Raw genomic sequence first — 144179 nt, 5'->3', positions numbered from 1 at the left:
AGGGTAGGGAGGACAGTCCCTCCGTGGAAGGGCCCGTACGCCGTGGTGTGCGGGTTCCTGAGAAGGGGGGGAACTCCTGGGGAGTGTTGGACAAATAAAAGACCGAGTCCCGGTTGGCGGTGCCGCTCCTGCGGGTGCCTCGGCGCTTAGTGGGGGCGGTACCGCTGATTAGAGGCAAAGGCATAATGACCGAGACCCGGTTCCCTGCTGAGGGGATGGGAGGTGGCGTAGCCATACCCCGTCTCCGAGGCGGGGGATTAGAGGCAGGCGAATAAAATAAAATTAAAGATCCGAGACCGGGGGAGCTAACCTGCCGTGCCGGGTGTACAACCGGTGGGCGGGGCGGGGGACACTCCCTTAGAATAAAAGGACACTCTCCCCGACTGAGTATACTTAAATGGATATCCGGTCGGGGAGAGTAGGGAAAAAGGAGGAAAAAAAAAAAAAAAAAAAAGGTTTGCAGACTCGGGAACACGCAACATACAGTTGCCCATGTGACGGAGTTGGAATTCCGGTCAGGCATGGCATTTTCATACGCTATAAATCATTCATATCATCATCTGAAGCAATGCATAACGGTGGTTTCGGAGGTTAGAAAAAACAAAAAAAAAAAACGAATACTTAGTTGGGTGGTTTCAGTGTTACTATTTGTGAATTTTGTTCTTTGCTTTTACATAGCAGAGAACCCTAAATGACCAAAAAGCTATTGTTTGATCATATATATGTAAAAAAATAACCTAACAAAGGATTTTTTGGTCATTATATAGGGATATTATTTTCTGTGTATTTGGTTATTTCGACTTTTTTTGTTTGCATAGTCTTAAGTCTATCTGGGCTATAAGAAAGTTGGGTGTTTTAATTTATTTACTGTAAGTCATCCTTCTTGGTGGCTTTTCTTTTTGTTTTGGTGTTTTTTTTTTGTTTTTTTTTAATAAAATACAGATGTTTTAGCTGTTAAATATAATTCAAAGAAATTTGTTACTTAATCAGTTGTGATTTTGTTTACATTGGCAACGGCCATACGGACTCTTTGTGATTGGTCGTTGTGTTTGACAGCGGCCATCTTGTATTGATCTGATTGGTTTTCCTTTGTTTACATTTCAATCTGATTTATTAGCCTCTTATTTATTAAAAAACTCTACAAATTAAAAACAGATAGATAGATTTTTAAAAATAGATGAAAACAATCTTTGATGCGGGTTATATATCGTGCTAAAATTTGAGCTCAATCGGTGCAGAAAATTTTGAGTTTTTGAAGCCTACACAAACGAACTTAACATTTATATATATATATATATATATATATATATAAGAATGAATGTTTGTTTGTCCCGTATGCATTCCTATACCATTCAACCGATTGCAATGAAACTTTGTTGAGTTGTGCACACGCCCACAAAGGTTTCTAGTTAGTTAGTTAGTTAGTTTCTAATTAGTTTAGATCCCCTAGGTGGCGCTGGGGTAGAGATATTTCGAAAAATTGTATTTATGATCGGATTTGGCTCATATTCAGAATAAATATTAGTTACGCAAAAGGGAAATTTTTGAAAAAAACCCGACCCGCCGGTGTCGAGATATTTACAAAACAAACAAATATGCAAACAGACTTTATTCTTTTATATATATATATATATATAAACGTCCACTATAGACTAAAAAACTACTGGACCGATTTACGCGCGGGTTTTTGCAAAATGGTCCGCGTTGTTCGGAGAAGGTTTAAAACTATTTAAATCCTCGATCTGACAATTAGAAAGAATGTTAGGGATATTTTGAAACCGTCTTTATGTTTAATGAGTAGTTTAAATTAAATCCGATAGGTAGTGCTGTTGTTTAGATAATTGGATTTATTTACATTCTAACTTTTTTATAAAGTGAAAGGTTAAAAGGTTATAGGTTAAAGGTTATGAAGTTCAGTATTGTATTCTACGTTTCTAATTGTTCAGTATTAATTGTGATGATTTTGCAGCCATGTCTCTTTTCGTTAAAAAGTTTTTTCCACTGACTAATGTGTTTAAAGTGGTTTAAATTAAATCCGATAGGTAGTGCTGTTGTTTTGCCAGTTGGATTTACCTACAATTTGACTGAAGTGAAAAATTAAATTTTGTGAAGTTCCGTAATGTTTAGTTTTTTAATGTTTTATCAAACTCTCGATTGTGTTCATTTAATCGATATATATATATATATATATATATATATATATATATATACTCAAATCTTGCAACAGCGAAACATTGCCAGGTTTGCTAGTATAAAATATATATTATGTTTAAAATTATTAATTCAAATATTTTTGTTTAAAATTTTGTTTTAAACAAAATTCATTGTTATGAAAAACAATTACACCCGCAGAAGTCGGGCGTGTGGTGCGCGGAAGAAAGTAATCGGTCTTATTTTTTTCAAGTACACCATTAATGCAGAAGATATCAGGATATTTTATTTAGGTTTATCGCACTCTTGGAAGAAGAAGACAGACACTGACGGCTACAAAATGACGGTGCGACATCGCACTACGCAGGTTCAACTTCTGATTTCGTCGAGGAATTCTTTGGTAATCGTGTTATCGGTCGAGGCTTGTGGCCACCAAAATCTCCAGATTTGACTGCGGCGGATTTTTTTCTACGGGGTTACCTCAAAGAAAAAGCCTACAGCGACAAACCACGAACGATTGAAAGTCAATATTAAACAAGCTGTATTAAATATCCAACCACAAACTTTGAAAAAAGTTGCAAGAAACGCTGTAAAAAGAATTGAAGCTTGTAATCAAGAAGATGGCGGCCACTTCCAACATTTAGAGTAAATGTTGGAAGTAATTAAATGGTAATAATAAAAACTACATTTACATTTACACATGCCTTTTTATTATTTCAATACCTACCAATATAAGGTTGGGTTGAGTTTTATGTGGGTCACTCTGTATATATTCTGAATATCATTCAAATCGGTCCATAATAAAAATTTTTCTAAATATCTCAACTTCAGTTCCACCTAGCGATACTATTTTTCGCAAAAATATCCTTTTTTCACATAACTAATACGTTTTCTGAATATGAGCCAAATCGGACCATAAATACAATTTTCTGAAATATCTCGACTCCAACACCACCTAGCTGGTTCAAACTAACTCAAAAACCTTCCCTGATATGCGTCCAACCATTTCCCAAAATTTCATCGCTAACGGATGAACGGTTTAGGAAGGCATAAGAGACATACAGACAAACATTCATATTTATATGTATAGATTTCAATTTTGTTGAATATAATGCACAGAACCGGGAAAATTTTACAATCCAACCGATTTTTAAAGGGCAGCTATATTTAATAGTATTTTAAATGTTAAATATAATGAATATAAAATACAATTAATTGGATTTTAAATTTTAAAATACGAAGATGGAATTCTGATTTAAATGTCCATTTATAATAAATGATTATTTTATTTTTTAATAAATATATTTAAATATTAAAATAAATAAATAGATATATTTATTCACAGAAAAGAAATTATCTGTAACATCACATCATAAATTACTTTTGTGTTTTTTTACAACATTTCTTAACTTTACTTAAGAAAACAAAATTATTAAATACATAATAAAATGTTTACTTACATTTAATAGTCCGTATAATTTAAATAATACATAAATAAGATATAAAAAATAAAAACAGTTTATAATATAATACATTCGCACTGATAAACTTATACGCACTGACAAACAGGTTCTCCTTTGCGTTAACACAATAGATGCGATACTAGACTGGGTTATAGGAAGACAGTCTATGTAGTGTAACGTATGCGCACAGACGATGCGTGTTACGTCATACTGCTGTTTATACTATACGTCGACTTCTTATCAACAGTAGCATGTTTTGAATGCAAGTAAACTTAGTATACATATTTTAAAGACGTCATCATATCAAAAATTGTTATTTTTTTGAGGCGCAGTCATCTTCAATTATTTATAATTTAATTAATAAATAAATAAATAAATATTTCAGTTACTTTATCAATTGAAATAAATAATTACCTAACTTTTATTTTCATTTAAAGTATAATTTTTATAACTATTAACTGATTTATAATAATATATATAATAAGAATTTTATAGTAATAAGAAACGGAGTCCGACAAGGATGTTCCCTATCTCCGTTACTTTTTAATCTTTACATGGAACTAGCAGTTAATGATGTTAAAGAACAATTTAGATTCGGAGTAACAGTACAAGGTGAAAAGATAAAGATGCTACGATTTGCTGATGATATAGTAATTCTAGCCGAGAGTAAAAATGATTTAGAAGAAATAATGAACGGCATAGATGAAGTCCTACGCAAGAACTACCGTATGAAAATAAACAAGAACAAAACAAAAGTAATGAAATGTAGTAGAAATAACAAAGATGGACCGCTGAATGTGAAAATAGGAGGAGAAAAGATTATGGAGGTAGAAGAATTTTGTTATTTGGGAAGTAGAATTACTAAAGATGGACGAAACAGGAGCGATATAAAATGCCGAATAGCACAAGCTAAACGAGCCTTCAATAAGAAATATAATTTGTTTACATCAATTAATTTAAACGTCAGGAAAAGATTTTTGAAAGTGTATCTTTGGATTGTCGCTTTATATGGAAGTGAAACTTGGACGATCGGAGTATCTGAGAAGAAAAGATTAGAAGCTTTTGAAATGCGATACTGCTATAGGAGAATGTTAAAATTCAGATGGGTGGATAAAGTGACAAATGAAGAGGTATTGCGGCAAATAGATGAAGAAAGAAGCATTTGGAAAAATATAGTTAAAAGAAGAGACAGACTTATAGGCCACATACTAAGGCATCCTGGAATAGTAGCTTTAATATTGGAAGGACAAGTAGAAGGGAAAAATTGTGTAGGCAGACCACGTTTGGAATATGTAAAACAAATTGTTAGGGATATAGGATGTAGAGGGTATACTGAAATGAAACGAATAGTACTAGATAGGGAATCTTGGAGAGCTGCATCAAACTAGTCAAATGACTGAAGACAAAAAAAAAACTGTTTTATTAACAATTATTAACCTCGAAGTATAAAAAAAAAATATTTAAATAAATAATAATTCAATAATAAAAAATACGTGAAAAAAAAATTAAAAAATATGTTATAAAAAACATATTTAATATAATAGACGTACAAGGAAGTCATGTGGTGTCCACATCAGATTTTTTTTTTGTTGACAGTCATCGTGTTGTAAAAATATTAGGGGAATAAAACCCGCACTTATTTTACCTAAACTGGACTTCGGTTAACTAACATAATTTTGTATTATTATATGTTATAGAAATTTTAAAACGACTGTTGGTTTGAATTAAACAGATTAATTCTATTATTTGGTAAGCAAGAAAGTTTAAATAGTATGCGCGCGTATCTTTTTTTACACAATGTAATTTATCATAGCGTCATATTCTGACTAAGCTGACAAAACCATGTTCTGTAAGAAATACTCTATTGTTTTCCTAAATGATATTAAAAAAAAAAAATTGTTTTTTTTTGTATTTAATTTATCAAAATTTTATTAAACCGAAATAATACCGATTTTTTATTTTATAATTCATAAATTCCCAAACAGACAAATAATAAATCGTTCTGTATGAGTGTAAATGTATACATTATTATTATTTCTGATTATTCCCCCTTTAGGAGAGAGCGTAAACTTTAGCCAACCATGGCTTTACTTCCTTCTTTTTTCTTTTCATCCCAAAACCTATTCATTCGTTCACTATGTTTCTTCTTCCTCTCCTTTGTCCATCTTCTTCCTACGTATCTGCTCTTGTTAAATTTTCTTATTTCTAATTTCATCCTAAAATTTCCTTCTGTTGTTGATTTCTTTTTCCGAGATGTTCAGTCATTCCAGGTCGTCTTGTGTTTCTTTCATTTAAATGGACTTTAATTTACTTGTCTTGAACGATGTTGAAAATTTTCTTAGCGAGTCTATCTTCACCCATCCTCTACAAGTTCCCGTCGAATTCTAGAGGTCTTTTCCTAAACTTGTCTTTGATGAAGTAGGGATTTTCATATAACTTTTTGGTGGGTCGTATAATCCAGGATCCGTCTCTGAGGATCGCACCATGGATTTTCCTGAGGATTTTCCGTTTTTGCTTCTCGATTTCATGAATTTTAGTAATTCTCCTGATTACTTTGGTTTCTGCTGCATACAAATATATACACACACACACACACACACACACACACACACACACACACACACACACACACACATACACAATGTTTATAAAATTCCTTTCAAGAATTCAAGGGCGTATGTCCGAAAACACTTTTAGTTTTCCAGCTATAAGTCATTTTATATTTTTAAGATAAAAATTTATTTCTCAGGAATGATCTGTTGATTTCGTCTCAAGTTTTTTAATATTATTCAGAAAGAAATGAAAAACTGATTTTCAATATCTAGTGTTTTACTTTATTTATATTACCATTTTACTTAAAATCAAATCTGGACAAGTTTTTTTTAAAAATCTTTTGTTGTTTATAACTTATTTAAAAAAGTTATATTGTGCCAAACATAAAATAGTGTATTTTTCGATTCAAAAATATTATTTATTATCCCAAATTTCTAAAAAAAAAAAAAACTATTAAAACTACAGTTCTGGAAGGAATATATTTTTTTATTTTTTCAGCCCAGTTTTCATATAAAAAAAAAACTAAATTTTTGTCCTAAGAATTACAGTCTTTCTTTTTCCTGTTTAGCCTCTTGGTAACTATCGTTTAGATAATTCTTCAGAGGATGAATGAAGATGATATGTATGAATGTAAATGAAGTGTAGTCTTGTACATTCTCAGTTCGAACATTTCTGAGATGTGTGGTTGTTAATTGAAAACCCAACCACCAAAGAACACCGGTATCCACGATCTAGTATTCAAATCCGTGTAAAAATAACTGGCTTTACTAGGACTTGAACGCTGGAACTCTCGACTTCCAAATCAGCTGATTTTGGAAGACGCGTTAACCACTAGACCAACCCGGTGGGTAAGAATTACAGTCTGCCTTAATTTTACTGAAGAGTCAAAAATCAGGGCAAAATATTTAACTAGTAAGCGTTTCGAATCTATTTTTACATGAACTTTCTTCTTCATTTTCACTAATAGAACGTGTCCTGAAAATTTGTTATATTCTTTCTAAATAAATCTATATATTTTAATATTTAAACAATTAAAATTCAAACAATTAAAATTCAGAGTAATTCAAAAAAGACTTCACAAATTTAAAATCATATAAAGATTTATTTAGGTAACCTACCGGGTAGGTCTAGTGGTGAACACTTCTTCCCAAATCAGCTGATTTCGAAGTCGAGAGTTCCAGCGTTCAAGTCCTAGTAAAGCCAGTTATTTTTACACGGATTTGAATACTAGATCGTGGATACCGGTGTTCTTTGGTGGTTGGGTTTCAATTAACCACACATCTCAGGAACGGTCGACCAGAGACTGTACAAGACTACGCTTCATTTACACTCACACATATCATCCTCTGAATTAATACCTGAACAGTAATTCCTGGAGGCTAAACAGGAAAAAGAAATTAAAAAAAGATAAATTATAAATTCGGATGAGGTCTCATTTCATAGAAAAACATATCAAGTTTTTGAAAAAAAGAAAAAAGTATCACAAAATAAAAAAAACCAGGTAAAAATTTTGATGAGTTTACTTTTTATGCAATAATTTTACTATAGGTAATTTTAAAAAAAAAAACCCGTAAATTTATATATATATATATATATACACACCGGGTGATCATTTTAAAAGTTATCACATTTATTATTCAACAGCTTTCAGTTCCATCGTATTTCTGTTTGCAGACATGTATCCCATTCTCGGAGAGGGGGGGGGGATCTTTTTAAAATTATTTTCAAAGGGGTGAACCCACCCTCACCACTAATTTTTTTTTTTTTTTTGTTTAACCTCCGGGTCCGCAGTCAAGCAATTCTTTTCGCAGACGATGAGATGAGTGTTTTGTAGCGTGTGTAAAAAAATGCCATGCCTGACCGGGATTCGAACCCTTGATCTCCGGGTGAAAGGCCGATACGCTACCACTCGCGCCACGGTGCCCGGGCTCTCCGCGCTACACCTACCCCAACTCAAACATCTTAAATGGCAATGATAACATTCAATTAATTGACAACTCGAAAAAAATAAAGAATTTTAGTTAAAAGAAAATTAAAATACGTCCACCCTTTCGTTCGTTAGGTGCGAAAAACTATTTTGAGTAGCACTTTTTTTTCAATTTCAGTCCAACAAAAATAAAATTACGTGATATTACATTTTAAAACGTTTGAAATAATCATAATCTGTAGATTAAAACTGTGAAAATCATTTTTTAAATTGCAAATACAAAATGTTGCCCTTAAATGTTTTCTTAATTTTTAAGAGTTGAAAACTTTTTTTTTTAAAATGAGACGATGTAACTTGTGACACCTCATTAGAAGGCCCTTTGAATGACAACTAATTTGGTACAAATAAAATAAAAATTGGTTCACGGGTATTGAAATTATGATAAAAAATGTGTTTTTTTTTTTTTTTTTAGGTTATGTTGGGATACAGTGATACAAACCCAAAACCTTAGGGCTGAAATCGTCATTTCTTGTTAAAAATATGAGTTTTAGGTTTCTCCAGCATTGAAAAAACGTACCAGTCAATACAGAATTATTAACATCATTTAAACATACGAAAAACAAATAATAAGGTATCTATTTCTTTGCTGGTAATATGTTGAAAAATTTATTACCAGATAAACTTAATAATTAGATAATTAATAAAAACTAATTCATCAAAAAATAAAGTTTAAATTATTCATTAGTTAATTTTGCTATAAAGGTTTTTAACAATAAGGGTCCTTAAGAAATAATAAATGAAACAAATTATTTTTACCTCAATAAAATAAAAGAAACAATTTTTAATTATTTGTTCAAAATTATCCCCATTTTCCTACAAATTCATATCTTACTTTTATTAAAGTTTCTTTAGTTACATCCCTACATGCTCTTACAATTTTATTTTTTAACTCTTGTATATCAGCACGAATTTCTATATAAATGATTGATTTTAAATGACCCCCACAAAAAAAATTTCCAGTGGTGTAAGGTCAGACCCACCGGTTTGGTCTAGTGGTGAACGCGTCTTCCCAAATCAGCTGATTTGGAAGCCGAGAGTTCCAGCGTTCAAGTCCTAGTAAAGTCAGTTATTTTTACACGGATTTGAATACTAGATCATGGATACCGGTGTTCTTTGGTGGTTGGGTTTCAATTAACCACACATCTCAGGAATAAGTCGACCTGAGACTGTACAAGACTACACTTCATTTACACTCATACATATCATCCTCTGAAGTATTATCTAAACGGTAGTTACCGGAGGCTAAACAGGAAAGAGAGAGAGAGAGAGAGAGAGAGAGTGGTGTAACGTCAGCAGATCTTATCGGCCACAACTGTTCCTCTTCTATCTATCCAATGCTTGGGAAACAACATAAAATTTAACTGACCGACATCGATTGGGGGTAAAACTTTATTATTGCGGCTGCAACTCAAATAAAATTTAATAAATTTTATTGCAAAAAAAAGAATCTGTACTACATCATATCACCTGAAAAAGCATTATTTAGAAATTTATATTATTTACAGGAAGAAGAATATCTTAATAAAAAAAGGTTACTTCCATATAAAAATTATTTCTCCTACAATAGTTGATGCTTGTTATTCTTTAAAATGGCTCTGTTAACCAGTTTTTCATATCACAATCAATAATCATTCCGGTTATTGCATTATTAACATAAATATTAATTATGGGGGATTAAGAAACCTGGTTTTCAATGCTTGCAACCAGTTCTTCTTTTTTTTTGTTTAGCCTCTATAACCACGGTAAGGTATTACTTCAGAGGATGACATGTATGAATATAAAGAATATGTGCATTCTTGTACAGTCTCAGTTCGACCATTTCTGAGGTGTATGGTTAATTGAAACCTAGCCGCTAAAGAAAACCGGTATTCACGATCTAATATTCAAATCCATATAAAAGTAACTACCTTTACTAGAATTTCAACCTTAGAACTTTCGACTTTGAAATCAAATGATTTGTAATGACGAGTTTAACTAATAACCCGGGGTTTTAATGCTTGCAACTAATAAACAGCTTACATGTAAGTTTTTATTTACACTGTATTAATATGAAACAAGTAACTACACAAAAAATAACTACAGGCAATATCTTTATTTCAGTACAAGTTGAAAATATTTCTGTAGAAAATAAAAAGAAAAAAAATTAAAGTACCTTAGTATTACAAAATAACTTTTATAGTCAGGAATTTCTTCATTATAAAACGGAGATGAAATTTATTTTTATCTTCACAACTATTTTATTAATTAAAGAAAGCTATTAATTAAAAAAAATTATATAAATAAATAACGTTTCACATTTTTTAAATCGGTAAAAATATCAAAAAATTCACACGAACTCCATTTTATATCAACGAACAGTAATGTAGGGTTCTATAAAATTTAGTTTTGATAATATCATAATTTTGATTATTTAAACAATAAATTCATTACTGTTCATATAAATATTCATATAGAAAAAATGTTATAAAGTCAATAAATTATGAACTTTAGTTACAAAAATTTATTGAATTATAATTTTTAAGGTTAGGTAAGTTAAAGAAAATTTTAAAAAAATGGATTAACCTAATTATTTTTTTCAATAATATTTCTTACACTAAACAAAGAAACGTAATATAGATATAAGGTACTTAAATATCTTCCCAATTTCAAACCAGATTTTAATTTTAAAAAAGTACAAAATAAATTTCAGGAGGTCCCGGGTTTGAATCCCGGTCAGGTATGGTATTTTTCATACGCTAAAAATTTCCATTAGGGCTAAATGGCAATAGTAGTTGATGCCCGTAATCTCACAAAAAAAAATCATAGGTTAAATTGTTATATATATGAATATATCATTAAATAGAAACTTTATAACTTTTTTCAGATAACTTCTAAATATGGAGAAATGAAAAAATCTGTGAGGAAGATATTTTTTTACTTGACTGTTTGATAATAAAAGCAGAACAAAGTATTTATAAATCGATTTGTAATGTTAATCGTTACACAGTATAAAGATATAAAAATTAATCAGTATAAACACCTCGTTTAAGTTAAACGTTTACCTTCAAAATATTTTTTTACTAATACTGCTTTGGATAGTAACCAGTATTACTTTTCATTTTATTTATTTTCTGATAAATCTACAAAAAGCTTTTTAGAAATTAAAATTAAGAAGAGAAAACTTTGGAAAATTATTAAGGAGAAGTAGGAAAAAGAAATTAAAATCCTACTGAAAGAAGATTTGTTTGTTTTAACATGAAAGTTATTACTTTCGTAAAATTAAGAATTGGTAGATCACTTATTTTCTATCAAAGGATGACTAATTCTGATTACCGTGTTACACCGAATAAAATTGAAATCAAATTATGTATTAACAACAGCCGATCCAAACGATAAATTAATGTAATATGAATCAAATAAATTTAACGATTTGAATCAATTCTACAAACAAATATTAAAATTAAAACCAATAAAACCATTAAATTTATTCAAGAAAATAAAATTATAAATATCTATCGAAATGAATATAATAAACCTTCCGCTATAGTAGATTAATAATTCATATTTTAAAACTAATGGCTACTGTATAAATTCTCCCGTCCAATATTCCGGTTTTGGGTTTTAATAAATAATATATTCTTGTTGTATAATAAGTTACAAGTATCCAAACTATATCAAATAAGGGACGCAGTTGATAATGGCGGTCGAATGAAGTATAATAAGCAACCAAAAATTTCCAGGAAATAGTAAGAATCAATTAATTAATACATATATTTATGTAATAAATATTTACTAAATAAATCAAATCAAAATATATCGTTTATTGTACTTACTTATATTTTTAAAATCGTATTTTGCCTGATATCCATTCAAAAAAATTTAGTTGTTACTTATTAAAACATCTTCACGTTAGTTTCACTGAAATGTATCACATTAATGATGGACGTACACGTAAAAAAAAAAACTATACAAACTAAAAGATAAACATAATTCAGATTCTTTTATTACTTTATTTTAAATATATAAACTTTGATTTAATCAATTAAATGTTTTTTTCAAACCAAAACAAAACAAGTATTAATTTTAAAATAAATGATTTATCTTTAACGGCTGTTAACAACTATATACTAAATTAATTCTAGTTTTAACTTTACTCTCTAGAGAGCATTATTGGTTTATGAAATAAAGAAGACACACACACGATGACTAATTTTTTACATCCCTCACCCCCTTGTCGACTGAACATTGGTCACGTACAAGGCTTTTTGTTATATAGTTGTCTTATACAATATCACTTGTCCTTGAAGTCTACATATAATAGCGGGTTTTTTTTTTTTTTGTTTTAACTACTGTCATCTTTAATATAAGTTTTTTTTTTTTTTAGCATAAGCAGCTGTGGAATTTTAAAAAGAGTTTTAGACTATATATCTTTTATACACACACACACACACATATATAGTTCACACACACATATATAATTCTTGTACGAACAAATATAACAAAAAAATATCTCTGTAACAAAAATAACTTTTTTCAGGCTTACTACGTAATAAAGAATGATAAATGAAATGATTTCCTGTCTTGACAAAAGACGAATATGTATTTTATATATTGATTTACCGATTCAAAATGTTTATTATATTCGCTAAATGGTTTGTCTAATTAATAAACATTATTCATAAGTTTCATAGAAAATATTACTCTTAATTAATAATATTAGTACAGAAGATATTTTACATACTTCATAGTCATTAGAACAAATAGAAATGATATGTAAAACAATAAATTAATATACGTACGAGTTTTACGCAAAATTCTTTAAATAAAAGAATGACATTAGAATATGAATCATCACACTATAATAATCGAGCGATAATGATAATTACATTCTAATCGTTTATTTAGACTAAATAATTTTCCGTTCATATAAGTTATAAAAAAAAATTTCTCAGAATTACCAGAGGAATTCCTATACGAAATACAAAAAATTATATCATTCAATTTAATAAAGAATAAACCTTCAACATCTATCATTTTTACTTTTCCGAGGAACCGGTCAAATTTGACCTCCTTCATCAAATTATGAGTTTAATTTAAAATGTATACAGTATTAAAAGCATTAATGTGAAAAAAAATTCTTTTCAGCAAGCTGAAAGGCGGAGGGAGATTTCACCGGTGCTAAAAAAGATTTCCATTTTAAAGTTACGAAAAACTACAACCTTAGTCAATACAACAATAATTGCATGTGAAAAAAGTTTCACATGAAACCATGTGAGAGTATCATTATTTTTTTTTCCTATTAAAAAATTATTAATTTAAAATAAAGTAAAAAAATCTCCAACCGTTCATCAAAAATAATTTTTTTTTTGTCCAGTCATTTGACTGGTTTGATGCACCTCTCCAAAATCCCCTATCAAGTACCAGTCATTTCATTTCGGTATACCCCCTTTCATAACAATTTCTTTTACATATTACAAACGTTGCCTGCCTACACAATATTTCCTTCTACCTGTCCCTCCAATATTTAAGCGACTATTCCAGGATGCCTTAATATGTGGCCTATAAGTCTGACTCTTCTATTAACTATATTTTTCCAAATGCTTCTTTCTTCATCTATTTGCCGCAACGCCTCTTCATTTGTCACTTTATCCACCCATCTGATTTTTAACATTCTTCTATAGTACCGCATTTCAAAAGCTTCTAATCTTTTCTTCTCAGGTACTCCGATCGTCTAAGTTTCACATCCATATAAAGCGACGCTCCAAACATATAGTTTCAAAAATATTTTCCTGACGTTTAAATTAATTTTTGACGTGAACAAATTATATTTCTGACTGAAGGCTCGTTTCGCCTATGCTACTTGTCATTTTATATCGCTCCTGCTTCGTCCATCTTTAATAATTCTACTTCCCAAATAACAAAATTCTTCTACCTCCATAATCTTTTCTCTTCCTATTTTCACATTCATTGGTCCAATTTTGTTATTTCTACTACTACATTTCATTACTTTCGTTTTGTTCTTGTTTATTTTCATACGGTAGTTCTTGCGTAGGACTTCATCCATGCCATTCATTGTTTCTTCTAAATCCTTTTTACTCTCGGCTGGAATTACTATATCATCAGCAAATCGTAGAATCTTTAACTTTTCATCTTGTACTGTTACTCCTAATCTAAATTGTTCTTTTACATCATTAACTGCTAGTTCCATTTAAAGATTAAAAAGTAACGGAGATAGGGAACATCCTTGTCGGACTCCCTTTCTTATTACGGCTTCTTTCTTATGTTCTTCAATTATTACTGTTGCTGTTTGGTTCCTATAAATGTTAGCAATTATTCTTCTATCTCTGTATTTGAACCCTAATTTTTTCAGAATGCTGAACATTTTGTTCCAGTCTACGTTATCGAATGCATTTTCTAGGTCTATAAATGCCAAGTATGTTGGTTTGTTTTTCTTTAATATTCCTTCTACTATTAATCCTTTAACTATTTTGTACTTTTTCTTTAAAAAAATACAAAATGGGGGACAGACAGAAAAATATACGTTTTTGGATTTATGTTCACTGGATATTTTTTCTTCAGTATGTTATGTAGAATCACTTCCTCGAATTTGACCTTCTGTATGTTTAAATCAATTTAAGAAATTTGAAAACAAAATTATACTGTATACAAAATTCACCCGTACGTTTTTTTATTAACCTATATTAAACAACAATGTTTATCAGCAATGTTTTTTTTTATATCGCGTTTTTTTTTTTAATTTTTAAATCTACCTCTTGTTATTTAATTTCTTAATTATTTTTAAAAAATTTCTTAAGAAAGGAAATTTTTTATTTTCTCTTTAATTTCATCTGCGCGTTCTAACCCCAGTTTCCTTTTCTTCCGACATTATCTGTAGTATTTTCAGGCGTGCACTCGTATATTTTCCAGTACGAAAATGTTAAATTTTGTATTATAGCGGACCGCAAAAACCAACAACCATAAACGGTTGGATATATGACAATGTCATGAAAAATGCACATTCATGTCAATATTTACATTTATAAGAAACAAAACATATTTTTTCATGTTAAATGTTTTCAATTTTTTTCGATTTTTACCGATTTATTTTGTCACTTTTTTATTTTCTTTTTTTTGTCTGTTTAACGTCCGAAACCACCGTAAACTATTGAAATGTAGTCTTGTATAGTCTCAGGTCGACCATTCCTGAGGTGTGTGGTTAATTGAAACCCAACCACCAAATAACACCAGAATCCACGATCTAGTATTCTCATATCAGAGTAAAAGTAACTGCCTTTACTAGGATTTGAACCTTATAATTCTCGACTTCGAAATCAGCTGATTTGCGATTGTTACTCTTTACCTACGAATATCTAAAAGCAGGGACAATTTTTGTGTAGTTTGAATTTTATTTGAGTTATATTTTTTATCGGTTTTTAATTTGTTAATATTATATCAATAAAAATAACAGAATAGTGAGGATTAGGAATCAAACTATATTCTTATATCCACAGGTAACACAGTTTTACAAAATTTTTAAAAATTCATGATTATTCAGATTTATTTATTACTAGCTTCTCTCGATGTGCCTATGACACGCCCTCCGCCATTCCGGTGCCTGCTATTTAAAGGAGACTGGCGCGCGCACACACATACACACACACACACACCCACACACACACACACACCACAGAGAGAGAGAGAGAGAGATCGAGGGAGAGACACGCACACAAATGACCTTTAGTAGAATTATTTTTTTTTTTTTTATAAAAAGAGGAAATTTATTATTTCTTTTACTGCATGGTTATTCTTTCTTAAGAATTAAAAAAATTACGTTTAGCTTTTGTCATTCCTAAAATTATTATTTTTATTGGTGTATAAAAGATATGAAATATAACGCATAATTCTAATGAAAAAAATGAGTGTTTAAGAAAATGATAAATTCGTATTTGTCTCAGAATATAAAAGACAATTGAGTTTTCATGAGTATTTAAATATTAAAGAGGCTATCGTTGTACAGTTCTTAACATACTCATAAATACACTCTCTCTCACTCGCTCTCTCTCTCTGTCTCTCTCTCTCTCTCTCATTGTTCCTCTACGTATTTATTATTTCTCTCTTTAAGTTGGTATGTCTTTGTATTTTTTATGATCATATGTATATGAAGAATTTTATTTGTTCTATATTAAATTCTTTTATGAGATATTTTGTTAAATATTTTATTAGAATTGTATTAATAAAGATATTTTTATATACGACTAAGATATTTAAACGAATATCAAAAGAAATTTTGCTTCGTTGATGATTAATATGATAAATAAAAGGTCAAAAACGCATGTTTTTGACTGTCGAATCATTTCGGTTGTTTTATATATAGAAAAAAAAAATTTACATTAAATAACGACATTTTTATTACATTTTTGAGATCAATATATCTTAATAAGTTTGAAAAAGAATATCAATAAGATGCTGTTCTTCTTTTCGGACGTAAATTCGTAGCCTCTCCTCAAAGCACTGCACGGCTTACTCCAACAATTCATTTGACACAGCTTTAATTTCTTGGGGAATTGAAATTATCCGGTCTTTGATTGTGTGTGGCTTGTTCACGTACACTTTTATGCGTTGAAATCCGTTTACGAATTTCAACGCATTATCGCAGTTTTGTAGAGGAGGATTTTAGCTCATGTTCTGCCACGCCCAATTCGATAATAACTTTTGTCTCCATGTAGCACGCTAGTGTGTAAAATTTATCAACCTAACGTCATATTTTAGCATTTGTAGAATGCTATCAAAGTATGATTCAAGGCCATGATTGATGATATATGATCATTTAACAGCTCCAAACTGGAATTTTGATGCAATACAAGTATCAGCAATAATTTGTAATACAACATAATTAATAATAATAATTTTGTACAACACTGAGAACCCATACAATCTCCACCATATAAACATCATCTTTATAACAACAAGAAGTAATTATCTTGTTATTTTGGGTAAATGAAGTCAAGGATTCACTAATGAAATACTATTTCTCTGAGTGGAAGATCCAGTTATAGAATATCACAACCACCGTTCTCACAACTGCTGATCAAACTCTTAGTTTGCTGACTTGAAGTACCAATGGAAGATGAAAAGGTTTTCAGTGAAGACTAAGAATTCCTCATCTTAATTATTTCATTATGAGCTTTCCTTTATTGTACGAAGTAACTGCCTTTCGACCTATATTGCCCATTCCAAAATGTTTTTTACACATCACAAAAAGCAAGATAAAACATCTCTACCTCTTCTCAACCAATTCAATCCTGTGTGTGAGTTTATATCTTTCTTTTTTCTGTTTAGCCGCCGGTAATTACCAGGCAGATAATACTTCAGAGGATGAATGAGGATATGTATGAGTGTAAATGAAGTATAGTTTTGTACAGTTTCAGTTAGACCATTCCTGAGATGTATGGTTAATTGAAACCCAACCATCCCAAAGAACACCGGTATCCATGATCTAGTACTTAAATCTGCGTAAAAATAACTGACTTTACTTGGTGTGAGTTTATATCTAACCATTGGTAATTAAACAGTCTTTTTAGGTAACATTTAAAAGCAATTATTTACCTAAAATACCAAAAAAAATCATTGTATTTGAGAAAAATTCTAAGAAAACTATCTTTAAATTTTTCAATAGTAGCTTTTGGTTAAAATTTCACGGTGAAAAAATTAAGCTCAACTTGAAATATTCATCCTTTAATATAAAGGAATAATTGAGGAATGTAAGTAAGAAAAAGAAAAGTTAATGGCTGCTTAAAGCATGTAGATGCAGGATGTTGGGGGAGCTACTTCCCTATGCCGGAAAAGTATATCAAATATATTTTGATTTTTTTTTGTCTTCAGTCATTTGACTGGTTTGATGCAGCTCTCCAAGATTCCCTATCTAGTGCTAGTCGTTTCATTTCGGTATATCCCCTACATCCTACCTCCGTAACAGTTTGTTATACATACGCATTCCAAACGTGGCCTGCCTACACAATTTTTTCCTTCTACCTGTCCTTCCAATACTAAAGCGACTATTCCAGGATGCCTTAATATATGGCCTATAACTCTGTCCCTTCTTTTAGCTATATTTTTCCAAATGCTCCTTCCTTCATCTATTTGTCGCAACACCTCTTCATTTGTCACTTTATCCACCCATCTGATTTTTAACATTCTCCTATAGCACCGCATTTCAAAAGCTTCTAATCTTTTCTTCTCAGGAACTCCGATCTTCCAAGTTTCACTTCCATATAAAGCAACACTCCAAATATATACTTTCAACAATCTTTTCCTAACATTTAAGTTAATTTTTGATGTAAACAAATTATATTTCTGACTGAAGGCTTGTTTCGCCTGTGCTATTCAGCATTTTATATTGCTCCTGCTTCATCTACCTTTAGTACTTCCCAAATAACAAAATTCTTCTACCTCCATAATCTTTTCTCCTCCTATTTTCACATTCAGCGGTCCATCTTTGTTATTTCTACTACATTTCATTACTTTTGTTTTGTTCTTGTTTATTTTCATGCGATAGTTCTTGCGTAGGACTTCATCTATGCCGTTCATTGTTTCTTCTAAACCCCTTTTACTCTCGGCTAGAATTACTATATCATCAGCAAATCGTAGCATCTTTATCTTTTCACCTTGTTCTGTTACTCCGAATCTAAATTGTTTTTTAACATCATTAACTGCTAGATCCATGTAAAGATTAAAAAGTAACGGACATAGGGAACATCCTTGTCGGACTCCCTTTCTTATTACGGCTTCTTTCTTATGTTCTTCAATTATTACTGTCACTGTTTGGTTCCTGTAAATGCTAGTAATTGTTCTTATATCTCTGCATTTAAACCTTACTTTTTTTTAAAATGCTGAACATTTTATTCCAGTCTACATTATCGAATGCCTTTTCTAGGTCTATGAATGCCAAGTATGTTGGTTTGTTTTCCTTTAATCTTCCTTCTACTATTAATCTGAGCTCTAAAATTTCTTCCCTTGTCCCTATACTTTTCCTGAAACCAAATTGGTCTTCTCCTAACACTTCTTCCACTCTCCTTTCAATTCTTCTGTAGAGAATTCTAGTTGAGATCTTTTATGCATGATTAGTTTGAAATTTCAAACTAATTGTAGATATTACTTAAAAAACACTTTATTTACAACTAATGTAACATAATTTCTGTAATAAAAATTCAATTCTGTGACATTTTTTGCAATTTCCCCTGATTTTTAAAAAAAATTCTTGACTAAATCTATATTTCCTGCCTGTGGGAATTATTTAATATACATATATATATATTACATGATGCCTGTATATATATATATATATATATATATATATATATATAAATTATTTAAATACAATTTTTATTCAGTATAAAGTACATTAGCATATAATTACCATGATAAGAACTGTCAATAATATTACCTCACACAATATTATTAACACAAGAACGAATTACTCAGATGTACTTTGGTGTTATAGGGTTATGTTCATGGTAGTGGAAATTACATCAGCTAAATATAGCCACAAAAGTTAGAATGCATACTTCATTTAACAATTTCAATCAATCAATCAATTTCTCTATATATTTCATAAGAAAAGTTCTAATACCTCTTGATGAATACATTTTCATTATTCTGTTAATATATAAACAAATTATGTTTTTTATATACAATATTTTAAAAGAAATAGTAATAATTATTAATAATCACTTACCATTATAGCATTTCTACTATATTCCTGTATCATCAGTTACTAAAATTTTTATGCAAAAACAATCAGACAAGAATCAAGGAAAAAAATAATTTCTTTTAATCAAATCGTTCAATGAACAACCAAAGATTGACAAAACAAATATTTAATTTCTACATAAACAAAGCCACAGAGAACCAACCGGTTTAACAAATACAAACAGATCTAAAAACATTGAACATTTTTAAGGATCTATGTAAAAAGAGAGATAAATTTAGAAAAGCGATTCAATTATTTAAGTTTCCAGAAAGAAAAAGAATGATATAAACCTCAACAGATGGGCAGAAGAAAGACGACAATAACAAAACAAAAGAATGAAAACCTTTTGGGAAAAGAGAAAAAATTACAACCATACAAACGTGATCCATATTGGACACGTCCATGGACACATTCTTTCAATTTTGAAACACTCTTTATTAAGATTCTGTATGTGGTCCTTCCTAATCTTAACTAATTATTATTCAGCTGTCACATCTCTTGAGCTTGCAATCTGTTGAACTCGATGTTACTTTAGAAAAACACCATTGAAATAGATGTTGCTCTCAAATTAATTGATTTTTCTTTCAACTTTGAATTCTCTTATTCAGAAAACTTGTTTCATTATAACTTGATTCTGACATTATTCTTTTATTTATTTCTCTTTTCATTCTGTCTAATATCAGCACCGATTAGATCTGTTCCATTCTATATATCTTAGGTTCTACTGAAACAAGGATAACGTTTTTTATTTAGGTTTATTTTCACCTTTATTTTTGCAGGTAAGGTTAAATTTCATATTTTTGACAAGTAGGCTAGCTTCGAGTTCTTTTATTTATCTCTCTTTCCATTCCATCTAATATATCAGTTCTATTTACATCTATTACATCTTAAATGCCTTAGGTTTAATGGAAGCAAGGATATAGTTTTTTATTTAGGTTTATCTTCACCTTATTTTTACCATAAGATTATAGTTCAGATTTTTTACAAGTATGTTCTCTTTGAGATTTGTAAACTATACTTTCCACCGTAAATTAATTTTTTCAATACAATTTTATCACACTGTCTATAAAACTTATTAAAAGATATAAGAATTATGTAGAGCAACATTTTTTCACTAAATAACCTATTTGAAATTACTCAGAGATTACATTATAAATTCTGAAATAGTTTCTACAAAAAAAAACTTCATTAAAGAGTTAAAGTTTTTAGACAAACTACTAATAACTGTAAATATAGAGGAAATTAATGATGGTTTTGCAAATTAAATCTTCATCCCTTCTTTCACTGACATTGGCATTAAGAGAATAATTGTCTTCATCATCCTTCCTGGATGCGCCATTACCTTTTATCAGCCGATCAAATCTCCATTTCTTTATTCAAGTTATAGCTGTTGTAATATACAAGTATGTAATTTCTCCCTCTCCATATTTAATCTGGACTCAGGTATATTTCTTAGTAAATGTTACCTTTGTCTGTTTGTCTGGTTAATCAATATTTCTACTTATTCAATGCACAATAAATTACTAATATTATAATCGCTACAATTCATGTTTTTAATGTTCAATGGACTCTTACAGCATTATTCTACATTCAATTGTGTTAGTTTTTTTTTTTTTTATTAATTTTATCAACTGTGTGGCAGATAAGGTGAAATTTAAGTGTAAGAACATCATTGCTGACCTCTTATTAAAAATTAATCTGTATTAACTGATAGAAAATAAGGCTGATAAAATCTTGCCAATATGATAATATCTTGCCAAATCTTGCATTGGCAAGACCGAAATTCATATTTCACAGCAAATGGAAACCAATGAATCTCGAGTGTGCATGCAAAAAAGTGTAATCAAAAGAGAATCCCAATATTATTGTTCATTGTGTCCTTCACAATCAATTTATCTTCTTTTTTTGAAATCTACCATAAGTACATTGAGGCTAGTTTACATTTAGTTTTAATTTTTTATTATATTTATTACTGTTTATGTTATTTCTTTGAACTGATTTTTCAGTACTGTAATGTATTACGATTGTATTTGATAAAACATTAACATTTTGTTTGATTATTACAATAAAATTAATAATTATAAATTCTGATATTTGTATTTTTATTTTACATCTTGCCCAGTATAACAATTTACTTTGTTTTGTCTTCAAAGTTTATAATATAACGTATCTATTACTGTAGATCGTACAGTATGATAAAATTAATGAAAATATAACATAATAATTATTTTATTGTTTATTGTTATTGTTTCATATTTTACGAAATAACCCGCACAACATGAAAATTTATATTTAAATATAAACAAGCCAATATTTTGATAAAGAATATAAATTATTTTGATGCCATAAATATTTCATTATTTTCAAATAACAGCAGACTGTATAGTGGAAGAACGGATGATATTTAGTTAGATGATGTATTAGATCTGTATTATGTAGCAGGTGATGTCAATATGGCATCTGAAATATTTTGTATTTATTTTTGAAATCAAAATTTAACCTATGTTAAATTTTACCATAGAAAACCTATAACATCGACCACCTTCAGAAATTACTTCAATAACTACACAATCAGAAGAAGAAAGCCTATAACAATTAAACAAATAACCACACACATTCACCCTTCAGTATCAGAGAATAGACATAACATGGCCGCTCTCAAAGATTACTTCCATAACTACTGAATGAGAAGAACTCCGATATTATTAATTAATACAAAACAAAACACATTCACCATTCAGTATCAGACACATTGACCCATCATTATAACATTATACACATAACATTGATCACTATCAAAGAATATTTCAATAACTGCTAAATTAGAAGAGGAACATTGACCACTAATAAACCAATAACAACACATATCCATCTTCAGTATCAAAGAATACACTTAACATTCGACACCCCTCAAAGAGTACTGCAATACCTACACAAGCAGAAGAGGAAAGCCTGTAACAATTAAATAACAGACAAGTTCACCCTTCATAATCACAGAATAGACATAAAATTTAATCCCCCAAAGATTACTTCAATAACTACATAATCAGGAGAGGAACGCCTAAACATATAGAACAATAACAACACTCGTTCACACGTCATTATCAAAGAATGCACTTTACACTGATCGCCCTCAAAAATACTGAAGGGTGAGTGTGGATTGTTATTGGAGTAATCGTTGACGGCACATCTGGCTTTTATTCCCGGACAATCTCGAAGATGTAAATGACGAACATGGTGAACGTTTCCATCAAGACATTTCGGTGATGGAAAGCCGCTATAAAGGGAAATGGAATAATAACATGCTAGCTGATTACTGTTGGACATAATTCAGGATGTGCCTGAGGCTAGAGGCTATTTATAAAAGAATTGCATCAACGAAATCATTCTAACAATGTATGGCCATACAAAATTATAAATTTTACAGATTTTAACTATATTTTCTGTAATGTACATAAAAAAAATATTCAAGCAATGGTATACTTAAAGAAACAATAAAAATTTTTTTTGTAACTAAACATTTTTAAAAACCCTTAACTTTTTGCAACTCATTCAAGTACGTAAAATATTAGCACAAATAATTTTCATTACTGTCTATTGAATTATTTTTTATAATTATGTATTTAATTTACCTTAAATACATAAATAAATAACATAAATATTTTTATTTTTTGGACTGATGGGTTAATTCACCATAAAAATTGTGCACCTGAAAATATGCAAATTTTTAGAGTATGATAAAGACCATACTTAACCAGAATTTTAACCTGAGACCTACAGATGAAAGGCCAAGTTGCTACCATCCACCACGAAGATCAGTAAATCTTAATCAAAGTTATTTTTTTATAATTAGTTACATAATTTATGATGCTGCACTGATCAAAATTTTACCATAAATTCCCTTGATTTAAACAGTAAAATACTGGGGAGGAATAATTCCTTTTTCTAATCATGAACTAACAAACATACCTAATGATCAAATAATGATCTGAGTGTATAGTCTAATTGAAATTGGATATAGTAAGAGTTTTTGTGTGAAACCTTCGATGTTAGAGGAAGACATGGGGCATCGTGCTTCTATGAATCGGTTAATTTGATAGTTGAGGGTTGTAACTTATGGTAAATAGTCATAGTTGGAAGAGGCCAACGATGGAAAACGATAGTAGGTTATGTAAATACACTGACGGAAATGTCTTCCGAGGCATTTGAATCAGTGGCATCCTGACATCGGTCAAACTGATGACTGTGTCGTGTTATCAAATTTAGAGGATATAAAAGATGACCTATAGTACAGTCCATCAGGACTACGAATGGAGGGGGTGGTGTGATGAACAGGATCATCACCAGGTGGGTGGTCTGGTTTATCTGGAAAAAAATAATAAATATTTATACTAATTTTATAAAAGACTTATGATAAAATATAATAAATCTGAAAGTTAAATAAAAAATTTAATTGTATAATTAAAAAAATGTGGGAAAGGATTTTTTATAAAGTACAGATGAATAGGAAAAAGAAATAAAATACACTAAAATAACAACAATAATAATAAATTTATGCATAAAACAAATTATGAATAAACTGACATATTTTTTAATTAAATATATTATTATAAACCACACTCTAACTAGTTTTATAAAACTTTGTGGAATTTAAATGACAACACTTTATGGTTTGTAAAACTGTCCTTGAGTTAAAATTTACTGACAAACAAATTATATAAAATATAATTTAGTTTGCATATGACAGCTGTGTCCTATAATGTAAACGAGCTACATGAGATTTTGTTTAATATTGTAATATTTCCTTTTAATTTAAATGATAAATTTGATTTCTCCCCGTCATTCATTTCTTCTCCTTTTTCTAAAATATTATTATTCCGAAAAGTTTTATTTTATGTAAATTATAAATAATTTATTCCGAAGTTAAAAATATATTAATAAAAAACTAATAGTCTTTTAAATAAATTTAAACCTAAATATTTAAAATTTTAAACCTAAATTTTTTTTTAATCTTTTTAAACCTTTCTATTTGGTTATATTTATCAAACTGTAAAAATAAAAAAAATTTTTTATTTAAAAAAAATAAATTAAAATTTTATTGTTAAAAATAGTGTAAAAAAGCTGGTATAACTTTCCCAGCTCAAATAAAAAAATAATTCTCCTCTAAGAGTAAATTTTGAGATACAAAATATAGAGATCACATGGGTTCAGAAATTATCGAACAAACTTTCATAATAATCAGTAAATCCAATCTGAAGGTATAAAACTAAACTATAACTGAAGATAAAAGTAAACATAATTAACACCTGGCAACTGAGGGCTTCACCTTCGATAGACTACTATACAGGAGAAAAATGAAGTGGAATATTAAAGTGTATAAGTAAAGAATTATGTAAAAGAAGTAAACTATTGTACGTTTTGAGTAAAATTTTGAGATCTGAAACCCATAATCATCAAATTTCTCCATCTTATTGTAATTGAAACTAACGGCACTAAAGACCTATTACTCAGAAGTCATCCTACAAAATTTCATGAAAAAACAGTTTATCGAACTGAAGTTAATGCGTGATCTGAAAATATCAAGCAAAACAATAACTGACGAAAAAACAAACAAAAATTTAGCTTTTAATTCATTATCGCTGAATGAAATTGTCTGTTTACATAACTCAAGTAACATATGAGGTCTGTTCAGTAAACAACGAACTTTATTTTTTTTAACCTTTATTATTAAAATTACAGTTTATTGGTCCTTGTCCCATTCCCTACTCATATACTTTTTCCCAGTGGTGTTTCCACTACACAAAGCAGTCCTGGGTAGCTTCATTTAAAATTGTCTTTAAGGTCTGTTACGAATTTGCTTTAATGTCATCAATAGTCTGAAAACAGCATCCTTTCATCACAGAAACAAGAAAAAATTGCTAGGAGTATGGAGGCTGAAGGAGGCCAGTCATTTGATTTTTGGCATAAAACTGACAAAGCTGAATGAGCAGGCACTATCGTGGTAAAGGAACCATGAGTTGTCTCGCCACAACTCTGATTTCTTTTATCGGATTTTTTCATGTAATCATTGTAAACGCTTTCATAGTACACACTGTTCACAGTTTCACCTTGAGACAAAAATTCAAAATGCACAAGTCCATTAATATCAAAAGAAATAGAGAGCATCACTTTGACATTAGATCGAGACTAATGTGCTTTCTTGGGGCATGGAGATCTGTTGTGATGATTGAACTTTTGTCTCAATGTCATAACCATAAATCCAGCTTTCATCTCCCGTTACGATTCTTTGCATGAATGTTTCATCATCACTGGCTTGTTTAAGAACTTGTCGATAAACATCCACCCGATGTTCTTTTGGCTGTTCAGTCATCAAACGATGAACAAAGTTTGTTGCAACTCAATCCATGTTCAATTTTTCCCCAAAATGATCCATTTGAGATGCTAACCTCTTCTGCAAGTTCTCTGACAGTCAATCGGTGATTTGCACACACCAGATCGTTGATTTTCTGAACATGGGTATCATCAGTGAAGTCGAAAGCCTTCCTGGTTGAGAGTCATCTTTCAATTGACTGATGACCACTTTTAAATCGTGAAAACCATTCATAACATTCTATATGACCCAAAGCATAATCTCGTAAGCTTGTTTCAAAAGTTGAAATGTTTCTGTAAAAGTTTTCCCCAATTTCATGCAAAATTTTACATTGTAATGTTGCTCCCAAATATTGCAAGTTACAAAAATCCCTATTAATACTTATTGCACTCAAATAACAATAACAGGGAAACTAAATGAGATATCAACATCCAAAAATACATGTTTACAGAGGAGGATATGTGGAACACAATGCTGGCAATCACACATCACTAAATATCTCTGTTTGTGCGTAGTTGTTTTTATTGTTATGTTCTGAATAGACCTCGTAAATGAAAATTGCATCATCTAATTACTACAAAAATTAAGTCTATAAATTACAAAAAAAAAGATAAAAGGTTTTTTCCCACCAACTCTTTATAAGGCTTTGAGTTAAACCAAACACCATCAGAAAATATCTTGGTTACCTAACAAGATTAACTAATTTGAAACTTACACTTACATTTTCAGTAAAATTTTGAGATGTGGAACTCATGAGGTTCTATCTCCTCCGTATTGTTAACTGATTGTGATCAGAATTAAATGAATACTGCATATACAGAGAATTTCATGCCAAATTTCATTCAAATTGGTTCATCCAGACTGAAGATATCAAGTGAAATATACATCAATCTGTTAAATAATAGGTAAAAATAAGTTAATGCCAAATGTAGACTGAATAGTGGATGTTCTAATACCCTCCATTAAACCAATTTATTAACAATTCTATCATGTTTTAAATAATATGAGGATATGTGCTATTGCGAATCAGAGCCTAGTCATAAGCAAACCAAATTTATAATCCTGTATAACAAAGCATTTTTAAAAGTTTTTTAGTATAGAGTGATGATACCCACAGGGTCAGTATAGTGGTGAACTAATCATTGCAAATCAGCTGATTTCAAAGTCAAAAGTTCTAACATTCAAATCCTAATAAAGACAGTTACTTTTATACAGATTTGAATACTAGAACGCAGATACAGGTGTTCTTCAGTGGTTGGGTTTCAATTAACCACACATCTCAGGAATGGTCATACATACATATCATCCTCTGAAATAATACCTTATGGTAGTTCTGGAGGCTAAACAGAAAAAAGGGAAGTAGTGATATCCAGTATAAAAGTTGATAATCCCACTTATAAATACAATACTGTAGTGGTACTTTTTATTTAACACACTGAAATACTCATTTCAACTCAAGATGACAATGAACGTAGTAACTCCATCTTCCTTCAACTTAAGAAGTCTTTTAGTTCTCAACTGTACTAAGGACTGAAAAAAATTTGGTACACCAATACCGTAATCTATAACTAAAAGAAAAAAACTGTTAACGTTTTTGAATTAAAATTTAATTAATTTATATACAACTATATAAAATAAATTACATGAATAATAAATACATTGCAATAAATTAATATTAGATCTCCAAAATACGTAAAACAAACAATACTTTCATATCACATGTACAATCAATTTGTATTACATATATAATATATGTACATAAATATATAACACATAAATAGGTTAAGATACGAAATGAATAAATTTAACATTTTTTTAAATCTATTATCACAGATGTATTTAATTTTATTTATTTTGAATATATATGTCTAATATATAAAATTTATTATTTACAAAACCAATTATTAAATCTAAATAAATATTTTTAAATATACTAGTAGAGAGAAAAACATATATATATATTATTTACATATATAAAAGAAAAAAAATGTCTCTAATCCAATAATTTGTATTAATTATAACCTAAAATGAGTGTTAACATACATATTAGATATTTTAACAAAAAAAAGATAATACATTATAAAATAATGAAGTGAAAAAAATCCTAGAATCTTTCTTGATAATCGAACCTGAGATCAGGTGACATTAGATTTCTTAATATTAACATCAAATATAGCAGTTATGAATTATTTTTTTAATTTTGTTCGTAGAACACCCTTGCAAAAAATGTTCATTAACCTTGCCATGTAATTAGTAAAATTTTTTGAAAAACTTTACTAATATTATTAATTAATTATAATTGAAGATATAAGAGTCGGTTATGAAATTTAAAAAAAAAAAACACAAGTATATGTATTCAACTGTACTTAACCAACACAGAATTCTTTAAAATATTACGATCGCTTCTAATAGATAAATACCAGTATATAGTAGTATTAGGCTCCGAAAAAACCTGGCAAAAGACTTTTGGGGAAATGAATGTTGCTTTTGTTAAGAATGCATAATTAAAAACCAATTAACAATAAATATTAAAAAGACAATCTTCATAGCATACTAAAACTATTCTACTACAAATTACACAAAATTTTCTGTAAAAATTCAAGATTGTGAGATAAAAAGGGTTCAATATACCAAATATCTCAGAATAATTATAGATTCGCATTTAAGATGAAATGAAAATGAAATACTTACTGTTCGTTTTTGTGAAACTTTTGAGGTTTTCGAACTCAACCTTCCTAATACTACAAACTATTTAATAGTACAGTAGTAAGCTGTTGTATAATAGTTTGGAGATTAGCGTATGATGATGTATTAAACTCACTATTATTAAAACTTTAAAACAAGAATTTGGAAAAAATAACAAATGGAAGAAATACTATTAAGAAAAAAAACCTTGTCAATAAAACAAACATATATTATATCTAAGTTAAGCTTTCACTGTGAAAAACTAAAAACAAATTTCTGACATCAAAATGCACTTTTTTTTGTCCTCAGTCATCTGACTGGTTTGATGCAGCTCTCCAAGATTCCCTATCTAGTGCCAGTCGTTTCATTTTGGTATATATCCTACACCCCTAACAATTTGTTTTACATACTCCAAACATTGCCTACCTGCACAATTTTTCCCTTCTACCTGTCCTTCCAATATTACAGCAACTATTCCAGGATGCCTTAATATGTACCCTATAAAGTCTGTCTCTTCTTTTAACTATATTTTTCCAAATTCTTCTTTCTTCATCAATTTGCCGCAACACCTCTTCATTTGTCACTTTAACCACCCATCTGATTTTTAACGTCCTTATATAGAATTGCATTTCAAAAGCTTCTAATCTTTTCTTCTCAGGTACTTCGATTATCCAAAGTTTCGCTTCCCTAAAAAGGTACACTCCAAACATATACTTTCAGAAATGTTTTCCTGATGTTTAATTCATTTTTTATGTTAGCCAATTTAAATTTCCGAATGAAATCTCATTTCGCCTGTGCTGTTCGGCATTTTATATCACTTCTTTAGTAATTATACTTCCCAAATAATAAAATTCTTCTACCTCCATAATCTTTTCTCTTCCTATTTTTATACTCAGTGGTCCAACTACATTATTTTTACTACATTAGAGATTTTCCTGGCTACACCTGTCAAAAAGTAGAATTGTAAAATATTCTACAATTTGGTAAAAAAAATTTAAAATAAAAAAAGTAAAACAAACTTATAAAAATTTATACTACCTTAAAATGTCATTATATGTTCTTGTAAAAATTTTCTGTAGATATTAAAATGAGTTAATAACACTAATATTCACCAAAATTAGTTTTATAAACATTTGAGAATGAAAAACTAAAAAAAAAAACTTTTTCTAAATTTTTTTAAATTGGTGAGCCCAAGTACCAAAGAGGGTTTTTTATTAACCCTTTCGGCCTCAACCCTATTTTGTAAATACTAGTTAAAAGCCTCAAGCACGTTTTTCAGAAAAAGTAAATGTTTGGTAGAAATGCCACAGAAATAACAATATACACGATAAAATTATGAAAAAAATTGTAATTACTCAGTAAACTATGTAGTTTGTGGTGCTGCAATCCAAAATGGTGTTACACCCTTGATTAATTATTTAAAAAATAAAATTCAACTGTTTTCATTTAAAAAAAAAAAAAATACTGAAATTGTGCTTTATTTGAAAAAAATCCTTGCTATTCATATCTAATCTATCACTGTTTCTAAAAACTAAACTTATTTCTGAACAAAATAAAAAAAATTTCACTTAAAAATTCATATTATTTACAGAGTTATTGAAATTTTTGTTACCATTTTTTTAGTATCATTTATGCTTTGAAATTTCAAAATAATTCTAAAATGGTGCGCTGAAAACATTTTACCAAACCAAGGGGTTGCCTGTGATTATACTGTACTCCATTAACTTTTAAGAGCAGGTTTTCTAATTATCCCCATATTCAGTATGCAAGCTATAAAACCTTTCATTTCAGAAATGGTATTTTTCCATTTTCGGTATGGTTCAGACAGGCTATTTCCATTTGCATTTAAATATTGATTGGCTGATCTATTGGTTTCTTTCACCATCAGTTCAAATAAATTAAGTGTAAATAATAAATAAAAATAAATTATAGGTGTGGAACCTGGATTAGGCATATGTTTTGGGCCGGGGAGTTCCAAAAATTGATCTGGAAGAGAGACATTATCTTCCGGTTCAATGAAGTTTCTGTATGCCTCATCTTCTTCTGAATCCCCATCACTATCGCTTGTGATTAATTCATCATCTTCTTCAGCCCCACTGTCACTAGATAATTTGAAATCGCTATCAGTATCAACAAAAAAGTTATTAATTTCTGCATCGTTAAGACGTCTACAACGCCCGGACATTGTAGAAAAAAAAACACCAAACTAACGAATAAATCTGAATATTTTACGGATCACGGTAACTAAAACTACAATTGAAACTCTAATTTCATAAAATAATATTATAATACCTATAAAACATCCCATACAAACGCACAAATTAACCAAAACATAACCATGAATGCACGGAACAAACTTCTGTTTACATCTTGAGATTATCGGAATTTTGAAATCGATTATTCTCTAAAATACGTATCATAAAATGAAAACAACCTACACTATCTACGAATTTAAGAAAAGATACTATATGAGCGATCTAGCAATAACGTAAAGAAATATATGAACATAAAAACTACATACCGATATATCGTACGGGTGAGACTTTTAGCACAAGCACTCATGTACGATATATTGTTAACTTGAGGCTCTAAGGGTTAATTACAATAATTACCAAAATAAGATTTTTCAAAAACCTTTCTACATTTTAGGTAAGAGATTTAAATGTTTTTAAATTGCACACATTTCTTGATAAGTCTATAGAGGAAGTGTAAACTTAAAAAAAAAAAACTTGAAAAATATTTAAACTGAAAGCATAAAAGAACAAAAAAACCTTTTATCCGGTGATCCTGGGTTTGAAATTCGATCCGGCATGGCATTTTTCAAACGCTATAAATTTCCATTCTTATAGGGCAAAATGACCAAAGCGGTCGATGCCAATCATCTCAAAAAAATTGGGTACATTTTTTGAAAAAATTTCTATTCCGATTATTTATATAATAAATTTACTTTAATAAAGATTTCTCTAAAATGCTTCTTAAGGAAATCAAAATTGATTTTTTCACTTAATGAATTTCGAAAAGAAATAATATTAATATTATCAATACCTTACACGTAAAAATAATTGAGCCAAATTTACCAAAAGTAGTGCAACACACATATGCATATACATAGGCATGTATGTTTTTGGTTTAGTTGAACTAATTGGACTCTAAAACGTAAACAATTGCAAATAATAAAAATCCGATACCCCATTTATAACTTACTTCCTTTTATACTTTCCTTTTTAATTCTGGCTACATTTGCCAAGAAAGTATTATATATTATCAATATGTTAATCTCAAGCAGTCGATCTCAAGTTCAAATCTCAAAAGAATCTAGTATATTTATATCTCAATTATTACATTCACTTTAGATTCATTGTGAAATTACAAATCCAATTAATAAAATAAAAATACTGTTGAAAATGTTTTTAAAAAAATAACCATAAATAATATATCCATACAAGATCAGGACTATTTTATATTAGTAAAGAATTAAAAAAAATAAGTAATGAAGAGGAATTATTTAAATGGAAGCATAAGTAAGGTAATATGATAAATTACAAACAATCATGGAAGAAATTAAATTTTTTAGCAAACGATTATAAAAATCTATAAAAGATAATTCTAAACCAGTTAACAAGAAGTAAATACATAAAATTAACATAATTATAATCATAAAACACTAGCCTTAACTTAAATTATAAATTAATTAAATACAAAATAATTACACAATACATTAATAAATAATAAAAATACCATAAATATATGAGGTTTGATCTAACAGTTTTACAATTTTTTTTTTAATTTCTCACACTAAAATGAACAGATTAAAATTATTTTTTTTTGAGTGATCCCTTTATATCTGCCTATTTATGCAAACAAATCAAATTAGTAAAATTTATAATGTAATATCAATGGGTATATTTTTATTGATGTAAAAAATATTATTTACACATTGAATATGGTACCAGTTACATATGACTTATATGGGAAATTACGACGAGACATCCTATTCTCCTTCGATTACCTTTTTTTACATCAAGCGTACTTTTTCATCCAACTTCCTCATTTATTTGTTTATATTATACTAATTAATTCTAAAGATTAAATTCCGATGTTTGGATTTAATTTATACCAGAACTGGGGGACTAGTACGACACCATTTGAATTTACAATACATAAATAATTCTATAATAGGAAAACAGATGGTATTAGAAAATACAAAAATTTACATATGTCTAGCAACGGACCACTGGAAATGCAAATACTGAACAATGTTAATTTGCATCACATGAAATAAAAAAAAAATACCGCAACCAATATACTAAACACATAATGAAAATTAATTTCTCAAACTAGTCTATTCCTAGTTTACGAATTGAAAAGTTGTATAAAAGAATTAACATAACACCTGCATATACTATAAATAACAAATTAATCAAATATATTAACGTACAATATTAATTATAATCAGATATCATATAATAACGATGCTAATCTTGATAAACAAGTGTATATAGTTTTGGTTGTGAAGACTGTATCATGATACAAGGTGCTACCCAAAAGTTCGGGGAATTTTACCATAAAAATAAAATAGCTTACCATAACTTATAATTTCAACTGTTCTACTTCAAAGTAATCCGCTTGGGCATTGATACAGTGATCCCAGCATTTTTCCAATAATTCCATGCATCCCTGTAAGTCTGCAGGTGTAAGTGTTTGAAGCATGTTCTGCGTTTTTTCCTGAATCTCCACAATTGTGTTAAAACGATGGCCTTTCGATTGAAATTTTATTTTTGGAAAGAGAAAAAAGTCGCACGTGGCAAGGTCAAGCGAATAGGGTGGGTGACTAACGTCTTTTTGGAAGCCAAGAAATTTCGAATGGCTAGCGTTGTGTGTGCAGTTGCGTTGTCATGGTGCAGAACCCAGCTTATGTTATCTCACAGATCTGAACGTTTGCGCCTAATGCTTTCACGTAACCACTTCAAAACTTCACAATAGAACATCCCATTGACAGTTTGACCAACAGGAACAAATTCCTTATAGATAATGCCTTTGATGTCGAAAAAAACAATTATCATGGACTTCATGTTGCTGCGAACTTGGCGTGTTTTTTTTGACCGCCGTGAAGTTGGCGACTTCCCTGCGACGACTGCTGCTTAGTTTCAGGTTCATACACGTACACCCATGTCTCATCATCAGTTATGATGTTAGAGATGAAGTTAGGGTCATCTCTTGCTGAATTTTTCAATTCACTACAGACAGCTACGCGATTTTGTTTCTGGTCGCTGTTCGACAGTCTCGGTACGAATTCTGCAGCAATGCGTCTCATGTTCAAATTGTCCGACAAGATGCATTGCCCATATGACATTTGTACGATTGCACAAACATCATGGATTGTTTGTCTACGATCTGCAACAATAGCCTCTCGCACTTTCGCGATGTTTTCCGGTGTTGCATTTGTTGATGGTCTTCCTGAACGCTCATCGTCATCAACTGTCATTCGTCCATCTTTGAATCGTTTGTACCACAAAAAAGTTTAACTTTTAGTCATAGCATTGTCACCAAATGCTTTCACAAGCATGCGATGGGTTTCTGCACCACTTTTTTTAAGCATGAAGCAAAATTTGATGCGGGTTCTTTGCTCTTTAAAATCTCCCATTTAGAACTTCACCGAAGCAGTAAAACACAACGTTACACAGCCGCACGAAAGTCAACAACACAGCCTCTCACCGTCACAATTGTTGGAACACTGATTCAGAAAGAGAACTGTTAGCCACATCTAGCAGCAGCTGATGGTACCAGCAATGGTTCGCGCTCGAAATTCAAATTCCCCGAACTTTTGGGTAGCACCTCGTATATATTGTTATGACCAATCATAAATTCTCTACACGATTAAAAGAACTCATGGATATATAAAAAGTAATAAATCAGAAAATTCTAACTTTGCTAAACATATATTAGAATTATTATAATACATCTAATTTAGAAAAATATCATATTTAAAGTAAACATAAGAATCTAATTAATGAGCAAAATTTTTTTAAAGATGATAAATTGTTTAAACACACCCTAAATATAGATATAAAGAGATAATAATTCAAATAAAATATCAGCCGGCCTCCGTGGCATGAGAGGTAGCATCTCAGCCTTTTACCCAGAGGTCCCAGGTTCAAATCCCGGTCATGGCATTTTCACACGCTACAAAAATTGTCATTCATCTCATCCTCTGAAGCAATCGATGCTTAACGGTGATCCCAGAGGTTAAAAAAAATCATTTCTACAACATGGTTCCTGTTGATATTATTTTAATCCACCAGATTACACTGTGGATTTAAACCAGTATACTAATAACTAGGAATCAGTCACAACTGCTTAATATTTTAATTCTTTAACTTTATTTTATAATATTTTAATCTCCTGATGATGGTCTAAGGACTGAAATGGCTCAAGAGCATCTTGCAAAGCACATTTTCCCTTCCCCTTTTTTGCCAAAGACAGACAGAGACTCCAGAAAATCTAAAGAAGAATTAGAAGAACCTACATCAGTGGACAGTGGTGGATTGTCCTGAGAAAGAGTTAGAACCAATCACTGATACCATACAAAAGAGGAGACTAGGATTCCTTGGACATATCATGAAGATGCAAGATTCAAGACTTCTAAAACAAATAGTACAGTATAATCTCGACTCGAAAAACACCAACACAAGTTGCATATGGATCAAAGAAGATAGGATCTTAAGGTATTTGGTTTACACCAGAAGACACCAGAGATAAAATAAAATTAAACAAGAAAATCAAGAACAAAAACACTCACAAGTACATTTTCAACAATAGAAAGGGTACAATGATTGGAACGTATGAAAAAGTACTAGGAGGTCCACGAGACCCAAATAGTCCCATTGAAGAGACTTGGATAATGGACTGACTAAAGTGATCCTATGCGGTCATAAAAGATTATAATAATAATGCTGCAGTGTTCATTAAACTGCTAACTGATAAAAATTAACAACTAATGGACAAAAATTACTGGAATAATTTACTTAGTAATAGCCAAAAAAGCATGATTTAATGTTCCTTTTGTAAGGTTATTTTTGAAGTCAAATTTTATATTAGACTGTTCTTTCTATCCATAATACTAGTATTGAAAGTAATGTTGAAGTAGTGTCGGCATTCAAAGATATAAAAATGAAAATTTACTGAAATCATTTAACCAACTATGTTTAATGGTCAATATAAAAAGTACTGAATAAAAAATACATTAAAAAAATATTTTAAAAACCACTCTTAAATTAAACACACCAAAAGGTAAAAAATAATTTTAGGATGATATCTCAGAATGGATTCTCAGGAAGTGGCAAGAGAGATTGGATGAAAAAGTTACTAGTTGTTGGACACATAATGATTCCCAATCTAGAGAAATGGATGAACAGGGGGTATGGAGAGTTGAGGTATTACCTGACGTAAGCATGGATGAGGCATGGAAGCTTTTTGATGTATCTTCACCAATTTTGATAATTAGATGAGGCACGTTCTGGATTGTGAGGCAGAAGAAGAAGATTGAGAACATGTGATATTCTACTGTAAAAGATGAATTATTAAGGAGAGGGAAGTTCGGGGAACCCAACTGGGGTCGCCAGTCTCACCAGACAACCAAATACATCTTATGGTCGCAGAAGAGGAAAAGTGGTAGGCTATTGAGAGATTCACTCAGAAGATGGGGAAGAGGAAGGAAGAACAGTCGACGGGGCCGACCTCTACTGGTTGCTAAATTATACTGCAAGGTGATCTCATTGCAAGTTGTCATGAGTTGGAGGAGGAGATTTTGGTGGAGATGGGAAAACTATCATTAAGTTTCGCATAACCCAGGAGATAAGGAATCTTACCCTGGTGTATCTATAAAAGGTTTTCTCTTCAATAAGAAAAAAAAATTATTGCTTTGGGAGCAAAAAGACTGTTGAAAGAAGGCTTTAGAGGGTATGGTAGCCCTGATGATGATACTGCTTCGAAAATGAGGCCAAGCAATTGGCCAAAGCTAAGACAAAGAAGGAACTCCAGATAAAAGACATGTTGATGACAACCAGTGGAAGGAAGTCATCAACAAAAGGAGGCAGGAGCTAACAAACCGGAAGAAACTGAACGGCGGGAAAAAAGACTATGGCAATAAAGCTTCAGTTTCCCTGACACCAAAGAAAAGCAAGGGCAAAAAAATAGAAAGAAATAAGGGAAAAGAGATATAAAGGGAAGGAATGAAGCTACCCTAATAAAATCAGCAGTGGGAAAATACTATCTGAGATGCTGGGAGCATTCTGAAACACTGTAAACTTTAAGGACTGTGAGACAGAAGTCGTGCAAATTTACAGCACCATAGCATTAAGTATCCCAGTAGAACTATCTAGGAGCAGTAAGGACAAACAGAAGCTGACACAAGCAATTACTCTGGTTATCGAGGCAGCTGAATGAGTGGAATCAAGGAAACCCAGAATGACTCTGGAAACCCGTGACCTAAAAGCCATAACCAAATAAGACGAAGTCAAAGCAGCTATTTAAGATGCCACTGAAGATACAGAACGACTCGGTGAACTCGAGGTGACCATGCTCTCACCAAATCAATGGCAAGAGAGAATGGCACTAGTTGAAATGGACAAGAATGGGGCTATCTCGCTCTTTAAGAAAAGGCTGAATTAATGTAGGCAGGATAAGGTGTCAACTTAAGCGTAGGATTACAGTGCAAAGATGCTTTAGATGCCTGTGCTACAGACATATGAGACACAATTTTAAAGGACTGGATTGAACAAAACTTTGCTGGAAATTTGACAAAAATGAGCACAGGGCTAAGGACTGCAAGGAGAACCCAAGATGTGTGCTGTACAGTGATCTCCAGCTTGAATACGAGGGCACTAAACACGTCCTGGGATCTGGAGGGTGCAATACACCCTCCAGACATAAGAAATAAAAAAATATGATAAGAGTATATACACTGTTCTTTCAATGAAGGAGGGAAGGATGCTTGAAAGACTGATGGGAGCAAGCCCAATTCCAAAAGACACAATTAAAGAGAGGCATTTTTTTATTCCCCATAAGACATATGACATAGGAAGACAGGATGAAGAAGACAGATAGAAGGAGACCGGCATCAGGGGCCAAGTCTCAGCAGACCTGGTGTTGAGGGTATTCCCAATTAGTTAGGTTGTGAGGGAAGTGATTGATGTGTGAAGAGACTAGTCACCAGCCGACCGACACAGTCCGCTATGAGTTAAGAGAGAAAAAACGCCTTTCTACTGCCTATGTTACTACCAGTGTATTAGATTAGCTCAATTTTCTGTAATTTAAAGTTCAATAGTATGTTGTGTGTGTTATTATTACATAGTTTACAGTTCAAAATTGAGGTTTTTATTTTGCAACGTGAGCCGAAACAGAATGTAATAAAAATAATACTAACATCCTTTAAACAAAGATTTATGAAACATTATAATGCCTATAAAAACAAGAAAAGAGATATATCTAACATAGCTGACAATCTGCTGACCCAAAAAGAAGGACAAGACTGCTGCCTAGTGTCCAAAACTGGGTGGATAGAGGGTTGGGGGTGTTGGACTTCTCAGGTGTTTTAACTCCTATCTGTTTGAGAGGGGGAGGAGAGACACCCATAAGTGCGTGTATTGCAGGGCAGCAGTCGATGCTGCCGAGCACACATTTTTTGCGTGCCCTAGATGGGAGCTTCTGAGAATGCAGGTAGTCCAAGAAATGGGTCCCATCTCCCCGGGCAGTATCGGAGAGATAATGTTAAGAAGCGAGACGTCCTGGGCTGTCGTGGATACATTTATCAGGGCAGTAGTGAAAAAGAAAACCGAGGAGGAGGCAAGGTTTTATTCATAATTACCAATAAGGTCGACGGTAATAGAAATATGTTGGGTCGCAGACTGCTATTGAAGTCACGATAAATCTACGTATTCGTAAGGGGACCTACACATCTCGAAGTAATGCCTCGGGGTGATTCCGGGATGCTTAGGATTACTAAAAAGGGGGTGGTTTTAGTCGGTAGTCTGTTGATGGCGGTTGGATTAGACCACCAGCAGGAATCCGACACTTCGTGCGTAAATGTATTTCCACCTCCGTCCCAAAAAAAAAAAAAAAGGCAACTGAAATCTATCCCAAGATCTTCAATTGGCAGATCCATATTTCTTTAAACTGGCAAGTATAGATATTTTATTGGGAACCAAAATATATCTTAGCATTTTAAGAAGCAATAAAATTAGTAGACCTGGAAATCATCCTGTGCTTTTTGAAACCGACTTAGGCTGGATCTAGTCTGGAAAGATTCCATCAACTGAAGAATTATGAATCCTATAGAAATATATTTTACTTGAACCGAAGATGATCTTTGGCAAAGATTAACAAAATTCTACGAGCTAGAAGAAATTACTACGGTTCAGACGACAAAGGAAGAAGATGACTGCAAGAAATATTTCTTGAAAACAATAGTGAGAGATGACAGTGGTCACTTTGTTGTTAGCCTTCCTTTCAAATCGCAACATCTACAATTAGGAGACTAATTTCATCAGGCTATAACAAAATTTAGACTAAAGAAAAGATTTCAAAGAAATCCTAATTATCATCAACAGGATTGTAAATTGATTGATGAGTACAAGTCACTTGGTCACATGAAGCCCGTAGACTTAAACACCAATGATGAACTTCAGTACTTTCTTCCACACTATACTGTAATGAAGGAAAGCACTAGCACGAACAAATTTAGAATTGTTTTTGACAGATCGTTTAAACAACTTCTGGAAGATCACTGAATGACATGTTAATCGTTAGAGCTACAGTTCAACAAGATTTATATTCCATAATACTTAGATTTAGAACACATCGAATTGTTTTTACTGCCGACATAGCTAAGATGTACCGTCAAGTTTGGATCCATCCAGACGATTGCAAATATAAACAAATTTTGAGAAAGAAACCTACAAACTTGATTCAGAGCTACGAGCTTACTACTGCAACTTATGGCCCTCCGCTTCTTTCTTAGCTACAAGATGTTTGAAGAAATTAGCTGATGATGAACGTTCAAAATATCCTTTAACAGCAGAAGTTCTAAATTGTGATTTTTATGTTGATGACTTAGTATCAGGAGCAAGTGATGTTGACACAGCATTAAATATCCAAGCTGACTTAATATCAATACTCATCTCTGCTGAGTTTGAACTGCATAAGTGGTCGTCTAATTGCCCACAAATTCTTGAATCGTTAACACCTGACCGTGTAGAACACAATTCACCTCTACAATTGTTTGGTCACCCACTTTAAACACATTTAAAATTGGACATAATGAAGTCAACCCTTCAAAATCAGTTACAAAAAGGGAAGTAGCATCAATTTTTGATCCATTAGGACTCATTACTCCTATTATTATTTCTTATAAAATATTTTTGCAATTATGGCTTTTAATTTGTGCAACTCTAGAGTTGCACAAATTAAAACAGTGAGTTAACCCAGACTTGAGTTATGTGGAATGCTATTACTTGCAAAATTATTAGAAAAGACTGTTCAAATTCTTCGCATCAAGCTTGACGAAATTTTATTATGGACTGATTTCACAATTTGCCTAGCATGGATATCGTCTCCTGCTACAAGATGGAAGACATTTGTTGCTAACTGAGTAGCTGAAATACAGGAAATAACAAAAAAATGTAAGATGTCACATTCCAACCAAAGACAATCCTGCAGATTTTATATCTCGTGGAATGCCAGTCAACAATCTTATTCAAAGCATGTGGTGCATGGACCTGATTGGCTGATGAAGGATTCAGTTTCATGACTTCATAACCAAGAGTTTGAATTGAAAAATATACCAAAAAAGCGTCCTGTTACCAGTTTAGTTAATATGACAAACTAGTACTGAAGAAATTTTTACTAAATTTTCAACCTTGTTGAAATTATTAAGAGTTTTTGCATACTTCAAGAGAGTTATTTACAATAGTAAACATGCTGATAAACAAAACGGAGTCCTAAGAGCTACAGAAATTGATGGAGCCCTCAGTTCTTGTATTTTTATGGTAAAAAGAGACAACACGCTTTTCTACGGCCTCTGTTACTACCAGTGTATTAGATTAGCTCAATTTTCTGTAATTTAAAGTTCAATAGTATGTTGTTTGTGTTATTAATACATAGTTTACAGTTCAAAATTAAGGTTTTTATTTTGCAACGTGAGCCGAAACAGAATGTAATAAAAATAATACTAACATCCTTTAAACAAAGATTTATGAAACATTATAATGCCTATAAAAACAAGAAAAGAGATATATCTAACATAGCTGACAATCTGCTGACCCAAAAAGAAGGACAAGACTGCTGCCTAGTGTCCAAAACTGGGTGGATAGAGGGTTGGGGGTGTTGGACTTCTCAGGTGTTTTAACTCCTATCTGTTTGAGAGGGGGAGGAGAGACACCCATAAGTGCGTGTATTGCAGGGCAGCAGTCGATGCTGCCGAGCACACATTTTTTGCGTGCCCTAGATGGGAGCTTCTGAGAATGCAGGTAGTCCAAGAAATGGGTCCCATCTCCCCGGACAGTATCGGAGAGATTTATGAAACATTATAATGCCTATAAAAACAAGAAAAGAGATATATCTAACATAGCTGACAATCTGCTGCAATATAATATAGGAGAAATTTTAAGTGGCAAATACAAAAAATTAAATGTAATGAATGTAATAAAATCTATATTGGTAAAACTAACAGATCCTTTAAAAAAAGTTCACGGAACATTGTAACGTCTACAAAAACAAGAAAAGTTACATCTAACATGGCTGACCATCTGCTACAATATATATATATATATATATATATATATATATATATATATATATATATATATAGTATCACTAATTATAAAAATAATTTAGAAATTTGCACAATAAAAAAAAAAATGGAATATATATGGAAAAATATTACATTTATAAATTTAATTAAAAACATAAAAAATGAAAAATGACACAGCAAGTTGTAGCAATTGGCAACAATATTTACGAACATAATTGCATAACAGTTTTAAATGATTCCAGCTGATTTATACATTTTCATTTAAATTCTTTATTTTTTCTTATAATTATATAACTGTTTAATTATTTGTAAAAAAATACCTTAAAATCAATACACAGTATTTATATATTTAGATAACCTAACAAATGATAAAGGTTACATAACACAGCAATATTAGTATTTGTGTAATGATATGAAAATTACAAAGGAAGATATGCATGAATATGTTGTTTTGTTGAGATTATGTAAACTCTGATGATATAATAATGCTTGTAATGGATGGATATATTTCAGAAAATTTTTAATGGGAAAATATTTTGGTATAAGTAAATTTTATCAGACAGATATTAAAATAAAATTAATATTATAAACATAGCTGAATAAAGGTGTATTTTTTAAATAAATAAAAGAAAATCGTACAAATATTTTGATCAAACCTCATAAATAATAAATATATTACACCAAAGAATATTTTTAATAATATTACAAAAAAGAATTACATATAATACAGAACAGTCCAACCAAATTACACTTAAACAAAAAAAACAAACTGTTACATGAACTTTTTTAAGTGGAAATGGTAAAGGGGCTTATAATAAATGAAAAAAAATAATAATAATAAATGCGTAAATGGTGATAGTGGAGGGGTGTTTTGGGTGGTTGAAAAAAAAATGTTCCAATACAAAAGTTTTAGATCATTCAAAAATCTACAACTTTTGCAGAGATAACTTTTTAACATAACCTCAAAATTTCAGAGAAAAATGCGAAAAATCTTCTTTATTTTTTATTTTTCATTTCTGCAAAAAATAATTTGATTTCGATTAAACTTTATGAAAGTATACCTTTCTGTGTCTTAAATAACCAAAATTTTTTTTACTTCGACTGGAAAATACCATTTTTCACTCTTTTTCAATCCCCCAAATCAACCGTCCACCACCCGCCGCTCATACTTTTATTATTTTTTTTATGTTTATTAAAAGCCCCTTAATCATTTCCACTTATAAAGTCCAGGTAACGATTGTTTCCCCTTTAAATGAGTTATTTCGATTGGTCTAAAAAAAAAAAAAAAAAAAATATATATATTTATATATATATATAAGTATTCTATTTAAATTCCAATAAACAGTCACGTATTAACATCACAATCCTAATTCCGAATTGTTACAAATTCATAATTAAATAATTTATGGACAAACCAGATCTTAATGAATGAGAAATCACAATTATACTAAAAATTAAATAATGATTTATGAATTAATAAATAAAATTTATATACATGCAATATTAAAAAAAAAAAAAATAATATTTATCTGATGGTAGTATTATTACAGTCATATAACAACATCTTTGCTAATGAATTTAAAGTATATTAATTAATATGCTTTTAGTACAAATAGTAGTATCTGTTTTAAAATGGGCATAATTGCACTTTTTCTATATGATCGCTAATTTTTGCTTTAATGCCTACAGAATATCATCAAAAATGATTATTGTGTTATGCGCCAGCTGAAAAGGTGTGCTTTAATTTTTTATTAAACAAAATGAAAAAAAAAAAGCAAAAATATCAATTTTTCTCCTATTTCCCTAGATAACTGTTGATTTTAGAGAAAAGATCGAAAGAAAAAAAGGTTTTGTTATTAAATTTTACACACAATATTATCAGTTGCAAATTGAATAAGACTTTATTATGCAAAAGTAGCACCACTAAATATAAAAAAAAAGCAAGATTTTTTTGGGAATTTTTTTTAAGTACTTATATTACACGTAGAACCTTCATATTTTGCCTCAAAGTACTTTTCGATATGATAAAGCAACAAGCCAAATTTCAAAAAAATTGATCAGACAGTTTTTTTCACAATAATTTTACAATCCAGATATAAAAAAAAAATATTTTTCCAAATTGTGTACAGCCTGAAAGAAAGTCTCTAGAGACTTGAAAATTTAATCGCATATAAAAGAGCACTCAAACTTTCAAATAAATTTTGAAAAATTTAAATCGGTTAATTAGGAGAACCTAGGGAATCTTTCAAACATACAGGAGAGGAGAAAATTACTCTTTCCTGACTAATTTTCAACCTATTTTCACTATATGAACAACATGAAAAAAAATTATTCAAGTACGGTGTACGGTACATTACTTTTTTATGAACAGATATTACATTTTAGGAATTGTTATTTTAAAAATGAATAACGTTTGCTGTTTTTGTAAGTTGATGTAAATATAATGAAAAACAACCGGTACCAGATTACAAAGAAATAGATATTTATGAATGACAACATGATTAAAAAAATATTATACCGATAAAATATAAGAATAAGTAGTAACTCTTCACAAGAAAAAATTATTTGCCAATTCCTCATCTTATAAGCAAAAACAGTCTACAACATGAACAACAAAATATGTTATTACTTGATCATTAATGATATATATTCCTTTCCACAGGATTTTTTGTAGCAGTTAAAAAAATGTTTTTTTCTTTCTTCCAATTCAATAGAAATTATTTTAAATTACTAAACACATCTTCTTACTAATTTATTACAACAAATAATTTTTTTTTTGAATTTTAAAAATTATTCCTGACAAGACTTAGCTCTTATCTGAATAAAATTATTTCCTGGTAAAAACTGCCAAACTGGGTGAAGTTAATGAAAAAATGTTAATTATTAACCAGTTACAACATATTTTACGTGCTTTGAAATGTTTTATCAATGAACTTATCCATCATATTATGCGCTATGAAGGAATCCTAAAAATTATAATAGATGGTTACATTGAGGAGAAGTGACCAAAAGGAATACCAAGATTCCAGTTTGAGTGGAGTCTTGTATACCAACACTCTCCAGAGAGTGTCGGTATTCTTTAACTACCAGGACATACTTTGGAGGGCTCCTGAGAGAGTGTCAAAAAAGTGGTATACAGTTAGTGTAGTGGTTTAAATACATGAGAAAGTGCTAGAGCTAAGTTTTCAAAGTGAAACGAGACGTAAAACATTAAAATCGGTTGAGAACTCTTAAAGTTAATAATGTTTAAAGATTTCAGTATAAGAACACGTGGTGTTTATAAGCAAGATAACTTTTGATATCTTATATTAAATTAAATAGGTCATATAAAATAGTCTGTTAATTTAAAAACAATAATGTCAAAGGTGTAGATTAAGTTTATAATATTAGTATAGACTTTTACTTTAGTTTAAGTAGTTTAATTATCTTAAATAAGTGTTAGGTTGACATAACCTAAAAACGTCCACCAACTCTAGGCTACGGACACAGCTAGTCTTCAACATCTAGTGTTGAAATTAAATTGGCAATAGATTTTGTTGAACTAAATTCCAACCTCACTGGACTCTAGCGTGACTTTTGAACAACAGAAAAAAAGGGTTTTTTTTTTCGGGGAGGCAAAAATCGCATGAAACCAGAAAAGACAAATAAAATGATTAAGAACTGTAAAACCTCGTCGGGTGACTCGGATGTGGAACTAAAAAATCTGAGTTCCAGACTATCCACGAAAAGACCGACAAAGGGTAAAAAGAAAACAGAAGCAAACAACACTGAATTAAGGAAAAACTCAGGGAAGGTGACACGCAGAGAAGAGAAATACACGGTGTCTCAAGCATCATCGTCAGAGGAGGATCAACTCGATGTGCCGGACAGATGGGACGTTGACATGGAGTGTACGGCAACTAGCTCCAAAACAAACCTGAAGAGACAGAAGAAATCATCGTCGCCGACAGTACTGTCCCCTGCTGTAAAACGGATACACATCTCTGAACAGACACAGGGAGACAAAACAGGTAAAGAGTGTGAAGAGAAAACTGAAAACAGACAGGAACTGACAACAGATGTCTTTATGAAGATGCTAAGGGAGCTCTGTACAGAGGTTGAAAACCTTGACTCCCTTCTACAACCTCATAAAATCATTAATGAGGGTGTAAGGCAGGCATCTGCGGCCTTACTGACTACAGCCCACTGAGTGAAAGACATTATATCGACAGGGAGAGTCGATCAAATCATATTGAAGATGAGAAGGGAGAATAATAAGGACATGACAACGCAGGCATCAGGCAAAGATAATGACAGCTACAGTGACATAATGCAAAGATCTCTTAATGAGGAAGAGTTACTCGAGGCCATTAGCTCACATTGGTCAAATCATGTTATGGCATAGATTGAGCGAGTCAGCGACAGGGAGTGTAGACATATGCCGCTTTGTTGACATGTCTAAGAAGAGGACACAAGGGGATAAGCACAACACATACCCGGAGGTTACTGCAGGTGACGTAGTGGAGTGCAGCGCCAAATTACTCGGGAAATCAAACTGCCCGACGAGCAATAGGAAACTCTTCATATACTACGATACTACACAAGGTGAAATGGAAACCTTGCATATGATGCTGGCAGTGTTAATGAAGATTAAGGGAGAATCAATGCACCCAGTATTCATATTACCAGGTGAAAGGCTAGGACAGTGTGTGGAGAGGATGACACTGTATGTCTTTGGAAGACAAGGAAAACGTGTCAAATCGGCAAGGCTGATGACTGACAAGTTACGAGGGAGGAACCCATCGAACACAGACCACTCCACTCCTACAGTAGTGGGAAGTGGAAGGTAGTAGTCAAAGCTACAGGGAAGTGGTATGCTGCTGACCTACTAAGGGCAGTTAAACAATCCGTAAACAAAGAGGAAGTCGGAGAAGTTCTCTCCCTTCGCAAAGGGGCAGGAGAAGAATTACAAATACGGGTGCCAGGCAACGACAAAGCAGCCACACTTCGAACAGTTCTGAAGGAAAAGATATCAGAGGCTCAATTGGATGTCCGGACGGGAGGAAGACAAACTATCACACACCTGCAGGATATCGAAGCCAACGCTGAAATGGTGGACATAGAAACAGCAGTACGAGGAGTATTAGGGGAAACGGCAAGCTTTCAAGTGTCCTCCCTACGACCAGTGACACAGAACGCAACCATGGTGACAAACTATGGGGCTGCCAAAAAACTAGTGGCAACTAGAATCAAGATAGGCTGGGTACATTGCCGCGCTAGGATGCGAGTGCCGGAAAAATGGTGTTTACCGCTGCTGGGGGCATGGAAACACTTCCTCAACTTGCAACGGGACAGACAGGACGGCTTTGTGCTTTAACTGTGGGAAAACAGGACACAAGAAAGCACAGTGCGTGAATCAACAGCATTGCTCAATACGTGGCAAGGAGGACCACAAGACCAGAGAATGCTTTATCCGGAAATGAAATTTTTACAAATTAACACGGGCAGGAGCAGAAGAACTCTGGACAGCTGTTGGGAGGTAGCGCTCAATAGGCACTCGGACGTGATTATCATGTCAGAACCGCCTGCAGCGATCTTGTCCAGCACTACATGGCATGCAGATGACAACAGAGATGTGGCGATAGGCTTCCCCAGGGCAGGAATCCCACTTGTTGCAAGTGGTTCGGGAAACGGATTTGTGTGGGTGAATACTGGAATAGTGAAAGTATTCTCCTGTTACTGTTCCCTGAACTCTGGAATGGAGGTATATGAAAACTTCCTGGATGGACTCCTTCTTGAACTGGCCAGGCACCGAGGCAGTAACCTAATAGTCGTCGGGAATTTTAATGCGAATTCGCAGAGCACGTCATGTTCGAATGTAGGCACTGAGAAGGTGAACGGCACAGATGCGTCAACGTCACCGGACCTATAACAACTGACACAATAATACAGGTGATGTTAAGCAGCAGAGATAAATTTAACACTGTGGTGAGATACGCAACACATGTATTCACAATCAAAAGCAGACAGGACAGAATGACAAGAGATGAGGGATAACCTCCACAAAACAGCGTCAATGTGTAACATACACTACTGGTGGTTAGGAAGACCACAAGATGTAAATTAAGAGCAAAAAGATGTAAATTAAGGGGTGAAGGACAGCCCTCTGCAGAGCTATCACTCGTCTGTACCTGAGCGGATGGGTGCTGGTGATGAGGCACCCATCTCTTGACCCCCCTGAGCTCATAAGACACCCCCGAGGTTGTGCTATGCTTGACTGCTGATCCGGCCTCGGGTGAGGAGATACGGTGAAATAGGAGTTTTAGTCGGTAGGGTACGGGCACACATAGGTTCTGATAACATCTAGCCGAACCTGTACGAGTCCGACACTCTCCCACAAAGTGGAATGTCAGGGGAGTGTAAATGGTATTTCTCCGCAACACTGTAAAGGAAAAAAAAAAAAGGACTTCAGTTTACACAGAACTGTTACAAAACAATTTGACAGTTTGATTCAGTCCAAACTGTCTTGTTTGGACTGATAATCAAAGAAGAAATTTTAAGTGTAAATTTATTATATTAATTAATAAAGGGTATTTATCTTTAGTTTTTTTTTCAAATCTTTAAAGATAAATTACAACAATAAAATGATATCTGTTTAGAAATTACATAAGATCCTTCCTCAGATTTTATTACTGTTATGAAGCAAGAAATTATGATACAAACTCATTGGCAAAGATAAAATACAACTAATACAAGAAACAATAACTTATGTAATAATATAGTAAAAACAAACCTTCATGCAGATAAAACATATATAAAATATACAATTGATTACAAATCGTTAGTAAAAATATATTATACAACGTAAGGTTTAAAATATATTTCAAGTTAAAAATTGTTTAAAATAAAAACTGACAATATTATACGTAAAAAATATGAAAACCTTATAAAAACACGGAAGATGAGTAAAAAAAAATTAAAAAAATTCTAACTGCTATTAATTTTCTAAAGATATATATAAAATTTTTACACTATTATACATTTAAGTAATATAATTTATTACAATTTATAATTTACAAAATATATATAAGAAGAATCATCAAGAAAATCACATATATTTTTAAGTGTTTGTTATACTTAAAATTATTCTCATAATTCTTGTACACAGAATTAAAATTATATTGGATTAATATGGATCGAAAAGAATCATCAGACTTGAAAAACCACACAGCTGTGCTACCATGCGTGGTCAGTGAATGAAATTTGCACCATTTGAAAGTGTGCATTCTAAATGTTCATATACCAGCCACAAGATTATAATACTAGTGCCCAAACATACATTTATCCTGGTTATAAAATACAAGGCATCTGTACAGCAGAAGGCATTTTATGTTGTAATGATTATTGACAGAAACATGATTGTGAACATTTAGTTTTGTTTTAAATTATGTAATGTAAATTTATCATTTCGATTAATATATATTCAGGCCTATGCACAGGAAAATATAAGGATGAATCAAATATAAACGGTAATTTTTTTTAATAAATTTATTCATTAATAATATACTAAATTCATACCTTCATCATTTCTCTATATAGTCTCTTGCACGTCTACACACTTTTGCTAATGATTTGGGATCTTGGATATTCCTTGTTCATAACACATTTGAGGATGAGTCGTCAGCGAATTTCACTGGCGCTCCTCGATGTCCTCATCATTTTCTAATCATTCCCCTCCAAGCAATTCTTTCCAGGGTGCAAACAAAAAAAAAAGTCACAGGGTGACAAATCTGGATTGTAGGGAGACTATGGTTTCAGAGTACGATTTTTTCTAATTTATCTCATGTCAAAATTGCGATGTGCAGCCTGGTGTTGTCATAGAAAACTGAAGAACTTTTTTTTTTACTGTAGCATCTGGCAATAGTAAGCTACAATCACCATTACCTTGTTAATTTGAAAACACTGCTCATTGGTAGAGAAAATCAATGAGTAAAACTTCCCTTTTTCTGACCAATGAGTCAAAAAAAGTAATTGCAAGAACTTTTCCAGCTGACAGACAGGTTTTGATCTTCACTGGGCAGCCCTCATTTTTCCTTCGCCACTCCTTACTCACCATTTCTGACTCTGAAGTGTAATGATGGACCCTTGTCTCATCACATGCGATGATGCGCCTCAAAAAATTGTCTCCTTGCCGAAATCGATTTACAAGTCTCTCATACCTGACCTGCTTTGGATTTTTGATCAACAACCTCGGAACCAATAGAGCAATAATTTTTCTAAAGTGAAGACAATTGGTGATAATGGAGTGAGCACTCCCATAACTGATAACCACTTCTGACGAGATTTCTTTAACAGTGAACTGGCGATCATCTTCAATAAGCTCTCAAACAACACAGATGTAGTCAGCTGTGAGACTTGCTCTTGGGTGCAGATCATGACTTTTGTTTTCTACACTTTCTCGGTTCTTGGACAGTGTAGCAGCCCTCAAACTGTATATTTAAACAAGTTAAAATTTCCGCAGATTTAACACCTTCATTAATTAAAAACGTTGTGCTACTGACGATGGAACCTCTTGCTCACTCATGGCTGTACTGATGATAGAAGAGAGCGGGGGGGGGCTAACCAAGCTGTCTCCCCCTCTCTAACACATCGAACATTAACCCCGTCCACTTTGTCATCCAGCTTGAAACTGCTTGCTGCAAAGAATAGCAAAATTACCGTTTAAATTTTATTCACCCTCACAATACTTTTGAGACTGTACAAGACTACACTTCATTTGCACTGATATATGTCATCCTCCGAAGTATTATCTGAACGGTAATTACCGAAGGCTAAACATGAAAAGAAAGAATTAAATGAGATAGATTCCTTTTTTCAACCAGATGGGGCCAAATATCACACGGCAAGAACAACAGTGGACCTTTTGAGAAATTTCTTTGGTGAAAGAGCAGTATCGACTGGTTTATAGCTAGCTTTTTCTTTCTTTTTCCTGTTTAGCCTCCGGTAACTACCGTTTAGATAATTCTTCAGAGGATGAATGAGGATATGTATGAGTGTAAATGAAGTGTAGTCTTGTACATTCTCAGTTCCACCATTACTGAGATGTGTGGTTAATCGAAACCCAACCACCAAAGAACACCGGTATCCACGATCTAGTATTCAAATCCGTGTAAAAATAACTGGCTTTACTAGGACTTGAACGCTGTAACTTTCGACTTCCATTCAGCTGATTTGGGAAGACGCGTTAACCACTAGACCAACTCGGTGGGTTCACAATACTTCCTGCAGAGTCTTAATATAATAAGAATAGCTAGTTACGTTTTTGAATGTACCTGATGAAATAAAAAAAAAAAAAAATTAGCACGGCAGAATCCATAAGAATGGATCAGCATGCATTTTGGACGATGATTTATGACTGTTCCACAGTTGGCTAAGAACATGCATCTCATTGGTATAAACAATTTGAAGAATCGAGGTGTTTACGTAATGTGGAAGAATCCAAGGCATGATTTATAGAGGAAAATGTACCACGAATTTAAAAGGCTTTTTAGCAAAACCCTAAAAAATCCATTCATCAAGCTAGCTCAGAACTTACAATTCCTCATTTGATTATTTGGTATGAGTTAAAGACAATGCTTGCATTTCAGATGATACCGATTACAACTAGTACATCGCTCTTTATGCGAGTGATAAAAGAAAATATAAAGACTTTTGTGATATATTCTTAGTCGATAGGTTCTTACCGTGGTTAATTTTTAGTGATAAAGTAACATTTAAAACAGTGCATCTTGTAGTCAATTCTCTACATTAGGTTTCCTTGATATAAAATAAATATCATGTAACATATCGGGTACATTATGCATTCTCTACTACAGTATGGTGTTTATCAAAGGGAATATGTATTTTATTATGTTGGCAGTCTTTATTTTCATCTAAATTCGACTGATATATACAATCGAGTCAGAATAACATCGAAGTCAAAAACTAGGTCGTGTTTTTTAATTTTTTATTGCGCGTTTAGTTTCGTCACAGTGAAATAAAAAATTATATTTTATTTTACAGTAGATTTATAAATATTAGGGTATTTTTTCCTGCTGAATACATTTTATAATTTATTTTTAAACTTAATTTTAATTTGTGTTCCAAATCGGCTACACTGTGTACTGAGTTAGAAAACATAACGTATCTTTCAATGTTTGTATTTTGCTTCAAGATTTTCTCTACGATTATTGTACATTCTGTTTAATTTTTGCATGAAAACTGTTTAAATAATTTTAAATATTTTAAGTTTACCCACCGGTTTGGTCTAGTGGTGAACGCGTCTTCGCAAATCAGCTGATTCTGAAGTCGAGAGTACCAACACTCAAATTCTAGTAAAGGAAGTTAATTTTATACGGATTTGAATACTAGATCATGGATAACGAACTACACTTCATTTATACTCATACATTATATCCTTATTCATCATCTGAAGTAATACCTAATGGTGATTCCTGGAGGCTAAACAGGAAATAAAAAAAAAGTATTTTAACTTTAAATAATTTTTAAAACTTAATCCATTCAATACAGAAACAGTATTTATTTAGTGTGTTGACAATATACTCTGATAAAATGAGTGAACCAAATAAGAAAGGTTAAAGTCCTCATTTACTTACTGATTCTGGAAAAACTGTAGTATTAACCAAGGATATGATTTTTAATTTTGATGTAAAAGGGATAAATATGAAACTGGTAATATTGATGAATTGTATAATTCTGATGATGAGGGAGCTTTTCATGTTTTCAATTGTTTATTGTCACATTCCAAAGATTCACTTTCTGTTTCTGATTATGAAGACGTTATTGAAATTGAAAGACCTGAAAATAACATTTCTGAACAGGCATGTAGTACATCCTCAAAAAATTGTAATATTGCTACTCCTTTCTTAGCTCCAAAAACAATACCAAAATAGACAAAAAAATACTTCTCTAAATGAAACATATCCCTTTCAACACTGTCCAGCACGTTTGTGTGGATTAGTAAAAATATTTACTCAAACACTTATTTTTCAATGGTCACTGTTCTGAATGCCTCAATGATCATGTGGGTTGTTCTTTCTATAACCAATGTGTCAATAGTTTAACTGCTTGTCACTAGAGTACAACATCTTAATCTGTTGTCAACTTAGAAGATGCCTTGTTAACAGTCCAAAACAATTTATACAATTTAAAAATATTTAATGTTTCAAATGTTTATAATAATATTTTTAGCTTAAAAACAACCTTACTTAAACTATCTATAGAAAACTAAATTGATTTCTTGCATTTGAATAAAATTATTTTGCTTGAAATTATGACCAGCATTTTCATGCTGGTTAGAGCTGCAGATTATGCTTGTAAAGTATTAATTTATAAATACATACACTTAATAATGAAAAAAATTCATAATTTAATTGACAATATTTTATAAATCACTAAATACATGTAATTATCTATTAATCTGAAAGGACGTTAGTTTAGCCTATTCGTCAAAGATACTAATCTAACCGAATTTCAGTAATAGCTAATAATTATGTCTTATTTTTTCAATAGCTAGCAGTGTATTTTACTGAAACATTGAAATACTTATTCTCAACATATTTTGAAAAATACATATGCAGTAATTTGGTAAATCTGATACCTAACTTCAGAGTTAGGTAAATATTTTATCAGTGACGTCCTCTACTCTGAAATATTTTATTATTATACCTAATTATATTCAGTACTCATTAATTTATATTATTGTAATATTTTTTTATTATACTATTACCAAAAGATAGTAAACAAACTAATATTATATATCAGTCACATAAAAAAATAGCCTTTCAATAGAATAATACTGTGCTATGCTAAGAAAAATAAAAGAAACTATTTCTTTTTAACCCTATTTCAGCAAGCAACAGAGTATGCTCTACTTGATATCACAATACCAAGTGATATTCAATACTATAAATGAAATGCCACAATTCAATTCATCACATGAAGTAATGCCACATAATACACATCATTACTCTTAAAGAAGGCTACCATGACTAGATTACACTCCTTACAAGTTGTTACAAACATATGAAAAGGCTGAAAAGAAGTAATTAGTTTAATACTTTGACAAATGTGCCCACTTTACAATTTCTAAGAATCTCACTCGACATTTCAAAGCTAATAAATAATCGACTAATTGATCTCATAATACCTTCTGAATGGATTAGACTTGGTGTCATGATATGAAAAGTGTTTGAAATTGGGCGGCAACTACATCAAAAAGTATGGATGTAAATTTTATATATAGTCAATTTTGTTTTACTTTTATTTTTTTTGGCATGATGATATCCCATACAAGCTTGAAGCTTCTGCGTGGGATAAAGAAATGACATTTTGTAGCGTATGAAAAATACCATGCCTGACTGGGATGATTCTGACCTCCGGATGAAAGGCTGAGACGCTACCACTCCACCATAGTACTTAACTGGAGGTTAATTTGTAAACATCAGTTACACAGAGTGATTCATGAAATATATAACAAGCTTTCAGGACATGGTCTACTGATAAAGATAAACAAAAAAGTTCATATAGACGTGGGTTTAGAAATTCTTTGTTAATGAGCATTGACCGGTGTAATATTTAACCTGATTTCTGCACCTTTAGTAAAATTACGCTAGAGTGTAATTTCTGGCAACCAAATTAAGGAATAAATTTTGCAGTTTTAAATAAAATGTAACCTGAAAAAAAAAAATAGGTCCCAGAACTATATTTTTAGTATTTTTTGATAAATCTGTGGCCAAAGACAAAAGATGGGGGATGAAAAACACACTATTTTTTTTGGTGTAAAATAACTTTATGAAATAAACACATTAAAAAATTAAACGAAACGTGTATAGAATTTGATTTTGACTAAAATAGTTCAAACAAAGGCCATAGAAACTAATATTCAAACATAAGAATTTTTGAAGTTTAGTAAAAACAAAGTGTATCAATATAAGCAGCATATCTTTACGATGTATTATAGAAAACAAAATTTTCATCATTACAAAACAAAAGAATTAAATATTTTAAGAAAATAATTAACACAGACAATAAAATAAACATAGAAATAATAAAACCACTAAATTTACCCTATAATTTGGGTCTTAGAACTAAGAATTATAATCTGGCTTAATTTTACCAAAGATGAACAAATCAGGGTGAAATATTTGCCAACCAAAACTCACTAATGAAGCATTTCTGAACCTATGTTACCTTTCTTCTTTATTTTCACTATTATTACATATCCTGAACATTCTTTGTGAATCAGCTAGTACAAAAACATTATTAAATATATGAGGAATTATCATGATAAAATGAACTTTGATTAACATAAAAAAAATATTATTAATTTAGGAACTCAAAATATTCAACTAATAAGAATCACCATGTATAGAATGCACCATGGTGCATGTATAGAGCCTTCTTGTCAAATCAGAAAAATTCTAGGACATAGATAACTGTATAGGTCCTTTCCCACGTAATTGGTATAGGATAACACAAATGGAACGGCATGACCATCCAAAGAAGTTACTCAAGTAGTTATCTTCCACTCTACATTTACATTCAATTAAGAAACAGACATTATTACCTGTAATAAAAGCAACAGAACGATAACTTTTTCTGCGTTTAACATCTTAATTATACACCTGAACAATTACTTTTCCTCCATTTAGTGACGAGGTACAAAACAGTACGCTACAACTTCCTAGATTAACACCTTTGCCTATCTCCACAACTGTAAATGTACATGAAATTATCCATAAAAACGATAAATATTTAAGACATACACTAGTACGTTAAAGCATATCACACAAATGATTTGTTTCTGGTACAATAGCCCATAAGATACTAGTATAAAGATTATATATACATGCTTTTTAAACAGCAGTTCAGACTAATGTCTACGATGACTTCTGTATGGCATTATATTTGTCATTGTCGACGCAGGTTGACGTCATGGTTCTTGTTGACCTGGTGTAAATGTTGCTGATGAAATAAAACTGTCTGATGTAAAATGTGGTGGCGGTAATGGTGGATTTACAGGAGCACCAATCTGTAATCAAAATGATTGTCATTAAAATCTTCTTTTTTTTACAGGAGATTAACACAATTTGATAAACGGATTTTAAATATTCATCAAAATGCAATACACAACCTAAATAAATTTCTGTAGCATGGGCCAATAGATGTTATTACATTGCATGAGGGGAAGCCTAACCTCTAAACTTTATAATGCAGAGTTCCAAGTGACATTACTCTGGTTTACATCAGAGATTGTTAAATTAGTGTTTTTGTGATTGTGCATGTGATAGTCTACGATTACATCATGGATAAGAATTTGGAATAAAGTGGCAATGTGAAATTTTGATTTAAGCTCGAAAAATGGGGGTATAAATATTCAATTTGCTCTATAATAATTAACTATCCGACCAGTCTAACAAGAACCTAGACTCTCAGGGCTAAGGTCGATCCAGGCGAATCCCAGAGCCAACTGAGGGGCTCCTAAGGACCTACCCCAATGGCCGCAGAGCTTGTTTTGCTTACCATTCCCAATTTACCAGGGGGACTGGCACCCTGGACACCCACAGAACTTACTTTGGTCACCATTCCCATCTACCCAGACGGCTCCACCACCCTGAACCACTCCACTGTATATTATCTTCATGGTTGTGAGAATAATACTGCAAAGCATAGTATTTATAATGACAATTATTAATTATAATATTCAAACTTTATAGAAACCTGAAAAAGAACCTAAATTACAAAAGAAAGAATAATAGTAACTTTGACAACAAAATTTCATAACTAACTTCTTTGCCATTATAGCATTAATAAGACAATGAAGTAAAATCTATTTTTTCCTTAATATCTTTAATTCACAACTTTACCGTCCTTGGGTCCTTGAGGGTGAAGAAATAATGACTATTTTTAATATCTTAACCTTCAAGAAAGCTAGGACCTCGATCGATGGCTTAAAACCTTCCCTGGGAGAACACAGATGTATCCTGCATATTAAAGTAATCGGTTGGTTTGTTCTCGTATGATAAAATAACAAACAAACAGAAAAACTTTTATATATATACATTTACGAATAATCGTTATCTGTTAGATCGAGAGTGTACCTGACACATGCAAAAGTTAGCCTTCAACCTACTAACAAATATCCCGTTTGAATTTTGAAAATCACGCGATTGTTTACAAGAGCACACTCTATTGAATCTCTCAAAACAGCACATCAGGGACACCCCATTTGGTACCAGCTGATGATGATGATCGGTCTAGCCTCCCACGACATGCTCACATACCACACCACTTTAGCCTCACACGCAGTTCCACAAGAAATCCATTATTGTTAAAGTAGAAATTTTTTTAATTTATTTAATGTAAATTTAATTCTATTATTTTTCTAATATTATTTAATCGATTGATTCGAATCATTCAGTTCAAACCCAGCTCACACAGAGATAGAAAATCACAGTTCACAATTTATTAATTCAATTCATTAAAGTTTGTCCTTCAACTGGCAAATCTCCACTACTATATATATATATATATATATATATATATATATTATATATATTTGCCAGTTGAAGGTCTTTGACATATATAGATGCCAAAGACAAAAATTTTAAAACAGTTTACCACCAAGAGTACAGAATTCAATAATGCTTCTTACCTTATGCTTATTTTTTTTTTCGTAATAACGCTTTCGAAGGTTTTCCTCATCATTACTTAAAACTTTTCTTTTATAAAATCACACATTAAATTTAAAACATTAAAATTATAAACATATAAAAATATATACTCATAAATATTAATTAATTATAAAATTTAAAAAAAATTATGTGGCTAGCCAGACATATAGTACTGTAGTAAATGAGTACAGTATTCAAGGGGGATTAATAAGAGCAAGGAACATGTATTTACATTGGGTGGTTAATTGTTACCGCTCTAAAAGCTCGCCATTATTGGTGGGGACTATAATTAGTACAAAATATAACTTTTCTACTGAAACAATGTTTTTTTTTTGTATCGAGTCCAAAAATAATGAAAAACAAAAAGGATTTTCTGGCCATATCCTTTTATGAAAGTTTTATCGAGTAAGATTGAACACCATCAGAAAGTAACTTAGCTACCTAAGGCCCATCTAATTATGTGAAAAACATTTTCTTATCATTCCGGTAAAACATTGTAATATGGGACTGCTAATGTTGGTATCTCCCTACTCCTCTGACAGACTGTGATGAAAATTAAATGACATCAATGTCCTCTGTTTAAAGAAACCATTGTGCTAAGTTTCATACAAACTGGTTCATCCAGTATACAGATGTAAGCAAAAAATAGACCAACATACATACATCCTTCTGGAATTTTTTTACGCTTAAAATGTGTTTACTTGTTAGAAGGGGTAAAGAAGTGTCAAGATATGTAAAAGTCTTTAGAGGCAAAATTTGAACTGATATATACATATTATATAGTATATTGTTTCCCTTATACAGGGTTATCATAAAAGAATGCAGTTTTGAACATGGTTTAAATTAAAATAGAATTACTTAGTTTAAATTTTTTATTTTTCAAATGTCTCGTCTCAAACATTCTTTTACATAATTAATAAATTTCAATATGTGCGCCCTTAGTCACTCGACAAATGTCCAAACAATATTCAACTTCTCTCCAAACATTAGTTAACATTTCTTCGTTAATGGTTGTCATTGCTTCATTTATGCTATTTTTTAAGCGGTTTAGGTCGCAAATTTTTTGCGTATAAACAACGCTTTTGATGTACCCCCACAAGAAAAAATCGCAAGGTGTCAGGTCTGGACTCCTTGGAGGCCAAAGTATAGGTCCTTGCCGGCCTATCCATCGATCTCCAAAGTTTTTGTTCAAAGCATCCGTGACCAATGCATTGAAGTGCGGGGGAGCACCATCTCGTTGGAAATGAAGTCTATGAATGTTTTCCGAGTTCATCCGGCTGAGGAAAGCAATAATCGGTTAACACGTCAAGATACGCAACTCCATTAATTGTTTTTTCAGCAAAGAAGAAAGGCCCTATTACACGATTTTTCATCATACCACACAAAACATTAACTTTAGGCGAATCGTGTTGTTTCTCAATAATTGTGTGTGAGTTTTCAGAGCCCTGTATTCGTAAATTGTGTCTGTTAACGCATCCATTCACATGGAATGTAGCTTCGTCTGTAAAAATTATATCGTCTAAGTACGATTCGTTTTCACTTATTCTATTCAACATTACAATAGCGAAATTGTAACGTTTTATACTTCATCATCGAGTTTCAATTCCTGCAGTATCTGGATTTTATAAGAGTGTAATTTCAGTTTTTTACGTAAAACTTTGTGAACTGTTGATTTTGGAATATCTAATTCGACGCTTCGATGAGGGATGGACTTCCCAGGACTTCGAATTGCCGATCGTCTAATTAGTTCAACCATTTCATCTGGTACACTTGGTCTGCCGGTTGATTTCTGTTTCGTAACCGATCCGGTTTCTTCGAATCGTTTGAACAGACGTGTTATGTTATTTTTGTGTGGCGGATCTCTTCCGAATTCACGTCGAACTAAAATTAATTTAATTTTAATTAAATAATCAATAAATAATGGATTTTAATTCAGCCATCAATAAAACACACTTTGCTTTGTCTTTATCCAAGAACATAGTAACTCGCTAAACTCACCGCAACAACAATACAAGAACTGATGTTGTGGTTACAACTGCTGATGAACAAACTTTTGGGTTGGAGGCTTTCAGGGATACCAATATAACATCTAGAAATTTCCCTACAATCTTCCTATGAATTACTGAAACCGCACCATTCTTTTATGATAACCCTATATAGTATAATGAATAGCTGTATAAATAATCTGCATATTTCAGATGCAATTAATAATGTAACGAATTAATATATTCTAATAAGAGAGATAATAATAGAAAAAAAATACAAACCTGCGGCGGGATAACATTATTGAATTCCGAACGAAGAGATTGAAGGTAATCCGAATGGTTACGTACAGAATTATTTCCAGTAATTATATCACTATGTTTACCGATATCACGTCCCAAAAAATTTGACGTATGACCTCCTCTTTGCTTTGAAAAAAATCACCATAACAAATTAAAAGATGATATTTCTTTAACTAACAAAATAGTAATTGCCTATTATTTATCTTTTTTAACTTAATATATTAAAATATCACAATAAATTAATAGAGTTAAATTTTTATACATGCAATGCAATAATATGCTATTAAAATTACAATGAACATAATTGTATCAAATAGGATAAATCTCTGAATTGAATGATTTTAAAAACAAAATGAATTATAAATCCTTTCATTTAATTTTTACATATATATTAAAACCTCTGTTAAAGAAAGGCAGTTTTGGCAAATCAAAATTTTGGATAAAAACTAAGATTTCATTTTTTAAAGTTTGACGTAAAATTAGGCAATGCATAATATTATGTAAATATTTTAATAAATCAAATTTTGTTAAATCAAATATATATAAATCATTTTTTATTATTTATCATTATTATTTTTTCTTTTTTTAAATTAGTTTTATGATTTTTCTTGAAAAAAATCATATATTTTTTGTTTTTTCTTATCATATTATTTCTTTCTTATCACTTCATTAGGAGAAAGTCAAAGGTTTTGATTCTTCAGATCATTTGATAAAACACACCTGATAAAATGAATAAAATAATGTATGATCAACACATATTTCACAGCCGTATTTAATATTTTACTCTACATAAAAACTCTTACATCTAAGGCAATAAAAATCTCATCAGCGACGTCATGGTTGTTGGTCTGCTACATCATTCTGTGGCATGTTGCTGTCTTTTGGTTGGGGCAGTACCATATAAACAAAATTTCTTGATCGTTAAAAATTAATTCAGATTCATACTTGTTGAGTGATTCATTTACTTCAGCTTAGTTGACTTCTTCACATCCTGGTATTTTTTTCAATTAATTCCTGAAGATTTTTATAATTTTTAAACTCATCTTCAATTAATATTTCATCAAAACGTTTGTTCCAACAGTTTTGTAAAGTGAATCATGTTATTTTTCCACAGACATTTGTCTTTTGCAATAGAGATTTCAGAAAAAATATCCAATAATGCCTTTCAAATCCCTCTATCACCTCTTACTCTAAAGGCTAGATCAAACTTGATGCATCTGATGGTAAAAACTTGACAATTATGTCTCCGTTGCACAAATTCTCAGGATACATTGGTGCCATAATCAATAAGTAAAACAGACTTTCTAGAAAGGGTTTCCAACTTTAAAACACTCAACTCTGGGACATTCATTGTTCAACCACTTGGTGAAAAAGCTAATGGACATCGAAGAAATATTTTGATTTTGGTAGTAGATGGGAAGAACATTTTCTGCAATATCTTTCAAAGCACTGGTTTTTTAGATTTGCCTATGCATATAGGCTGCAGTTAATGAGTTCTCACAGCATTATTACAAAACAAAACAAAACTGTCACTCTTTTTTTGTTCATCTTGTGTCCAGGAGCAACCTTTTCATTTCTTAAAACAAATGACTTTTTAGGTACAATTTAAAAATTTAACCCAGTTTCATGTGCATTATAGATCTGATCTTTTGTTTATCCTTGAAAAAAAATGGGCCATTCTGCTTCAATATTGCCCATAGCATCGACATGGGTAGATAAACTTTCCTCACAGACATTCACTTGATATATTCCATACCTGTTTTTCCATTTTTCAAGACATCCAGCAGTGGCTTTATACCTGCCTTATCTACCTATCATTTTGAATAAAATGTTGGCCTTTTCCTGAAAAATTAGTCCCGTTAATGGCATTCCCTTTTCCGTTTGTTGCATGAAATTTAGAAACACAACCTCATTCACTTTCTCATTTTGGAATGTCTTCATTGTTCTCTTGTTTAGCATCGTACAAGAACATTCAAACTTATTTTTCATCTTGATCCAATCAGCAACAGTAGAAATACCAACACCAAACTCAACTGTCACAGTTTGCAAAATCTCACAATTTTTAATTCTTCTAACCGCCTCCAATTTTTCTTAAAATGTTATCACAACCCATTTGTTGACATGATAGACAAATTATTAAACTTAGCTCACATAAGGTATTACAAAAGCCATCTAGCACGGATGTTACTGAGCAGATAATATAACTACCAAAAGTGCCAAAACAATCTGACAGGCAGCAAGTACATTATGCTCCCCTTCGTCTAAAACGAGTTTAAGAGGTACTTGACTTAACGGGTGACCATTTATGCTTGTTTTCTACTTCAAACTAAGGAATCTTGTTGGTATTAAATAGCGCTATTATGACAAATCATATTTTATAAACAATATTTATTACATTAATATTTGTTGTTCATCCAAAAAACAAATATTACTTGTCAAAATTAAGAATATATCATTTTTTGTCAGCCATTTCAATTAAAAGTATTTTACTTAACAGAGGTTCTACTATATAAACAAATTTTATACCTTTTATTAGTGCTGCACTAGCTCACTGCCCATTGTATTAATGTTGGGAACAAAATATTCCATTATAAATCAGTGGTGGGTTGATACATTGAACAAAACAATGCCATTACAATAAATTTTATGATTATTAAATCATGCATAGTTTACATGAATGAAGTGTGGAACAGTGAGTGAATACATTGAGATATTTGACATTTTAAACTCTTTTAAGACTAAGCACATGCACCTATTTCAATCCCCCAGACTGATGTTTTTCACTTTTTTTTTTTAAATCATACCAAATTTGGTTTTTACCAAATTTTTACATGTAATGTTGTTTTCATATTAAATTAAAGCTCAAACTTTGACGTTTCTACTAAAATAATATTTAAAGCACTTTAGGTTTTATGTTTTTAAAAAATTTGTTTATTGAATAATGGATATTTCCCCTATTTTGAAAATTTTTTTTCATTAACTAGCAAGGAAAATATTATATCATAAAACTTATAATTAAACCTAGCATTACATATATGATATAATAAAAATAAAATTCATAAATACAAAAAAGGGTTTTATAGTGCTAGTATATGCAACAAAATGAAATAATTTGTCTTAAAAACTAGTGTTTAATCACAGAGATTGACGGCTTCCCACATAGAGAACCGTTCAATACATTGATTATAGAAAATAAAAAAATTAAAATCGTTAGAATTAAACAGAACTAGCAACTTGTGACACCAATGGAAAGAAAATGAACAGTACTGGTTGAAACTGAAGTTGGCAAATGAGTAGAATATATGGTAGTAACATATGGGAGAATATATTTAGAACAATGGATTCCCAGCACCATATCTCATCTGACTGCTAACTTGACAGAAGAAATAATTACACCATAACACGTAAAGATATCGACTGCAAGGTTTTAACTTATTTTATGTTAAGGTCCCTTAACCCATACACATGTGATGTGTTAATTCATACAAATTTTAGTTTCTGATATTAAACACCATGTAAAAGTGAAGGGTCTTCAATTTCCACAACTAAAGTGATGTAATTGTTATATAAGAAGAAATGATATAATTGAGGTTGGGTGTACATTTAAATCCAGTTTTAAGAATTATTCGCCTAGATTGAATTTTTTTCATCTTTATTTCTCGGTAAGAATATTTAAAAGATTTTGATAATTTTATGGTAGCTGAACAAAATGCTAAAACATTTCTACCGTTTAAGAATGGCAGTTTGCAGAGAAAGTTTAGTGGCAAATATTAATGCCATATTTTTTTTAAGAGGTTACAACGATCTTACAAATTATAATAAGGTAATTTTGAACAATTACTTAACAACTTCAATCTTTAACATACTCTAATATACAGTAGTATTAGATATTAGGATAAGGAAAACACAAGATCTAAATGTCCGAAAGCATTTTTGGACAGCAAGTGACGTGCAAAAGATCTAAGTCTGTGCTGCGTTAGCAGTATTCTAGTCAATTAGCAATCAATTTTCTGAGTTATGGCAACCTGTTCAGATGCTAATATGAGGAGAGAGCTTAGGGTTAGGGTTAGAGTTAAAATTAGTGTTAGAGTTAAGGTTAGAATTTTGTGGAGAGAGGAATAAACCAATCATAAACTGATCTTAACAGTCATCATAGTCGGACTCTGAGTCAGTCATTGACTGACAGTGTTCTTCATAAGGTGATTATCCACAGTACACATGACTAATAGCATGGAACGTATGGTGTAATCTTTCTCTATAGCTCACTATATTTCTGTTTAAACATACATTTGACCATGTGTCCTATGATATAGTGATACTTATAGGTAAAGTCATACCTTAGTAGTTTATTCCTAACTTCTCTCCACAAAAATCTAATCTTATCCTTAACACTAGCTTCTCTTAGTAGAATAACAGCATGGCATCTGAACAAGTTACAATAACTCACCAAATTGATAGCTAATTGACTAGAGTATTGATACAGTGGTGTGGACTTTGACCTAGCACAGGTCATCTGTAATTCAAACTTACTTCTGATATTTAAATCTTATATTTCCCTAGTCCTAAGCATATCTATTATTAAAATATAATTCTTAGAATGATAAGAGTTAGCTTTATCTTGTAAATTTCTATCTAGTACAGTAACAGAATGTGACTTGTACTTTTTTTATAACATTAAATTTTAAAATAAATACGATTCTAAATAACTTTAAGAAATCTGTAAATATATATAAAACATATAACATTGTAAAATAATCTTAAATAAATAAAAATCAAGCAAATTGTTTTATACGTGAAACAAAATAAATATGAATTAAAAAATATATTCAACATACCTTATCGTTAATCTCCGGAAATATCGTACTCAAATTAAAATTTGTTAACGTTGTTGTACTTGGATGATTAGCAACAACACTCTGATTTAATGAAGAACACGATGGAGAAATAGTCGTAATTAACGCTGATGAAATTGATGGTTGATAATTATTAATCGCTCTAGGTGTTGGCGGTAATGTATTACCATTAATCGGATTACCATAATTAACCGAATGAGCCGAATGTAAATAACTTGATGTATAAATCGAAGAAGATGATGATGAAGTTAAAGATGATGGTAAAGATGTCTGCACAGAAGGTAACAATGAAAAATTATTATTTGAATTATTACTTTCATCTTTCCTTTTACGGCTCGTTTTATTATTTACATTAGTAATAGATGCCGATGATGTATTTGTTAACTTATTCATTCCTGATGTCGGATGATTTTGTGTCGTTTGACAATTCCTGTTTGTTGTGGAATTAATTGTACTTGTTGATATAATCGGTGCTGATAACGATACATTTGTTGTACCGGAAGACGAATGAGACGATGTTAATGTTGAAACTGAAGGAACACTCGATGTAACATTTATTGTCGATGTATGATGCGTAAACGATGTAGACGATGGCGGACATTGTGTTGTTGGATGAGTAAATAAATATGAAGTATCTAAACAACTGAACTGATAATCATTATCTGTAAGAAATGGAACACCAACACTGTGACTGGATCCAGGAAATCCCGCTGTTGTTGTATTTTGTGTCGATGATGGTGTAAAATTAAAACAATTTTGATACGACGGTGTTTGCTGTTGAGATGAACCACTGTTTTGTAACGATGTAAATTCAACGCCATGGTGGTGATGATGATGATGATGATGAGAATGATTTTGTACCATATTATTCGATAACGTGTGGAATTCTGGATTAATTAAACTGGTCGTAGTCGGTGGACATGTAGATGAAGAACTAATCGAAGTCGAAACAATTGAAGCGGTTGAAGAAACTGGTAGCAATGATGTTGTATCGACTGAAACGTACGGCTTTTGAATCTGATGATTATTATAACCATGGTGATGTGTATGATGATTTCCATGGTGATGTGGTGGCGGTGGTGGAGGTGGAGGGGGGTGATGATGAACATGGTTATGATGACCAAATTGATTTGTTGATGTCGAATTCGAAGAAAATGTTGGAATAGCGTCATGATGGTCATGATTCATTCCGATTAAAGATTCAGCACTGTAATTACCACCTTTATAAGCTGATGATAAACTTAAACTTTGCTTATTATTTGTATTATTATTTGAATTGTGATGCCATTGTGTTGTCATCATATCTCCGATACTACTCTGATTAACAGGAGCTGGAAAATTAGATGACATATAATCATGTCGATGTTCAGTATTATCCATATATAATTTTCTATTACTTATTAAACTAGTATTACTATTGTTATTATTAACATAATTATTATGATTATTAAGGTTTGTTGATAATTTAGTAATATGGCTTTGTTGCGACTGTATTTTGTTCTCGTTTTGTTGCTGATTAATTGTAGAATTACGCTTAGGTAAACTATTATTATTTTGTTTATTATTATTTGACTGTTGTGATTTATTAGTTTTTCTTGTAGAAGATGTAGATGATGACACATTGCGACCTTCTGTTTTAGCTTGATCGACCAGTTGACTTACGGATAAGAAACTTCCACTCGTATTTGTACTCTGATGTGTCTGATTCGGAATTTTATTATTAGTATTATTATTATTATCGTTGCAATAATCATTCGAATTATTTGTATTACGCGTCAAAGTATTTCTTACATTTGAATTATTAACACAATCTTTATTATTAGTAGTATCTTTTATATTATGATTCGTATTATCTTTATTTTTTTGTGACGATTGAATATGATGATGTTGTGAAGTATTACTATCATGACGAGATGACTTGTTTTGATTAAAACGGTTCGATTTAATATTATCATCTACCGAATGTAATGATATAGCAGGAGGTGGTATATTGAAAGATCGTATATTAGGATCGGTTGCTGGTGTCGATGGTCCTGTATTAGTACCCAATGCTAAATCACCAACCAATGTCGGTAATGTCGATGGAATCATTAACGAATGGGTATCTAAATGCGATAATAATGGTATTGTAGATTTACTCGGCGACCAAGAATAATGATGAGATGTAGTTTGTTGATTCGATGACATCGGCATTGACGTCGATGATGTAGGTAAACGATGTGTTGATTTATTCATCGTATTAGTAATTTCTGTAAATTGATTCGGTAAATCTAATGGTATATCTAAACCGTAAAATGGCTGAGTATTATTTGATGTTACACCGAACGATGGCGGTAAATTATTACAATTATTTATATTTGGTGTTGTAAAATCAACATCTTTTTGTGATGTTAAAAACATCATTTCAGGTACTAATGTTGAAGGTGTAACATCATGTAATGATGGACGTAAATCTGGTGTTGTCATCCAGTTTACTGGAGGACGAGGTTGTACTGATGTAATTTTTGACGACAATGTTGATTTTTTTGTCGGTTTTTCAGTTTTGTAAATTTCATTTGGACAATTAAATACATCTTGATGTGTTGTAAATGTGTTTACATTAGTAAAGTTATTATTATTGTTATTAGTGTGCCCATTATTAAAATTAAAATTAGATGAAAATTTTGGTAGCGGATTTAATGAACCTTTTTCAATTTTTCCAATATTATTTTCTATTGTAATATTATTATTATTATTATTATTAGAATTTAAATGATGAGAAATACCTTTAGATACGGTTTGTGTTGAACAACTTTTTTGCATCGTCGACATAGACGGATAAGTTGATGAAAAGGTAGTAGACGTACAATTAAAATTTGAAGTAGTATAATTTATATTTGATGATGGTGCCCAACCGGGAAAGATGTTTAAATTACTCGATGTTACTTTTACATCAATATCTAAAGGCTGTTGTCGTGAACTATTAACTGAATTACACGATAAATGTGAATTGGTTACCGCAGTATTTAATGGAAAGTCATTACAATTTGGGAATAGATTATATGAATACGAATGAGATGATAATGAAACTGACGAAGAAGCGGATGATACTGCTTGTGTATATGTACAAGACGATACAATATCAGAATGTACTGAAGCGGTGGTATTATTTTTACGATTCAAGCTGGTCGTACAATTTGTTAAAGAATTAGTCGTTGTCGTAACTGAACCAGTAATAGATAACGGTAAATTATTTGAAGACGTATGTTTATGTTGATTTTGTAAACAGACTGTTGAATTTATTGTCGTATTACACGATGTTGATGATGGATAATGTATATTGCGATGATCAAACATTTTACTATGGTGATAAATATTATCAGAATTTGATGTAACGACGTGCGATGATGGTATCATAAATGCGTCATACGTATTACCGAGTTGATTTATAGAATTATTACCAGTCGTATTATTCTTTTTCTTATCATTACATGATGACACATATATACTGTCGTGTTGATTAATATTTACAGGCATTGCTGATGGTAACAAACTTGTATTATTTTGCTGAGTTTGTTTATCACGATGTTGTAATTGTTTATTTATATGTCTCGTGTTCATAAAATTTGTACTATTTCCTTTATTATTAGTATTATTATTGTTACTATTACTACATGAAGTATTATTAACTATAGGGATATTAGAATTTGAATTATAATTACCATTATTATTATAACAAATATTTGAAGCAGATACATAATTAGCTGTATTATCAATGGTATACCGATTATCTGAACTGAACTGTGATGACATAGATGCAGGAAGATAATTATTTTGCTTGTTATTGTTACTATTATTATTTTGAATACTTTTATTTTTATTAATTTCATTTCCTTTTACATTACTTTGATTATCATGATTATTATTAGTATTATTATTGTCTAATATCATTGTATTATTTGATGAATTAGTCACTGACGTAGTTGTAGTAGTAGTTGTTGAACCGTGATGATATAAATCATTTCCGGGTGGATCAATGTTACCAATTTGTAAAATTGTAGTTGGTGTCGGATGCTGACTATTACTATTATCGTTATCGACTAACATTTCTGATGTTTTTGAGGTAGATACTAATGGGAACGCTAATAAAAATGCTGCAGTTGGCGATAATGATTCTGGATGTTGCGAACCGGATGGTACTTGTAATGATGTGAATAAATCATTTGAAAATTCTGAATTCGGTATTGATAGCCTTACATCATCAATACAAGATGTATTATTATTATTATTTATTGGTAAAAACACATTTTTATCTCTATTATTCTGATTAAATTGTTGTAAACTCATTTGTGACTGAACAGTTGTTTTAACTGATAGCTGTTGTGAAGAAAAATTATTATTTACGGATGCCATAATTTCTTGTTGACGATTATCTAAATAATTTGGTGTACATAATGCAGTTGGACTGTTTGTAAAATCGACATCATTAGTATTTTTATTATTATTATTAACTAACTCAGATAACTGTCTACCATTATCATTATTTGTACTTTCATTAACCGCTGTACTTTTATCATTATCAGTTTTTAAACTAGCAATGTTATTGTTGTTATGTATTTTACTAATATTTTCATCATTATTAATTTTATTTTTATTTACAATTATTCCATCATTCACTTTTAATTTACTTTGTTTATAATTACTGTTCATAACGTTAGTTTTATTATTTATTTCATCCACAACCGAATTTACAACAGCAGTAGTCGTAACTGATGGACTCGTAACAGTTGTATTCTTACAACTGCTAATTAACGTTGTGATGGTTGAAACCGGTTTTAATATACTTCCATCCGATTGTGAATGCGTTAAAATATTATCGTTATTTAAAATTTCATTATGACATATTTCTTTTTGTTTATTTTCATTGTTAACTTGTCCGTTATTCATAATTAATGTAGTAGATTCTTTACAATTACTTATAAATTCGTTATTTTTATTATTATCATCATCTTTATCATTTACTTTATTATCGCTACTTGGTTTACAATCTGATTTATCATCATCATTAACTTCCATAAAAATTTCATTACTATCATTCTTTAAAGTTATTTTATTATTATAATTTATAATACTACTATTTTGATCTGTTGCATTACTATCGCAATGAATAAAATCATTTTTAATCACATCACAATTATCAACATCGGTATTCATTAATTCATTATTACATTCATTTTTTTCATTACTACATTCGTTAGTATTTACGCCAACATTTTCATGATTTATATTATTATTAGAATTATTAATATTTTTACAACATAACGCATCAATTGAATACTTTTTACAATTGTTCTGAACTTTTGTAACCGTTTGATTTGAACCGTTACTAATCACATTTGCGTTAATTTTTTTATTATCATTTATAATATCTTTGTTAATGTTGTTGCACAAATTATTATTATCTGATAATAATGTATTATTTTCTTGTACAGATGAAGACAATGAAGAAGTAGAAGTAACTGTAGTATTAGTAGTAAGTGAAACAGAATTTGTAGTTGAAGAAGAAGAGATTTTACATTTTTTCTTAACTTGAGATGATAATTTATCATTATCATCTGTGATCGTCGATTCAAAACGTCGTTTATTATTTGCATTTATCATTGAATTACTTTGAACTTTTGTATTATTTCCAGAAACATTCTCACTGTCATTTTTGTTGATTTTTGTTGAACTGATTGTTGATTTTTTTGTTATATCTTTTTGAATATCACATGGTATTGTTGTTGTTGTTACAGTAGTTAAAGTAGAAGAAACATTAGTGATTTTACTATTTACGGACAATACTGCTGTGGAGTTGCCACTCGTACTGATAACATTAGAATTATTTTTATTATGACATTCTTTATTGCTTTTATTATTAGTCGATTTTGAATTTTGATTCGATTTACTTTTATCAACATTAACTTTTTTTGATGTTGATTCTTTACTAGTCGAATTATTAGATAGTTTAACATTACTACTATTATTTTTATTACCTTTACCATTATTATTATTACTCTTATTATTAGAAGAAAATGTTGGACTACAATTAGAAATTGGTTTTAATTTATAATTCATAATAATATCATGTTGATGTGAACTTAACGCCGAAATAGGTACTTTATTAGTATATGTTGTTTCTGTAGCATCTTTTTTATTGCACGGTTTAGGCATAATTATTTTTGTAGTCGTTGTACCGATCCTTTGTTGTAATTTAATACTACTTAATGTCGATGTAATAGTTTTACTTTTAACTATCGATGTCGTTGTAACGTTAGAATTTGGTATTACAATAACAGCTGGAGGCGGTGCTGGTGCAGAAGGATTAACCGGGCGGTTCACAATAAATTGTGTTGTAGCCGCCGCAATAACAGTAGGAGTACTAGGTGGTGGAACATTAACGATTCTACCATCAGATAATATTAATGTACCCGGTCCAAGATTTTGTAAAGTAGGATTACGATTTATAACGGCTGGTAATGTTTGTATACCGGTCGCCATAATCGGTGTTGTTAATAAATTTGATTTTGTTACAGCAGTAACCAATTTTGCTTTTGATATTTGATCTGATAATACCAATGATATCGATGATGTAGACGGTACTGTTGTTATATTTTTTGTTGTTGTTGGTAATTTAACGTTTTTAGTTTTATTTAAAACAGTACTATTTAACTCTCTTAAAGGCATTGTTACAGAATTATCTACGTTGCTACAACATGATACATTAGTACTAGTTACTAACGGTACATCATTATTATTATTATTAGAATTTGTCATACACGATGAATCTATACCAGTTGTAGGGATGTTAATTTTAACCAATTTTGGTGTTACTTCTAAACCTTTTGCTTTCTTATTATTATCATTGCTAGTAGTATTTGAATCTTTCTTTTCTTTTGCTTTCGGAACATTTTTTGTATTTTCTTTATCTGAAAAAAAAAACAAACAATATCAAATTCATAATTACAATAAAAATAGTCTATATACTTTTATAAAAAAAAATAAGTTTTTAGTAAACTTTAGAGATTGTCAGCTCTTTAAGCAGCAATCTTCGTATTAATAAGGTGATTATACTTTCTTATTTACTGGCTGTTGTTCAACAAACAATAAAAATCCATGCACCATCTTTCCACTATAAAAGTTTGATAACAGTTTACGCCAAGAATTTTAAAACGTTAAATTATTTTCCCACTTAAAACCGTTTTTTTGTTCTTTGAAACTACCCAAGTACATGTAATGTAATCACTGAAGTGCACATTAACAGTATGTATGCTATAAATATAAAAAATATCACAGCTTTAAAATTAAAAAAGAAATAGTGTATATTACAAGCTGAATTAATACATTATTATTATATTAACATTAATGTTCTGAAATGGGAAAATTTTCCATGCCAAATAGTATATGCAATATACAGAAAACTGTACCATCGTACAATCGACTACCAATGTAAGAATTATTCAATTATTTTTTTAATTTATAAAAACATATACCCACTTTTATTATAATGCACAATTGCTTCTTTTTTTTTTTTAATTAACTTAAATTTATATTAAATTCATAAAAACTTAAAAATGGCTTCATTTATTCTGATAAAATAACTTTTAAGTAGTATTATCGAAAAATATTTTGGTATAAAAGGAATCATTACGTCAGATTTAAAACAGTAACAAACATTCATGTTACATGTTGAAAACTTTATATTTTTCAAAATAATATAAAAGAACTCTACTACAGTTGATTTTAAAATAAAACAATTACGTTATATTAAGTATAACTGTTGACTGTTGAACCATTTTACAGGATCTTCATAAAAGAATGGTGGTGTTTTTCTAATTCATATCAAGGCAGTAGGGAAATTTTGAGAAGTTATGTTGGTAACCCTGATAGCCTTCAATCAAAAGGTTTATGTAACAGCACTTTAAACCACCACATCAGTTTTTGTACTGTAGCTGTGATATTTGGTTTGTTATAATTTTCACTGTTCAAGAAGCAAAATGTATTTTGTGGCAGACTGAATTACAGTCCGCAACTTCAGTTAAACGTGCATTTTGACATGAATGTGAAAAACAGACACCCCAAGAAAATAATATATGATGTCAGTCCAAAGAAACTGGATTGTTCTCAATGAAAAATCAATCGGCAGACCATGAGTATTAGGTGAAACTTTAAATGAATTAGACAATCTGCAATCAGAAGTCCTAACAAATCCATCTCTCATCAAAGTCTTGAGTTAGATATTCCAAAACAACAACTAACTCTAAAGGTTTTACACAATTGAAATTACACGCATATAGAATCCCGCTACTACTCCAGGAACTTAAACATGATGATGGAGAAAAACAATTAATTAAATTTTGCTTTTGAAATTTTCTACAAAATTAATGAAAACAAATAATTTTTAAACGATATAATTTTTAAGGATGAAGCTACATTCCACATTAATGAGTGTGTAAACAGACACAATTTACGAATATCAGGATCTGAAAACCCACATGTAATTTTTAACAAACGACGTGTGACACTCCTAAATGTAATGTTTGGTGTGGTATAGTGAAAAATATGTAATTGGGCCGTTTTTTTTTTTGCTGAAAAGACTATTAATGGAAATATTCACCTCGATATGTTAAACAATTACTGCTTTTCTCAAGCAGATGAACTCGAATACGCAACGAATTAATTTCCAACAAGATAGCATATCCCCGTACTTAAATTCACTCGTCAGCCAGGCTTTGAAAAGAAAATTTGGACATCGATGGATAGGTTGACAAGGACCTACACCCTGGTCTTCAAGGAGTCCAGGACCTGATTCCATGCGATTTTTTCTTGTGGGGGACATTGTTTATTTGAAAAAAATACAGGACCTATGTAACTTAAAAGAAAGGCTTAATTAAGCAATTGTAACCATATCAGAAGATATTAATTCAGGTATGGGCAGAAACTGAGTATTGTTTGGACATTTGCCAGGCGATTAATGGTGCACATATTGAAATTTATTAGTTATGTAAAAAAATTGTTTGAGATGACAAATTCAATAAATATATAACACCAACTGTATTTTTGCTTTCATTTAATACATGTTCAAAACCCCACCATTATTTCATCCAGAGGTCCTGGATTTGAATCCCAGTCAAACATGGACTTTTTCATTCACAAGAAAATTCCATTTCCATATCGCAAGCACAAGCTTCAAGCTTATGTGGTAATATCAAGCTAAAAAAAAAGACCCTGTGTAATGGTGAGGACTACTAGAGACAAACGTAATTCTATCACACCAAGGATTCTTAAGCTTTTGAGTTTTTCTTATTTTTTTACGATTAATTCACCATATAAACTTGGCTGAGTATAAGAATATAGAATGGATTTTTGTAATTATGTCTAAATTAACCCTTAACTGGCATGGTGGGTGGGGTCTTTTTTGACCCCAAACAAATATTTTTCATATTTTGTTTTTTTAGGTTAGTAAGCCAGGAAGAAACTGATTCTCCAGGTATACTTCTAGTTTGGTAGTCTGTATCAGATGGTAGCCAAATCAGGTATTCGCTGCGTCCTGCTACCGAATTAGAGACCTCTGGGGGTCGTTTTAGACTCCACCATGCTAATTATGTTACCTTTTTGCTGAAGTTACTATTATTGCTTCAAGTGTTACTTCTTGCTCATTTGTGAATTAATTGTCAAGTGAATATGGATACAGACAATTTAAGAAGTGAATTAAGTGAAATTGACAGACTGTTAGATGAAAGTTTATCCGATATTGGTTTTACATCTGATTTCACTAATTCACTGAAAAATAAGGGTTTGACTTATGTTGGCACAAAAAAAACAAACTAGAAATTCCTTGCCGTTTCTTGCCGGATAAAAAAAGAAAACTATACACCAGTGAGTTTTCTTTCACAGCGGATAAAACTCTTGTATCCTACATGCCAAAAAAATTGCGCTGTAATATTGATTTTTTTCAATGCACCACGATAAATCCATTCTCCAGAATCAAGAAAATAAAAAAACCAGAAATAATAGATTTTACAATATTACCAAAGTTGGAGTAGATAGTCTAGATCAAAAATCTGCCATATATTCGGCAGGTCATCGCACTAGAAGTGGCTGATGGCTGTTGGGTATGCAATAATGAATACTGCGGGAGTCAATTCCAGGATTGTATTTCACACGCTGCCAATCCAACTGGTTGTATGGAAAAGCGAGAATTTCTCTTATCACGTGGAAGACAACTCATAAACAGCCATTTGATACTACGATCTCAAAAACAGAACCTACACCGAGAACGTCGATCTGTAACATTAAAGAGTCTAGGAAAAGGTGAAGAATAACAGAAACTTACAGGTCTGAACAGGATTCAGGCTCTTCAAAAAGGCGAAGGTGTCATCTGTGTCCAAGAAGTAAGGACAAGAAATACACAAAAGGTGTTCTAAATGTTCAGGAGATATTTGCAAGGAGCACAGCTCCTTGCAAATATCTAACTAACTAACGAAATAGTCTGTATAAACTGTAAAACCTGATGAGAAAAGATAATGAAAAAAAATGTTTCTACTATCTACCAAAGTTTGCAAAGATTTCAGCCTATTAATCTATATTTTGTTTATTTTCATTAATACCAGTGAAAGAATATGTTTAATATAAAAGTTTGTTTATTAATAATTTTAATTTTTTAAGAAAAAGTGTTTTACTTAGGGTCTACAAAAAAAACTTTTAGTTTTAATTTGTTCTAAAAAAAATGTCTTGTAAGATTTTACAATAACATGTAAACAATGTATAAACAAATAAATTAAAAAAAAAAAAATATATTAGTAAACTACTTTTTCAGAGGGGAGGAAAAGCTTGGGGTCAAAAAAAATGTTCAAAAGATCACACATCTGGTACTACCGTACCAGATGTGTGATCTTTTTTCACTACAAGTTAAACAAGTTAAGTAAATTTTTTTCCCAGTACCTTCCAAATGAAAATATGAAATACCACCAAAAAAAAGTTTTAAATAATTATACATAACTGTAAATGATACAAAATATTGTTTTTCATAAAGTTACATTTGAACAACTCAAAATAAACAAAAACATTAAAAAAAAAAACCATTCTAAATAAAAAACACAGCCATATATATATGAACTCTTGAAAATTTAATAACACAGAAAAACGTTTTTTGAAATCTAATTCAAACACAAATATCAAAACCAAGAGCACCAAAATCTTCAAGGCACTCAGCAGAAATCTTAATTTAGATGAAAAGTTAGTATAGATATAAATTTTTTTTTTTTTTTTAAATCTTCACCTTAAATAAAGCACACACTATTCGATTACTAAAAATGAGTGAAATTTAAAAAAAATAGCATATCACAGACATGAAAACTCAAGACTTTTAAATGTTTCATAAATACTGTACAATGAAACCTTAATTAATGGAGAACTACCATCTACCGACAACTCAAAGCAAAAAAACAGTTTACAAACCTTAGTTATTTGTAAATCTTTCTCCTGCAACAATAACTAACTCTGTGGTGAACTTATTCATCAAGCCAAAAAAATATTTATAATAATTAATTATATACTGATCAAAATGTAATTTTTTTTATTAATCATATTAATTTACAAAATGAATAAGATGATAATGTGAAATGAATTTTGCCATTAACAAAAATTGCAAAAAAAATGTTTTTTTTTATACATTTTTTTACATCTGCGAACAGTGAACATGTTTTCTGGGCCCAATATTGTACATTATTTAGAAAAATTCCTATACAGAGAAATAAAGGTAATAAACCTACATATACTAAAATCAAAGTGGTTTATGAATGGGAAAAACTGAGTTACCTAATTCAATAGATTAAAAAAATATACAAAAGACTCATCAAGAACCTTCTGACAACTAACACTGTTGGTCTCAAATCAAAATCTACAGCAGGAAATTCTAAAACAAATAAACCTGTAACTGAGCAGTGAGGAGGTAAGCAAATAGAATGATTCATTAGGGATATGTATCACACAGCAGAAGTAAAAATTGGACGTTTTAAACTTACACCATTCCAGGTTAGCAGTGAAGTTGTGTTGTTACAAATTTTATGGTCGTTAGCGTTTATGTTTCCTAAATTTTCATTTCTTTTTTGTTTTTGTTATTTGATGTAACTGTAGAATTACGTACCAACTGATGATGTGGGATTCTGTGAAAGTCAACTATTGTATTAGATTTTTATGCTTTTTTTTTTCTTTTACTGTATCTGTTGGTTAAGGGGCAGTTTTTTTTAAATTAATTGGCACAGTGGTAAGTATATTGATGAATTATTTGAATTTTCAGAAAGTTACACACACACACACAGAGAGAAAGAGAGAGAGAGTGTGTAGCATTGTATGCTGCTGAAATGAGGCACCAACGAAAAAGGATGAAAGAAGATTAGCACAGAAGATGTAAGATTGGAAAATTAATAAAGAAATTCTGCCAAAGATTGGAAGGAAGGAAGACAATTTCTAATAAAAGATGTAAGATTTATTGGCTAGAAGACTGGGTGGAAAGATCATGTCGGCTGCAGACAGTAATTGTGGGAGTGTTGGATGGAGAGAAGAAATGAGGAAAATATAATAACACTGTGAAACTAGCATAGAGTTCATGAAGCATAGAAGCTCTACCAGAAGCCAGAACACATTCGATTGATTGTTTAATAGTACATGAAATATAACTGCATTTTTTAATTAAAAATAATAACTAAAGAAAAAAATTAGACAGGAGCCAAATTCAACATATGTAATATAAAAAATAGTTTTATATCATTTAATGTTTGCATCCATCAACTACAAACTCCTTTTGTTGACCACATGGAATATTTAATGAACTTGTAATTTGTATAAACAAACTGGTGTGCTATACTTTAAGTGTTTTTCCACCAATACAAAAAAAAAAATACATTTGTTTTATGAAATATATAATATCGGTACTTTAAAAAAAAAAGAAAACTGTAATAATAATTTAAACATAAAAAAATTTACTAAACTATAAAATATAACAATAAAATGTAAAAATCAAGGAATTTAAACTACACAAATTACAAAGTACAGTGTAATAACAAGATTACAACAAAAATAAAGATCACAACAAAAGTTGTAGATCATGCAAAAATCTACAACTTTTATAGAGATCACTTTTTAACATAACCTCAAAATTTCTGAGAAAAATGTGAAAAATCTTCTTTTTTTTATTTTCCACTTCTACAAAAATAATTTAATTTTGATGAAACTTGGTGAAAGTACACCAGTACATCTTTCTGTGTCTTAACCACAAATTTTTTAGACGTCAACTTTCACCGGAAATCGCAATATTTTTATTACATTTTATTATTTTTTATTATAAGCCCCTTTACCATTTTCACTTACAAAAGTCCATGAAACAACTTTTTCACCTCTAAAGGTGAAAAAGAAAGGTGAAAAAGGTGAAGGCGAAAGAGTTATTTCGATCAATCTGTTATGATAAATGTAGTTGTGAGTCGCTCTATTATTTATTGAAAAACAAATAAATTTACAAACGAAAAACAAAAAATAAATCAGCAAAAATATAGCTTCTACTATAGTTATTCATAATATTAAAATAGTAATTTGGATATACTCTGCAAATCATGATACAAAACAAAGTCTTAATAGACAGTCAAAGATAGAAACAAAAAGTAAAAAAGATAAGTAAACAATGACAAGAAAATAAGAAATATTTTGAAATTATTTACATGTAAACAGCACAACAAATGTGTTTCGCACGAAATAAGTATACCATTTGTTGCCTTGAAAATAGTGGTTACCATACAATTAGAATGTTTAATTTGTATGTCGATTAACAAATACTATATATGGATTAGGTTAAGAAAATAAACAGTATTAAAGAATATACATAAAGTATGTTAATTAAGTTCTTTGATTAATAAAACTATTGTTTTAGTAAAGGTACTTAAAATATGGCAGTAAGTTGCAGGTAGTTTCAGTTTAGGTGCTCTACCGCTGACGGCGAAGGAGGAATGGGGCAACAAGTAATGAGGGGTCATGGGAATGCGTGGGGGATCGAGGACAGGTATAAGTCTATGTTGATGCGTGTAGGGGCCAGGGAGGCAGCCTCTATGCCTAGGGTGTTCGGGCCTATTCACGCGCAAGAGTGGGTGGGTCGGAGCTCCCCGATGATGGCGTGGGGGACCCTCGAGGTGTGTATGGGGGGGACACGTAACTGTGAAGGGCAAACGAAATGTGTGTCTTGATCAGGTACAATAGGGACTGGAAGGGTGTTCTCCTGCGGAGAAAAATTCTGATCACTGGAAGAGGTGATTAGTATGTTTTCGAGGAGGCACGAGAAACCCCGATGGGATGTCCGATTTCGGACGAGCTAGGGAGGGCAGACTGCGCTGCTATGAAACCCTGAGGTGACTGTGTTAAGCTTTTTAGTGTGGGCTGGTCGTCTTGGGGGAGTTGAAAATCAGTATTTAAGCATAAAATTGAATACAAAATAATTTCATGTAATTCATCCAAGGTATAATTGTATATTTTGTAATTTTCACAGAATTTAAATATTTGAAAATTTTCATCCTGTGGGTTGAAGTTTGCGAGGAAAAAATATTGAATTTTTACTCCGTATTTAAGTTTTTCAATGTTTATGTAGAATAAGTTTTTATTATTGTCAACATCCTCCCTCTATGAATCATGAGACCTTGCCGTTGGTGAGGGGGCTTAAGTGCTCAGTGATGCAGAGTAGCTGGACTGAAGGTGCAACCATATCGGAGAGGTGTCTGTTGAAAGCCAGACTAAGGAATGATTCCTGAAAGAGGGCAGCAGCTCTTTCAGTAGTTGTTAAGGTCGTATGTCAGGACGACTTAAATGGCCATATCAACATCACTCAGTCCTCTGAGTACTGCGCAGCTGAAAGCAATGGAGAAAACTACAGCTCCTTTTTTTTCCAAGAAAATGTAGCTCTCTGCATTTTCATATAGCAATGACGGAGGTGCCTTCCTTAGTAAAATATTCTGGAGGTAAACAAATTCCCCGTTCGGATCTCCAGGTGGGGACTACTAAGGTACTATAGATAACTGACATTTTCTGTAAAATTATAAGCATTTTATATATATATATATATATATATATATATACACTTGTTAAACACTGCTCCAGCTCTTGTTTTTGATTAAATTAAATTGGTTAATATACAGTATTATTGACGGCAGCTTAGTTTTTTGTTACTATGAAGTTTATGTAGAAAGTCATACCTATGCTGATGAACTTGATGAAGTTTAATTTCATTACAATTACTGTACTATGTATAATGCTAGTAATATTAATATTAAGAAATGTTGTACTTTCATTATAGCATAATTAAAAAGTACTTTTAAAAATTGAAATCTCTTGTAAAAAATAATTAAGTTCCATTTCTAATCATAGCTCATAACCTAATAAATTATGATTGATGTAAAAGTCTCCTCTTGTAAGATTTTAGTTTAATTTTTATGTATAATTTCATTCATTTCTTCATTACAGTGTGACAGTGCTTTCAAAGTTGTCCTAAAAATGATATACATACATTATAATTCATTATGAAATTGGGATTACACATTTAGTTTGATAGATTTATCAATCTTCTCTTTCCCTTAATCCCTGATAAATTACAAACTCCTTTTAGATTGACCTGCCTAACAAGTGAATAGAATGCATATTCTTATCTTCATAGCCTTCTAACCCTTCCTGTTTCCTTTGTTTCTTATTAATTAATTCAGAAATTGAGGAAATCTTTAAACAACTTGTAGAAAAATATTTTACCAATTTAATAAGAAGACAAAGCCTTTTCTGATAATCTTTGCTGTGAAAAGAAAAATGGAATTATAACTTTTGCCAGTTTATAAGTTAAATATGTATATTTTCGATGAAATTAATTCCACGTAGAAAAAAAGAAAGGCTGAATATAAGTAAATTTCTTAAAATTTTCTCAGAATAGTGCAAATAATTTTATATATGAAAATAAATGTTTGAAAACTAATAATAATGATTTTCCTGGGGCATTTTTAAGCCAGTATTCAATAAGCCATTAACTGAATCCACAATATCTATATGTTCTTAACACAAAGCAGAGATAAAGAAGAAAGATTATAAAAAAATAACACTGATAAACTTACTTTTTTTAATAATTTTTAAAAAATCTTTAACCATTTCTGGTTTAATACGATCAGTCCATTTATGTTGTTGTTGTTTAAGAGTTGTAACAAAACATTCTGGAGGTAAACCAGCTGGTACTGATATATTCGATTTCTTTAATAAATCAACTAATTGTCTACAACGATGAGTAAGATCTGTAACTCTTTTTTTTAGTTGCGTTATTTCATCAACTGTAAAAAAAAAATACATATCAATTTATCAAGTGTTAAATAGAAAATATTATTTAAGTACATAAAATCAGAACCAATAGAAGAAGATATATTAACTGTTACTAAAAAGTAACTCTTTCAACAATTTTTCATATCATCAGCATAAAATCAGTAAAAAACACAAAAAAATAAAGAAAAAGTTAAACACCAGATATTAAACAGTTATAACTGTAGTAGAATACAAATAATAATAATAATAATACAGAAACAATGATCTGAAAACTGGTTTAAAAAAATGAACAGCATTATTGGATAGCAGTAAGAAAAAATTACAAACTAAATGTATACATATTTCATTCCTATATATTTGTATTCAAATTAAAGTTTTGCAAATGGCAAAAATATTGAAAAAAAATAATAATTAGTTACCCCGTTACCAGTTTTTGATGAGATAATTCGTCATTAACTACCTTGACAAAATAAGCTCGTCATCCACTTTTTTGCTGAAAGGTGTCTCTGATAAAATAATTTGTCATTATGAATTGACCTGTTTCATTCTGTTTTTTGATTAGTTACTGTAATGTGTGTGTGTATGTGAGTCGAGTTCCATTTTTACTCTAATTTAATGGTGAAGCGCTACTAGCATATTGGTTCTCTATTCTATATGTCTTGATTTGTATCTTCTGAACAGTTGTTACCTTGCATTTTTTTTCATTGTTTTGATCGTTCCTTATGTTATATATGTGTTGGTTTTATTATTTCTTTGCGTTATTTATTGTTTTCTTTTATAGTTTTCATAATTTTACAATTATTTTTGTGTAATTTTCAGTCATATTTTTATTTTCAATTGTTTGTCTGTCAATGTGACCATTTGTAAATTAGAAACAACAGAGATGTATACTATAATTTAACTTTACTAATTTTTTATGCGAGTAAACTATCTTTTGTCAGAAGATAAAATGTATGTGCGAATGCATGATTGAGTAAACATCTTTAGATACAGTTTGGAGCTGTTTCAACATAACAGAGGAATTTTTCCACTGTTTGTTATGAAACAGTTATTGAAACTTTTCATAACCGTTGATCATTCCCCATCTGAAACTGAGGAACAATCAAAAGAGTGAGCTGCAGTTGGGAAGTAGTTCTAAAGAGGAAAAAACTACTCCCATCAGCAAAAAAAGTAATATTCATTATCTTTTGTAGGCTTGTGACATAATCTTCTTTGACTTTCTGGAAAAGATAAAACAATAACTAAGCAATATTATATATCTTTCCTGGATCATCTAAACGCAGAAATCAAGAAAAAACAGCTATATTTAACTGTTTCAAAACTTAGCTCATGCCCTGTTTTAACCCCCAGACCGATGTTTTTCACCTTTTTTCAAAATAAAATATCAAATTTACATTTTTTTTTAACCTTTATGTAATGTTAGTATATTAAATTAAAGCCCAGAACTTGTTTCTTCTAAAAAAAAAATTTTTAAAGCACCATAGATTTTATGCTTTTCAAGATTATTTACTGAATAACAACGCTATGTTTTCTCTATTTTGAAACTTTACATAAAAATATTTAAGGAAAAATTATATCGTAAAATTTATTGAATAAATTTTGAATAGCAAATATACAATAAAAACAAAATTATAAAACCAAAATTCATATATAAAAAAAAGGGTTTTATAGTGCTAGTATATGATACAAACTGAAATACATTGTCTTAAAAACTACTGTTTAGCTGTAGAGATCGATGGCATACCACACAGAGAATTGCTCAACACACTGATTTTTTTTTTTTTTCTTCAGTCATTTGACTGGTTTGATGCAGCTCTCCAAGATTCCCTATCTAGTGCTAGTCGTTTCATTTCAGTATACCCTCTACATCCTACATCCCTAACAATTTGTTTTACATATTCCAAACGTGGCCTGCCTACACAATTTTTCCCTTCTACCTGTCCTTCCAATATTAACTAGGCGACTATTCCAGGATGCCTTAGTATGTGGCCTACAAGTCTGTCTTTTCTTTTAACTATATTTTTCCAAATGCTTCTTTCTTCATCTATTTGCCGCAATACCTCTTCATTTGTCACTTTATCCACCCATCTGATTTTTAACATTCTCCTATAGCACCGCATTTCAAAAGCTTCTAATCTTTTCTTCTCAGATACTCCGATCGTCCAAGTTTCACTTCCATATAAAGCGACACTCCAAACATACACTTTCAAAAATCTTTTCCTGCCATTTAAATTAATTTTTGATGTAAACAAATTATATTTCTTACTGAAGGCTCGTTTAGCTTGTGCTATTCGGCATTTTATATCGCTCCTGCTTCGTCCGTCTTTAGTAATTCTACTTCCCAAATAACAAAATTCTTCTACCTCCATAATCTTTTCTCCTCCTATTTTCACATTCAGTGGTCCATCTTTGTTATTTCTACTACATTTCATTACTTTTGTTTTGTTCTTTTTTATTTTCATGCGATAGTTCTTGCGTAGGACTTCATCTATGCCGTTCATAGTTTCTTCTAAATCCTTTTTACTCTCGGCTAGAATTACTATATCATCAGCAAATCGTAGCATCTTTATCTTTTTACCTTGTACTGTTACTCCGAATCTAAATTGTTCTTTAACATTATTAACTGCTAGTTCCATGTAAAGATTAAAAAGTAACGGAGATAGGGAACATCCTTGTCGCACTCCCTTTCTTATTACGGCTTCTTTCTTATGTTCTTCAATTATTACTTTTGCTGTTTGGTTCCTGTAAATGTTAGCAATTTTTCTTCTATGTCTGTATTTGAACCCTAATTTTTTTTAAATGCTGATCATTTTATTCCACTCTACGTTATCGAATGCCTTTTCTAGATCTATATACGCCAAGTATGTCGGTTTGTTTTTCTTTAATCTTCCTTCTACTATTAATCTGAGGCCTAAAATTGCTTCCCTTGTCCCTATACTTTTCCTGAAACCAAAGTGGTCTTCTCCTAACACTTCTTCCACTCTCCTCTCAATTCTTCTGTATAGAATTCTAGTTAAGATTTTTGATGCATGACTAGTTAAACTAATTGTTCTGTATTCTTCACATTTATCTGCCCCTGCTTTCTTTGGTATCATTACTATAACACTTTTTTTGAAGTCTGACGTAAATTCCCCTTTTTCATAAATATTACACACCAGTTTGTATAATCTATCAATCGCTTCCTCACCTGCACTGCGCAGTAATTCTACAGGTATTCCGTCTATTCCAGGAGGCTTTCTGCCATTTAAATCTTTTAATGATTATAGAAAAAAAAAAAAATCATTAGAATTAAATAGAACTAGCAACACCAATGGAAAGAAAATGAACTCAATTGGTTGATACTAAAGTTGGAAAATACGAAGGTTATGGGAAAACGTATTTAGAACAATGAAATCCCAGCAAGATATCTTATTTGGTTGCCAACTGACGGACTAACAAATCATGCCATACAATGTAAGACTGTCAACTGGAAAGTGTTAACAAAATAAGAAGTGTTTTTATCATCAAAAAACTTTTTGTAATGACTTTTGTAATGAACTCAATTGGTTGATACTAAAGTTGGAAAATACGAAGGTTATGGGAAAACGTATTTAGAACAATGAAATCCCAGCAAGATATCTTATTTGGTTGCCAACTGACGGACTAACAAATCATGCCATACAATGTAAGACTGTCAACTGGAAAGTGTTAACAAAATAAGAAGTGTTTTTATCATCAAAAAACCTTTTGTAATGACAGCAAAATTGTTTGAATTATGCTACAAAATTATTTCAATCAATATCCTCACCCAGACTTGGCACTTTCAGACTATTACACATGGTGTACAAAAAAGAATATTGAAGTTTTTAAAGCTATTAATATCCCTTAATTTACAGTAATGAATTACAAATAAAATAAAATTGTAATTTTATTGTAAAATAAATTTGTAATCAGATTTTCTTAACACGTTTTCAATGTAAGCACCTTTCATCACAGCACACATCAAACTGATACGACAGTTTGTCCCATATTTTAACCAGCATGTATGTCAATGGAAGCGACAGCCATTTCAAGTCTGAACCTCAATCACATGACATCAGATCAGGTGACTTTGGAGGTTACCAAAAACAAGCTCTATCACTGGCTCCCAGCAGACCGATCCTGTGGTCATAATAAACATATTTCAACCGATCCTGTACAAAGTTAAGCAAATGAGGAGGTGCACAGTTCTACTGCCAAATAAAATTCTTAACCATGTATGCAGTGCAGCATATCCAAATAAGCAACTCCTGTTAAGCTATCTTTAGGATAAAAATCAGTCCATAAATTTGCCATCGGGATACCTTGTAAGTCATAAGTTAAAACTAAATTTGATTTTCTAAATGATATTTTCATATTTATCATGACATCCAGCTAAAATCAATACCAATAAGAATTGCCTCAATTGTTTTACTTTTAAACACGTTCTGGGTCTACTTTTTACTTAAAAATCATAATTTGTATGCAAGGATTTACGACTGCACATCATATTGTTACAATAATAATTTAGAAAACTAATAAATATTTAATATTTTGTGTTTTCTTTGTAAATTTTGTATTATTACTTTCAATGGTAATAATATGGATAGAAAGAAGAACCTAACCAACCCAAAAATTATATAAAATCTAACTTCAAAAATAACCTAAAAGAAAATTAGCATTAATTATAAAATTATTAAGAAATAGGCTATTTACCATATATATTATTGCAATCATTCTTCTCCATTAACTGTTGATTTTTATCAATAAGCTGTTTAATATACACAGCAGCATTATTAATAATATCGACTTTAGTACGTGTTATGGCTGGATCGTAGTCTGGTAAAACTGTATTTAATTCGTAAAAACTAACATTTAAACGATTACGTCGTTTTCTTTCCCATTCTCTATATTTCCTTTAAAACAAAATTACGAAAAACAAATAAGTAATAATTTACATATAGGTATAACTTTAAATACAGATAAAAAAAAATAATAAAAAATTATTCAGATATCAATGTTTTGATAAAATTGTAAATATTTTGTTAGCAGATCAAAATGAAAACATATCCAAATGTTTCATTTACGAATCAAAAAGATGTTTAAACAACTTATTATTAATTCTACATCAGTAGATTTGACATTTTTTTTTAGGACTCCATCTGCCAATTAACACATAATCCAACTGTTAACTACTTCCATTTTTCAAACAATTACAATATTATTCTTATCTCGGGAGATAAGAGTTCAACGCTTTGCTTACATCATATCCTACATGAAAACTATAACAGTGGTTGCTTTTATTCAATACACTATCACTTTGTGTTGTGGTAATAATAACAATAAAATGAATGAAAATACAAAAGATTGCTTTTTCCACATTGCTTTTTGGAAGTTATTTGAACATTATAAACATAGGTACTTGTTATATTAATAATAATAGAGGAGAAAGTGTTATTTGCTGTCTTATTCACTGTATCCTTAACCACATTATACCAACAGCAACATCGGTTTAATTATTTCTTTTAAATTAAAATTCACTAATCTTTATTTTATAATATTAGACTACTGTAAATTAAAACAGCTATCGGGCTGGTACAATAAAATGGTATTTTATCGGTAAAAAGATTATGTATTAAGGACCACAACATGAAATTATAATATGGTGACTGCATACAGTCATGCTAAATTTATGTGAGGACCAAGCAAAAATTAACATGCCTATCATTAACTGGTTTCAAAATTCACAAACTCAATTTCTTATCCTGTAAAATCTATAAGTGTCAAATGTATGAGGTGTAAAGGAAATGAGTAAAGTCAACGTAATAAACTAGAATAAACATACATAAAAAAGTATGCATGGACACATTAACAAGATGGCCAGTTCTCAAAATAAGGAGTGAAATTACTATCAGCAAAATATACTCACAAACAGAAAAAATACTTATGTATTAACCGCAGCTATAGCTTTATTTAAAAACAAAGTAGTCAATCAGATTTCGGTGGAAAATGAACAGTCTCTTTATTAATTTTAATAACTGGTTATTTATATTTATTTATTTTATAAATATAATTTAACCAAGCTTAACCTACGCTCACTAACCTTGACTAATTAACACCGTAATTTTTTGAGTATTTATTTAATAAATTTAGTAATTATTGCAATTATTTATTATTTAAATAATCAAAACACTCCTGTTAATTAGTCAAGGTTAGCGAGTGTAGGTTAACTTTGGTTAAATTATATTTGTAAAATAAATAAATTACCATTTATTAAAATTAATAAAGAGACTGTTTTGAATCTTATGTTAAACTCTATATCGGCCCATTTTCCAGCGAAATCCGATTGACTACTTTGTTTTTAAATAAAGCTGTAGCTAAGGTGGCGTTAATACGTAAGTACCAAAATAACTTAACCGATGATAGGTCAGGGGTATCTGCAAGCAAATAAATCAATTTTTCTTTTTCAGCTAATATTACTGAAGAAACAATTATATTTTTTGATTCCTGTAAAACTTACTGTACAACAATATTAGAGGAAGTGGGATACATAAGTTTTTAAGTAAACCATAAATACCATTTTGTGGACCTAAATCCATAGCAAACACCCAAACAGTTGAAAATTTATGGCGTAGTGCAAAACGAAGAAATAAAAATCATGAAAGAGCCATGATATGATATATTTGGCTGAATTCTTATGGTAGCAACAGTTACCTGACATGTTCAGTCATGAAAGACATGTTCAGTCTCATTCAAAGACAATTGCAGACTTCAGGCCTCTAGTAATACCTCTCCAGTGATTACTAAATGACATAATAAGTACATCATATTAAACTACTACAATATTACTGACTAATATGTAAACAGAAAAACAGATCCCTGTGACAGTCAAGTACTTTATACATATCACAAAATTTCAAGACTTTTCAACATAAATAATCTTTTAATTTATCTTTGAAAAATGTTAAATCACACTGATTTAAAAACCTATTTGAAGTGTTAGATTTATCAAAGACAAACATTTTCTTTATTTAAAAAAAAAATCAAAGAATAACAGCATTATGCATACAAAAATCTTTTTACAACAAAAATTAAATATAAAAATACTGATTACTATATATATATATTTATGTACTTATCAAGATATAACCAGATATTTAATTGATAAAGATGTACAAAAATGTCTTAGATATGGAAGCTACTAGTAGAAATTATTAACTCCAGAAAAAAACAAAGTATTTATAGTTACACGCAAATTTTCTATCTTCATCAAATAATAATATAATTCAAGCACTACTACTAATTGTAAAACACTACTACTAGAAGAATATTATTAATTGGTGGAATATGCTGGAATACTCTTACATGTAAATAGATTCAATTTTAATATCAACAAGTAACTGAGATAAATTATTATATATTAAGAAACTGACATCTACATAATTAAGTAAATAACAAATTTTTAACTTTAATTTATTTAAAAAAACAGTAAACAATTCGATTTACTCGTTGTAAAACGAATTTGAAACACCATATCATTAGAACCAATATTTCGTTTGGGACCAAACTTGTAACATAGCTGATATTTAACAGTATTAAAAAGACAAAATTATTAATTAGTCAATTAGCTCTAAATATGCATAGATTTGATTATGTTTTAAAAACTTTCCAGAAAACTCTTTACATCAAAAAAATAATATTTTAACATCTCTTACCGGATCTCTCCTTTTTTCTTTATTTTAGCTTTTTTGGCTTTCATGTTTTATAATAAAAAAATAACTACAAAATTAATAATACTAATAATAATAGGTTATGTTGATAATTTTATTCAATAACTAACAATACTAGCGCAATCTACTTCATTTTATCTGGAATTAAGGTCGCATTTAAAAAAAACAAATAATCGAAGTTCAATATGTTCGATATTTTGGAGATAAATTAACGTTTAGTTAATTTATGCGTCTATTTCTTTTAAACAATTAAGGAAAGCTTAAAAAAGCAATAAAAAGATTAATGTATGATGTTTTGATATTTAAGAAGCATAATTAAAGGTTACCATCAAAGCAAAAGTTTATACGATTGCAGCGCTACCTATGTAAGGTAATTTTACAAGGAATTTTGTTACTAATTTTTTTAAAGTTATTTAAAAGAAATAATAACGGAGATTTAAATGGATCTAAATTCAATATAAAAGTTTGTAACATAAAAGAAACTTTAAAATCGTTAATAGTAATTTTTTCTTATAATTTGTTTAAATATTAACAACAGATGTCGCTCATAATATCACTGTTAAAATTTAGTTTTTCGATATTGTATTAATCGACAGTTGTATTCTTTCCAAAGTTCTTCATGAAATCGATTAGTTGGAACCGCGTTAGGTTGTAGTGAACGACCGGCGGCGTCAGGTAGCCTTAGTTCTCGTGCTTGTAACCTTAAAAATTGTATCTTTTTTATATTTTATTTGTAAGTATATTACTTTTTCCTTATTTTATAGATATTGAGAACAATATAGTTTTGTATAGACTGTTTATTATCTGTTATGTAATATGTTTGTTAAACGTTAGTTATTGTATTCTAAGAAGAAATAAACTAACAATGCTGTTTGATTACAATTCTACAGTTTTATTAAGATTTAATGTTTGTTAAGTTATTTCTTAAACTATTTATTTTTTCCTAATTCAAGGATTGCTTATTTTCTATTATTTATGAGGTATATTTGAAGGAAAGTTTTTTTTTATATAAACAAATATAGTTGTATTTAGGAACTAATCATTTGTTTACAATTTTGTTAATCATGATGTATTTTTTTTTATTTTCTTCATAAAGACTATAGTAAAATATTAGTATTAAATAGTAAAGTATAAATATTAAATGTAATAATTTTTGATTAAAAGTTATTAATATTTTACAATTTTTATAATGTAATATCAGTAAATAGGTTTTAACAATTTTCATTATTTAGTATTATCTGCCAAAGAAAGGATCTTTTCAATAACCAAAAGTAATTTATTCAAATCTTTAAGTATCTATTTTCAAGTATTTATTTATTCATCTATGTATACCTTTTTTTTATCTGTGACAAGCTTATATATAATTTATTTTTGTCTATATGGAACATTTTGCATTCTTTTATACGTGCTGGATTATTAAAAAGTATTTCTTTTACAAGAATATTGTTATATTAATAGATAATATCATTGCATGTATACATTAACATAAGTTTTTCAATTATTTTAGTATCCTAATCATGGTAATTTGTGTATTGTAACTAAGATTAAAAATTGTAGATTGCCTGTACATTTTGTATTAAAAACATTTTTTGGGGGAAAAATTTTAAAAATGTCTAAATTTAAATTATTAAAAAAGTGGGTACAAAAAAGTAATTTATTTACATTAACATGTGTTTTCTTGCACCATTGTAATCTTGTTAAACATAATTATTAAGAAATTCCATAATTAATAATGTTACCCAAGGAAAAGTATTTCTAGAAACAATAACTGGTTGTTTTAATGAACTAAACATGTGGTTTGTTAAACAGGAGGAGATTATCAATTCACTCTCTTTTTTCTGATTAGCCTCCAGAACCACTATAAGATATTACTTCAGAAGATGATGTGTATGAATGTAAATAAAGTGTATCTTTTACACTCTCAGATCGACCATTCCTGAGATATGTGGTTAATTGAAACCAAAACACCAAAGAACACCGGTATCCATAATCTAGTATTCAAATCCATATAAAGATTCTCAATACAAGTAATTTTTTGTGCTATTCAGTTCATCATCTGTAATGTAATGAATACAGATTGTTTGATATTGCTGAATGCCAAATCTGTTGTGTATGGAAGGTTCAAATATCAATTTCAGAAGAGCACCCACTAAAATATGTAGTTTAGTTGTGCAATAATGTGAACTAACTCAAATTTCAGTGTGATTTTTAGGGTGAAGATGTGTTGTTCTGTGATGTGATAGTCTTTTAAATCAATAAATCTATTTATATTTTTTGGTTCAAGAATGATCCAGACTGAATATTACTTTACTTGTCTAACAGGATGAAACAAGTTCATTCATTTGTTGCCACTAGGAGTTATGCATGACATGCTATTCTTCTGCCTCATCAAGTGACCCATTCTGGAAGACTGGAAGGGGAGGGTTTTCATTGACTGAATTTCAATTGGGAATTGCCACATAGGGGGAACAATTGGAATATTCTGCTGTACCTGTTATTACAAAATTATTTTTTAACATGATCACAATGCAATCCCATCATGACATCTTTACCACATGTACAACACATTAGGAAGCAAAAATATATTTCTTAAAATTTTAAAAAATACGCTTTTTGGAAATATTCAAAGGCAAATAGATTTTTTGATCACCTTGAACTATTATTATCAAAATATCTTGCCAAATGATATATTACATTCCAAGAGCTGTAAAGCTTAAAATGACACTAAATTAATTTTTTATAATTACCTGAACGTTGCTTATTGCAGTTTTTTTTACGGGGTCCTGTACAAAAAACTGAGTGACTGCAAAATCTGAAAAATATATTATTTTTCATCACTTTATAGATATGATCAGTCATGTAAATTTTGTTAAAATTGGTGATGGTCAGGTTGTGAGGCTTGTTGATTTACATGGGTTGACCCTGTTAAAAGGAAAAAATTTCAGTCATGCCTTGGAAAAAGAATGTTATTAAAAAAGGTATGTCTCTCTAGAATGATTGGGAGGTATTCAAAGTATACCTCTCTATCATTGTGGATTCAACCCAGTTGAGTTAATTTGGGGATAAATCAAAAGTTACAGAGTATCAGAAAATAATACTTTAAAAAATATCTGATGTTAAAAATTTATGCTTAAAATCAATGGGCCAACAGGTATGGAAAAACTGTATAAAACATGTAACGGATACTGTTGAACAAAATTATTGGGATTTGGGATAATATAATACAAAACAAAATTGTGCCTTTCATTGGTATTTCATATGGTGCCTTTCATATGGTACAGCACTACAGATTTCTTGCAAACAGATGACGATAACTGAATTAAATTTATTATTTGTTTAATATTATCATATAAATGTAATCTAAAATATTAGTGAACTTTTATTGTTAGTGGACAGTTGAGAATTTCATAACTCTTAAAAAACTCATGGAAACTATGCAACAATAAACAAATTTCAATGAATAAAATAATCATGAGTTATCAGATAGCCTGAACAAGTTAGGAAATATTTATTGATCATTTAACATGCCTTAATTTATTTAAATTTAAAATATGTATATAATTTTTGTAAAATGTAGTAACTTGTGGTTACTGAATATTAACATTGTGTAGTTTCTTTTATATGCATCAGGATTTACAGGAGATACATGTGAATCGGCCACCTGAACACTTGTACGCACAGTCTGTTAATTGAACTTTATAAGATAACTGAATTAGGTATAACGTATTTAATAGCCTACATTATCAAATGAATCATTTTTTTAAATATATTTTTTAATTAGTATTGGGAGAGGTAATTTAATTTTGTTCAGGACATGCAATCTTGGTGTAGAATCTATATAAATAAAAATATAAACGTTCATTTGTTCAAAATCTTGAAAGTTTTTCACTGATTGTTTTGAAATTTTGACACAATGTTGCATTTGAATACGCACATTTTTATATACCTACTATTTATATACCTAATATGTCATATCTGTGACAGGTAAAAACATGCCTTTTTTTTAAAAAAAACAGCACTACCTGTTGGACGTAAAAGCAACACTCGCTATACTAAATATCTTATGATTACATTTCAATGTTTCCAGTATGTGTGTCCGATGTGGACTAAAAAACTACTGGACTGATTTACGCACAAGAGGGGAAAAGGGAGAAGGGAAAAATCAAAAAAGAGAAATATGGCAAAATTGAAAACGGGAAATGAGAAAAATAAAAAGAGATATGGGAGAAAGGGAAAGGAAATATGGTAAAAATGAAAATGGGAATAGGGGAAGGTTAGATTTTATAAAGTTCTGTAATGTTCATTTTGTTAGCGTTTTATCAAACTTTCAGTTCTGTTCATTTAATTTATATATATTCAAATCTAACAATAGCGAAGCTTTGCCGGGTCTACTAGTTATAAATATGCATGTTGAGAATTGGTTTAAGAATTGGTGTATTCAATTTAATGACAGTTTTCATTTCATTTATAACTGGTGTAAAAAACAAATAAATTAAGAGATGTTACAAAGAGAGAAATACATTATAGCCTCCAAAAATTTATAGTCTGTTTTGTCATGAAAGTTAATGAAAATATATTTTACAAAATAGAAGAATTTTGCTGGTTGTCTTCTTTTATAATAGTTTTATTTGGTCCAATTTTACAGGCCAAAGATTTGGAATTATTCTGGACAGATCCTCCAATACAGTAATGGATGCTATTAAAACTAACATTAATTTGTTTTGAGTAAGGTTTGAACAATTAAAAGTATATTACAGTTGTAACAATCAAATATAGAGAATAATACAACGATGTAAAATGAAGATTGTGGGAAACACAATGTTTATGAAACTGCTCTAGGATGCAGCACAATTTGGAATTGTATTTTACTGACAAGGTCAGCTTATAATAGAATTCATTAATGCCCTTTTGCAGGGTGGTAGAAAGGGATCCTTGCTTTAAATCCAAAATGGTCGCTTCTAGCTTGGTCCCATTTCTAAGTTAACCATTTAAAGATTTTCGAATGGTTCGAGCAGCTTATATTTATATCGACAACCACAGCATCTTGGGTTCAAATCCCATATTTTACTTTCCCGACTAGACAGCGCTATAGCTGTAGAAGGGAAAGTATTGTAATCGACCCAATTTGGGCATAATGCGATTTTCACCAGATCTTGATGCTTTGACACCTAAGGAACCCAAAAATCCAGATAGAAATTTTTTTTAAACTTATCTTTTTCTTATTTAAATACTAATGAAAATTATTTTTTTATTACATGGCTAGCATTTAAAATAATATTTGTTAGTATGTGGAAAAAACTAAACTAATCTTATGTTTGCTGATTATTATTTTATTTGAATGTAACAATCTTTAACCTAACAAACTGATTTTGTTTTATAAAACTTGAATAAATTAAAAAAAATTAATTTAATTTTTGATTTGCTTGATACAATAGAAATTTTTTTTTAATAATAATCATCCTTTTTTCGTCTTGAGTCACTTGACTGGTTGGTTTGATGTAGCTCTCCAAGATTCCCTATCTACTGCCAGTCAGTTTCATTTCGGCGGTACACCCTCTACATTCTACATCCCTAACAATTTGTTTTACATATTTCAAATATTGCTCGTCTGCACAATTTTACCATATACCTGTTCCTCCAATATCAAAGCGATTCCAGGACACTAAGATGTGGTCTATAGATCTGTCTCTTCTTATAGCTGTATTTTTCCATATGCTTCTTTCTTCATCGATTTGCCATGATCGATCTCTTCATTTGTCACTTTATCCAAATCTGATTTTTAGCATTCTCGTATTGCAGCGTATTTCAAAAGCTTCTAATCATTTCTTCTCAGGCATTCTTATCATCCAAGTTTCACTTCCGTACAAAGCTATACTCCAAACAGATACTTACATAAATGTTTTCCTGGTGTTTAAATTAATTTTTGATGTAAGAATATTATATTTCTTACTGAAAACTCATTTCGTCAGTTCTATTCAAATTTTATATCGCTCTTGCTTTGTCAATCTTTAGTAATACTACTTTCCAAATAACAAAATTCTTCTACCTCCATAGTCTTTTCTTGCCCTATTTTTATATTCAGTGGTCCGTCTACATTATTTTTACTATATTTCATTGTTTTTGTTCTTGTTTATTTTCATGCGGTAGTTCTTGAGTAGGACTTCATCCATGCCATTCATTGTTTCTTCTAAATTTTTTTACTTTCAGCTAGAATTACTGTTTCATCACCAAATCATAGCATCTGTATCTTCCTTTGGATTGTAATATGTACACAAGTTTTTTTTTTTTTAAGCAATTGCTATATTCAAATAAGATAGTATAATTAACAAACATGAAATACAAAGTTTTTCCCATGTTTGTATAAATATTATTATTATAATAATAAATACTAATTATATGCTCATCTCCATGGCGGAATGGTAGCATCTCTGCCTTTCATCCGGAGGTCCTGGGTAAATCCTGGTCAAGCATGACATTTTCATACACTAAATTATTCCATTTCCATATCCCATGCCCAAGCTTCATGCTTATGTGGTTATATGATCAAGCCAAAAAAAAGTGTCTGTGTTTACATAAGAAAAAACAAAAGTTAAAAAAAAAGACATGAAGATTCGATCCCGAGACTGTCAATTATATTACTGGAATGTTTATCACTAGGCTTCTGCTACTACAATTGCTTTCTTTACTGTAGAATTACAAAATTTACTTGAACCACACAAAAATCTTTAAATGTAATTTACTTCGAAGTGGGACCATCCAAACCCTGTAGGGGAAAACACCCACCTTGTGACACTTCCGGTTGCCACCCCCCACCACCGTTCATAGCCCTGATGGGCTTTAACAGGAGTCGACTTTCGCCCTCTAACGTTTTACATCTCACACTAATAAGCCAGGTCTCATTGGGATGCCACCGATTTAAATGCCTCGGTAGACATTTACATCGGTGATTTTCAAACTCAGCTTTTGCCTTTGCTGTATGCCTCATCCGGACATCTCGAATGTCCTACATCAATGCCCTCTGAACTTGCTAACCAAGTTCGCGGAAGCACAAACCCTGCGCCTAGTTCTACTTTAATTGAGCCACTTTCTTGTAAATGTCTCATAGATTTGAGGCAAATTTAAAAACAACATACCACCAAAAATGTTGTTCACAACAATGAAAATTCAGTCTTAGTTCCCTTAAGTGAACTCAACTTTCATTTCATACCCCTGACTTGGTTAATTTACGGAATCCGGTCTGGTCTACATGGGCGAGGCAGACAGACCTCCTACTTCTACTCAGCTCTATCGTAGAGTCCCGTGTGACATTTACTTTCTTCTTCCATTGTCGAAATGCCGCTATACCTCACGGCTGCACAGGATCCATTCCCTTGGCAGGTAATTCGACGGTGGGTTTGCTCATTCAAAACGGCGCTACACTTCACAGCTGCATGGTAACCCATACCGTCGGCAGTGCAGTCTCCGTTCTGCCGACAGCGAACATTAAAATTAATCACCACAAATTCTATCTAACCATGGCTCGATGCCAAACACCTACCTCTGGCCAATCAACTACCCAGGTGGTCCCTAGCCACCCGGGGTGCTACTCTACTATACCTCTTCAGCCATCCTGCTCAGGGCGAGGTAACAGAAGAAGCCAGCTACAACAGTCCATTCTCTGCGAGTCTTCAAGTTGACTTGCAGATCAAAGAAGTAATCCACTCTCCCTCGAGTGTCCTAACAACTCTGGTACGTTCAGCCTCGTATCGGGGACAAACATAAAGAACATGGTCCACAGTTTCATCGACCCTAAAAGCTGGAGTCAAACAAACCAAGCCTACCCAAACTATTCCTAAAGGCACCATGTTCGAAGTGGGACCAACTTGGAAGCTGTCATTTTGGATTTAAAGCGGGGAAAGCTTTTCCTTCCGCCCTGCAAAAGAGCATCAATAAACACTTGTATGCTGTCTTCCTGCCCATTATGAGCTCTTATGTTAGCAGGTTGGTATTACGTAGCAATCTTTTCTATATTATTAAAACTTTTGGTCACCGTTAATCAATGAATAATGTATTAATTTATTAATAATAACTTTTCTTTTAAAAATAACTTTAAATATATTTTACAATTCTTAATTTGCTATTAACAATGTATTTCTAACATTTCTTCTATATATATATACTTTTTTTTTCAGATCAGTGCAAGTAAATAAAAATAATCCAAGATGTCTGCGGCGATGCCAATTAATCCAAAACCTTATTTAAATAGTTTAACTGGTAAACCGGTTATAGTTAAATTGAAATGGGGTCATGAATACAAAGGTTATCTAGTATCAGTTGACGGTTATATGAATTTACAACTGGCAAACACTGAAGAATTTATTGACGGTAACAATACCGGTAATTTAGGTGAAGTTTTAATACGTTGTAATAATGTTTTATATATAAGAGGGGTGGAAGAAGAAGATGAAGAAGGAGAAATGAAAGACTAATGTTTTTTTTTTTTTTTTAATTTATGAACCATCTATGTTACCTAGGTTAAGATTACATTCATATTTCATAATAAATGTTTTTATTGTATAATTAAAATTTAAATTTGTATATGTATTGTATTTTATGTGTTTCTTCTAATGATATCTTTTTGTGTATTGGAATGTTCTTAACTGTAGGTATACGACCTAATTTCTTCTAGAGTGATCGTAAATAAGGTAATTGTAAATCAAGTCCTTTATTTATTATTGCAGACTTGGCGACAGGAGGATCTTTCAGAAAATATTTTTGGTGAAATTAAATAATTAATATTTTATATTCTATTTTACGACAAATTTCAGAAAATATGCAAGGATGGTAACCATTAAAAACTGCTAACAAATTCCTATTACAAGTGATAACAACATTGCTACCCTATTTAAATAAAAATCAACGCAAACGAAATAGCCTGTACTTTACTTATTTGTTCAGTTGATATTTGAACTTTGTTGGCTATACAAGAGGATATCAGAAGTATCATATTCTCTTTTGCTCTATTGACAGGGAACTATTTTTTTTAGCTGTGTGTACACAACTGTCACCTCTAAAGTAGTCCCCTTGCACAGAAATACAGTGTTCCTTGTCACTTCCTTTTTTGTGTTTAGCCTCCAGAAATTACCATTCAGGTATTACTTCAGAGGGTAATATGCATGACTGTATTCTTGTACAGTCTCAGTTCAACCATTCTTGATATGTGTGGTTAATTGAAATCCAACCACCAATGAACACCGGTATCCACACGATCTAGTATTCAAATCCATATAAAAGTAACCTTTACTAGGATTTGATTGCTGGTACTCTTGACTTCCAAAACAGCTGATTTGGGAAGACATGTTTACCTCTTAGACCAACCCGGTTCTTGCACTTCTGGAATGTGTAAAGTCCACTTCTTGAAGCAAGGAAAATAGCTTCTGCAATTCGTGCTGGATCTCCAGAATGGTATTAAAACATTGCTTTTTAAGCTGTTTGAATGGTATTTAAACATTGCTTAGCTCAGGAGGGGTCAAAGTCTGCAGGTGCCAAATCTGGAGAGTATGGTGCGTATAGAAGTAAGTTTATCTTGTGTCTTTTGAGGAACTCATGTATGAGGAGAGAATGGTGACAAGGTGCTTTGTTTTGTCATGGACCATTCCGTTTTTTGTGAGCCACAGTTCTGATCGCTTTTACCAAATGTTCTCCTTCAGCCATGTTAAAACTGGCAGTAGAACTTGCTGTTGATTGTCTAACCACTGGGAACAAATTCTTGATGCACAGTGCTGCAGTGTTGAGCTAGTTGGTGGTCTTCCTGATTTTTCGTTGTTTTCCAGTGATTTTCTTCTACTCTTGAAGCAAGTGAGTCACTCAAAATACCATCGCTCCTAATCTTGCCACATCATGTGCAATGTCTTTGTGACAGATTTTCCCAGTTTCACAAAAAAATTATACTTTCTGTCTTTGTTCAACCTTGCTGTTCATGTTTGAATCACAAAAGTGATAATGCACATGGACACAACAGCATGAGCTGCACAACTACTGATACACACAGTGCAATGTCTCTTAGCATACTAACTTATGAAGTTCAATGCTTCCTGTGACTGTGCATGCCTCCTTGATGCCTTGTGCTGTCATCTGTTGGCATGTTACAGAACTAATGTCAAAATGTTTTAATACAATCTTGTATAGTTAAACTGTATAATTATACAGTATATATATTAGGGAAAGTATATTGATTGAGTAAAATTTTGCACGTCAGGGTTTAAACAAATCTTGATATTTCATGACCTCTCATCTGACCAAAAAAATGTGATTGTAGCATTGAAAGGATGTTAATAAATTTATATGTGTAGGCCTTATTTTTGCTTGATATCTCCAGGTTGAGTGTACCAATTTGGATGAGATTTTTTTTTTTACATAAAATATTCATGGCAAAGCTCTTGGTAGTCGGCTCTGTTTGCTGACTTTCTTTTAGTGTCATTTTTTCACAACTGTTTTTCACTTGAAATTTTAATTTCTGTGCAACAGTAAAAGTTAAAAAAAAAAATAAAATAATTATGAAATAATAATTTCTAAATTAAAGAAATAAAAATCTATTTACATAGAAATGTTTCTAAATATGTTAAGTACATATTTAATAGGGAATATAAAAATTTAATTTCTATGTAATTATGTCATTTCTTTAAATTGATGTATGGAAATTAATTATTAATCGTAAAAATATTTTAATAAAAAATTTGAAATATATTTATTATTTTTATTGTCTTACATCTAAACATACAGAACAGCATTTTTTTTTGCAAGGGGTAATGTTGTGACAGAAATTAACTACTTCATTAAATTTCTGTAATTTGTCAGACTTTTGGCTGATACTTAATTTTTTTTTTTTTAATTATTGGTCAATAGATAGGTTAGGAACATTTTGCACTCTTACTCTATACACACACAATATATATATATATATATATATATATATATATATATAATCAATGAATTTGTAATGTAGTATCCTAGTGGTGTATATTGATTATTATCAATAATAAATAAAATGAAAATATCACTTACTACTAATTTTTTTAAAGATTTCTTTCACATTCGTTCATTCATAATGTGCACCACTTATCAGATGTACCAGTTTCAGCTGATAAATTTTGTGCATATATGTATAGCATGGGAATGAAATAAAAAATGAATAAAAGTACATAATACATTAGTTACAAAATGCAGTATTTATTTTTCAGTATAATCCTTATTTACACTAATACACTTTTCCCAATGTGTGACAAGTTTTTGCATTTTGTCACTTAAAACTTCTGGTGATCTTTCTCAGATCCAAGTGGCCACAGCATCCTTCACTTCATCGTCATTGGTTATCTTTGAGATCCCTCTTGAGGTGATGGAAGAAGTGGAAGTCGCACAGAGCCAAATCCAGCGGATGTGGAATAGGCTCAAACTTGCAGAGAGTTTGCGCCATACCCATCATGCACAGATTTTACAGTAATCCAATTAATTGCTCAAAAATATATCCTACTCATTCTTTAGATATGCGTAACTGAATAGCAATGCGTTGCTGGGTGATTCCTCGGTCACTTTGAAGCAAATCGTCCACCTTCGTTTGATGTTACTGGTTACAGAAACTGGTCTGCAGCGAAGTGCGTCAGTGTTGCTTTACCATCTTCATATTCAGGAAATTTCAACGCTTGCCTACTAACAGTACTCCTGTCAACAGTTTCACTGCTGTAAACCGCTTTTAAACAATGAAAAATATTTGTAGGATTTTCATTTTCTGCTATTAAAAATTAGATCACTGTGTGCGCTGTTTTAACCATTTTGCCATATTGGCCGTACTCGACTTCATTTTAACTGCTACTGAAAACAAACCAGTAAATAAATTTCAACGTATTATTGTAGGTTTGTAGAGGGGGATTTTAGCTATCATGTGTTACTACACCCAACTCAATAGTACCTTTTATTTGCGTGTAGCATACTAGTGTGCAAAATATATTAGTCAAGCCTCGTATTTAAACACTTTAAAAATTTAAAAAAGAAGAATCCTTTCTAAATTTAAAATTTGTTTAAAACAGTTTTTAATACATCTAATGAAGCAGACCTCAAAAATATTAATGTGGAAGCATTTTTAAAAAGTAATCATTAAGTGATATTTTTGTTTTATTTATTATAGATAATATGTATACAAAAGCCCCTGTATAATCCGAACTAATAAAAATCTATGGCTGTTCAAATTACGAAAAATTCTGATTATCGAGGGTTCAATTTAAAGATGCACAATAAGGTATCAAGGTGAGTTTTAGAATTCGAAATTAGTTCTGAAACTCTTTCTTTTAGTATACAAACAACGCTTTTGTTACTGTATTGATATTTACATTCTAAAAATTGATTTTATTATTGTTTCTTTAAAAAGTCTGTTTCATTGAAGTTAGTAAATTTTCTTCTGCTTCTTTTCATATTTGAACAATAAAAGTAGTTTATGTTGTTCTCTGTTGCCCACTGAATATAAGTGTTAAAACATAACAAATTTAATTAAAAAGTACGGTACAAAACTTAACTACGTAATTACTTTTGTCTGATTTATTCTAGTTAAAGTGAAATAAGTCACACAATTTAAGTACTGCAGAATAAAAATGTTAAATTTTATTAAAAAAACATTCAATTCATCTGCAAAACAATCGCCATCAAACTTATGGCAATGAAGATAAAAAGAGACTTTTTTTATCTTCACATTATCTATTGAAATTACAGTGGAACATGATAAACATTTTTATCTGCTATGGTATAGAATATGTTAAAGATTCTAGGGCGGGAGTAATTAGTTACTGTACTGTGCTATACATAAACATCAGTCATACAATCAAAAACCTAGTTAAAAAATTAATGTAGGGAGGGATGTGATAAACACAAGGCAAACTTAGAGCTTGTAGATTTAGAAAATAGAAAATCTAAAATTTTTTTTTGTTATTTTCTCATTTTCAGTTCAGGCAGAGGCTTCTGTATATACATGATCTATTCAGCTGTTTTCAATCCACTGCAAGTTGAAGGTCTCTTAAGTAAATTTCCAACTAATATGGTTTTATGCGATCTTCTGCCAGTTCGGCCCATGTACTTGATAATATCGTCAATCCAATGAGCTTTTGGTCTTTTTTATTGTCGTTTAACATCTAATGGTATCCATTCAGGTGCTAATTTAGTCCAACTACCATCAGTTGCTACATGGCCTGTACACCACCATTTTAATTCTTTAACTTTCATGATAATATATACTTTTGTTTATTCTCGGATCCATTTGCAGGTCTTCGTATCTCATCTGGTGACTCCAAGCATACATTGTTCCATTTTTTTTTTGTGCTACCCTCAGCTTCTGTAATGATTGAATAGTTAGTTAATGTCCAAGTTTCGCTTTCATAAGTAAGGAATTGATCGAAAACTTTCTTTTTAAAGCAAAAGAGTAAGAGTGTTTGTTCTTGAAAATAGTGTTAAGTCTTCTGAATGTTTGCCACCCAAGCTTAATTCATCATTCTACTTCTTTGACTGTATTACTTTTAATTGACATTCACTGCTGAGATATATGTAATAATTACTTGTTCGAGTTCTTCTCCAAGAGACAAAAATCTTTTCTTTCCTCGGCAAACTTGTTGAACGAGATCTGATCCTTTAAGGTTCATTTTTACACTACAGGTTTCTCCAGCCACCTGCAATTGCTGTACGTGTTCTTTGTAGTTCTTGTTTTTTTGAGAATAGAGCTGTATCATCAGTGAATCTCAGGTGGTTTAGATATGCACCATTTATTCGTATACCCTCTTCCCATTCCAGCTTTTTAAATACCTCCTCAAAGCAGGCTGAGAAGAGCATGCATGATATAGTGTTGTCGCGTCATATACTTTCTTGTACATTTATCTTTACTTTATGTTTGTTGATATAGATTGTAGCTTTTGTTTCTTCATATATTGATTATAGCAAGTTTGTGTTGACTGAGTTTACACTCTGGTTATGTAATGCAGTTAGGCTTGCGTTGTCGAATCAAATGACTTTTCGTAGCCAATAAAAGCCATACATAGGGGCAAGGTATACTCGTTGTGTTTCTCTATGACTTCCTAAACAAGCTGGATGTGATCTATTATGTTAGAATCGCTTCTGAAACCTGTCTAATCCTTTGGTTGTGATTCATTCAGTATTTTTAAAATTCGTTTTCTATTATCTTGGTAAAAACCTTGTAGATAACTGAGGAACTTTATTGAACGATAATTTTTCAGGTCTTCCTAAGTTCTGTTCTTGTGTAGAAGAATCACTTCAGCAGTTTTCCATGCAGTTGGAATCTTTTGTTTTTTGAAGCACTTTGAGTACAGTTTTATAAGTGCTTGTGCAGTGTTTTACTAACAGTTTTCAGCATCTCAAAAGTAAGATATTATCTGATCCTGGAGTTTTCCCATTTTTCATTGATTTTATAATCTGTGTTAATTACACGGGGAACTAATTTTGGTCCTTGTATAGATTAAAATAAAATTTTTCAGTTGTTTTTAATATTTCCGGACATTCTGCTTGTGGAGCCATCTTTTTGTTTTAAGCCAAAGATAGTTTTTTTTGTTTTTTTTTAATTCACCAGTTTATGTTTTGCCCTATTAATTACCTTACCCTCTTACAGCATCTTCAGCACTAGTTTCATGTTAAACTGACGCATTTTTTCCTGGATGCATTTCCTTAGATCTTATAGAGTTCAACATATTCCAGTTTATTAATAAAATTTGCTTAATTCTTCATTGCATACTGTTTTATCATTAAAGTAATACTTTCAATTGAGATTTTTGAATCTCGATGATGTTTGTCTGGCAGAGCTTATAGACTTAGCTGAATCAAGTGTACTGTAGACAATTGCTTTATTGTGTTTTGGTATGTATGTATCTTCCAAATCGTACAACAGAGAAAGCTGATTCTATCGATTAAACCCAAAATGGCCGTTATTTTCTAATAGTTTTTAAGTGTTTATTTTTATTTCTCTTGAGGTTTTTCATTTTTTTCATAAATCTATCCTCATCTTAGCTCTGCCCATTCATATATCATTTCCCAACATTGACCAGTTGTGAACAACACAATGATATTTTGTTGTTTGACATGATGTAATCAATCTGTGTCTGTATGTATACATGTTTCGGAATATATTTATATGTATATTAGTACTTTCCTTTCTTTTTCCTGTTTAGCCTCCGGTAACTACCGTTTAGATAATTCTTCAGAGGATGAATGAGGGTGATATGTATGAGTATAAATGAAGTGTAGTCTTGTACATTCTCAGTTCGACCATTCCTGAGATGTGTGGTTAATTGAAACCCAACCACCAAAGAACACCGTTATCCACGATCTAGTATTCAAATCCGTGTAGAAATAAATGGCTTTACTAGGACTTGAACGCTGGAACTCTTGACTTCCAAATCAGCTGATTTAGGAAGACGCGTTAACCACTAGACCAACCCGCCGGTTTATGTATATTAGTACTGGTTGTATGTATTGCACTATTACCAGTTTTTATTTTTTTAAATTTATATTTTTTCTCTAATCATTGGATTACACACATTTTAATGTAATTGATATCGTTTTGTGGAGAATTTTATAATCCTAAATTATGTTACTTTGCCTTTTATCGTACTTAAAAAATGTATATGTTCCTAGTTATCTGAGGGTTGTTCACTAATAATTAAAGAGACAAATAATTGTAGAAAAATTATTAATTATTTTATGAAATTGAAACTAACTAACAGTACCTTTCAACATAATCCCTGCCTACATTTATGCAACTTTTTAGTTTTTCTATGAGTTTTGTTATCCTAGTATAAAGAATTGTTCATCTCGGTATCTGAGCTATTCTTGTACTGCATTTTTGACGTATTAATTGTTACTGAATTCAGTGTCTTATGTAAACAACAAGAGGACCAAAGAAAAATAGAAATCTGATTATGTAAAATTGAGGCTGTAAGATGCATTTTATAACATTTATATAGCCAAATTTTTAGCTTCCCATGGGAATGGACATTATGCTGAAAAATCATACATTTAAAAATTAATATCACTTAAAAAAATATGCTGCAATTTATACATGCCACCACATGAGGGTTGATCTTCAATATCGTGGTACAAAAATTTAGAAATTTGGTAGTTTCTATTTTAAACTTGTAATCAGATCAGTGTATATTGCTTATTTATATGAACTCAATTGTCTATATAATTTCTGTATCTTTGTTTTGTATTAAATCTGAGGGTTCTTTTTTTCGTTAAGGGACAATATTTTTAACACTATGATGTATACATTGTGAACATGTCCTCAGCATTCATGCTGCCTGAATCTTTGCTATTCAAAAGAGTATACTGTATTGTATTGCATCACTTACTATCCATTACAACATTCTTATTGAATTGTCAAAATTATTTTAATTGATTGTTTTTTTCAGGTAATCAATGATTTTGCATTCATTTTTCTTTCTCTTTGGCATTTTCTTTTTTTTGTCTTAGAATAGTTTTCACACTTGGTTGAACATATTCTTAAACCTCTTTCTTATTCATGTAGCAGTTTATATGTTAACTAATATCCTATTTTTTTTAATTAGATAAAAATAATTTATTTTTCATTTTATGAAAAAATGAAGACCTAATTTTTTCGATTTTATTCCAAAAAGTTTGTGTTTTATTTATGTGCAATAAATCCTCAATTTATTCCGTTTATCAATAATTAATTTAGAATTTTTTATTTTACTTTTCTATTAGTTAGATTAATTAACAGTTTATTTTCATCTGACTTGTTTATGACCTAAAAATTAGGTTTTATGTAAATTCTTTTAGAATAGATCTGACAAACAAGTAAAGTAAGAATGCTATTTATGTTTTAAACACATCTATATAAATGTTCGTTTGTTCAGAATCTTAAATCTCTGAAAGTTCTTCACCAATTCTCTTGAAATTTTGACACAATGTTGCATTTGAATACGCGCATGTTTTTATGTACTTGCTATTGTATAAATGTCACACCTGTGACAGTAAAAACATATATTTTTAAAAAAACAATGCTATCTGTTGGATGTAAAAGCAACACACATTAATGTTTCCAATATGTGTGTCCACTACAGACTAAAAAACTACTGGACCGATTTATGCGTGGGGAAGAAGGAAGAAAGGGAAAAATGGAAATAGAGGAAAATTGAAAGAGGTAAGAGGGAATAAGGAGGAAAGAGAAAGGGAATATGGTAAAAATTAAAATGGGGATAAGGGAAAGGTTAAATTTTGTGAAGTTCTGTAATGTTTTATCAAACTTTCAATTGTATTCATTTAATCTATATTTATATACTCAAATCTAGCAATAGTAAAGCATTGTCGGGTCTGCTAGTAATGAAATAATACATTGCATATTTTAATGTTTTTATGTAAAATAATAATAATAAAATTAAAAATATTTATGTAACATACACTTTAAAGGATATAAATAATACCAAAAAGTATTAATTTAAAATGAAAATAATAGTATCAATATATAATTATAAAAGTAAAAAAAAAATTATGTAATGAATACAGACTGAAATACTATACTAATAATATACTAATAATTAAATAAATTTATTTATTATAATTCTAATCTCTTTCAAAAGTGATGAAACTTCATGCAAACTTAAAATTTCTCCCAAAAAAGCCGGTTCAGTGTAACTACAAACAAACTGCACAGTAACAAAATGTAATCCTTTTTAATGCACTAACATAGGATATCAAGGTAACAGTAACATGCTGACCCTCATTAATAAAGAAGGTAAAGCTGTTGTACTTGTATGTGTACGTGCGTGTTCAACAGGTTGCATATATGCATAGAGCACACGCTTACAAAAAAAAAGAATTGAACTGAGATAAAAGTAGGTGAATTAGAATGTATTTTTCATGCTGAATCTTAATATGAAATCAGTTTTTCTTCATCAACCTCATATTTTTAGTTACGACACTTTAAAATATTGAGAAACTTCTTAAATAATAGAAAAATAATAATAATTATTACAATTAAAATTCCTAACTTTATTTTGGTGACATTTACTTTTATCGTAATTTATTTATTCCTTATTTTTCTTTTGTGTTTAGTGAAGTCTTCGCTTTTAATCATCCAGCAGTAGTCACTCATCATAGATTTATCCCATCTGCCTTGATAACATTGTTTGTTCCATATCTTGGTGGAACCTTTCTCCTTGTTTGTCGCTTATGTCACCCGAGTTTAAAGGGAAAAGACCAAATGAGAAGGTAAAAAATGAATACTCAATTACATTCTGCAGCCTAAATTTCTGTAGTTCATTTATAAGCTGATTGTGGTTTTCAGCTTTTTTGTTTCTAAGAAAACCAATAACAACATCTTTGAATGACTAACATGCTGCTAGTGCTTTAGGATTCAGTTTGCTGTCAAATATGTTTTCACAGTTAATTTTTTAATTTGTGGTTCAATGAATATTCACTTTTTTAATCTGGCTTCACTTAATTGTGTGTATGTATATATATATATATATATATATGTATATACACAACTGCTACCAGGGATGCAAGTATATATATATAAATTATACATAACAGGCCAATAAGGGCTCGCTTTGCTCAATCTTCCCGTTTAGCCTGGTTTATACCCTCATTATGTTCATTAAATTTATGCTTGTGAGAATAATACTGATAAATAAAAATTAAAATATGTTCAATTTATGAGTACTATTAGTGTATTGTAATTTTTTCGGAGCAGCACATGACTCGAAAGTTTGACTGATCTGAAGTATGCGGGATTCAGAATAGTTGGCCCCCATCTTAAAAATAGATATAGTCTGTTACTCGTCCTTTGCACAGATAAAATTTTATCTTGCATGGTTCTTAGCACTACCTGAAAAATGGGTATTAGTCTATAAAAACAAAAAGTAATACAAAAATATTATGATTTAGAAAAAATTAAAAACAGCAATTTGGTATTTTTTTTTAGAATTAAATTCTCTAATAGTTTTGAAAAAAAATTAACTCATTTATTATCATTTAACCAGTGATCTCTAAACTGCGCACTGTGGCGCCCTAGGGAGCTATGACCTGTTCACAGGTGTGCCATGAAATATTATAAAAGCTTCATAATTAATAGAACCAAGACATTTATAATTATTAATTTAATGATAATAAAGTAAAAAAATAATGAAGATTCACGAGTTTTATTTATTTTTCTCTCTTACAAGTAATCATATTTTTACTTAGGGGGTAGCGCACTATGACAAATTGTTAATTTTAAAAGGGCGCTGCAACTCGGAAAAGTTTATGACCACTGCATTTAACAGACATATTGTACTTCAGATCTTAAACAAAATGTTTTTTCATCACAGTATTTCTTTTTTTACTTTAGATATCATGAAAACTACAGGAGATATAGTTCTGGGACCTGTCTTATTCAGTTTTTCAGGTTAATAAACATAAGAAATCTAAAAGCTATGTTTTTATTTATAGCATTTTATTAACAGAATTTTTTTGTCTTCCTGTTTAGTAGTGGTGCAAAAAAAAAATATTTTAGGGGCAATATTGGGTGTAGGGTAGGCGATCATAGTTTGAAAATATAGCATATTTTAAAACTTTTAATAATAATATTACAATAAAATTTTATCATAATTCAATCCCACCTGCAAAAAAAATAATAAATCTTAGGTAAATTTTTGTTGATTGTACATTGTACGTGTTTCAGCGTAATTTTTTTAGTTTTTTATGTAACAGAGTAAAGAAAAAAATTTCTTGGTAGGTGATTTTTGGGGCGAGGAACAGAAAAACGAAAATATTTTTATTTTTTAAACTTTTTTCATGTATCATTACTTTTCTACTGTATTAGAAAAATAATAACCGATGGGAGGAAAGTATAAAAACATTTTGTTACCTTAAAAATTATGCAGTATTAAAAGTTTAATTGAAAAAAATAAAATCATAGTAAATTATTTTTCCAAATGAGCCCTTTGAATATCATTAAAATTATATTGTATTTAGAGTGTAATATCTAAAGGAGTACTTCTTTACCTGTTTGACTGTAGAAGTACAGTTTGGAAATTTATTCAGTATGACAATTTTGAACATGTTTTCATGCATACTTTTTACGATCTACTTGCATAATTTCAGATACTTTTTTCAACTGATTTGAATAAATTAAATAATATTAGATAATAACTGTAAATAATTTATTACTTGCATTATATTTGCAGATTCTTTACATATATTCCTTTTCAAGTTGTCAATATCTACAGGTTTTGTTATGTAAATAGATTGTTTTAAGTATTCCCATAAATAATGATCTAGAACAATTATTCTTTATAACTATGTAGTTTGCATTTGCTTGTACCTTAGTTTTGTAATATGAAGTCTTTTCCATACTTTATTATCGCTCGGTTTATTGAATACTAGCCAGATCATGGACCCTCAGGGCTTAGGTTAGCCCAGGCATATCCTGGAGCCAACTCAGGGGCCTACTCCATGGCCACAGAGCTCACTTCACTCACCATTCCTAATTTTCCAGGGATACTGACACCCAGGACAGCTGCAGAGCATGCCTCAGTTGCTATTCACATCTACCCAGAGGGTTACAACCCCTGGACCCCTCACACTGTACGTTATCCTTATGGTTGTGAAAATAATATTGGTAAATAATAACTATATTATTCAGGCTTTATAGAAACCTGAAAAAGAAACTGAATTACAAAAGATTGAGTAATAGTAACTAAAGTGTACACACTTTTGACGATGAAAAATTCATAACTTATTTCTTTGCCATGGTGGCAGAAATATAATGATGAAAAGGATTAATCTAGTTTTTCCGCTTTCTAGGGCCAATGTCGATGGCCTAAAACCTTCCCTGGGATAACACAAATGCATCCTGCAAATTTAAAAGTAATCGGTTGGTCGGTTCTCGCATGATTCGATAACAAAATAATTTTATATATATATATATATATATATACATTTCCCAATAACCGTGATCCGTTAAATTGAGAGTGTACCGCAAAAGTTAGTCTTCAACTTACTAACAAATAACCCGTTTGAATTTTGAAAAGCGGACGATTGTTTGCAGAGATATTATAAGAGCACCCCATTGCAACTCCCAAAACAGCACACCGGTTGTTACCTGTTGATAGGTCTAGTCTCCCACGAGGTGCTCGCTTAACTCACCAATCTAGCCTCGCACGCAGTCCCAATAGGAACCTCATTTTTGTTAAACAGATTTCATTTAACGCAAATTTAATTCTGTAATATTATTCCTTCGATTGATTCGAATCAATCAGTTTAAATCCAGCTCACAGAGTGATATAGACTCACAGTTCATTAATTCAATTCGTTAAAGTTTACGCTTCAACCGGAAAATCTTCATTACTACATATATATATTTGAGATGAAATATATCTAAGAAACTTCTCAGTTATCCCAATAAACATGGTCAAAATTTGGTTGCGATTGATGGAGTAATTTTTTTATTTATCCCGAACAAACAAAAACTTTCTTCCTCATTATACAGGGCATTCACAAAAACCGGATGTTTTTAAAATAATCATAAAAATTGAATATTTACTTTAAAAAAGTTTTATTGGTACTGAAACACTTGTTAGATCAAAGCATTTGTTACTTACTCATGAACGAAAAATTATGTCCGGCAAGCGATGTCCATTTTGGGCAATACATTGTTGTAGCCTTTCACGGTAACCGGCCTCAATTCTTTGCAGCATGTCTACATCAATCTGGGTGACGTGATAACGAATTGCGATCTTTAGGTTCTCCAATATACGCGGTTTATTGCCGTACACATGCGATTTCAGCCCCCACAGAAAAAAATCACAACTACTGAAGTCGGGGGATTGAGAGGACCAAGGAATGTCGCCGAATCTGGAAACGATCCGTCCCGGAAACAAGTTACGGAGAACAGCCATCGTTGCCCTCGCTGTGTGCGCCTCCATCCTGCTGTAATAATAACACGTTTTGTAAATCGATTCCCCGGTTTCGTAACTCAGGGATGAAAAACGTATTCAACATCGCAATGTAACGATCGGCTGTTACAGTTACGGCAGCGTCATTTTCTTTAAAAAAAATACGGTCCAATAACACCGACCTTTCCTATTGCACAGCAGACAGTCACCTTTGGGCTATGAAGTGATCCCTCGTGAAGCTGATGTGAGTTTCTTTCTGCCCAATACCGGCAATTCTGTTTGTTGACGAAGGCATTCAGATGAAAACGGGCTTCGTCACTCGTTAACGATAACAAATTTTCATTTTCTTCAAAAACGGTAAGCGTTTGTCGACAAAATTGTAATCGCTGCGTGAAATCTTGCTCGTTTAACTGCTGCACGACGGCTATCTTGTAAGGATGGAAATGCAGGTCTGTATGCAGAATTCGTCTTACCGTACTTGTGCTCATTTGAAGCGCTGCTTAATGCATCTGAATAGAGCGGCGTGGGCTTCTGACATTGGCTTCCCTTACTCGTTCGATGTTCTCCGGATTGCTAGCAGTTCGTCGGGGACCCGGTGGTTTTTTCTTGAATATTGAACCGCTTGTTCGAAGGTTGTTTACCCGTCGCAATATTGTGTTACGAGAAGGGACACTTGCATTACGGCGGAAATCTCGCTGAACAGCAGTTACGAATTTCTTCATTTCGCACAAAACTGTCATGCGCGTACAGGCGTTGGTCTAGCGTCGACGGCTCCGTCTCGACGATTAAAATGTAAATGCTGTGAACAAAGGAAACGTCAGACACCAGCCATGTGCCCCTCCCACCGAGAACGCCCTAGTACAACCCATTTCAAAAACATCCGGTTCCCATGAATGACTCTATAATAGTATATACCTACCCTTCACGTAAAGTGTATTAAATGATATGTTTTTTTTTTCTTTATCGCGTTATAACTTTTATTTTATTATTGTTTTCTATTTCGTTATTTAATTCTTCTTTGTTCGATCAGTGGATGTTAATTTAATTTTATTTTTTTATAATAGACACCTTCGAGTTTTAGATTTTTTTACTAAAATTTTCTCTGTATTGAATTTATGTTTCTTCAAGGATTATCTAATTTTCTCTCAAGTTTTTTCTTACTTAATGTTATTTTATTTATTATTTATACATTTTTTTATATAACCTAAAGGTAAGTGAGAATATATATATGTATGATTTTTTTAATAAAAGTAAAAAAAATTAATTAAAATAATCTCCGATGTGTGAATAATGAGTGAATTCAAAAATTTTACTTTAAAATTATTACGTCGGTAAAACTGTTTGTTATAAACACGCGCCACCTGCTACATTCCCATGTGGTCAAGCATCTTATATTTCATCAACCGTATACAGAAAGTTTTAACATATTAAATTTTACTGGTAGTTGTAAGCGGCTTACACTTTAATTCCTAGGGATTTTAATAAATTATATAATTATTTTTAGAGAAAAACTATAATAATATTTAATAATTTAAAAGGGAAATTAGTTATTTATTATTTTTATTCTTTTCCATAATACATATATTTTTTTACGAGATTACTGGGTAAACTGCAATGGTCATTAGCCCAAATTGAAATTTGTAGCGTATGAAAAATGCCATGCCTGACCGGGATTCAAACCCTGGTCCTCCGAATAGAAGACCGAGGCGCTACCTCTTTGCCATGGAGATCGACTGAAGTACTTGGATTTGTTTCGTAATGCCATTTATTCACTTAAGTATATGCAAACTAGATCCTAACAACAGAATATTAATTATTTGTACGTAAAAAGTAATTTTTCGTATAAATAATAATAGAATAGAATGATCCATGAAGAGTTTAACAAACGTTTAGGTGAAAATAAAGAAGAATGTTCATATAAACTTAGGTTCGGAAAGGAATCGTTAGCGATATCGGTGACGAAAGATTTCGCTCTAATTTCTGCGACTTCTACAAAGTGTTCAAAAAGTGACGTAACCTAATGGAAAAATATTTCCTTTTTCTGTTGATGGTTTAACTGAAGAAAAATGGGTTACACAATCCAGCAGAGATTATTTATTGTCTACCAATACATTAGATGTGTCAGTTTATGTCCAGAACCAGAATGCCTTCACAGAAAAGTACGGTGTGGATGCACCAAACAAGCCCTCCATCAAGCGGCTATACAATAAGTTCCACGAAACAGGGAATCTGGCAGATGCAGCCGAAAGTGGTAACACCAAAAATCGTCTGTTAGTCGAGAAATTTGTGTTGTAACAAAGAAAATGGTGTTTGATTATTCTGATTAAATTAAAATATATATTACTAGTATGAAAAACTCATATTCAAGCGCCATTTCTTTCTCTGAAAGTAATGATTCTTTCGCGCTTGAACCTGAGGGTATGTTTTCCATGATGAACATGTGTTTCTAGTTAAATTTACAAGCTGAAAGAGTGGATTTACTGCAAAATATATAGCAAAACACGAGTTTGAGATGCGTTGCAAAATTACAACAAAGAACCAACAATCAAATGGCGCTTGAACCTGAGGGTCTCTTTTAACGAATTTATTCGATACATTAAAGAACGGCTACTTTCAATGATGAATATGTGTTCACGTTAAATTTACATGTTAAAACAACTGAAAAATCCATAGAAAAACATATGCTTCAAATATACCATTAATTACATATTATTGATGACGTTCATCAAATAAAAAAAAGGGCGTATCTCAAAAATGGTCCATTTTTAACACGATTTTGAAAGGCTTACGATCTTCCGGAACGATAGGTCTTAGTCCCATGCATCTAGGTCTAACCGTTCTCGAGATACTTGCGGGAGCGAAATTCGCATATGTCAATTCACCTCAAATTTACTTTTCATTATGAATTTTCAATAAATTACTCCTTCATCTTGTAAATTTAAGAAACAAACTATTATTATGTTCTGTATCAATTGGTTATCATTACTTTCAACGAAAACAGGGCGCAAACATAATTTTTCAAGTTAATGATTGATTGTTTTATTGTATATGTTCCTTCAGATTTGCAAGACTAAAATAAAGCCACAAAATATAGTAAATTTATCGATCCCTAACAATTTGTTTTACATATTCCAAACGTGGCCTGCCTACACAATTTTTCCCTTCTACCTGTCCTTCCAATATTAAAGCGACTATTCCAGGATGCCTTAGTATGTGGCCTATAAGTCTGTCTCTTCTTTTAACTATATTTTTCCAAATGCTTCTTTCTTCATCTATTTGCCGCAATACCTCTTCATTTGTCACTTTATCCACCCATCTGATTTTTAACATTCTCCTATAGCACCGCATTTCAAAAGCTTCTAATCTTTTCTTCTTAGATACTCCGATCGTCCAAGTTTCACTTCCATATAAAGCGACACTCCAAATATACACTTTCAAAAATCTTTTCCTGACATTTAAATTCATTTTTGATGTAAACAAATTATATTTCTTACTGAAGGCTCGTTTAGCTTGTGCTATTCGGCATTTTATATCGCTCCTGCTTCGTCCATCTTTAGTAATTCTACCTTCCAAATAACAAAATTCTTCTACTTCCATAATCTTTTCTCCTCCTATTTTCACAATCAGTGGTCCATCTTTGTTATTTCTAGTACATTTCATTACTTTTGTTTTGTTCTTGTTTATTTTCATGCGATAGTTCTTGCGTAGGACTTCATCTATGCCGTTCACTGTTTCTTCTAAATCTTTTTTATTCTCGGCTAGAATTACTATATCATCAGCAAATCGTAGCATCTTTATCTTTTCACCTTGTACTGTTACTCCGAATCTAAATTGTTCTTTAACATCATTAACTGCTAGTTCCTAGTAAAGATTAAAAAGTAACGGAGACAGGGAACATCCTTGTCGGACTCCCTTTCTTATTACGGCTTCTTTCTTATGTTCTTCAATTGTTACTGTTGCTGTTTGGTTCCTGTACATGTTAGCAATTGTTCTTCTATCTCTGTGTTTGAACCCTAATTTTTTTAGAATGCTGAACATTTTATTCCAGTCTACGTTATCGAATGCCTTTTCTAGGTCTATAAACGCCAAGTATGTTGGTTTGTTTTTCTTTAATCTTCCTTCATTTATAGTTATGCTTTTGAAACAGCGAACAGTTATAATATTAAAAAAAATTTTTTAACTCCGGTACCACCGCTAGGAATTACTAATTAAAAGGATAAGATGAATAACCGGGACCTTTGGATGAAAGGCACAGACGCTACCACGCGCCACAAAGGCCGGCAAACAGTTATAACCTGGTAAAATATTTGTATTTAATTACCATTAAAAAAAGAGATAGTCCTTTAAAATATATAAACATCTAAAAAAGTAATTTGTAAATCTGTTCATATTTTTCATGTTTTTTACACAGTTATATAATTTTTTATAGAAAAAATAAAACAAATTGTATTAATTATATAAAAACTTTTAATATTTGGAAGGAAAAATATTCATTTTAAACCAAAGTAAATTTATTGAAACATTTTTTATTAAACAGAATAATGATAAGTAATTAAATGTTTAATGATCAGCTTCCAAATTGATGAAAAATTTTCTTTTTAGAGTTAATTATAAATGCATTTTTCTTTGGAATTCGTACTATTGCCTAAGAGGTTCTGTTACAAGGTTACTCAAACACACCGCCAGCGTACGATCACGGAATCTTATGTGTTATTTCTGTACGTTATAGTTAATAACTATAACGACAATTTTAATAAACATGACACGTGTGCTGCAACCTTACAATAATATTCCAGGTTGATTTCTCAATGAAAATCAAAAATAAAATAATGATTGGATTCAGTATTATTGCATCTACTACTAAGCTTCTATTTTACACGTACATCCGTTTACCAACAATGTCATAATTTCTTGATCACTGAAAAATTTGGAAAGATAGCGAAAAAATTTCTTCCGAAATGAAAGAATTAAAAAGATGTTGACATCACTCAAGAACAATATAAAATAACTGAACGTTAGAATAGACGAATATTGATCTATAGTTAACACATTTATGGATAAATGAATGCATGGTAAAACGCATGCTCTGCTAACTGCAGGTGCTGAAGTAATCAGTACTCTGGAAACAGAATGTTGTTACACTAATGATGTATGCATTTGAATGAATTTGATGTACCAGCACATACTGGATGTGCTGGTACATCAGATAACTTAAATGACTGTTGGACTATAAAATGACAAGAAACCTCGGCTCTAATTAAATTGGAAAATGATAAAAAGTAGAAAATGTATGATTAGATCGTATACATAAATGAAATACACCTTTTGGAGATCAACAGCTCCAAATAAATTTTCTGTACAGGACTTAGATCTTCAGACAAGTGAACACACACTTATTTGGAATTTTCTAGATTTAATTGGGGCAAATCAGCGTCTGTGACCACTAGTCTAAAAGTGATCGCAAAAAATTCGGAATTTTCTACTACAATAACGATGGATCTGCAATTCAAATATTTACAGTAAATAATGAAGGATTATAACCATAATTATAATCATGGTAATCCAAAATAAATATTTATAAAATTATTTTTATCGATAAATATTATTTTGAAAAATTAATCGGTAAATAATTGCTGTTGATGTATTTTATCAGACTATTTTTAAAATTTTATTTATTTATTGAAAATAACAGCGCTGTTTTTGATTTGTCTTCTTTTTGTATATTGTGTAAGATTTTTTAAAAGAGAACATTTTTCCTCCTTATAATAAAATATAACCTTTTAATAAAAATGAAGCAAATATCAAATGTTGACTTCCAACTGTTTTAGTTTATTTTATTATTCCTCTTGATAATTTTTATGGTTTTGTTTCAAAGTTAGTTGCATTTGTTCTTACTAGTTTATAACAGAACCTTATTGAGTTGAGTATATTATATTCCGTTGTTGTAATATGTTTTGTTTACTTAGAAATATATTCTGGTGGATATTATTTATTAGTGAATTAGTATTATCATCGTTCTTTATAGAACAAATAGTTGTATTTTTAGTCTAATATGCCTAGATTAGTTTTTAAAAAAATGTAAAGGTGGGTTCAATTATAAAATTCATACACGTAAGATTTCGAAGTCGAGAGAAGTAAGTATCGGAATGCTGAAAGAAGAGATTTTATGACCATAATCAGCACTTCCATTTGATTAATAATCATGGATTTTCAAGGATTTAACTTTTGTTGGCATTAAAACACTTAATTTTGGGATATACGATGACATCTACAAGTTATTGACGGCAATATGGAAAAAGTTTTGGCTTTAGAAGAAATAAGTTAGATTCTGACAAATCCTAGATGAGGAACGAGTCAGCTATAGTTAACGAAACAACTAGAAAAAGAGTAGGCAGAAGAGGAATCTCAAAAGAAGAATATTAGAGGATAATTATGAACAGTAGGAAGACCAGAAAACACCAACTGAGCGGAGGACAGTACTAAGGGTATGTTTTCTGTTTATTAAGATTTTTTTCGTGAATTTACATTACAACTCATTTTGCTGTTTTAACTGAATTTACAGTTTTAAATATTTTTTGAGAAAAAAGAATGAACAAGTTTAACGAAAAAAAATTTTTTTATTACCAAAATATATTACACCAATCTTGGAGAGCTGCATCAAACCAGTCAAATGACTGAAGACAAAAAAAAAATTACACCATATGTGTACATTCAAAATATTAATTTCCCCGTTCTTGTACACTTTGTACGTGAACGATATGCCGCTGTCGGAAGGGGTCAAAACGGCCCTTTACGCAGACGACACGGCATATTTCTACGAATCCGCAAATGTGGATTACGCGGTCCGGAGGCTTCAAAGGCAGCTGGACTTAGTGGAACCGTGGCTCGACATGTGGAGAATCAGGGTCAACGGTGAAAAATCGGTGGCCGTGATGTTCACATGCAAGACACGAAAACCGACCAGAGAGCTGGAAATCTCAGGGGAGAAAATCCCTTTTGAGAAAACAGTTAAGTACCTGGGGGTGGTGTTGGACAGGCGGCTTACCTTCGGCGAACATGTAAATTATGCGACCCGGAGGGCTAAGGCCGCCAGAGCCTCGCTATACCCAGTGCTGAACAGTGCCAGCCCGTACCCACTGGCAACTAAGCTCCTCATTTTTCGGCTGTACGTACTGCCGATTCTAACATATGCTTACCCGGCATGGGGGGCAGTGTTGAGCTCCTCGCTTCAAAAGAAGATCGAGGCCGTCCAAAACATCGCGTTGCGGACGATCTTTGGAGCTCCGTGGTTCATCAGGAACGCCACTCTCCGATCTGATGCGAGATTTCAATCCGTGTCCGAGGTGGGGGTGGCGCAGGCGCGCAGACTGTTCGGGAGAGCGGCTGTGTCCGAACACAGTCATCTTCGGGACATCTGCCGAGAGGACCCAACTCCGACAGTTGTAAGGAAGCGGCCTCACGCCGTACTGGACGAACCACCGTGATGGTGCGGTGCGGTAGCCGAAAATCGACAAACCAGGCTTAGGGGCCTCCATATCGCATGAGCCATAAACGGAATAGTGCGTCAGACGCGTTTCCGGGGTCGCGAGTGAAAAGTTTTCGCGAGTTATATAGTTTGAAGACGTCAAACACGGTAAGTCGCGCATAAAACAAAAACGCGGTCTAAATTTAAAAAAACTTACAGTAAGACAAAATATCCCAGCAATTGCGACTCCTCCGGAAAAGGGGACGCATTGCTCCCTCCTTAATAGCTAGTGCCTCGTTGTGGCGTATTCCTGCTAGCCTATTAAAGAGTTAGCACCGAAAGGACTTCAGTGGACGGTCTGAAGGGGAATTAGGTCGGGAGGACAGGCTTTATAAGCCTAGCCTTCCGCGGTCGGCCCATGAAATGGGTTCGATAACGCTGGTTTAACAACGGATTGGAATGCAATTAAATCCGTCTTAAATTCACTAAAATAATAATAGACAAAACTTGAAAAATTAGATCCGAGATTAAAAAAAAAAAATAACCCTTTTAAAAACAAGCCCGATTAGAATGATCCAGCAGCAAGGGACTCTGTCCAGGTTCTGCGATAAAGTAGGGAGTAATACACTCCTGCCAACTTTGCATTCCATTCCATTCCAAAATATTAATCTTTAAAATAGAAAAAAAGGTACTATTTAAGGTAGTACTTATACTTACGTATATACTATTAACTATATACCTAATTTGTTTCTTGAGAGAAGTGTACCCACGTTAACATAATGAAATTACATACATGATATAATCAATTTCATTTCAACAGAATGACAAACAAGTTTAATTGTAAATAAATTAACAATAATATAATTAAATTGTGTTAATTTATGTTTAGTTGAAATGGTATTTAGATTAATTTGATATAGTAATCAGTATATTGCTAAAACAAGATAATATAATTGAATATATTGGTCGATAATACTTGAAATTATTCATAATCTTAAATAATAAATAAATCATTGGAACCCAAATACTCAAAACAAAATATTACTGAGGTTTTATTGCACCTAATATATAAATGAATCATATAACGTATACCGATGTGAAATCATAATTAAATTAATATAAATATGTAAATTAGGTTATAAATATTAATATTTTTTATTAAATCATAATCTCTGGCCGCGGAAAAAATTTGAAGAATCATTTTTAGTCTTCCAGAACCGCGAATAAAATCTGAAATTTTGAAGAATCATAATCTTCATCTTCCAGAAACGCGGTTATATAATCGAAAAATTTCAAGAATCTTTAACATTAAAATTCTTGTAATATTTACAAATTACAATAAAAGGGCTCCTAGCAATTTGATCTACATAATTTACGGAACATCTTTTTGAATTTACTATTACATTTAATTTACATTAAACTAACCCCTCACCCCATTAAACTAACTTAAATAATAATTTACGGAACTTAAATTTATATTTCAACGAATTTGACCTAAACCCCTAGCAACTGAAAACTCCTAACCAAAGATGATGTTAGGATGTAAACCAACCCCCTAACTAATAGTATATATATTTATATGCAGGTTATTTCTCTCGCTGATTAACTCTCCCATTCTTAAAACTATGATTTTTTTTTGTTTTACGGCGGAAGTGGGAAAAGCTGTAACCAGCCGACGCTAGCCCGTGCAAGACGGCAGTGTCGGGCTCAAACCGACTAAAACACCTCACCCTTAACCTAAGTTATAATAATTTACCGAACTTACCTAAAACTAAAATTATTTCAACCAACTTGACCTAAACGCAGCTGAAAAACCTAACCTAAGATCATGAGATTAGGATGTAAAGTAACCCCCTAACTTATGGTATAAATTTATTTTTATGCAGGTTTCGCTGATTAAAAACCCTCCCATTCTTAAAACTAAACTTTTTTTTTTGTTTTACGGCGAAAGAGGGAAAAGCTGTAAACAGCCGCCGTGCAAGACGGCAGTGTGTCGGGCTCACACAGACTAAAACCCCGTCCCCTTAGTTTAACTTACGATTAGACAACCAAACGCATCCGATACGCATCCACATACAATGCACAACAAAAGGGTTCAAACAAATCAACAGACAGTCGATCACCACTAACTACATCCACACCATTAACAATTACTCTACTAGTAGATCTAACATATTTTAACACAGCTTGCATACTAAATTTAGGAGCATTCAAACAAAATAAAAAATAGTTATTTTATACAAACGTTTAGAAACAGTGAAGTAATTTGCGTACGTAAATGGTAATTTAAAGAACTTACCCATAACTAAATTTGTTTCAACGAACTTGACCTAAACCCTAGCAGCTGAAAAATCCTAACCTTTGATTAGGTTTGGATATAAACTAAACTCCTAACTTATCGTATATATTTATATGCAGGTTATTGCTCTCGCTGATTAAGAGGGGAAAGCTCTCTACCAGCCAAAGCTGGTAGAGAGTTTTACTCGGCACGCACCGAGTAAAACCCCTCACCATCCAATATCCTAACCCTCTCACCCATAACCCCATCCAATATCCTAACCCTCTCCCCTAATCCATCCAATATCATTTTAACCCTATCCCCATCCAATATCATTTTAACCCTATCCCCATCCAATACTATTTTAACCATAACCCCATCCAATTTCATTTTAACCATAACCCCATCCAATATCAACCCATCCCTTAGCTCCGTCCCTTAGCCTCATGAAAACGCCCAATAGTCCCAACCTAACCATCAGTATTTAATTTTATAATAAAATATTTAGTTCAGGTCATCGGAAGAAGATGAAGAAGGAAGACCCTCTACTCGCCCCAACATCACGGACTGGAATCCGGAACAGAGCCCAGCAGAGATGCGTCCTGGAAGGCAGCCATAACAGAAGTGGATGAAGAACTTCTACACAACCTCTCCTTTAACACTTACAAGTTAAATAAAATAAACCAGCAAGAGTAGGGGTCGCATTGATCCCTCCTGATAGTTAGTGCCCCGTTGTGGTGTATTCCTGCTAGCCGGTCTGAAGGGGAAATACGTCGGGAGGACAGGTTGCATAAGCCTAGCCTTCCGCGGTCGGTCCATAAAATGGGTTCGATAACGCTGGTTTAACAACGGATTGGAATGCAATTAAATCCGTCCTTAAAATACTAAATAAACAAAACAAAACTTGAAAAATTAGACCCGCCATTTAAAAATAAACCTTTTAAAAAATACACGCCCGATTAGAATAATCCAGCAGCAAGGGACTCTGTCCAGGTTCTGCCATAAGTAGGGAGAAATAAACTCCCGCCAACTTTGCATTCCATTTAGTTCAAAACGTGTAAATTATAGTTTTGTTTTTTGAAAATGATTTTTAAAGAATTTTTAATCTTTTTACCAGTTACAATTAGCTTAAAAATAATAAAATAATAAATATATAAAACTAATCGCAACTTATACACAGTATTTAAAAGTAAATATCAAAATTATATAAACGTGTGAATTATTTTTCAAAACTCTAACAAAGAATTTGAATTCCATTGACTTTTTTGACCTGAAACAGGTATTTTTGTTATTTGTACCGAATTTAATGATACACTAATTAGTGCAGTTTTATAAAATTAAAATACATTTTACAAGTACAGAACATCCAAATTTTAAATGGAATATAAGAAAGATTTAATTCTACGCTAATTAAGCACTTTAATGAAATGTAAATATTGAAAATAAAACGGCAAATTAAAAACAGCAGTATTCATTCCACAATTACTTAGGGATATACTCCAGTTCCAATTTATTATTAGAAACAATATATACAGAAACGACGAAAAAAGCAGAAAATTTTACGACCTGGAAAAATTAATACATATTACGATATTAGTTATTACATATTTACTACCAACTGTAATCCTAAAAGATGAAGATGGTAAACCCTCACACAATAACAAACAAAACGCAGAAATATTAGCTAAATAGGTCAAAAAAACTACTTTCCAATTGACACAGACTAACCAAATTGTCAAACCCACCTCTACTGAAAGAACTAAACGAACCATTAAATGAAAAATCACAAAGCAAGCGGGGAAGACCAGACAGTGGTAGAACTTTGGAAATACTACTTCAAGGAGACTTTTTAGTCGCTTCTAGAAAATCTCCAAAAATTCTGGAAAAAGAATGACCTAAACATTGAACTACTGCACTCATACACCCACTACAGAGGAATTTCAGTATTAGATTGCACATATAAAATACTGAATAAAAAACTCGAAATTGAACTGGGAGAATTAAACAGAATCTGTCTGGAGAAAATAATCATTCTCAAATTAATAATGGATGTACACAAAATGAAACGAAAACAACTAGTAATATCATTCATAGATTTCAAAAAAAGCCTATGACAGTATTCATAGACCATCAATGTTGAAAATACTCAGAAAGCTAGGATTACACACGAAACTAATAAAAATGATAGAACTAACGTTAACCGACACTCCAAAATAATTCAGAGGAGAAATATCAAACTATTTCTAATCAAAACAGGACAATACAAGGAGATGGACTATCTTTACTGATATTCAACTGCGCTTTGTAATGAACGGTACAAAAATGAACCCACCAAACGTACAAATTGAAACAAGGAAACGAGTGTGTAAACCATATCAAAGTAAACACAGCAGAAAATAGAATCCAAGTAACTTCATTAGAAGAACTAGCAGGAAAAATGGGCCTAAGAATATCATATAAAAAGACTAGAAAAATGGTTATAAATTGCTTGGTATAAAATCTATAATCATAAATGAAGTCGAGCGAGTTTTAATAAAAAATAAACTGGAAAAAAAGAACACAAAATCTCAATTATGGACAAAATAACACCAAACTCAGACATTAGAAAACTGTAATCAGACCTATAATATCATATGGAAGCGAAACACTTTTCAAACTAAGATCCAACATTTCCTACTCAGCAGAGATACAAAGAATAGAAAGAAGAATTCTTAGAACATGCCTGGTATTGAACCAAGTAATCATAAACGGACACAAAGTCCGGTTTAAATATTTAAGAGAAAATATCACGCATCGAAGAAAAAATAAACTGGAAAGAAAGAACACAAGCTCAGTTATGCACAAAATACCCCGAAAATAACATAAGATGCACCTCAATAAATACCAAACTCAGACATTACAAAATTGTAATCAGACCTATAATATCATATGGAAGCGAAACACTCTTCAAATTAAAATCCAATATTTCCTACTAAGCAAAGATGCAAAGAATTAAAAGAAGAATTCTAAGAATATGCATAAATAAAAGACGACTTACTGATGAGGGAGAATGGTGACTCATACCAAACCAAGATGTACGTAGACGTAGAACCAGCGCTAGACTACTTTACAAAGAAAAAAATCTCCTTCTTTGGACACATAACAAAACCGAACAGGCTCGAGAAATACTGGAAAATGTCCAAAACACCGACCTGGATAACAGAAATTAAACAAGATATGCAAAAACTAGAAATCACAGTAGAAGTTTTACGAAATAAATGACATTATAAAAATACTAAGAAGTAAACTACAGATTTAAAATTAAAGGAAATAAAACAACAAGGAGGGTTGGTGGTTCAGAACTCAAAAAGCAAGATCTTACAGAATAAAAAAATATTGGGAAGCAATAAAGAAGAAAAATAAAAAGACGACCAGATTTGAATAGTGTTCGATTATGACCTAAAAATCCTCAAAAGACGAATTGTCTCTGAAATTCCACCTTGATGTTTATGTTAACATAGTTCAAAAACAAAAAAAAAATATTGATTTTTCTAATTTCTTTATTATATTTTATGAAACGAAAAAAAGAAATTGTAGGAAATAATTTATTAATACAAAAAATAAAATTAATTTGTCAAAAACTTAGAATTAAACATGTAGAGATATAATTATTTTAAATTTATTAATCCTATGAAATTGTTAATAAATGAAATATCATGAAAAATTGTTATTCATATGATAGAGAAAAGTATGAAATTATTTGATCTGTTAAAATGTACATTATTAATAAAATTAAATTTGAAATTTTCTCAAATTTAACGATTTTGTAAATCAGGAACGCCTACACCCTAATATTAATTAAACTACAAAATTATTTAAAGAATGTTTCAACTGCCATTGTTAAAAATTAGCTGAGAGATTCTAATCTCTCAGTTAAATATTAAAATATAAAAATTTTATATTTAGAAATATTACAGTAAAATATGTTACAACAAAAATTAGAATTAGAAAAAATATAGGGTAAATGAATCTTGAATGGATGCAACACTGCCGGGCAAACAACAATGATTTAATTGTAAATTATAAAGAAATTTTATTAACCTGAATATAAAAATATAAATACAGATAACCCTCTACAATATAAAAGGGAAAGTTGGAGGCGTCCAAAATCTTACATGGATTTTATTATTGTAAAATATTTAAACCAGAGTTACAAAAAGTACATGGTAAGTAAGCGCTCATTGGAATGTGTTCCTGGAAATATGTTACTTTTTTTGTAATGCTGAACATGTTAGCATGTATATGCTTAATATTGTGTATTAAATTTTATTACAAGGGGTAATAAAAAAATAATAGAATTTGTAAAATTTAGAAGTATAATAAATTGTTTTTTAAAAAATAATCGTTTAAAAATTTATTTCATTTGCATAATTACCTCCAGGACCACCTGTAAAATTGGTACAGATAAGGTAAGTAGCAGTTTTGTAGCGTGCGAATATGTCTGGATTGAGAATTTGAACCGGGAGTTCTGGATGAAATGCAGAGACACTACCACACGTGCCATAGATAATTGGTAATTACTTTTTCATAGCTTATCTGATCGGAATTATTGATGTATTTTTGGTTTTCGTCATAATACAAAAATATTAAAAAAAACAACCAATATTAAAACAACCAAGTTATAATACTTTTCCGTGACGTGGCAGAATATTAAATATAAACAAGTGGAGCTATCTCTTCATCGCAAATCGACCGAAATCAGTCGATTTGCAAATCTCTCGACTTTGATTTCGAAGTCGAGATTTCCTAAAGATCAAATCCTTGTAAAGAAGTATTTAAAAAAGCCCCAAAATCCAATAACTATGATTTTTGACTTTGGAATTTTCTTAACTGCAGTAACTCCTCATTGAGAGCTTTTGAACGATTTCTCATTAAGGGGTATTTATGAGAAATTTTATTACATTTTTTTTTTTAATTCTATTACAAGAGGAAGGCACATCGGTTCAAATCTGGAATTTTCTTAACTGCAGTAACTCCTCATTGAGAGCTTTCGATATCTCATTAAGTGGTATATAAGAAATTTTATTAAATTTTTTTTAAATTTTATTGCAAGAGGAAGGCACATCGGTTCAAATCAGTTGAATTATTTTTTTTAATTTAAATATATTAAATTCTCGTAGTCAAAAAAAATCTTTGCAATAATTAATTCAAATTCTTAACAATGAAAGGGTAAGCAGATGTGGATCCATAAAGACCTGGCATTCGTTGACGGGAGATCAAGGGGGAAGGCAGCTCTTGAGGGTGGGCAGCGGAGACTCCTCGAGTCGTCGCTCGTCGATCGACCCCCCTGTGGACGCCTTCCGGTCGTCTGAATTCAGATAGTAGAGTGCGTGGGTGATCATGCAGGGACTGTACATACCATATGGTTTAGATTAGGCCCCTGCATGATAACAGGGGAAGGTTTTTGTAGCGGGTGAGAGCCCCGGCACTGACGACGGCTGGCACAACTTTTTCGTCCCCCTACGGAAAAAAGTACAGAAGTTATTAATGAAATAAAATTTCACGTACTTGTAATTAAAAAAAAAAAAATGTGTAAGTGTAATTTAATAGGCGTAATTCTAAAAAGTAATAAGTGTAATTCTTAAATATGGATTGGATTATTAAATGGACTAAATTTAATATTACAAATTTTAGAATAATCTTTCAGAATTTTTTTTATTTTTACAACTTTTTTAAAATTTGTATATTTAACGTTAATTAGTCGATGTTAAAATAGCGAGCCAAAATAGCGTAGGTTATGTTTGGTTAGATAATAAAACCAAACATAACAACGTGGCTCGCTAACATCGTCTAATTAACGTTAAATATACAAATTATATACGATAATAAATTCAAATAATTTTGCAAAATGATATTGCACAATAATTACAAGTATATATCGTTAAAAAAATAGCCTACATGTACACTATTCTGCTAGGCATCATAGCACAGCGCCTTCTTCATAGCTTTAAATGTACAAATTACCTTCTGTTCATATTTGTATCCCCCTCGGAATTTTCTCGTTAATTACTATAAGTCTTTGTCGGTATCTTTTTTTTGTTTGTCTGAAGCCATTTGACTGGTTTGATGCAGGTCTCCAAGATTCCCTATCTAGTGCTAGTCATTTCATTTCGGTATACCCAGTACACATCCTAAATCCCTAACAAATTGTTTTACATATTCCAAACGTTGCCTGCGTGCACAATTTTTTCCTTCTACCTGACCCTCTAATATTAAAGCCACTATTCCCGGATGCCTTAATATGTGGCCTATAAGTCATCGATTTACTGCAACACCTCTTCATTTGTCACTTTATCCACCCATCTGATTTTTAACATTCTCTTATAGCACCGCATTTCAAAAGCTTCTAATATTTTCTTCTCAGGTACTCTGATCGTCCAAGTTTCACTTCCTTATAAAGCTACGCTCCAAACATATACTTTCAAAAATATTTTCCTGACATTTAAATTAATTTTTTATTTAAACAAATTATATTTGACTGAAAGCTCGTTTCACCGGTGCTATTTGGCATTTTATATCGCTCCAGCTTTGTCCATCTTCAGTAATTCTACTTCACAAATAACAAAATTCTTCTACCTCCATAATCTTTTCTCTTCTTATTTTCACATTCAGTTGTCCATCTTCGTTATTTCTACTACATTTCATTAATTTCGTCTTGTTCTTGTTTATCTTCATGCGGTAGTTCTTCCGTAGGACTTTAACCATGCCGTTTATTGTTTCTTCTAAATCCTTTTTACTCTCAGCTAGAATTACAATATCAGCAAATCGTAGAATCTTATCTTTTCATCTTTTGTCTGTATCTAAAGAACACAAATTCAGTTTTAATGAGAAAAAAATTATAATTATAAATAGCGTGATTCCTGATGCAATAATTTATACCGACTGCTTTAAAAATGTTAATTCTATGGCTTGTGCTTTTATGGTTGGCAACAGAATATACATGTATATTCTGTTACATGTATATACAGCATCGCCAGTAATTTTGTCACCGAGATGTATGCTGTTATTAAGGCCTTAAATATAATTAGCCCAATATTTTGATATGTGCTTGTTTGCTCTGATACCACGAGTATCTTACAGCCAAGTAGCGATTCAATTAGTGATTCAGACACCCTGTTGTCTGTGAAATTCAATGTGTTGTTTTGCAAATAAACCATCCTAACACATGAGTTTCTGCTGAATTCCCAGCTATACTGGGATATCAGGCAATTAGCGCGTTGATATCATTCTGTATTGTATTTGTTATGCAGTATGGGTTGCAAGTTTATACTAGGAATTAATGTGCAAACTTCTAGGGGATAATGAAATGTTATCTTCTGTTTTACAATTTCTCATGACCGTCCATTTTTATTCAAATTACTGTAGTGTGTTGATGAAATGACCACTGAAAAAAATGACCACTGAATGTGAAAATAGGAGGAGAAAAGATTATGGAGGTAGAAGAATTTTGTTATTTGGAAGGTAGAATTACTAAAGATGGACGAAGCAGGAGCGATATAAAATGCCGAATAGCACAAGCGAAACGAGCCTTCAATAAGAAATATAATTTGTTTACATCAAAAATTAATTTAAATGTCATGAAAAGATTTTTGAAAGTGTATGTTTGGAGTGTCGCTTTATATGGAAGTGAAACTTGGACGATCGGAGTATCTGAGAAGAAAAGGTTAGAAGCTTTTGAAATCTGGTGCTATAGGAGAATGTTAAAAATCAGATGGGTGGATAAAGTGACAAATGAGGAGTTATTGCGGCAAATAGATGAAGAAAGAAGCATTTGGAAAAATATACTTAAAAGAAGAGACAGACTTATAGGCCACATACTAAGGCATCCTGGAATAGTCGCTTTAATTTTGGAAGGACAGGTAGAAGGGAAAAATTGTGTAGGCAGGCCACGTTTGGAATATGTAAAACAAATTGTTAGGGATGTAGGATGTAGAGGGTATACTGAAATGAAACGACTAGCACTAAATAGGGAATCTTGGAGAGCTGCATCAAACCAGTCAAATGACTGAAGACAAAAAAAAAAAAAAAAATGTTGATGAAATTTGTGTAAAGCAGATCGTAATTTTATTTTTTTAATTGACATGTACCGATTTCTTATTTAAGTATCTCCTTCGAAGTATGATCCTTGGGAAGTTACGCAGTGGTTCCAACATTTCTTCCAAAGTTCATCACAGTACAAGAAGTCATTTTCCTTAAGTGTGTTTAGCTCATCGGTTACAGTGTTTTTTCATTTTTTCGGTCGTCCCGAAATGATTATCCTTTAATTTCAATTTAGGGAACAGGTAGAAATCGCACGGTCCAAAATTTGAACTCTAGGGAAGTTCAAACTTCCCTAGAGAACTTTGGAAGTAGAGGAATGTTTTTCTTTGTCAGAAATTATCGAATTAAAAGCTAAGTGTGAGCTGGCACGTTATTGTACTGCAGCACCCAATCATGTGCAATATCCATTTGGACTCGCTGGACCGGTTTTAGAAGTCTTTCAAAGACATCTTTGTAAAAGGCAATATTAATTGTCCATACTGGAGGTACAAATTCTTTGTGCCGAATACCATAGCTGCCGAAAAATCTGTAATCATTGTTGGTCTTCCAGAACAAGATTCATGTTCAACATTTTCTCGGCCCTATTTGAAACTTTGAGCCACTTAAAAAGAATTTTTGTTTATAAAGTGGCATCTCTATAAAGCTTTGGTTAAAGAATAAAATGTTTCTGCGGCAGACTTATTGAGTTTCACACAAAATTTGATAGCGTAACTTTGTTAAATATTTTCTTTCATCGCAAATATAACGAGGTTATAAAACGACTGTATATGAACAACAGTAGCGCGCGACTGCTGACTCAACCGATCCAGTTGAAACTAGTATGCACGTGCAGCCTAGGTGTACTACCTATAAACCCACCGGGTTGGTCCAGAGGTAAACGGGTCTTCCCAAATCAGCTGATTTGGAAGTCGACAGTTCCAGCGTTCAAGTCCTAGTAAAATTAATTAGTTTTATACAGATTTGAATACTAGATCGTGGATACCGGTGTTCTTTGTTGGTTGGGTTTCAATTAACCACATACCTCAGGAATGGTCGAACTGAGACTGTACAAGACTACAGTTCATTTACACTCATACATATCATCCTCATTCATCCTCTGAAGTAATATCTGAACGGTAATTCCGCGAGGAAAAAGGAAAAAGAAAGAAAAAAGTTGCACTATTTATAACTTACCGGGTTGGTCTAGTGGTGAACGCGTCTTCACAAATCACAGCTGATTTGGAAGTCAACAGTTCCAGCGTTCAAGTCCTAGTAAATGCAGTTACTTTTATATGGATTTGAATACTAGATCGTGGATACCTGTGTTCTTTGGTGGTTGAGTTTCAATTAACCACACATCTCAGAAATGGTCGAACTGAGAGTGTACAAGACTACACTTCATTTACACTCATACATATCATCCTCATTCATCCTCTGAAGTAATATCTGAACGGTAATTCCGCGAGGAAACAGGAAAAAGAAAGAAAAAAGTTGCACTATTTATAACTTACCGGGTTGGTCTAGTGGTGAACGCGTCTTCCCAAATCAGCTGATTTGGAAGTCGACAGTTCCAGCGTTCAAGTCCTAGTAAAGTCAGTTACTTTTATACGGATTTGAATACTAGATCGTGGATATCTGTGTTCTTTGGTGGTTGAGTTTCAATTAACCACACATCTAAGGAATGGTCGAACTGAGACTGTACAAGACTACAGTTCATTTACACTCATACATATCATCCTCATTCATCCTCTGAAGTAATATCTGAATGGTAATTCCCAAAGGCTAAACAGGAAAAAGAAAGAAAAAAAGTTGCACTATTTATAACTTACCGGGTTGGTCTAGTGGTGAACGCGTCTTCCCAAATCAGCTGATTTGGAAGTCAACAGTTCCAGCGTTCAAGTCCTAGTAAAGTCAGTTACTTTTATACGGATTTGAATACTAGATCGTGGATATCTGTGTTCTTTGTTGGTTGAGTTTCAATTAACCACACATCTAAGGAATGGTCGAACTGAGACTGTACAAGACTACAGTTCATTTACACTCATACATATCATCCTCATTCATCCTCTGAAGTAATATCTGAACGGTAATTCCGCGAGGAAACAGGAAAAAGAAAGAAAAAAGTTGCACTATTTATAACTTACCGGGTTGGTCTAGGGGTGAACGCGTCTTCCCAAATCAGCTGATTTGGAAGTCAACAGTTCCAGCGTTCAAGTCCTAGTAAAGTCAGTTACTTTTATACGGATTTGAATACTAGATCGTGGATATCTGTGTTCTTTGGTGGTTGGCTGGTGGTTGAGTTTTCAATTAATCCCATATCTCAGGAATGGTCGAACTGAGACTGTACAAGACTACAGTTCATTTACACTCATACATACCATCCTCATTCATCCTCTGAAGTAATATCTGAACGGTAATTCCGCGAGGAAACAGGAAAAAGAAAGAAAAAAAGGTGCACTATTTATAACCCACCGGGTTGGTCTAATGGTGAACGCATCTTCCCAAATTAGCTGATTTGGAAGTTGACAGTAAAATCAATTATTTTATACGGATTTGAATACTAGTTCGTGTGGATACCGGTGTTCTTTGGTGGTTGGGTTTCAATTAATCACACATCTAAGGAATGGTCGAACTGAGACTGTACAAGACTACACTTCATTTACACTCTCATACAATAAATTATACTCTCATAATAAATAAAACTTAAATTAAATAATCCTCTGAAGTAATACCTGAACGATAATTCCCGGAGGTTAAACAGCAAAAAGAAAAGATGCACTATTATTGCGTTATTTATCAAGGTCGTAAGTTATATATTATCTGTTCGTCCGTAGGAAAATCAGTAAATTTTCTTTTGGGACAAACCTCGTGTACGAAATATATTTGTTTTTTATTTCGCTTTCAGCATGCTTTTTACTTTGAAGATTTTTGGGTTTTTTTAGTAAATTTTCAATTGTCCCATTTTTTAACATTTATTTTTTACAACAAATATATCGTGACCGGACGATGATGACACAAAAACGTTTTACGCCCCCAATAATTAAAAAATAGAAAACAATTAGGGGGTAAGCTTCAAAATTAAATAAATTAAATGTAGAAAAAAAAAACTATAAGTAATTTAAAAAATACTGTCACAAAAAAATTGTAATGACATGAAAATTTTTAAAAATGGTTTATATTTAGTTGATGCAAAATAAAAGCGAATTATAAAATTTAAAACTTATAGGAAAAGATAATTTATATGCTAATTATAATTAGTTATTGTAAAGCATTCAATGTAAATGTTTTGTGTTTTGTACGCGATGTAAAAATATTAATAAAGTAAGAGAAATAAGTTTATTAATAATAAATATTAGTTTTATCTTTTAAATATACATTAAACACGCAAACAAACTACTTTCCATAATACAAATTTGGTGTTTATTTAAAAAAAAAAAAGTGTTGTTAAAAATACAGTATCGTTTAGTTATAAAATAACAAACATAATGACAAGAGACTCTGTTAGTTCTCTAAACGCAGAGGGACGACCTGTTGAATTTACGCATGCGTACAATGTATTACGAGCTGTTTTCTATGGATATCTCCGTTTGTTACTTCAGTTTAACCGCGACTCTCTGTTCGTTGTGATCTGCTTGTCGTTATTCTATCTATCTTGACTGTTTCTTAACTACGTCTTAACTTCTGGTATAAGGTAATTTACACTAATTATAAAAGAAATTTTTATTTAATATCATTGTTATTTATTAATATTATTTTTTTAATTTAATATTTATATTTTAAATTGTATTATTTATTAGATAAGTTATTCCGTTTCAACAGATTTTGTAGATAAAATTTATATTACCGTGAAAGACCGAAATGAGACCAAACCGTGAAAGACTGACACAAACCAAATGCGTCGGTAAAAGACCGAAATATTTGCTTGTATTATACATTCTGATCTTCCCCGGTATATTTGACAAACAGATAAACTGTAGTGAGTTGCGGTTACTTACGTATTAACGCCACGGCAGATATAGCTTTAATTAAAAACAAAGTAGTCAATCGGATTTCGGTGGAAAATGGGACGATATAGAGTTTAACATAGATTCAAAACAGTCTCTTTATTAATTTTAATAAATTGAATTTATTTATAAATATAATTTTACCAAACTTAACCTCGCTTCGCTCGCTAACCTTAACTAATTAACAGGAGTGTTTTGATTATTTAAATAATTGCAATAATTACTGAATTTATTAAACAAATACTCAAAAAAATTACGGTGTTAATTAGTCAAGGTTAGCGAGCGTAGGTTAAGTTTGGTTAAATTATATTTATAAAATAAATAAATATAAATTAAAATAAAATTAAATAATATAATATTAATTATATAAATAATTAAAATTAATAAAGAGACTGTTCATTTTCCATCGAAATTCGATTGACTACTTTATTTTTAATTAAATAAAGCTGTAGCTGCGGTGGCGTTAATACATAAGTACCGAGGTGCGAAACGAAAACTAGAAATAAGAAAAAAAATCATCTAGTACGAAACCCTGATATATTGGGTGATAACGAGAAACCCTCGTAAAAAATAGTAATTTTAAATTTAAGCCAAAAATAACTTGAAGCTCACTTCTCTCGCTAACCTTGTCTAATTAAATTTTAGGTTAGTTTAAATTTAATTTAAATATAAAATCAAAATATAACATAAACTACGTTCGCTAACGTTAATTAATAATTTTATTAATCATTATCCGTTGTTATTGATGTAAAATTTATTTAGATAATAGTTTCTACTTACAAACAATCTTTAATAGTATGTTCGAGCGCTTTCTGATTAGTAATCCATCCTCAGAAATATTGATTAAAATTATAAAACATCAATGTTTCTTAGGATGGATTAATTATCCGAAAACGCTCGAAAATTACTATTAAAGATTATTGGTAAGTGGAAATTATTATATAAATAAACGTTAAATATTCAAATTATGTGTTATTTTTCTACATTGGAGGCGAGTAAAAAAAAATTTATAAAAAAAAATTTAATCAAATTTTCAACATTTTATAAATTGTACGGGCAACCAAGATATTCAGAACTGCATGGATGAACGGTAACAATATCAATAAATTGTCTGATAGTTTTTCCAATTTTTTCAATTTTTTTGTAAAAATATTTTTATTCAACTTTCACAATCAGTGTATGCTGATTGTTGACATATACCGCCGAAGATCTGAATACGCAAATATTTACGTCTTTCACCTATGTATTTGTTATGTGTGTCGATATTTTGTCAGATATGTCTTTCTCGGTGACATATATATATATAAATAATTAATCAATGCATTTTGTTGTGATTATAAAATAATACATATTATTTAATTTGACAAATATTTTCATATATATATATATATATATATATATATATATATGAGAGACAGAGAGAGAGAGAGAGAGAGAGAGAGAGAGAGAGAGAAAAGCAACTTGTCCTGACTGATTCAACAACGACCAATAAAAAAACCAGTTAACTTAAATTTATAAAAATTTGTATACGCATTCTTATGGTGTAACTGCAAACTAAGAAAGGATTTTTGGAAATTCCGTGTTTAAAGGATTAAAATGGTTTTAATCCTTAATTTAATTTTTTAATTTTTTTAATTTAATTTTTTTTTTAATTTCTATGATATCAACTATCAAATACTTCAAGATACCAACCTGATTTTTGGTGTGAATAATCTACATATGAATATTTAAAATCAATTTCTAAATATTATGAAATTTGACCTTGAAAAGGGGGGGAAGGAAAAGAAAAAAATTCGTTTAATGATTACAATGTTACCATAATTACTTACCGGGTTGGTCTAATGGTGAACGCGTCTTTGCAAATCAGCTGTTTTCGAGTTCTATGATTCAAATCCTAGTAAAGGCAGTTTTACTTTTTTATATTGATTTGAATACTAGATCGTGAATACCGGGTGTTCTTTGGTGGTTGGGTTTCAATTAAGCACACATTTCAGGAATGGTTGACCTCAGACTGTACAAGACTATACTTCATTTACATTTATACATATCATTATCATTCATCCTCTGAAGTAATACCTGACGGTGATTCCCGGAGGCTAAATAGGAAAAAAAAAGATCATATTAAACGAGAAATTCACTCGATTTGAGCTTCCAAATGCCCTTCAAATAAATATCTAAGAATTATTTTCGGATTTTTTTGAATTTCGATTTTTTTATACGGGCAACGGATGGTTCCACTAACACAGTCATTGCTACTGTTACTGTGCGTGCGAGCGTTGCGACTGGCTGCACATACATCCTATTACATGAGTAAAAAAACATAAAATAAAAATATATTTTGAGTTGAGAAATTAATTTTTGTACTCATGTTCTAATTTTGATCATGTATATCGCGAGTAAAGTCACACGGGAAATGTTGTATATATATATATATATATATATATATATATATATATATATATATATATATAAAACAAAAAATTAAAATTAAATAAAAAAATAAAATAAAAGCTCGTGCGTGCGATATGGAAATGGCAATTCGTATGATATGAAAAATGCTACCGTCTGACCAGAATTCGAACCCTGGACCTCTTGAAAGGCCTACACGTTATCACTCTGTCACGAAGATCGGTACATAGTACCTTTCTCAGGTATTACTAACTACTTCATTCATCGATTTTAAAGTTATTTGTTGAGGTAGTATATAATAGATATTTTTTTTTTGTCTTCAGTCATTTGACTGGTTTGATGCAGCTCTCCAAGATTCCCTATCTAGTGCTAGTCGTTTCATTTCAGTATACCCTCTACATCTTACATCCCTAACAATTTGTTTTACATATTCCAAACGTGGCCTGCGTACACAATTTTTCCCTTCTACCTGTCCTTCCAATGTTAAAGCGACTATTCCAGGATGCCTTAGTATGTGGCCTATAAGTCTGTCTCTTCTTTTAACTATATTTTTACAAATGCTTCTTTCTTCATCTATTTGTCGCAATACCTCTTCATTTGTCACTTTATCCACCTATCTGATTTTTAACATCCTCCTATAGCACCGCATTTCAAAAGCTTTTAATCTTTTCTTCTCAGATACTCCGATCGTCCAAGTTTCACTCCAAACACACACTTTCAAAAATCTTTTCCTGATATTTAAATTAATTTTTGATGTAAACAAATTATATTTCTTACTGAAGGCTCTGAAGCTATGCCGTTCATTGTTTCTTCTAAATCCTTTTTACTCTCGGCTAGAATTACTATATCATCAGCAAATCGTCGCATCTTTATCTTTTCACCTTGTACTGTTACTCCGAATTTAAATTGTTGTTTAACATCATTATCTGCTAGTTACATGTAAAGATTAAAAAGTAACGGAGATAGGAAACATCCTTGTCGGACTCCCTTTCTTATAACGGCTTCTTTCTTATGTTCTTCAATTATTACTGTTGCTGTTTGGTTCCTGTACATGTTAGCAATTGTTCTTCTATCTCTATATTTGAACCCTAATTCTTCTTAAAATGCTGAAATTTTATTCCAGTCTACGTTATCGAATGCCTTTTCTAGGTCTATAAACGCCACGTATGTTGGTTTGTTTTTCTTTAATCTTCCTTCTACTATTAATCTGAGGCCTAAAATTGCTTCCCTTGTCCCTATACTTTTCCTGAAACCAAATTGGTCTTCTCCTAACACTTCCTCCACTCTCCTCTCAATTCTTCTGTATAGAATTCTAGTTAAGATTTTTGATGCATGACTAGTTAAACAGTTAAACTAGCATGACTAGTTTCAACAGATATAAATACTCTATCTTTCTTTACTGAAATTTGGTTTAACGAAGAGTTATTTTCTTGTTACTAACTGTTAAAGCAGATATCTTTTTATGAAATATTAAAATGATTAATTTTTATGTTAATTAATATTTAATTAAAAATGAATAAATACGGGATAAAATTTGATGCATTTTTAAATTAAAATTAATAAAAAAAATTACTGCGTAAATTAGTTTTCTACTTTTTTGACATTTTAATTTTAATTTTTATTATCATTCAATTTATTTTGTAAATTGTTTAATTTTGATTTTATATTTTAAATAACAAATAAATATTGAAATTAATGAATTTATTGATGTATATAAATACAGCTTATTTTGTTTTAGAATAAAGTATGTTTATACAATAAAGTGGATAACCTTTTATGTCGATCAGAAAACGAAAAAATAATGTTTTTCTATACATTTTTAATTAAAAAAAGGACCATCAAATCGAAGTTTTATTTGCTAATAATTTTTTTAAAGTAATTAATTTTATAATAAAACTTTATTTATTTTTATTCTGTAAAAATAAATAACAATATCTACCTTTTTCAGACTAGACAAAACAACTCTTTTCTTTAATTTAACAAATTACTTCGAGGTATTTTTCGTTTTATAACCCGCCCCCCACCCATCTGTTTTGTATTTTTACTTCCTTATACGAAAGGAAGTATTTCAAATACTTCCTAACAGAAATTTGAAGTTTTTCAAATTTTAACGGAAATATCCATTTTGACCATCCCTGAATACATTTTGATCAGATTCGGCGTGACATCTGTACGTATGTAATTTGGATCTTAAAGTGAAAGCACATCGGTTCGAATCCCACTTCATATCCATTTGTTTTTTAAACTTTTCTTTTTTATATATATACTAGTTCTACCCGCCACGCTTCGCTGTGGCACATTGTGGTTGCATGGATGAGAAATGAGAAACAAAACAAAGCATACGTTTCATAGAAGTTTAAATTTGTAATACTTGTGGATATACAATATTTTTTTGGTTTTTCCACTGTCTGCGTAGATATAAAGGCTATCTGGTTTGCCGACTCGGGAACACGCACATACAATTGCCCTGTGAGAAACAATCCGCATCTAAACCTAAGCCACACAATTCTAAAGATTGACCTTCAGCTTTATTGATTGTGATTGCAAATGCCAATCGAATTGGGAATTGCAATCTTTTAAATTAAAATGGTGTATCGGTCGGGATTATGGGTATTCGAGGAATGAGGTCATCTTCACCTTTGAAAGGCCCCGTTAAAATCATATCTTCCACTACGTTATTCATCAATTTCTTAACTGCAAGTCGCGTACCGTTGCAGAGTTTTGGCTGATTAATATCCCGCAACAGGATAGTTGTCATTTTTTGATCGTACCGTTGCTAGAATCAATCTAATGAGGAATGTTTTCTCAGTTCCACCTGGCGCATCGTAGAAGAAGGTCCCCCCAACTCCGTCATTTATCATTTGCATTATCCGATCGTAAATGCCTTTCTGTTCACGCGTTAATTTGGGAATGTTTGATTGGACATATGACTGAAGATCACCACGGCAACTCTGTTCACGGCGTAAATCCACATCAAATGAAGCAATCGCAGCTCGGATGGGTGCTGGTATTTCCGATCGACTAAGAACTTTATTTTCAATAGCTAAGCACTTGTCTTCAATATTTATCAACGTTTCTTTGTAAATGCCTTCTGTAAATATCACGGTCATATTGGTATTTTCTAGGCGTACTCTATGCAAAATATCCTCAGCCATATGCGATCGATATCTTTCCCATAACTCTGTGGGAGATGAAGGGAAACAAGCGGTCAATATAATTGCGAATAATGCGCGAATTTGGTTTGGATGTGCAGTGTTGCACGCGTCACTAATACATGTATCTTACTGTTGGTCGTTTTCTAATAAATTCAGAGCTTTGTGAAAGGCGCAGCTCAATCACGACACGATCACACAAAAGTACCTCGATTAAAGTGAATATTTAATTCAGATTGTATAATAATCTAAATCGGATGCGAGTGGATACGTTTTTTTTTTTTTTGTTAATAAACAATGTAATTGAGAACAGGTATTGTTTCAAATGTGACTGCGGTTTTCGTTAGGTAGTATGGCGAGTGTTCCCCTCGCTTCCGGCAGATGGCGCGGTCACTGGTACATAGCTGACCGTTAAAAAAACTGTTTTCTCGCGGTCGCGGGTATGTGACTGATGCAAAAAATTGATAAAAACAATCTTTGATGCGGGTTATATATCGTGCTAAAATTTGAGCTCAATCGGTGCAGAAAATTTTGAGTTTTTGAAGCGTACACAAACGAACTTAACATTTTTATATATAAAGATATATATTTATTTTTCTTTAATCTCCGAAACCACCGTTAGGTATTGCTTTAGAAGATGAGATGAATTATTTTTAGCGTGTGTGAAAATGCCATGCCTGACCGGGATTCGAACCTGGAACCTCCGAAAGGTTGAGACGCTACCACTCGCGCTATGGAAACCGGCAATTTAAATATATTGGTTTATTAATTAACCCGTGATTGTAAAAAAAAAATTACAATATATAGTAATTAAAAGATATTAAAATAAAAATGATTAGTGAAATAAAATTTTATGTACTTTTAAAAATGTGTATATTTAATTTAATATGCGTTATTACATATTTTTTTGTCTTCAGTCATTTGACTGGTTTGATGCAGCTCTCTAAGATTCCCTATCTATCTAGTGCTAGTCGTTTCATTTCAGTATACCCCCTACATCCTACATACCTAACATATGTATACATATACATATGTATATGTATTACATACACATATGTGTGTATGTAATACATTTGGTGAAACATCTGATCATTTAATATTATTTTCAAATTATGATTTAGAATCGTATTATTTTTGAATTTTCAAGTTTAATTTCTGTTTAATTGTATTTAATTATTCTGGAATTTTTGTTTAATTTTATCTAAATTAAAGTTAACTACAGAGTGACTACAAACTAGACCCTCAAAAGAACAACGTATACACTGTGTCAAACATGCCCGATCTTAATAAATTGCAAAAAATTTTTATATTTTAGTTCATTACTCCTCTGATATTGTCAGAGAATATTCTCCCTAAGTCTGAGTTGATCACTATTTCGTTTATTTATTTTTTTGTTGCCAATCATTTAACCGCTGTTTAATTTGGTATAATTCTTTTGATCTTAATTTGTGTACACGTTCTCTAGTTTTCAAATTTTCTCTCTCTTCATATTCATCATCCTCTTTTAATCTTTATATTCTTTCCTTGGACTTACGTTTTCTTGCTCTGTATATTTATATTCTTCTCTTATTATTTTTATTTTTTCTTTGGTTTTAACATTTTCTTCCTTTTTTATATTTATCATCTTCTCTTAATTTGTTTTATTCTTTTCTTGTTCATCTTCTTCGTTTTTTAAGTTATATTACTTCATACTATCTTCCTTTTTCCTTTATAATTGTTTCTTTTTCATTATTGATTATTCACCAAATAATCAAAAAATAAAAACTGAATATTTTACACCGTAAGGTCAAAATTAACAGTTTTAACCAGTATACGGGAGTTCACTAAACAGAATAGTTTAATTATAATTAACTTTTATTTATACGACACACCAGAAACCTAAAATTTTGTTAATCAGCAACTCACGAAGATATGAATAATACTGATCTAGTAATACGAGTAATAAAGGGACTTTTAATTTATCTTAATATTTCATATAAGATTTTTAAATTAATAATTGTATAAATATTTGATGATTTTACCAATTGTGTAACTGTTCACTTTATTATAGAATTGGAGGATCGTATCTCACTTTCAAATGAAATAAGTTTAAATGAAGTGCAGCAAAAAATATGTAATGTAATTTAATAGGCGTACAAGGAAATCATGTGACGTCCGGTTCAGATTTTTTACATAAAAATTAATATAGCATCTTTTATTGTAATTGTTGAATAAACATTAGAGAAATACCCATTTAAAAACATATTATTTTTTTTTATTGTTATTCCGTATGTAGTGGTAGTCGTTTCATTTCAGTATACCCTCTACATCCTACATCCCTAACAATTTGTTTTACATATTCCAAACGTGGCCTGCCTACACAATTTTTTTCCTTCTACCTGTCCTTCCAATATTAAAGCGACTATTCCAGGATGCCTTAGTATGTGGCCTATAAGTCTGTCTCTTCTTTTAACTATATTTTCCCAAATGCTTCTTTCTTCATCTATTTGCCGCAATACCTCTTCATTTGTCACTTATCCACCCATCTGATTTTTAACATTCTTCTATAGCACCGCATTTCAAAAGCTTCTAATCTTTTCTTCTCAGATACTCCGATCGTCCAAATTTCGTTTCCATATAAAGCGACACTCCAAACATACACTTTCAAAAATCTGTTCATGACATTTAAATTAATATACGAAGTAAACAAATTATATTTTTGACTGAAGGATCATTTTGCTTGTGCTATTTGGCATTTTATATCGCTCCTGCTTCGTCCATCTTCAGTAATTCTACTTCCCAAATAACAAAATTCTTCTACCTACATAATCTTTTCTCTACCTATTTTTACATTCAGTGGTCCATCTTCGTTATGTCTACCACATTTCATTACTTTCGTTTCTTCTAAATCCTTTTTACTCTCGGCTAGAATTACTATATCATCAGCAAATCATAGCATCTTTATTTTTTCACTTTGCACTGATACCCCGAATCTAAATTGTTCTTTAACATCATTAACTGCTAGTTCTGTGTAAAGATTAAAAAGTAACGGAGATAGGAAACATCCTTGTCGGACACCCTTTCTTATTACGGCTTCTTTCTTATGTTCTTCAATTATTACTGTTGCTGATTGGTTCCTGTAAATATAAGCAATCGTTCTACTATCTCTATATTTGAACCCTAATTTTTTTAAAATGCTAAAATTTTATTACGGTCTACATTATCGAATGCCTTTTCTAGGTCTATAAATGCCACGTATGTTGGTTTGTTTTTCTTTAATCTTCCTTCTACTATTAATCTGAGGCCTAAAATTGCTTCCCTTGTCCCTATACTTTTCCTGAAACCAAATTGGCCTTCTCCTAACACTTCTTCCATTCTCTTCTGTACAGAATTCTAGTTAAAGATTTTTGATGCATGACTAGTTAAACTAATTGTTCTGTATTCTTCACATTTATCTGCTCCTGGTTTCTTTGGTATCATGACTATAACACTCTCTTTGAAGTCTGATGGAACTTTCCCGTTTTCATAAATATTAACCAACGTTTTAATTTTATTAATGTTTTAATAAAACATTTAAGAAAAACGTACTGTTTTATATCGATCATTTTAAACATTCCTATATTAACAAATTTTACATATTAAAATTAATAGACGTAGACTGGGCCACGTTTAGAATATGTAAAACAAATTGTTAGGGATGTACGATGTAGGGGGTTTACCGAAATAAAACGACTAGCACTAGATAGTTTAACTAGTCATGCATCAAAAATCTTAACTAGAATTTTATACAGAAGAATTGAGAGGAGAGTGGAAGAAGTGTTAGGAGAAGACCAATTTGGTTTCAGGAAAAGTATAGGGACAAGGGAAGCAATTTTAGGCCTCAGATTAATAGTAGAAGGAAGATTAAAGAAAAACAAACTAACATACTTGGCGTTTATAGACCTAGAAAAGGCTTTCGATAACGTAGACTGGAATAAAATGTTCAGCATTTTAAAAAAATTAGGGTTCAAATACAGAGATAGAAGAACAATTGCTAACATGTACAAGAACCAAACAGCAACAATAACAATTGAAGAACATAAGAAAAAAGCCCTAATAAGAAAGGGAGTCCGACAAGGGTGTTCCCTGTCTCCGTTACCTTTTAATCTTTACATGGAACTAGCAGTTAATGATGTTAAAGAACAATTTAGATTCGGAGTAACAGTACAAGGTGAAAAGATAAAGATGCTACGATTTGCTGATGATATAGTAATTCTAGCCGAGAGTAAAAAGGATTTAGAAGAAACAATGAACGGCATAGATGAAGTCCTACGCAAGAACTATCGCATGAAAATAAACAAGAACAAAACAAAAGTAATGAAATGTAGTAGAAATAACAAAGATGGACCACTGAATGATAAAGTAGGAGGAGAAAAGATTATGGAGGTAGAAAAATTTTGTTATTTGAGAAGTAGAATTACTAAAGATGGACGAAGCAGGAGCGATATAAAATGCTGAATAGCACAAGCTAAACGAGCCTTCAGTAAGAAATATAATTTGTTTACATCAAAAATTAATTTAAATGTCAGGAAAAGAATTTTGAAAGTGTATGTTTGGAGTGTCGCTTTATATGGAAGTGAAACTTGGACGATCGGAGTATCTGAGAAGAAAAGATTAGAAGCTTTTGAAATGCGGTGCTATAGGATAATGTTAAAAATCAGATGGGTGGATAAAGTGACAAATGAAGAGGTATTGCGGCAAATAGATGAAGAAAGAAGCATTTGGAAAAATATAGCTAAAGAAGAGAGAGACTTATAGGCCACATACTAAGGCATCCTGGAGTAGTCGCTTTAATATTGGAAGGACAGGTAGAAGGGAAAAATTGTGTAGGCAGGCCACGTTTGGAATATGTAAAACAAATTGTTAGGGATGTAGGATGTAGAAGGTATACCGAAATAAAACGACTAGCACTAGATAGGGAATCTTGGAGAGCTGCATCAAACCAGTCAAATGACTGAAGACAAAAAATAAAAAAACATATTAAAAATATCAGCATTATTCCTATAGATATAAATTATAAATGTAGTCTAACCTACGCACGCTTCGTTCGCTAACGTTGATTAATTAAAAGTAATCTTTTGCTCATATAAATAATAAATCATTGGAATAATTACTGAATTTATTATTTAGTCGAGGTTAGCGAGCTTAGATTAAGTTTGGTTAGATTATATTGACTACCAACTTTTTTTATTTTTTTATTTATTAGTACACACACACACACACACACACACACACACACACACACACACACACACACACCTCTCTCGGGTACATTTTCCAATCCGTTATTGCTTCACTTGGCACTCGCTAACCATAACTAATATTTAAAATATATATATATATATTTAAAATTACCGGTATAAAACAGCATGTTAGTATGTTTTATCTAAGAATATTTTATTCTTAAATTATTATAAAAAAATGCTACATTAAGTAATTTTTATGTGAAAAAATACGAATAAAGTGGTGGATGGGCTCTGTAAAACGAAAATGTAGTACTTACTTCGGCCACAAGAAATGATTTTTACTATGCTTAAGTTGTAACAAGACTGCCTACAAGGGAGTTAATGTATTTAGGGTATATGTACGTAGGTTTATTCTATCTTTTCATTTCAACGGCTGAACCGATTTAGATGTTTGATTTCGGCGTTGAAATCCTTACGTTACCGGGACTGTCATAGGCTATATATATATATATATATATATATATATATATACATATATATATATATATATGTATGTTTATATATTTTTTTTATTTATTAAATTTATTTAACAAATAACGTAGCAAAATCAATACTTTAAACGAAATGAACAATATCATTTTCATGATATTGCCATCGGGAAGTATATAGTAAATTAAAAAAATCTATATATATAAAAATGAATGTTTGTCTGTCTGTATGTCTCGTACGCCTTCCTAAACCGTTCATCCGATTGCGGTGAAACTTTGGTGAGTTGTTTAGCGCACGCCTGCGATGGTTTATAAATTAGTTTGGACCCGCTAGGTGGCGCTGGGGTCAAGATAATTCGAAAAAATTTATTTATGGTCCGATTTGGATCAAATTCAGAATTTGAAATAGTTACATGAAAATAAATATTTTTGCAAAAAATGGACCTTCCAGGTCGAGATATTTGCAAAAAAAACGAATAAATATACAGACTTTCTTCTACAATATATATAAAAGGCAATGTTCGTATG

The 144179-nt window shown here is 31.2% G+C and overlaps 2 protein-coding genes across 2 annotated transcripts; one reads left to right on the top strand and one right to left on the bottom strand.

Moving 5' to 3' along the window:
* Positions 1-55717: 55717 nt before the first annotated feature.
* On the bottom strand, positions 55718-88777 carry LOC142334051 (uncharacterized). Its single transcript, XM_075381717.1, has 7 exons — positions 88659-88777; positions 85660-85859; positions 80748-80957; positions 67362-71543; positions 64579-67220; positions 59726-59869; positions 55718-55816 (listed from the first exon to the last, which is right to left on the bottom strand). The coding sequence occupies exons 1-7, from the start codon at positions 88700-88702 to the stop codon at positions 55718-55720; spliced, it is 7521 nt and encodes a 2506-aa protein (XP_075237832.1). The 5' UTR covers positions 88703-88777.
* A 515-nt stretch (positions 88778-89292) lies between these two features.
* On the top strand, positions 89293-97250 carry SmF (small ribonucleoprotein particle protein SmF). Its single transcript, XM_075381506.1, has 2 exons — positions 89293-89406; positions 96845-97250. The coding sequence occupies exon 2, from the start codon at positions 96875-96877 to the stop codon at positions 97139-97141; it is 267 nt and encodes an 88-aa protein (XP_075237621.1). The 5' UTR covers positions 89293-89406; positions 96845-96874; the 3' UTR covers positions 97142-97250.
* The last annotated feature ends 46929 nt before the right edge of the window (positions 97251-144179 follow it).

This window comes from Lycorma delicatula, chromosome 13, assembly GCF_047948215.1.
Source record: "Lycorma delicatula isolate Av1 chromosome 13, ASM4794821v1, whole genome shotgun sequence".
NCBI lineage: Eukaryota > Metazoa > Arthropoda > Insecta > Hemiptera > Fulgoridae > Lycorma > Lycorma delicatula.
Note: the sequence above shows the minus strand (reverse complement) of the source record. Positions and strands in the feature narration are given on the sequence as shown.

Excerpts from the sequence above, each read along its gene's own strand:
- SmF (XM_075381506.1), top strand. The coding sequence starts at position 96,875 with ATGTCTGCGGCGATGCCAATTAATCCAAAACCTTATTTAAATAGTTTA.
- LOC142334051 (XM_075381717.1), bottom strand. The coding sequence starts at position 88,702 with ATGAAAGCCAAAAAAGCTAAAATAAAGAAAAAAGGAGAGATCCG. Across the intron at positions 85,860-88,658 it reads AAGAAAAAAGGAGAGATCCG|GAAATATAGAGAATGGGAAA; the intron begins GTAAGAGATGTT and ends TTTGTTTTAAAG. Across the intron at positions 55,817-59,725 it reads ATAATGTTATCCCGCCGCAG|ATTGGTGCTCCTGTAAATCC; the intron begins GTTTGTATTTTT and ends TTTTGATTACAG.